The sequence below is a fragment of the Hemitrygon akajei genome, chromosome 2 (assembly GCF_048418815.1).
Source record: "Hemitrygon akajei chromosome 2, sHemAka1.3, whole genome shotgun sequence".
In the NCBI taxonomy this organism is placed as follows: domain Eukaryota; kingdom Metazoa; phylum Chordata; class Chondrichthyes; order Myliobatiformes; family Dasyatidae; genus Hemitrygon; species Hemitrygon akajei.
The window spans coordinates 144,627,881-144,772,059 of NC_133125.1; the positions used below are offsets into that span (position 1 = coordinate 144,627,881).

The window sequence follows — 144,179 nt, forward strand, 5'->3', positions numbered from 1 at the left end:
ATACTAAATCTCCTCAAACTCCCAATAAAGTAGAGCCACTAGCATACCTTCTTCACGATTGCATCAATGTGTTAGGCCCAGGATAGATCCTCCGAGACATTGACACCCAGGAACTTGAAAGATGCACCCTTTCCATTGCTGACCACTCAAGGGGGCTCAATTTACTTGTTCTCCCAATTTCCCCTTCCTGAAATTCATAGTCAGTTCTTGTTCTTGCTGACATTGGGCGTAAGGTTGTTGTGGCATCACTCAACCAGCCGATCTATCTCACTTCTCTACATACTCCTCATTGCCATCTGAGATTTCATCAACAATAGTTGCACCATCAACAAATTCATTGATGGTGTTTGAGCAGTGCCTAGCTGCACAGTCACAGGTGTAGATAAAACAGTGCAGTGGGCTCAGCATGCATTCTTGCCGTGCACCAGTGTTGATCGTCAGTGAGGAGATGTTATTATCAATCCACACTGACTGTGTGCTCCCAATGAGTAAGTCAAAGATCATGTTACAGAGGGAGGTACAAAGGCACAGGTTTTTAAGCTTATTGATTAATACTGAAGGTATGACATTGTTGAATGCCAAGCTGTAGTCTATAAACAGCAGACTGCTGTATGTTTTACTGTTAACTTGGTGCTCCGAAGCAGAGTGGAGAGCCAGAGAGTGCGTGTGCTGTAGACAAATTGCTGTGGGTCTGGGCTCTTGTTCAAGCAGGAGTTAATTCTAGCCAACCTCTCAAAGCACTATATCATAGTAGATATGACTGCTACTAGGCAATAGTTGTTGAGGCAGCTCGCCTGCTCAACTTGAACACCAATGTGATATTGCCCTTTTGACACAGGTGGGAATGTCTGACTACAACAGTGAAAGGTTGAAGATATGCTTGAACACTCCAGCCGGTTGGTCAACCTGTGAGGTTATCATCAGGGCCTAACACCTAGAGAAGGTTTACTCTTTTGTAGGATGTTCTGTCATTGGCTGGGAGATAGAAATCAGGATGCTGTGTGGATTCACACAGGTGAAGTGTTTTTCTCCTTTTCAAAGCGTGCATAAAAGATGTTGAGCTCTTTGGGGAACTAAACATCACAGCCATTTATGCTGTTAGGTTACAGCTTTTAGGGAGTAATAGAAACCCTGCCAGCTGGTTGATTGTGTTCCTGATTTCACACACCTGTTTGGTCTCCTGGTACTCTCTGCAAGTCATACCTCGACTTCTTGTAGGATTCCTTAGGCTCAGATTGAGGGTTAGAGAATACAACCACTGCTTATAAATAGGGTGGAATTATAGATCAGCTTAGCCTGACATCAGTGATCAGGAAAATACTAGAGTCTGTTGTAAAACATGGGACACCAGTTATTCGTAATATAGTATAGTAATGATATATAGAACAAAGTACATCACAGTGTAGACCCTTTGGCCCATCATGTTGTGCTGACCTTTAAACCTATCTAAGGTCAATCAAACCCTTCCCTCCTACAGAAGCCTAAATTTTTCTCTCATCCATGTGTCTAACTAAGACTTTCTTAAATGCCCCTAATATATGAGGGAATTAAATATAATATCTGTAGATCCACAGGCAACAAAAAGCTTGGTGGGAGTGCAAGATGTGAGGAGGATTGAGTGAGTGTGAAGGAAATGCATGGCTGTAGAGTATAAATATGAGTAAATATGAGGTTCTAACTTTGGAAATGATAACCTTGGTGTTGATAAGGCAGGCTTTTATCGGAACAGCAATACTGGAGAAATGGAGGTGCGCTGAGACCTGGCTGTCCTTGTATGCTCTTCAGTGAAAGTCAGCGCAAAGACACAGCAAGTGCTCGAAAAGGCAAATTTTACATTGACCTTCATGGCAAGAGTGTTTGAGTGCTGCCATATTACAGCAGTTTGGATAACAGAAATTTACCCTTACAGAATTTATTTATTTTCTGTATTTTTATTTCGAGATACTGTGCAGAACAGGCCCTTCTTGGCCAACCAAGCTGTGCTGCCCAGCAACCCACCGATTTAACCCTAGCCTAGTCACAGAATAATTTTCAATGACTAATTAACCAAATAACTATGGGAGGAAACCAGAGCACCCAGAAGAAACCCACACGCACACCCTGGAAGAACGTACAAACTTTCATACAGAGGACGCCGGAATGAAACTCTGCACTTCAATGATCTGAGCTGCAATAACATTGCGCCAACTCCTATGCTATGCTATAGACGCAACATAGTCCAACTCAAAAAAGTTGAGGTGTAGAATAAAACTCACTCTCACTGAATTTATGTGAAAAAAAAGTAAATGACTTCAGTCAAAATTTACTTGACACATACACAAATGACAGAAGATTGTGTTATGGATCATTTTCTAGGAAGTGGGCCTCTCTGTAATGCAGGGTTTGCCTGCATAGGAGCAAAGAAGTCTTATGGTAATTGCATTAGAGTATTGTGTATTGTTTTGACCTCATTGTCTGAGGAGGAAGGTACTTGTGGAGGGAATGCAATGAAAGTTCTTTGGAATAAACCTAGGAATGGCAAGATTGGTGAGCAGTTAGGCTTTTACTAAGTAGGGTTTCGAGGAATTGGAAGGGGATTTGACAGAACTGGACAGTCTGAGAGATCAAGGAGTGTGGAAGATTATTATTGAGACACAGTGTGGAATGGCCCCTTCTGGCCCTTTGAGTCACACTGCCCAGTAATCCCCCAATTTAATCCTAGCCTAATCACAGGACAATTTACAATTACCTATTAAACTGTCAACTGGTACGTCTTTGGGTTGTGGGAGGAAACCGGAGCACATGGAGGAAAGCTACGCGGTCAAGGGGAGAATGTACAAACTCTTTTCAGGCAGTGGTGGAAATTGAACCCGGGTCACCTGTACTGTAAAGCATTGTGCTAACCACTACTATGCTATGGCGCCGCCTGTTACATTTGGATCAATCAGCCACGATCCCATTGAAAGGCAGAGCAGATCCTATTTTTCAGCTGTCCATTTTCTATGTTTCTTTATAGAAAGGGGTTCGAAAGGACAATAATCATACCAGTGCCCAAGAAGAGCAGTATAAATAAGCTGCCACAACAACTTTCACCCTGTTGCACTCACTTCTAATTTGATGAGGAGTTTTGAGAGGTTAACCGTGACTAGAATTAACTCCTGCCTGTGTAAGGACCTGGATCAACTGCAATTTGTATACTACCACTACAACAATTTCATTGGCTCTCCACTCAGCTTTGGAGCGTTGGAACAATAGCAATATATACATCATGCTTCTGTTCATTGATTACAGCTCAGTGTTCAACACCACCTCCCATCAATTCTAATTAACAAACTTCAAAACCTGGGCCTCTGTACCTCCCTCTGCAACTGGATTCTTGACTTCCTCATTGGGAGACCACAGTCAGTGCAGATCGGTTATAACATCTCCTCCTTACTGTCAATCAATACAGGTGCACCTCAAGGATATGTGCCCACTGCTCTACTTTCTCTACATACATGACTATGTGGCTAGGCACAGCTCAAACACCATCTATAAATTTGCTGATGACACCACTTGTTGGTAGAATCTCAGGTGGCAACAAGTCATACAGGAGTGAGATATATTTGCTGTTTGAGTGGTATCGCAACAACAGCCTTCCATTCAAGCAAGACAAGATAGTTAGCAAGACCAAAGGATTGATTATGGAGTTCAGGATGTGGAAGTTGAAGGAACACACATGAATCCTCATTGAAGGGTCATTGGTGAAAAGGATGGGTAGGTTTAAGTTCCTGAGTGTCAACATCTCAGAGGAGCTATCCTGGGGCCAACATGTTGATCCAATCACAAAGAAGGCATGCCAGTGTCTATACTTCATGAGGGGTTTGAGGAGATTTGGTATGTCACCAAATGATCCTGGGAATGAAAGAGTTAATGTATGGGGAACCTTTGATAGCTCTGGGCCTGTACTCAATGGAGTTTAGAAAAGAGGCATCTCATTGAAACCTGTTGAACATTGAAAAGCCCAGATGGACTGGAGATGGAAGGTATGTTTCTATAGTGGGTGAATCTAGGATCAGAGGACACAACCTCAGAATGGAAGATATCCCTTTAGACCAGAGATGAGGTAGAATTTCTTTAGCCAGCCAGTAGTGAGTTTTTGGAATTCATTGCCCCAACAGGTGTGATTGGCAAATTGTTGGGTATATTTAAAGAGGAGGTTGGCAATGTTGGTTTTCTGATACTTAAGATTCTTCCTAGGGTCAAGAATGGTGAGGAGTCTTAATTCTTAATGATCATTTATTTTAACGTTTAAACAAACATAGAAATCCTAAGCAAACTAAGTGAAGAGTAAGATTCAATGAAAAGCAAAGATAGTCAAAGATAAAAAAATTCCACTTCTGAAAAATCCTTCTCCTTTAAACCTGAGATAACAGAAAATTCCTTAGATAAGAATAAACCAATCAATGATTGCACATGGGTAATGTGCTAACACTTAGCCAATGAAAAATGAAGGTGTATGTAACTGCTATACCACTTTCTGCCAGTAAGTGGGGTTGAACCACCACACGTGAAAAATACATGTGTTTGTTAAAAAAGTACAAATGATTAAACTATAACTTCAGTCTTATATTAATTCATCTTATAAAAATACTTAAAACATTGGATTCCAACAGTAGATATGTAATTAGTAAGATGTCAAATGTTATGAGGGGAAGGCTGGAGAATAGATTTGAGAGGGATAATAAATCAGCCATAATGGTGCAGACTTGATAGGCTGAATGGCCTAATTTTGCTCCTTTGTCTTATGAGCTAAGACTCCAGCAAATTTCTGCAGATGTGCCATAGAGATCATTCTGACGGATTGTATTACTGCCTGCTACGGGGGTTCCAATGCACAGAATCAAAGCAGGCTTTGGAGGATTATAGACTCAGCCAGCTCCATCAGCAGCAGAACCCTCCCCACCATCGAGGACATCTTCTAAAGTCTGTGCCTGAAGAAGGTGGTATCCGTCATTAATGACCATCACCACCTGGGATGAGCCCTTTTCTAATTAATACCATCAGAGAGGTGGTGCAGGAGCCTGAAGACCCACACTCAATCATTCAGGAATACTTCATCCTACCCCCCCCCCCCACCACCATCAGAGTTCTGAACGGTCCATGAACCCATAAAAATTACCTCACTATTTCTCTTTTGTATATTTTATTTTTTCTTGTAACTTATAGTAATTTTTATGTCTTGCACTGTGCTGCTGCCACAGAACAAGTTTTAAGACATATGCCAGTGTTAATAAACCTGATTTTAATTCTGGAGGTCAATGAAGTAACACATTCCCACCAGTGTGGAGATGTTTGTAGTTTCAATAATCCAGAGTAACAAACACAAAATGAAGGAAGTATTCAACATCTATTGAGGAACAAAGAATCGACATTTCGGGCTGAGACCCTTCAACAGAACAGCAACTCTGCAAACTGCTGAGAGGAGCTGGGGTCCGTAGGCAGTTAGCAAGGTCTGCAAGGTGAGTGGGGCTAGTGGGTAGTTGGGCTCCTTAGGGGAAAGGCAGGGTCTGGGATGAGGGAGTGGATTAAGGAGAATTGGAAAGAGTCTGAAGGGAAGAGGTGGGGTCAATGAGGTGGAATTGTGGGGAGTAGGTTAATGAATGACAGGTGAAAGTGGGTTTTGAGGGGAATAGAGAGGGATCAGGGAGTGGGGACAGGTCTGAGGATGGTAGTGGGGTATAAGAACATAAGAAACAGGAGCAGGAGTAGGCCATCTGGCCTGTCGAACCTGCCATTTAATAAGATCATGGCTGATCTGGCCATCGAATCAGCTCCACTTTCCTCCATAACCCTTAATTCCTCTACTATGCAAAAATCTATCCAACCTTGTCTTAGATATATTTACTGAGGTAGTCTCCATTGCTTCATTGGGCAGAGAATTCTACGGATTCACCACTCTCTGAGAAAAGCAGTTCCTCCTCATCTCCATCCTAAATCTATTCCCCCGAATCTTGAGGCTATGTACCAGTGGGAACCATTTTCCTGCCTCTATCTTATCTATCCCTTTCATAATTTTATATGTTTCTATAAGATCTCCTGAGTCCTTTCATCCTTCTGAATTCCAGCGAGTACAGTCCCAGGTGACTTAATCTCTCCTCATAGTCTAGACCCCTCATCTCTCGAATCAACCTGGTTAATCTCCTCTGTACCACCTCCAAAGCCAGTATATCCTTCCTCAAGTAAGGAGACCAGAACTGCACGCAGTAGTCCAGTAGCCTCACCAGTATCCTGTACAGCTGCAGCATAACCTCCCTGCTCTTAAATTCAATCCCTCCAGCAATGAAGGCCAACATCCCATTTGCCTTCTTGATAGCCTTCTGCGCCTGCAAACCAACCTTTGTGATTCATACACAAGCACTCCCAAGTCTCTGCACAGCAGCATACTGCAATTTTTATCATTTAAATAATAATCTGCACTTCTATTGTCCTTTCAAAGTGGATGACCTTACATTTACCACCATTGTATTCTATCTGCCAGATCCTTGTGTGAGTCATGGGTATGTATGGGTGGCACAAAGCAGCAGGGTCTGAGTTGGAAAAGTGTAGTCTGGGGAGAGTTGTGATCCATTAGTAGTTGGTGAGGGTCTGCAAGTGATAGATGGGTCAAAGTTCAAAGTAAATTTATTATCAAATTATGTATACATTATACAACCTTGAGATTCATCCTTACAGGCAGCCACAAAACAAAGAAACCCTAAAGGACACACAAAAAAAACTGTTAAACTCCCAATGCACAGAGATAAAAATTGTGCGAACAATAAATTAGGTAAACAGGATTCAGATAAAAAAATATGAAGCTTGGAGCTGGCCACAGCGTCAATTCAGTGCAGAGCCAAGTTAACATCACTGAACCTGAAGCAGACTACAGCCTCAGTTCAGTGCAGAGCCAAGTTAACATCACTGAACCTGAAGCAGACTACAGCCTCAGTTCAGTGCAGAGCCAAGTTAACGTCACTGAACCTGAAGCAGACTACAGCCTCAGTTCAGTGCAGAGCCAAGTTAACGTCACTGAACCTGAAGCAGACTACAGCCTCAGTTCAGTGCAGAGCCAAGTTAACGTCACTGAACCTGAAGCAGACTACAGCCTCAGTTCAGTGCAGAGCCAAGTTAACGTCACTGAACCTGAAGCAGACTACAGCCTCAGTTCAGTGCAGAGCCAAGTTAAGGTCACTGAACCTGAAGCAGACTACAGCCTCAGGCTCAGTTTGGTGCAGAGTGGAGTAACGGTCGGGGAGCAGCGAGCAGAACTGGCCTGACCTATGCCTCTCGTCCCAAAACTCTGCCTTTTTCAATCTATCTGCCCTAGCATTTAAATGGTACAAGCATTAGGTCATTCCTCATACTAAGACCCAGGCAGACATCCCACCTCTCCTGGAAGTTCCGGGAGTCTCCCACATATTGATAATGGCTCCCTGATGCCTGCAAATTATATACAATATCCTGGAAATCAATTTTTTTGAGAGGGAGAGAAAGAGCTGGAGCGAGTGGGAGCATCCTGATTGGTCTCTCATCATGCTAAGTAGACCTATCAGTTTTCCCTGTGGGAGGGCTTTACAGTCGACCTCAAAAATAATGACATTGTTGCTCGCTGCACTGTTTGCAACAGTGACTTTTCTATTCCCCATGGTGGGTTAAAATGTAAAAGACATATTGAGGTGAGTTTAACAGGTGTCACTCGTTCATTATTATAGCTAACAATATTTAAACTAGCTGGCTAGCTGCTAAGGAGCTACTCTATTGTTGTCCTCTGTGATGAGGTGAAACTCCCTGTAGACTTGCTTAAAGTTGTAATAGAATAAAAAAAACGACTCCATGATAACATAAGTACATATTTTAATGTCACATTTTCTGCATATACCCAACTTGGTTTACAGATTAGACAAAATCACTAAACAAAATTACACCCTTGCAGGTTGACCTGGGGGGGGGGGATATGGGGTTGCGGTAGGTGGGTGGGGGTGCTCCCTCCCTGAAATGAGTTTTTTCAGGGTGGGGTGTCTGCCTAGGCCCTATCGCATCCATACAGTATGGGCCTGGACCGTGCTGCCATATTTCACACTGTACCCAAACTTTCCAAATTGGCCTGGTTCTTAGATCGATCAAACCTTGCTCTCAGTTTAGGTGGATGGGCCTTGAATCTGCCGCTCCTCTGTTCCGACTTGGCTGCACTCTGCTCGTCCTGACTTTGCCTTGAATATGCCTCGACCTCACCTCAACGTCACCTCGCACCCACACGCGTCGACCTTCGACTGGGCCTCGCTATCTTTACAGTGATTATTTACCATAAATTTTACAGGTAAAAGTGATATTAATAAAGTATTTAGTTTTATTCTTGTTTTGTTTGCCGCCAGTAAGTACTGTAGTCGCTGGGCTTCACTAGCGCCATCTTAAACCGGAAGCCATTCCAACGTCTCCTTTAGGAAGTGCTGAGGGGTGGGTGGGTTCTGGGGTTCGACGTGGTCGGTGGGCACCGATTAGGGTCAGCAATTAAGAGCAGGTAGGTGGCTGTGTCTAGAAGTGGAGGGTGAGGTGGGGAGGGGTGGAGTCTGCATTTTGGGTGCGGTTCGGGGAGAATCTCCTGTGAGGTGTTGGGGTCAGGAGTGAGGAGGTGGCCTGGTGGTGGTAGGATCTGTGGTTGACAGGGTGGGGTCTAGGTCAGTAGGTTATGGGCTGGGTGGGAGATGGATGGTGATAGATGGGGTGTTGGTTTTGGGGCTGAGGGTTAGGGTTGAGTTGGCAGGGTCAGTGGGTTGAGGGTGAAGTCAGCGAGTTATGGGTGGGGCCGAGAGTGAGCCCTGTATATTGTGGTTGGAGACTGGGGTGAGGGGCAGGCCAGGGCATGTGGGTGGGGCCAGAAAGGTTTTTTGTGTGGTCCGGGCTGTCTGGGAGTTCAATAAGCAAGGTTCGTCGTGATCGACGTGTGAGGGGCGTGGTTTGGGGTTGTGGGCGGTGTCTGTGACGAGGGGTGTGGTTTGGCATTGGGGACGCGGCCGGGCTAGTTGAATGGTTTGGGGTGATGGGCGTGGTCTCCGGTGGTGGGCGGGGACTAGGTCGCGGGCCCAACCGGCTGGCGCTAGGTGGCGGCAGCAGCGGTGCGGGCGCTGGGCCGCGCGAGTCCCGAGTCTCCGAGACGGACGGCGGCCTCGGTCTCGCCATGGTGGGCTCTCCGGGGGAGGTGGGGGACGGTTTGCCGCTGTGAGCGCGGCCTCGGACGTCGAGCCGTCAGCCAGGGCCTGGCGGCGGTGCTGCTGAGCTGCGGCCGCCATGAGCTCGGCCGAGCAGACGGTGACCTGGCTCATCAGCCTCGGGGTGCTCGAGTCCCCCAAGAAAAGTGTGTCGGACCCCGAGGCCTTCTTGCGGGCTGCGCTCCGGGACGGCGTAGCCTTGTGTCGGCTGCTGGAGAGGCTGGTGCCGGGCTCGGTGCAGCGGGTGAGTGCGGCTCGGCCCCGAACCCCCGCCCGTTAACACCACCCAAGCCTCATTTCCCCCCACCCCAATTCTTATTCTCCTCCAAGCTCCCCAAACCTCACCCCATCCCTCAATCCCACCATCCCGTGCAATCTCACCCAAGACTCACTCCCAGCCCTCGGTCACCCCATCATCCCACTCTTATACCCCCTTTCCACCCTCCACCCCTTTACCACATCCCCCCTCCCTGTCGCCCTCCACCGCTCCTAACCACCACCATAATCTGAACCCACCCCACACACTTCTAGACTCATCCCCACTATCTCACACCCTCCCTCATCTCTCCACCCGCTTCACCTGGGCATCCTGAGATATATCCCACCGATCTCGAGACCCTGCCACCCACCCTCTCCCAAACCAGGTCCGACCACACAATTCCCTCCTATTTGTCACCCAATCACACCCATTAGATCCATATCTTGCTCAGACTCCTTTCTTCTCCCTCCCTCACCACTACAGCTGCTGTCAAACTGCTTGAGCCCTTGTACCATGATGCATTTCCCACTCCTCACCAGCCTGCTCCCTGCTCTTGCATTGTTTGACTCCAGCATCCTCTGTCACTTCGATCCATCATCACTTCCCACATCTGGATATCCATTGAAGCTCCCTCATCTGGAGTTCTAAGGCTAAGATTCGGATCAGCGGAGGTACAGCCCAGCAGGACCGATGGTTCACCATTTTGGTGTAGTCTAACTGGGCACAATGCGTAACATTTCCCCTGGGTGGTAACAGCAAATCTTGTAACCTCGGGTTAAAATTAGTACACTTGGTCTGACTGTATACTTGGTTTTGTTTGAGCCAAGCACTTGTGTCCAGGGTCAACTTTTCTGTAATTTTTCGCTTTTGTGTCGGAGTTCAAAGGTTCTTGATTAACAAGGGTGTCAAAGGTTACGGTGAGAAGGCAGGAGAATGGGATTGAGAGGGATGATGGAATGGTAGAACAGACGACGGGCAAAATGGCCTAATTCTACTATTCCTTATCCCAAAATAGTTGAAAATTGGCCTTCTGAGGAAGATAGAATTTGAAGTAAAATTCCAAATTCCCAAAAAGAAAGACATTTCCAAGTCTCATCCTATTAAATGGTTTAATTCCTTTGTCATTTTTGATATGTAAGCTTTGAGTGAGGACTGATAGCATCCTCACTGCCCTGCAAGTGTGATAGAATAAACTTGAATTTTAATGAAAACAGAAACTGCTAGAACCACTTAGCATGTCAGGCAATGTTTTCTTATTTTTATTTCAGATTTCCAGCACTTGTTACAAAAGATATATTTTTAAAAACTATATCAGTCTCCTAAATGCTTCACAGCATGGACCTTTGAATGGTCCTTCTGCATGCAGAAAACGTGGCAATCAATTTGTTTACATAACAAGATAATGCTCAAACAGAATTTATGCTGCTGTTACATAAAAATTGGCTGGACAACTATGAATAATTCTTCTTTCTTTTTCCACTCTCAATGTCTGTTGTTTTATCTGAAAGATGGACGTTCTGACAGTACTGCACAAGATTTTTAGCCTGAATTTGTCCCCATAGTCTCGAGAGAGGACTTGAATTCAAGACCTTGTGGCTGGGGTGCAAGTGTGATTCCAAGGCTGCAGTTTTAACACCTTAATAAAATGTGTGAGAGGGAGCTGATCCTAGGAGGAATGAGCATCAGTAGAGTGTTGAGTCTTTCAAACCAATAACTTGATCAAGTCTAATAAAAGCAGAAGATAGCATTTAAACTATAACAGTTTTAATGACAGCAGTGGCGTCTGAGACAAGTCTTTTGTCAGTGGCAGGGCTGGAGTTAGTTCCAAGTTAGTTGTCATATGACTACATATATACAACCAAAGGAAACGATTTTCCTCTGGGCTATGGTGCACCCACAAAACATGCCACCCACAGCATATAAAACAAAATATTACCACAAATATGTTAATAAAATATAATTATTAGTAAAATATTATCAAATATAAGTAGTGTGCAGCACAGGTAAATAGTAAACAGCCCAGTATCCTAGTGGCAGGTCCTTGGTGGTGGCAGGGTATTCATTAGTCTCACAGCCTGAAGGAAGAAACTGTGACCCAGTCTGGCAGTCCTAGTCCTGATGTTCCTGTACCTTCTTCCTGATGGTAGTGGGTTGAGGACATTGTGGGATGGGTGGTTTAGATCCTGAACAATGCTTCGGGCCCTTTGTATACAGTGCTCCTGGTAAATGTCACAAACAGGGGAGTGAGGGAGAGACTGTAATTAGAGATATGTGCAGGCACCCATGCACGTATCTAATTATGATTAATTGAGAATACTGGGGTTAATGTGTAAGCCCTGTGCAATGGGAGCTGGTAACTGAGCATCAGAGAGAGGAGATCTGTGCTGTTAGTGGTGATCCCTTTCAATTGGAAGGGAAGCCATCCAGGTGTGAACAGTACTAGTTAATTTCACGAATGCGCAAAGCTCAGACTGTTAGCTCGTGGAACAAAATTTCATGATGACCTTTCCCGCTTGTACTCCAAGTTAACAAAGCAGTCATTTGCAGTCGGCCCTCCTTATCCGCGAGTTCCACATGCACGAATTCAACTAACCGTGAATCGAGAAAACCGGGAAGTGATCTTACAGCACTCGATGCTCGAGCATTCTTCGCTACTTTGTTCCAGTGAAAAAATGGCACCTAATAAACAATTAAGTGGTCAAAGCAATTACTCAAAGGCTAAGAGGGAGCATAAAGTGCTATCTCTCTCTCCGAGAAAGTAGAAATATTAGATCTTTTAAAAAGTGGCATGTCGCTTTCCAAAGTGGGCCGTGAGGTCGGTAAGAACGAATCGAGCATTCACACAATAAAGCAGAAAGAAGCTGCAATTTGTGGAAGTGTTAGTGCTGCCCCTACAACGGCAGAAATGGCCTCTCTGGTTCGTGATAAAGTGCTTGTGAAGACTGAGAAAGCATTCAGTGTGTGACTAGAGGATGTGTCACAGAAGCATATCCCTGTCGATGGCCAAGTTATACGTGAAAAAGCTCTTCGTCTTAATGAGCACTACTGTGATGGGGTTGAGAGCGAGAGAAAAGAGTTTAAGACTAGTAAGGGATAGCTGGCTATGTAAAGCACTATAGCCTCAAGAACGTAAAGATCACAGGAGAATCGGTGTCTTGTTTGTTCACTGCTTGTGTTGTGAGAGAGAGGAACATGTACCGTTTTTTTCCTTGTCAATATTCCCTAAACAAGACAGTGTAACAACTATTTACATAGCATTTCCATTGTATTAGGTGTTATAAGTTCTGTAATCTAGAGATGATTAAAAGTTTTACTCGTTTGATCATTGTTCGCCTCAAGTCTTGTTCGTTCTCTGCTTGTGTTGTGAGCGAAAGGAACATGTACAGTTTTTCTTGTCATTATTCCCTAAACATTACAGTATAACAACTATTTACATAGCATTTACATTTTATTAGGTACTATAAGTAATCTAGAGATGACTTAAAGTATATCGGAGGATGTGCGTAGGTTATATGCAAATACTACGCCATTTTATATAAGGGACTTGAGCATCCGCATTTTTTTTGGTATCCGCGGGAGGTTCCGGAATGAATCCCTCGCTGATAGGGAGGGCTGACTGTGCCTTGGTTTAGAGGCAGTCCTCTGAAAAACTACTTCAGTGGCTTCATAGAAAAAGTTATTTGAGGATGATAGGTACACAAATGTGCAGGAAATGGAAGGATATGGACATTGTGTAGGCAGAAAGCATTGCTTTAATTGGGCATTTGATTTCTGAGTTAGTTTGTCACAACATTGTAAGCTGAAGAGTTGGTTCCTGTTCAATGTTCGAATACTGTAACTTATAACGGTTAAAAGGGGCAAGCTAAACAGCACTTTGGTGAGGAATTTAAAATTTTGATGATTGCACCAGAAAGAAAAAAAGACTGAGTTGAGAGGTTCCAGTCTGAAGAGTGAACTAGACCAGGATGAATATTGGAGATGTAGGGAAGCAGAAGGGAGTTGAGAGATTTGAGGAACATAGAGCATCTGAAATGTCAGTCTAAACCCAGGAAGAAAAGTTCAGAAAAATATTGTCAATCAGAAGATGAATTTTGCAAGTATTTGAAGCAAGATTAAATTTAGGTTTATTTTAAGAATTGAGTAATCAAGTGTTGTTGTCAGTGGGACTAAATCTCAGGGAAGTTCAACAAAAAACCCTGTTCCCCAGGGTCCGTCAGCCAACTGAAAGATTAATTCTCTCCAGTCACTATTGACCAAAGTGCTAGTAAAAATCTAAATGTGGCCAGTTACATACAGTGAACTCTATTGTGTGTCATCTCGAAATCAGGTTTAGTATCACTGACCTATGTTGCGAAGTATGTTTTGCAGCAGCATTCAAGTGTGGTACTCAAAAATCTCTAAATTACTATCAGAAATATACAAAAACTTAAATAGCACAAAAAGAGAGCACAGAAATACAAGGTGGAATTCATGGGCTGGTTCACTGTCCATGCTTATGCATTTTAACATTAATTTGTGTGTTTGTGGTAAACTGAACACATGGTTTTTGAACATACAAAATTCTGCAGATGCTGGAAATCCAAAACAACGTACACAGAGTGCTGGAGGAACTCAGCTGGTCAGGCAGCACCTATGGAACTGAACAGGCGGTTAATGTTTTGTGCCGGGACCCTTCTTCAGGACTGATTTGATTTTTGATCTTTACTTCCTATGGCATTGGGAAACATTTAAGTAACTACATGCATCAGGATCATCTTAGCTATATGTGTGAGGCATTTTCTATTAAAATTGATGACTGGTTTTTAACCAGCGTCATCACCATCATACCAGAGGATGGTCAGTTTTGTACTGGACAGCGGTGAGCTTTGTTTATCACAGAGACCAACTGTAATGGCCACATAATCCAGTGATAACAGTTAGACAACAGTTTATCTCTTCAGTACATTACTGACTTTGTAATTTTGCTCTAAGTTAAAGCATAATTTAGTTATTTTGTACCTGACTGCTGTCTAACATTGAACTAGGTGTTGACACGTGTTGTATTTAATCTATGTGTTGATGTAGTCCAAAGTTTAATCTCTCTGACCACCTGCTACCACCTCTGAATGCTTCTCTAATTCTGCCTCTACCCCATCCCCAGCTGTAACTGAGGAGGTTATGAATGTGTGAGAGATTTTTATTTAATTCTTTGGATATGTCAGGATGTTGAGTGAGAGTGGTTACAATGTCTCTAGAAAATTAAGGGAGACTTGCACTGGTTTTAAATGTCAACAAGTAGGAATAGTGATCTTAACTAACATGCTCACCATCCTGTGTAGCTGACTTTTAGCTGTGTGCAGTTTTCTAATTGTTTTAAGAGATGGGGATGTTCAGTTCATGCTGGGAGCTTAGTTTGTGATTCAATTCTATCTTTATTTTTTAATTTTACAGATACACCAGGAACCCAAATCAGAGGCGGAATGTCTGAATAACATCAAAGAGTTTCTGAAAGCGTGCGGGGCACTTCGTGTTGAGGTGCGAAAGGTTCAAATTCATTTTTGTGATATGAACATCACCAGCAAACTAGCATTTGTTGATTATTCTGAAATATTTTGGACTATGATGTTTTCTTGAACCATTCAGAATGGTGAAGGTGCTTTCATGTAGCTCTTGGGTTGAATATTCAAAGATTTAGACATAACAAAGGGCCACTGATTCCAAGTTAGGGTGTTAAGGCATTCATAGGACAGGCCCTTCGGCCCACCAAATCTCTGCCAACCATGATGCCAATCCAGCATCTTCCCTGCCTTATCTATATTCTTCCGTTTGTGCCTGTTCATGTGCTTGACTCATTGGCTTTTAAGTGTCATTATATCTGGCTGCACAACCTCCCCTGGCAGTGCATTTCAGGTACCTGTGTGTGTGTGTTTGTGTGTGTCTCTCTCTCTCTCTCTCTCTTCTTTAAACTTTCTGAATCAGAATTAAGTTTATCATCATCGTCTTATGAAATTTATTGTTTTACAGCAGCAGTACAATGATCCCTCACCTTAAAGCTCTGTCTTTTAGTATTTGACATTTTGACCCTGAGAAAAAAGACTGTCTAACCTATCGACATCTCATAATTTTATAAACTTCTTTCAGGTTCTCCTTGTAGCTCCTATTCCCCAGTCTTGGTGAACCTCTTCTACACTTTCTCTGAAGCATCTGTATCCATCCTGTAATGGGCTATCAGCTCTTCAGTGGTACTTCAGACACAGCCAAATCAGTTTTGTATAGCTGTAACATGACTTTCTGGGGCTTTTATTCTCAACACCAATGCCATATGCTGCCTTTACCCACATTGCCGCTTTAAGGAGCTCTGGGCTAGACCCCAAGATCCCTCTGTACTTCAGTGCTGTTAAGTATCCTACCTTTACTATATTCTTTGCCCATACAGCACTTGTTTGGATTTCACCCCATCTGCAATATCTCTGCTCATATTTCATACTGGTCTATATCCTGCTGTATCCTTTAATAAACTTGCTCTCTGTCCACATCATCACTGGTTCCTGTGCTTGCTGCCCTACCTCCCCACGCCTTCTGTCTGCTGCCCACTCCCATTTACAACCTGCTGATATTTTGGGCTGAGACATTTCATCACGTTTGAAGTATTGACTGTTCATTCTCCTCCATGGACACTGCCTTCCCTCTGAGTTCCTCTAGCATCTTGTCTGTGTTGATCCAGATTCTCAGCACCTGCAGTCTCTTGTGTGTCCATTTACAGCCTTCTCTCTCCTCCTTATCTTCTATCTACATTCAAATCTATAACAGAGCCTGTTTTCACCCCTCCCTCACTTCATTTAACAAATCCCCCAATACAAATAACTAAGTAACTGAATCATGAAACAATACAGGTCCTTCATAAAGGTAAACGGGCAACTCATCCATGCTGATCAAGGTTCCTACCTAAGGTAGTTCCATTTGTCTGTGCATAGCATATAATGCTCTACACTTTTCCTATCCATGTACCTATCCAAATGTCAAATGTTGTTATTGTACCTGTCTCAACTGCTTCCTCTGGCAGCTGTTCCATTTACCCACTACCCTTTGCATAAGGTTGTTACTTGGGTTCTTTTAAAATCATTCCCCTGTCATCTTAAACCTATGCTCTCAAATTTTTTTTTCCCTTTGCCTGTGTGCATTCACCCTATCTATGCCCTTCATAATTTTATGCATCTATAAGGTCACCCCCTAAGTCTCCTATACTGCAAGGAATAAAGTTACTGCCTGTGGAAGTAGATTCCACAGTAAAGTGCACAAGGAACTGGGTAATACTCTTTCAATGGGAAAAGATCAGGGACTGTGGGAATAACTTTTTTCATAGAGCTCACGTAATTTGGACTCCATGATTATAACATTAGGCTGACATTCAAAGTGAAATGAGTGCTGAGTGTTTACTTATGGGTTCGGATGAAGGAGCAGTGTGAGCTTCGTGTGAAGTGGGGTTAGGACATGGAGTACACATGATGGATGATCTCACCTGGTCCCTCAACGCCTCCTCTTTAGTCAAGAAAGCACATCAGAATCAGGTTTATTATCACTGGCATGTGTCTCCACTTCCTGAGGGAGGTCAAGACGAGTGATATTTCCTCTCCCTCACCCCACCCCCCCACCTCCATTCTAACCAGTTTTTACAGGAGCACGATTGAGAGTGTGCTGACGGGAATTGCAAGGCACCTGAGTACAAGACCCTCCAAAGGATTGCGAGGACTGCTGAAAGGACCATCAGGATCTCTTTTCCACCCATCTGAGATATTTATCAGGAGCACTGTGTACGCTGGGCCCTTAGCATTGCCCATGAAACCTCCCATTCATCTAACAATCTCTTTTACCCCTTGCCATGAGGTAGGAGGTACTTTAGTATTATGAACAAGGACTGATAGGATGGGAAACAGCTTTTCCCCCCGGCTGTGAGACTACTGAACTCCCTGTCACCACCTATGTCTCACCATGTATGAAGCGTCAGTAATGTTATATTATTTACTTTTTAACTTGTCATAAATGCACCTTATTATTAATTTATTTGTGGTAATAGTATTTTGTGTTGTGTGTGAGTTGTATGTACTGTGTTGTGTACCTTGGTCCCAAGGAACGTTGTTTCATTTGGTGGTATACATGTATATAGTTGAATGACAATAAACTTGATAATTCCTCAAGAGAAAAAGGATGTGATTTTAATTTCATTTAAAAATTATTGCATTTTATTTCAAACAAACTTTCAGGCAATTTAAGAAGCAGAAGCTTAGGGTTGAATAGAGTAGGAGTGTTTTTTCAAATGAAATAGATAATTGCAGCACAAGCTACTGATAGGTTGGTGTGTTTAAGTGGGAAGTTAATAGTGGAAGATGCTGGGGTTGAAATATCACATGAACATAGTAGCAGGAAATGTGGGCAAATAGGATCAGAGACTTACCATTTGGAAGGAGATTGGCTTGGGAGTGCTAAGCATATTAACCGGATTCTAAGGATAAAGCAATGTGGGCTGCGTCAGTAGATGTGTAGAAACCTAAAGATACACTGCAGAAAAGGGCCCTTTGGCCTACTGATTCTGCACGGACCATCTGACACCCATTTACATTAATCCTACCCTAACCCATTTTATTTTACAGGGATAAAGGGTGGATTGATCAATGTTTTCAGGATATTAAAGATAGGTTCGATTAACTTGCAGAAATACTTTTTCTCAGAATATTTTTCTCTCAAGAATGAGGTTGGGAAAACCACTTTGCATAATAGTTAATAGCTGTTTTGCAATGACATTGGAGACTACATGGTTGATTTTATAGTCCAAAGACTTTGAATAATGGAGCCAAAGGGAGGTTAATGGTTAGGTTGCACGTTAGACACAATCTTTATTGAATGGCACAGAATTTGAGAATTGGCAATTTTCTGTTATTCATCTGTATCATTGTTGATCTGGAGGAATATCACTTTTTGTTCTAATAGTTGGATAAGCATCTTATTTTCACTATAAATATGGCCAAAGTGTTTTAGTGTGTTTATAATGTGATTACCAATTTAGTGAACTATTGAGAATTTTTGCTCAGTAATTAAACAATACATTAAAATTAATGTTATGTCAAGAGGTAGTCAAGTTTTAAAAATATGAATTTATAATGTGGGTTACAACAAATCTTAATTGAGAACATTAACAACTTAATCAGCAGTGGGGTTCAACATTTCCATTTCCACACATGTATGTGTGTTAGGTAAAAAGCAATCATCCTAAATTGCTACATCCTCAAAACTGGTTTCAGGCTCTATATTTCAGCTACCTGGAAGATTTTAATTCTTTTTAACGTTTCCAGATTTTAACAGGATGTGTTAATTCATGTATCGCAAATTATGTGCCTTGGCAGTTTACGTAGGTGACTAAGCCATGACTTCTCTCTTGTATTTAATTTTTCTGGATTAGTCAGTGCTACTGAGTTTGCAGAAATGAGGGGCTTCACTTGTGTGTAGAAGCTCGGAGAGCAGAGGAGGTAAAGGGATTTGATGGAGGTGTTCAAGATCATGAAGGATTTTGACTGAATAAATGAGGAGGAACAGTTTCTGAATGCTAGATAGGAATCAGAAAACACAGTTAAGAGAATTGGAAATGAAGGGGAAGATTAGGAAAAATATTATGTAACCGGTGATTTGCAATGTGCTGCTGAAAGGGGGATGGAGACAGATTCATCAACTTTTAAAAGGGAATTGGGTAAATTCTGGAAATAGTAAAATTTATTACAGTGGGATTAACCAAATGATTGGCAGCCTGAGAGATACAGCTCATGCCTGACGGAGTGCAGCATCCTGTGGAACATCAGTCTTTGATTTTTATGCTGCAACCTTTTTTTTACCCAACTCATTGAAACTCATTTTAGTTTCTTTATCACCAGGAAGCCAATGCTTGTGTGGTTTAAAATATGGCTTTAGTAGCAAGGTTCTACTTTAATCCATAGCCCTTTGTGAAAGGTGGAAGATTCCATGCTAACAGCTCAGTTTATACAGGCAGTCACAGCTCCCCTGGAGATCATCAACTGGCTATAGAAGTGCTTCTGTTTGTGGGGCAGGAGAGAGAGCAGAAGGTGTAAGGAAGAGCATGTGTGCCTGTTGTGCATGTGTATGTAACCTGCCTCCTGAGTGCATGTACTTACCCCCTTCTCCCCTCCTCACCAATCCTCTGGTGCAGCAGAAGAGCTCCCACTGTTAGAAAGAAATTGCACTTCCACCAACACCTTTCATGATATCTGGATGTCCGTGAGAGCTGACTTTCGATGATATACAGTTAACATTGTAACTTCGGGGTTGCAGCAGCCAATTTGTTTATGGTGCAGTCCTATGGGGTAATGATCAGATGAACCAGATTAATGGACGTCAGATGAGGAATGAACATTGACTGTGACAATCTTCCCCCACTGCTCTTTGAAATAGTGCCCTGGGTTTGCTCAGAGAAGCTGTACTAAGGTTTCTACCTCGCATCAAGCTGCTGTAAGTTAGTGAGATCTTGTCGTGTGGGCAGGTGATAGACATGATGTAAAGTCAGCAAGTACTCATAATTCCAAATTCAGTACACGCACCCTGTGTGCATAGTTTGCACTGACATCATGGAGGGATTAGAACCAATATAAGACCACTTTGCATTCTATGTTGAACACTGCAGAGTTTGATAAGGGGGGTATTGTTTTTTACTGGAATGCTCTTGTTGCAATATAAAGTCGGTCTAACAGCATTGGATGATTCATAAATTTACTTCCATTTCTAAATTCTGCATGTTTTCTCTCCCCCCAGGGGTGTTACAGAATAGAACATTTTGATCTAGTTTGTGCTTTCAAAATATTTTAAAATTGCACTGATATCCAGGATTAACTTCCAAACAGCTGAAATAGTGGAGCATGCTCTGTTGAGTGAGAGACTCATGTCGTCATCCAGGTTTTTTTTGCAGCGAAAGCTTTTTACATTTACAGTTCTGGTTTGCTGTTGTAGATTCGGTGTAGATCGGTACTAAGTCCTGTGATTCTGCATTAAGGTTAGTTCTGTTGCCTAGTCTGTAAATCAAAGGCATAAGCAGCAGTTTCCACACTTTGACAGGAATTCCATTTATATTGATAAGCCAGAGGTAGGTGTGTACATGCTCTTTTTATTGGTTGCACTTAGGAATGAAGACAAGTCTTCACAGATTTAGCTGCATTCAAGTATACATTGGTGCCTTTCTTTAAGTTCTGGGATGTTCATTGTGGCAAACATCTCTCGACTTGTTGGTTTTCGATGAGCAAGAGCTCTTTCTCCAGAAGCTTTACATCAGAAGGACTGGCTTAAGTGTGTTAATAAGAAATTACAGATTTGCTTTTTGTTCCTTGCAGACTTTTGATGCCAATGATCTTTATCAAGGACTGAACTTCAACAAGGTTCTAAGTTCCCTGGTCACCTTGAATAAAGTAACAGCAGGTAAGAGGACATAGTGGGGAAGGACATACTTTCCCTGTGTATTAGGCTCAGAGTGTGAGTAAGCAAAATGAACTGTAGCAATACTTCTATAGTTGTGGAATTAGTAAGCTTTGAATTTGCATTATTTAACTTGTAATGGACAATGATTGAGTTATTCATCAGCATGCACTCCTGATGGAACCTTGTAGACTGGAAGTTTTCAGGTAATTGAGAATTGTACTCCTTGTGGGTGAACTTTGGTCTGATACTATAGTTCAGTAGAATTATGCTTAGGAAGTAATCATCAGTTCTCTTTTGCTCCACGTAATGTTTCTGCATCTGCTTCATGCCCTTATAGAATACAGGTGTTTACATCTTTCTGAATGGCCCAAAATGTGTGGTAGCTAATGAAGTCAATTAGCAGGTGCCCTATCCCTGTAAAGTGAGGACATTCACCCAAGCAGCTCCTGCCCATTGTCAGTCATGTTTACCACCCATTCTCAAATTTCCTCCCCGTACCGTTCCAGCTCTGTTACTCTCTTCTGGGGGTGTGAGGTGCAAGGGGAACAGGATAAGTGGTACATTTTGGTGAAATGGGGTTCAAACATTGTGAAATGATGGCTGAGGGTAGAGGGAGTGAACTGTTTCAAAACGGAATTATGTAGGGAAGGTCCTCATCTCTGACCATGGAAGTGGTCAGTTTCTGTATATTTTGGCTTTTAAAGACCTCCATCAATACATTCCCAAAACTAGGCTTGCTATCACTGATACTGGCTTGGCTTCAGTAAGTACCATGGGTTGATAATTAAGAATTTAAACTGATGATTCATCAGCTTAATAAAGTATAGATTTCACAGCATTTCCCTAAATCTGCTAAATAGCTTGGGTGCAAAGAATGACTTGATCATGTGCAATAATCTGTATGCAAGTACAGCAGATAGAGTTCATTACCGAGAAATATTTCAACAACATATTCCACGACATACGCCAGTGATATTAAACCTGATTCTGACTTATAGAGAAGAGCTGCACATATGAGGATTAATATGGAATGGCAGTTCTAATTATTTACCTTAGTACTGAAAAGCATTAGTGAACAGAGCAGCCTTCATGTCAGTAGGCATCCTTGAAGATGACAGAGAAAGTTGATAGTGGTTATTAAAAAATGCTTGTCGTGTGTTTATAAATACGGGTATGTGAAATATAAAAGCAAATAGATCTTGTTAGTATTGACAATTTTGGCATTGGTTTAGGCAAATAGAAATGTACAGAAGAGATTTATTAAGATTGAAATAGTGTTGGAGCACTACAGCACAGAAACAGACCCCGTGGACAGGACTGAACTATTATTCTGCCATCCCACTGACCCACACCTGCACCGTACTCCTCCATACCCCTTCCATCTACCTACCCATCCAAATCTCTCCTAAATGTTGCAATTGTACCTGCGTCCACCATTTCCATTGGCAACTTGTTCTTCACTCACACCACTCTCTGGGTGAAGAAGTACTCCTTAAATATTTCACCTTTCACCCTTCATCTATGACCTCTAGTTCTAGTCTCACCCAACCTCAGTGGAGGGGAAACCTTGCATTTACCCTATCTGTTCCCCTCATTGTTTTGTATACCTCTATCAAATCTCCTCTCATTATGCTACAATTCAGGCTTAACCCATTCAATCATTTTCTTATCAGGTCATCAAATCCTGGCCATGCCCTTGTAAATTTTCTCTGTACACTTTTTTATTCTTACTGATAATTTTTTTGTAGGTAGATGATCAGAAATGCAGACAATACTCCAAATTTGGCTTCACGGACGTCTTGTACAACTCCAATATAACATCCAAACTCCTTTACTCGATTTTCTGATTTATGAAGGCCAATGTGCCAAAAACTAGCTGTCTACCTATTTCAAGGAAATAAGTATCTGTATTCCCAGATCCCTCTGTTCTACTATACTCCTCAGTACCAGACTATTCACAGTGTAGGTCCTAACCTGTTTTGTCTTCCCAAAGTGCAACACCTCTGTATTAAATTCCATCCATCGTTCCTCAGCCTATTTTTCCAGCTATCCAAATCTCTCTGTAAGCTTTGATAGCCTTCCTCACTGTCTAATATGCCCCAGTCTTGGTGTTGTTTGTAAATTTGCTGACCTAGTTTACCACATTATCAAGATAGTTGATATCGATGACAAATAACAATGGACCCTGCACCGATCCCTGTGGCACACCACTAGTCATAGGCCTTCAGGCAGAGAGACAACCATCTAGTACCACTCTCTGGCTTCTTGTGCAAAGCCAATATTGAATCTAGTTTACTACCTCATCCTGAATGCCAAGCGACTGAACCTTCTTACCCAGCCTTCCATGCGGCACTTTGTTAAAGTCCATGTATAGACAACGTCCCCTGCCTTTCCTTCATCACCTTTCCTGGTAACCTTCTTGAAAAATTTCACAAGATTAGTTAGACATGACCGACTGTAGAGCATGTTGACTACACATAATCAATCCTATCTATCCAAGTTCATATCTATCAGGTCCCTTAAAATATGTTCCAATAATGTACCCACCACGGTACCAAACTTACCAGGCTATAATTTCCTGGCTTATTTTTAGACCCTTTCTGGAACTACACAACATTAGCTATATTCCAATCTGCTCTCATCTTGTGTGGTTAAGGACATTTTAAATACCTCTGTTAGTGCCCCTACAATTTCTGCACTTGTCTCCCACAAGGTTCGAGGGGCACCTTACAAGGCCCTGAGGACCATACACATTTGTCATCTGCCCAGACTCATTCCCTAATTCCCAGTAGATCCAGTATTGTACTCTTCTCTACTAAGGATCTTTATGTTTTGATTAAGGAAACTTAATCAAACCTTATGGACCTTTAACAAACTCCATCCCCATCCAGCTGTTTTAGAGTATGGGAGTTCCAGTCAATACTGGAATGTCCAAATCACCTATCATCACAACCATATTTTTCTTGCAACTTATGCCATCTTTGTACAATTTTTCTCCTACATCCTGTTGTCTATTGAGAGGTCTATACTTTAATTTATAATATCCATTCACTTGGTCATTCGTATTCCTCAGTTCCATCCATATAGCAAAAGTAGATGAACTCTCCAGTCTGAACACTGCCGTGACATTTTCCTTGACAAATAATGTCACCCCTCTCCCTTTAATACCTCCCTCTCTATCGTACCTAGAACAAATAGGCATCCGTTAGTCTCAAGAGACCATGGATTTGCGGCTTGGAAAGTTCTCAGGGCGTAGGCCTGGGCAGGGTTGTATGGGAGACCGGCAGTTGCCCATGCTGCAACTCTCCCCTCTCCACATGTTGTCCAAGGGAAGGGCAAGGACTGATACAGCTTGGCACCGGTGTCATCGCAGAGCAATGTGTGGTTAAGTGCCTTGCTCAAGGACACAACAAGCTGCCTTAGCTGAGGCTCGAACTAGCGACCTTCAGATCACTAGACCAACGCCTTAACCACTTGGCCATGTGAACCCTGGAACATTAAGGTGTCAGTCCCACTCCTGCAACCGTCTCACCAATGGCTACAATATCATAAATCGCATGCTGATCCCTGCTCTTAAGCTCATCTGCCTTACCTACAATATGCCTTGCATTGAAATAGGGACAATGTAGAGCATTAGTTCCACTGCGCTCGACCTTTTCCTGTCTTAACATCTACTTTCTCCACTATCTCCCCGGCACTCTGATTTTCTTCCCCTTGCAACTCTAGTTAAAACCCCTGGAGCAGCACTAGCAAATCCTGCAAGGATATTGGTCCCCCTTCAGTTCAGGTGCAGACCGTCCAGTTTGTACAGATGATACCTTTTCTGGAAGAAATGTCAATAATCCCCAAATCTGAAATATTCCCTCCTTCACCATCTCCTTAGCCACGTGTTAAACTGCATGATGTTCCTATTTCTGGCTTCACTAGCACATTGGCACTGGTAGCAATCCTGAGATCACCACCCTGGAGATCCTGTACTTAGCACCTAACTCCTTGTCCTCACTTTGCAGGACATTTCCTGCCTATTTCATTGGTACCAATGTGGACCATGACATCTGGATGCCTATCTTCTCCCTTAAGAATGCTACGGACTCGATTTGCGATGTCCCTGACCCTGGCACCTGGGAGGCAACGTGGAATCTGGGAATCTCGATCTCATCTACAGAACCTCCTGTCTGTTCCCTTAAGCAATGGATGCCCTAACACTACCGCTCACCACTTCTCTGCCCTCCCCCTTCCCTTCCCTTCCCTTCTGAGTCATCGAGCCAGAGTACAGAAACCTGACTGCTGGGCTTTCCTCTGCTTGGTTGTTCACCCCACCCCCCCCATTGTATTTAAAACAATGTACAGTGTCTTCAAGATATTCAATCTCCAACCCTTTGTTGGCATAAATATTACAACCAGGTATCTTGATCAATTTAACTGAGAATTTTTATTTGTGTATCACATGCTCCTTTTTTCCTCACAGTAGAGCCCAAAAAACCGGAAGAAATTATAAAGCATGAAAAACTAATAGAACAAAAACTGAAACGACAGTAGTTCAAAAGTATTCATTCCCCTGTGCTTAGTTCTTAGTTAAACCACCTCTTGCGGCTACTACAGCCAGTAGTCCTTTTGGATAAGTCTCTATTAGCTGTGAACAAAGGGATGGAGGCTGAATATTGTTATTGAAGGGAACAACCATAGGGGTACTCTGCTCTGGCTACCTATCTCCTTTCCCTCTCTTGATGGTCACCCATTTATCTGTGTCCTGCACCTTTGGTGCAACTACCTCCCTATATCTTCTGTCTTTTAACCCCTCTGTCTCCTGAATGATCTGGAGTTCATTCAGCTAGAGTTCCCAAGGTCTGTAAGAAGTTGTAACTCTTGCAGGTGTAGTTGTCAGTGATACTCAAGATCCCCCGTCTTCCCAAATCCTGCAAGAGATGTGGAAATGCATTAAAGAATCAGCAAGGTCAAGATGCCAGGCTTTGATGAAGTAGGTAAACTATTTCCTCTGGTGAACGGGTCAATAACAAGATGTTTCAGATTCAAAACTTCAGTGAAGGGATCTTCAAATACAATGAGAGGAATAGATTGCACAAACTTGTGGATCTGGAAATTTCAGAAACTGATTCGCAAGACCAAGGACCTTGTGGTGGGAGGGGGGGTGGGAGGAGAATGTGACTAAACTATTTTCAAAGAGCCAACAAATGTACAATGGACTAGATAATTAAAAAAATATATATTTAGAGATACAGCACAGTAACAGGCCCTTCTAGCCTACCGATCTGCACCACCCAATTGCATGCATCTGATCAATTAACCTACTAACCTGTATGTCTTTGGGATGTAGGGAGGAAAGTAGAGCACCTGGAGGAAACCCATGCAGTCAGAAGGAAAATGTACAATCTCCATACAGGCGAGGGCAGGAATTGAATCCAGGAGGCTGGCGCTGTAAAGTGTTATGCTAAATGCTACACCACCGTGTTGTCTGTTTTGATAACGTCCAGCGCATCAATCAAAAATCTCAGTGCTCTTGTTTTGTTTTGGGTGCAAGTGGATAAAGCTCTGATTGGTCATGACATAAATAAGTGATAAAACAGGCTAGAGAGTTTTAATTACCACTGTTTGTCGTAATTCTCATTAAAATGAAACATGTAGCCCAAAAGGCAGAATCATTGGTAACTTTAATGGTGTGGCAAGAAGACAAATGTAGAGAACAGCACTATCCATTGTACGTGGCTATCTTTAACCTCATTAAAGACTTTGGGTCCATTAATTGGGGGGACTGTAGAACACCCTTTCCAAATTTGGCTGCCTACAGAAATTTATTTCCATTTTACATTTGCTTCCTGATCCATGTAAGCTGCAGTACTAACCAATGGGCAGTAAGCAATCCGCTGAGGAACTTGGGCTGGTGGAGCAGTGTCTGTGTGTGGGGGGGGGGGGGGAAATTCCACTGTCAACATCTTAAATCAAAACCCTGCATCAGGACTGCGATTCCTAAACAGAGGCGATCTCACCAAAGGTGAGTGTCAAGCAAAACTGTCATTGCCCCAAAGCTTTCTTTGGTCATCTTTTTTGCCTTGCATGTTGCAACTTGTGTTCAAAAAGCTTCATGTAAGAAGGGAACTAATTCCCAAAATTAAGGGGAAGCTGTTGAACCTCTGGGGACAGAGCTTCAAAAAGTTCAATGAAGCTTCAGTCAACCAGTCAATTTGCATTTGCGTGTGTTTGGAGGCTAAGCTTTAAGCTGTTGTTAATGCATTCACACAGTAACACCAATGATCAAGGGTAACTTTATTTACCCTTTACATTTACAAGTATTAGGAATTTGCTATGGTGTTGACACAACATGGAACAACAAACAACAACATTCAACAATTATGAAGAATTGTATAAAATATAAAGGTAGTGGTTGAAGTATGGATATGGAATAAAATGTGCAGAAGTACCAGCATCTTTTACAATGTAAGTAGCATTATAAAAACTGGTTAAAGTGCTTATAGTGCAGTGTCAGGAGTAATAGATAGAGGGGGGTGGGGGGCTAACTGGAATGGTTGATCAGGTTAACTGCCTGAGGGAAGAAATTTTTTAAGGTGACATGAAGTTCGTAGCATTTTCCAGACACCCTGTAGCACTTTTCGGAAGGGAGATTTTGGAAAAGGCGGTTTGCAGAGTGGGTAGTGTCTGCAGTGTTTTTTCCTGCCTGCTTCTTTGTCCTGGACACACACATCCTGCAGGGATGGTAGACTGAGTCTAATCAGATTGATCAGATCAAACCTGGTCTTTGCAGGAGAAGTACAGTTGGGGAGAGTTGAGAGCAGACACAATCTAACCTTGTACTAGAACACCATCCACTTGCATTTACTCGTTTACCTTTGCCAAATGCAGTAACTTGGATTTCAGGTTTATGAAAGCTGAACCACTTTGGCAAACAGTTCAATTCCTGGAATAGTTCCCAGAGTAATCCAAAAATGATTTAACACATTGCAGTCTGGAACTGCTTACAGGACGCCCTAGTGTAGAAATGAGGATCTGTTTTTCTGAAAGTGTTGGACCAGTGTGTGTTGACAGTGTCCATTGAATGATTTTTAAATGGATCTGTACAATGTATAAATTTACTTTTTCACATTAAATTAGGTTTAAGAAGGTGAACTCTGACAGTGGAGTTGCTTTAAGTTGATTCTCACGCACCTGAAATTCTACCTTATTTTAACGCACAGCTCGGTGGATCAGATTTCTCATCAAAGGCACTAAATAATATCACAGTTCTCCTACATTGGAAGGCTTGCTCACCCAGTTGCACATAATAGAGGTTGGAAAAGCTTCTGCAGCTGTGTTCTTTCAAGCTGGCCATTCACCTTAGTGTCACTCTGTCCTGCTGGTGGATCTGGTACCATTCCCATTTCCTCTTCTTTTGTCATAGTTATATAACACAGAAGTAGGCCATTTTAAGCTGACCATTTGACCTTTGGCACTTTAAGAAAATTATGGACTTCAACCTTAAAGTTCTGTCAATATCTCTTAGTGCCTGACCATTTATTGTATACGTCCTACCCCTATCTGACTTTCCAAAATGCATCTTGCACTTGTCAGGATTAAATTCCCTCTGCCACTGCTCTGCCCACCTTTCCATCCAATCTTCATCGTGATGTAAGCTTGGACTTCTTTCTTGTTATCCATGCCAGTAACTTTCACGTCATCCACACATTTGCTAATCTTACCTCCTGCATCTGTTTGTGATATAAATGATTTGGAAGAAGGTGTAAGTAGGTTGATTAGCAAGTTTGCAGGCAGCATAAAATTTGACAAGCTTGTGGCTAGTGGGGAAGGTTTTCAAAGAATTCTGCAGGATGTAGGTGGGCCAGAATGCGAATATGGGCAGAGAAATGGCAGATAGAGTTTAATCTGGACAAGTGTGGGTGTTACACTTTGGGTATTCAAATGCAAGAGGAAGATGTACAGTAAAAGGCATGACCCTTGGGTACATAGATGTACTGAAGGATCTTGGGATACAAATTCATAGTTTCCTGGAAGTGGTAACACAAGTGGATAGGTGATTTTGAAAAAAGGCATATGATATACTTACTTTTATTGGTTGGGATGTGATGTATAGAGTTGGGAAGGATGTGGAGGCTTTGGAGATGGTACAAACGAGGTTCAGCAGGATATTACCTGGATTAGAGAGTATTAGGTACAAGGAGAGGCTGGACAAATTCAGATTGTTTTCTCTGAAATGTTGGATGCTGAAGGGTGACCTGATAGAAGTTTATAAAATTGGGAGAGTAAATGGTGTCTGGAGTTTGTCTGAATCCCAATCTCCAAGGCAACTGTAGTTGAAAGCAGCCAAATGTTTACAGGAAATCCATCATCATAGGTTTTGTTTTGCTGTTGAAGTGAAGATATTGAAATGAGTATGGGCAGAGCAGCTGCTCCATCCTGGCTAGTACAGAAATGATGAGTTGAGAACTGTCCTCTGCATTAGATATAATCTCACTGTCACTGAAATACTGACCAGCAACAACTTTGTTTATATTACATCTAAATCAAGTGAACTGTCTTAGTTTCCTCACTGAAATGTAACCACATGAATGTGGCACTGAGCCACACAATGAATTACTGCAGCAGGAATAATGTGGATTTAACTCAATGTTTTAAAGAGGGAAAGTTTGATGGTTCTGGGGCTGTACTTGCTGAAGATTAGGAGGAGGAGGAGGAGGGATCTCACTATGACCCACTGAATATTGAAAAACCTAGACAGAGTGAAATACTGAGGATTTTTCCAGTACTGGAAGAAACTAAGATGAGAGGGCAGAGCCTCAGTAGAAAGTTATCGTTTTAGAACAGATAAGGAGAAATTTATTCAGCCAAGATAGTGTATCTGTGGAATTCATTGCTACAGGCAGCTGTGGAGGCCAAGCATTTGGTATATTTAAAGTTATTGATTTAGAAACATGTCAAAAGTTAAGAGGAGAAGGTAGGGGAATGGGATCGAGAAGAAAAATAAATCAGCCATGATTGAATAGCAGAGCAGACTCGATAGGCTCTGAATGGCCTAATTCTGCTCCTATGTCTTATGGTCTTGTTATACCGATTGACATTCTTTTAAATAGTAGCTTCATTATTAGGAATCATTCTCCTTGAGTCTTAAGCCTTCTGCGAAGCGTTAGGTCTGGGAGCCAATCCAGACGTCTTTTAAAATGTGCTCAGGAAGTTGCAAATGTTCATTGATTGAAGTCAATTCTAAAATAATGTTATCTGTAAAACAGATAAATCTTATTTTTAAAAAAATGTTTAAATAATTATTCAAATTTTGTGCAACTATTGGATTTGTCTTCCACAGATATTGGTGTTGGAAGTGACTCGGTATGTGCACGTCACCAATCCCATCAAATAAAGTCAGCTGATTCTTTCACTGGAGCCCACTTGTCACTTGGAAGAACTTCCAAAAATTTTCCCGGAAAGTATCGAAGTTTAGTGAGTGAAATTTGAATGTTTGATGTGTTGGGGTGTGGGGATGGGGAAAGGCTACGGGCAGGAGGAGCGAAGTTACATAAGTGTGATTTAGAGTAAATGATTGAAGAAAAATTCAGAAATCCAACTGTTTTGATCACTTTCTTGTGTTTGTGAAATTTGGTGTTTTGCATCAGTGGTACAGTGCAAAGACACAAAATTACAAAATGGTGTAAAGAAAGCTATAATGAGATAGTGTTCATGGACCATTAAGGAATTTGATAGTGGAGGGGAAGAGCTGTTTATGAATCATTTACTGTGGGTCTTCAGGCTCCTGTATATCCACCTGATGGTCATGATGAGAAGAGGGCTTGTTTTGGATGGTGAGTGTCCTTAATGATGACACTTGAGGCACTGCCTCTTGAAGATGTCTTTGATGTTGGGGAGGCTTGGAGCTGGCTAATTCTGCAACCTTCTGCAGCCTCTTGTGATCCAGCTCATTGGAGCCTCCATATCAGGCAATGATATGTCTCCAATGTACATCTATAGAAATCTGTCAGAGTCTCTAGTAACATAAGAAGTCTCAAACTCCTAATGCAGTAGAACTGCTGGTGTGCTTGTTAGGATCTCCAGTGGCAGGTAGCTTCCCTGATGTCACTGAGTGCAGGCTGTGGTTCCAGAGGTTGGCCTCTTGTGATGGGATTCCTGCTTTGTACAGTACCACTGTTGCTTCTTGGGCTGATCCCCATGTGCCAGCAAGGAATTCTATTTAACAGATAGCAATTGTATCCACACGTGCTTGGGCAGAGCTCTACTGAGGTAAAGAACTTTGTTTTAGAGAGTCATAGCAGCATTACAGTGCAAAAACAGGCCTTTTGGGTCATCTAGTCTGCTGCCCTGGTTTTCAGTCTAGTTCCATCTGGACCACAGCCCTCCATAACTTTCTCATCCATATACCTATCCAGTTTCTCTTAAATGTTACAGTGTACTACTGGCAGCTCATTCCACATTTGCACCACTCTGAGGAAAGTAGCTCCCACTTAGATTTCAAATAAATTTCACCTTTCATCCTCAACCTATGACCTCTAGATCTAATCTCAGCTAATCTAAGGTGGAAAAGCCTGCATACATTCACCCTATCTATAGTTCTCAATTTTGTATGCCTCTGTAAGATCTCCCCTTATTCTCCTGTACTCCAGTCCCAACCTATTCAACCTTTCCCTCTCACTCAGGTCCTCAAGTCCTTGCAACTTTTTTTAAGCTTATTGATACCTTTCCTGAAGGTGGTGATCAGATAGGAACTGAACACAATACTCTAAATGTGGTCTTACCATTGTCTTATGCAACTTCAATATAACATCACAACTTCTGTACTCAATGCTCTGAATTATGAAATCAATATGGCAAAATCTCTCTTTACTACCCTATTTGCTGGCAATTCCACTTTCAAGGAATTATGGATCTGGATTTCCAGGTCCTTTTGTTATATCGCACACATTCAGGGCAGGCCTTACCCTGGATTGTTTTGCCAACATGCCTCTATTAATTCCATATGTCATTTTTCAGCCCACGAGTCCTGCTGGTCCAGATCACTTTGCAAGCTTTGATCGCCTTCCTCACTGCCTATTATGCCCCTAATCATGGTGTCTTCTGCAAAGGCACTGATCCAGTTTACCAGATTATCAACTAAATAATTAAAACAGTATAGAATAATATAGAATAAACAACAATGGGCCCAGCATCGATCCCTGGCTCACCACTAGTCAGAGAGGCACCTGTCTATTTGGTTTCTCCCACTAAGCCAACGTTGAATCCAGTTAACCATTTCATACTGAATGCCGAGTGCCATCACCTTCTGAACCAGCCTCCCACGTCACAAACAAGAGAAAATCTGCAGATGCTGGAAGTCCAAGCAACATGCACAAAATGCTGGAGGAACTCAGCAGGCCAGGCAGCATCTCTGGAAAAGTCTTATAAACGGGTTGACATTTTTTTAAAATAGTAAATCTTTCAAGGACTAGGTACAGGGGACTGAAGACACACTCTTAATGTTTCAGCAACAGCTTCTTCCCTTCTACCATCAGATTTCTGAACGAGTAATGAATCCACGTAGATGACCACTTTTTTTTGTTTGCTCTCTTTTTGCTGTACTTAATTTTATATAAATTTATAATAATTTATAGTTTATGATGTATTCCAATGTACTGTTACCACAAAACAACAAATTAGTCATGATATTAATATCAGGATATTAACCTAGTCATGATTTTAAATGATTCTGTGACCTCCTTGAAAAGCACTATAAGATTGGTTGGACATGACTTGCAATGCAAAAGCTACATTGACTATCCCTAATTGGGTCCTACTTCTACATATATTGATGTATCTTGTCCCTTGGTGTAATCTTCCAGTAGTTTACCTGTGACTAATGTTATTGGCCTATAAATTGTTCTTAGAGCCACCCTAAACAATGAAGCAAATTAGCTATCCTTCAGCACCTCATCCATGGCTAAGGACATTTTTAAGTTTCTCTGCAATTTCTGCACTAACTACCTTCAGGGTCTGAGGGGATACCTCTTCAGCCTCTGGAGAATTTTCCAACCTAATTTGCCTAAAGACAGCAAGCACATCCTCTTCTATAATCTGCATACGGTCCATGATCTCACTACCCTTTTTTCTTATGTCTGGATGGCTTATTTCCTTGAAGTTGGGAGGAATTTTTGAAGACCTTAGTGTCCGCAAAGGATTTGGCTCAGAGCCTTCATCTCTGGAGGCTGCAGAGCAGCAGAAAGGGCACCAAGACCTACAAAACAAGGAACAAAAGGACGGTATGGTGAAAGCAAGTGCAATGTCGATGAAATAGTGGTTGTTTCAGGTGCAAGGCCAAGATTCAAGGAGTTAGCTGGTTAGAAGAACAGATCCTTCAGCCCAACTTGTTCATCCTTACCAAGTTGCCTGCCTATGTTTGGCCCATATCCCTCTAAAACCTTCCTATAGAGGTACCTCTCTAACTGTCATCTCGACCCCTTCCTGTGATGGAGATTCTCACTTGTAAGGTTCTGAAAACCATAAATTACAGAAAATAAGATTTGGTATTTTAATTCTTTTGCCAAATTTCTCCAGAAAATGCCAATCTGGAACTTGTTTGCACTTCTCTTTCAATCAATATTGGCCAGATTTTCAAAACCCATTAATACAGAACATTTATCAATTGTGCATTTTTGGCCATTGACAGTTCTGTGAATGAAAATGCCTACTCTATCAAGTCCTTCATTCTCTGAGCCATTATTAAATCTGCTTTAAGAACAATCATGCTTCTCTTTCTCCATATCACTGAGAACAGTAAACCACTGCACCTTCTCCTATACCTTGTCAGCAGAATTGGCCACAGTGCATATCATTTGTTTATAAAGATTTGTATTTTAACTTTTATTGCAAATATCCCAGTGAAAGAGTGAATGTTGATTTAAATTATTTTTTTTTGGAAGGACATGACAGATAACAGCAAACATCATATGGTGGTGAAAGCAAAATTCAATTTCTATCAGACCAATGAGGATGAACTCTGCTTTAACAAGGGCGATATCATCCATGTGACCAGAATTGAGGAAGGGGGCTGGTGGGAAGGAACACTCAATGGCAAAAATGGATGGTTTCCTAGCAACTATGTGAGAGAAATCAAATTGAATGGTAAGTTAAAAAAAGTATTTGTATTACTTAGATAGCTCAAAAGATAATGGAAGACGTATCACTTGTGGAATAAATTTGTGACAGAGTTGGGACAGAGACTACAGAATTCTATAGTTTCAGGCCTGATCTTGGAATTAGCTTGTTCAAAGCAAACTTCTGCATAGCCAAGCATTTCATTGTGTATGTCGATATAGTCATAAAGTGATGATTAATAGGGCTTGTTGAAACTTTTTTAATGCCATTATTACATAAAAGAGCACACAGAATTATGTTAGTGCAAGTTACCTTTGTCAGCTTTGATATGCTGGTTCACCTGCTGGCAGTAGTTTGATACAACTTCCTAGCCATGTTTGAGCACTGCTGCGAGTCACACGTGTAAGTTGCTCCATCAGTAGCTTACACAATTCCAGAAGTTGGCTCACCTCCAAGACAGTTAAGGAGGCATATGCAATATTGGCTTTTCCACTGAAGCCCACATGTGAAGGATATTATTTTTTAATCTCTAAAGTATTGTAGTGTTGCTTCTTGGAGCAATTGTGTTCCAAAGGCACCGAAGAGGTCTTCCTACCATGGTGGAATGAATTATCCAGCAGTGATTTCATCCACATTACAATCTGTTACATTGGAACTGGTTCCCCTGGGTCTCAGCAGCAAGGGGGTACCAAATCTAAATCCCAACAGTTCTAAAGCACTGCAGGTGCTGGAAGCATGAACAGAGATAGAATAGTTGAACATACAGGTCATCCATGGAGAGGGAAATGGTTATCTCAAGCTGATGACCATTTGTGAGGACTGGAATAATCATTTTAAGATGAGGTGAGGGTGGAGATGGATGGATAGGATAAAGGAATTTATCTTTGATAGGGTGAGGTCAGAATTGACAATGGTGTTGATGCCGACTTCTGGTTAGCAAGGGACATTGGAGAGAGAGAAGAAACAACGTACATCTAAACACCATGAAATGCAGAGCTGCAGGAAACAGTGGGCTGGACGTGGTAACAGAGGGAAAAACTGAGTCAGTATTACAAGTGAATAAGCTACAGCAGAACTCACAGCACAAGTATGTTCCTGGAGTGATTAAATTCAATATTGAGTGGAAGACTGCAGTCTGCGCAGGTGGCAGGTGAGATTATGTTCTCCAATCTTGCATCATATCTCACAGTAGTATGCTAGTATAGTAGTATATTAGAACACACAGGTGACTGTAGTAGGGTGGAGAATTAAAGTGGGAGACAGTGAAAGCTCGGGTGTCCTGTGACTGGACATTGGTGTGCCACATGGTGGTTAACCAGGCTGTGTTTGGATTCCCTCCTGAAGGTGACCAAGCAGTTCTTGCCATATTCTGTAACTTCTCCATCACCTCCACTCACTCCCTTCACATGAATTGTGAGGTGAAGTCAAACAAGGGTAGGACGTGTACAGTAATTATTAGGGGACTTTGGAATGTTGATAAGCAGAGGGGTCTTGGAGATTTAAATCAATAATTCTATGAAAGTGGTAACACAGGTGGATAGGGTGATTTAAGAAGACACACATTTACTTTACCCTTCTCACTTTAAAGCTATGCCCTCTAGTCCTCTAGTATTCAACTTTTCTATCTGGGGAAAAGATATTCTGTAACCTATCTATACCAGTAAATAATTTTATAAATATCTATCACGTTTCCATTCTGCCTCCGTTCCAGAGGAAGCAACTCAAATTTATCCAATCTCTCTTTATAGCACATGCCCTCTAATCCAGGCTGTAACCTGGTAAGCCTCATCCGAAGTCTCTCCAAAGCCTTGACATCTTTTCTGCATTGAGCAACCAGATCTTCACACAGGTGCAGCGTAACCAAAGTTCAGTACAACTGCAATATTACTTCCTGATTCTTGTAGACTGTGGCTGACAATGAGGGCAGCATGACACATGCTTTTACTGATCTGTCTGCTTGTGTTGCCGCTTTCAGGACTTGGATCCCACTCCAAGATCCCTCTGTGCTGGTCCTTACCTTCTACCCCTTCTGCCGGACAGAGTAAGGATGAACTGCTTCTATATCGATCGGTCTCTATATCCAACAGATCTCCTTTGCAATTTCTGTCGCACTCAACCCAATTTCTGCCAGGCAGCTGATCATTCACAGGTTTTGCATCCATTTGTTGTCTTCCCGTTCCCCCAATTTCCACCCTACACATTTTGAACCAGATGTCATCTTCAACAGCTTGTCACCACGGCAAACCTAACCTCAGCCACTCAGATGTTCCCCATTGTCCTCTCCCATCCTTCCCCACCCTCTCTCTCACCTGAAGCTAATCTCACTTTCTCAGATCTGTCCAAGTTTTGTTTCTTTTGTCAATGAGTAAGTGCCTACTCTGTCCTTGACTCTTGATTCTGCGGACAGCAGTAAACAGAGCCATTAGGATGCTGGATTTTATTGACAAATTAGTGGAGTTTAGATTTCAGTCAGGAGGTCACAGCCAGTATGCTAAGTGTGGATCCACTCAGCATCCATTGGTTTGGACAGTGTAGGGGTCTGCAGCAAAGCTGGTTGGCTGTTTTGTACGATTAGCTGTCCTAACAGAGGCTCTTCAGTCCAGTCTGTAACAGCAACACCTGCTATGGGAAGAGTTGCAGAGGTCATACCATTATCACAAGTGTTTGCAGGTATTACTGGGAGATGTTGGCTCGTGTTTGTCGATGTTTGAAGACAATCTGAACTCTGTTCCCTGTTCTCACAAATGTGAATGCAAAGATCAGATTAAAGGACATTTATCATCTTTGCTTTCTGTGGGAATATATTGTGAGACAGTTTTATGGTGCGTTTACGCACACAGTAGTAATTCATTGGATATAAAACATTCTGTGATGTCCTGAAGCAATGGTTTCTTTAGCTTCAAGCTCATCTTCCCTACAAAAAATTAAAGGCATCCTTGCAATGAGGCCTGTTTAGCTATGAAACTGGTGAAGAGAGAGTGTTTCTGTCACCCTACAATGTCTGTCCCACTCCTACCTTGCTCCTCTTCACCCTCATCCCAGTACTGATTTCTGCAATGGTCTTCACAACAATGACCTTTGGAGACTGATTCATCTCCAACTTGCCATTTGTACTAATATAAAAATTAATGAATTGTTATTGTTTTTAAATAATAATGCCCTATTTAGGGAGTTTATTTTCCAGACACCTATTGATGTTGTGTGATGATCACGATGAAGAATTTCGTGATTTAAACACTTGACAATTGGTTCATTCCGCAGAAAAACCAGCCTCTCCAAAGTCAGCAACTTTGAAAAGTTCACCTAAAGGATTTGAAACACCTCCTGTTAGTAAAAGCTACTACAATGTGGTGAGTGAGACTTGGTGTTTATGTTGAGTTGGATTTGACTGAAGCTTCCTGCAAAATAGTTTTGCCATTTTAACATATTCCTAAAGTGAGATGTTTTAAAAGCTCGTTATTTTTCAGCTTGGTGGAAAAAATTGAATTGCATATAGGTATCTTTGGCTTAGTAGTGTACAGTGGCTGAATTTACAAAACACTGAATAAACAGGATCCTAGAACTCCTGTCAAGTCTTTGTGGTAATTTTTAATTGGAAAGGAGCCAAGCAAAATGAGTTGGTTAAGCAGTAGGCAAGGAATTTGCCTGATTAATTTTGGCAAATATTTGGGAATATGATTTAAAATTAATTTGTGCTTTTGAAGGCAATTTTATTTGTTTGACTTTCATAAGCTGTTAATATGAACAATTACATAACTAGTGTAGTGCCCAGCCCCGTGATTCATGTCAGGCTGCAAAGTGTTTAACTCTGACTTACCCAAGAGCCTGACAAGTATTACAAGATCAGTTAGTCGCAATACTGGTCTCCCAGAACTTCTGATATGGGTTGGAGATCCATTTGGACAGGTAATATCACTACCTTATTAGCGAGAAGTCAGCTGCTCCTTTAAGATTATTCTGATGGTTTAAGTTAAAAACCCTGTGTGTGTTTGGTGGTCACCTTCTGTGAACCTACCTGCAAACTCGCTGCGCTCAGTTCAGAAAACCTACCAGTAAGCTAACAGGAACAAGGTGAGATGATGTATTCAAAGAATCAAAGAGAAATTATGAAATTTCAGTTTTTAATTGGCTTGATTTGAAAACTTGATGATGGAGAAATCTTTTTTGACTGGCTAAAGTGCCCTTCTAAAATTTTCGAGTGCAAAGGGATGGAGGGAGATTGGAAGACAAAATACTCTTGTACAAGGTGTGTTGAAAGGCAATGAATTATTAAAGATGCCCCACTTTCTGAAATATTAAGTGAAAATTTTTTCATTTAATTTAACAAAAAGGCAAAAATTATCCTCTGCATACATAATCTGATGGCAAGAAATGCAGAAAAGTAAATGTTTCATTGATGGTTTAAAATTTTGACAGCTATTAGAGAATGTCAGAACTTCAAAAAAAAATTGTAATACTCTGTGGAATAGATTCCCATGAAAAGAAATTTCAGTAACTGGATGGTTATCAATCTAGAATAAGCCTAGCTAAAGTGGCAAAATAAAAGTTTGGTGAAAAGTATGTGCGGTTGGGAGACTGTAGGTCTGACACGGTGGTCAGCAGCACAGGGGCGCCGCAGGGAACCGTACTCTCTCCGGTCCTGTTCACCCTGTACACATAAGACTTCCAATATAACTCAGAGTCCTGCCATGTGCAGAAGTTCGCTGATGACACGGCCATAGTGGGGTGTGTCAGGAATGGACAGGAGGAGGAGTATAGGAAACTGATACAGGACTTTGTGATATGGTGCAACTCAAACTACCTGCGTCTCAATATCACCAAGACCAAGGAGATGGTGGTGGACTTTAGGAGATCTAGGCCCCATATGGAGCCAGTGATCATTAATGGAGAACGTGTGGAGCAGGTTAAGACCTACAAGTATCTGGGAGTACAGTTAGACGAGAAGCTTGACTGGACTGCCAACACAGATGCCTTGTGCAGGAAGGCACAGAGTCGAATGTACTTCCTAAGAAGGTTGGCGTCATTCAATGTCTGTAGTGAGATGCTGAAGATGTTCTATAGGTCAGTTGTGGAGAGCGCCCTTTTCTTTGTGGTGGCGTGTTGGGGAGGAAGCATTAAGAAGAGGGACGCCTCACGTCTTAATAAGCTGGTAAGGAAGGCGGGTTCTGTCGTGGGCAAAGTACTGGAGAGTTTAACATCGGTAGCTGAGCGAAGGGCGCTGAGTAGGCTACGGTCAATTATGGATAACTCTGAACATCCTCTACATAGCACCATCCAGAGACAGAGAAGCAGTTTCAGTGACAGGTTACTATCGATGCAATGCTCCTCAGACAGGATGAAGAGGTCAATACTCCCCAATGCCATTAGGCTTTACAATTCTACCGCCAGGACTTAAGAACTTTTTAAAAGCTATTATTAATGCTTTTTGAGACGGTGATTTAGATGCATATCATATTTTTTTACTGAGTTAAGTATTGTATGTAATTAGTTTTGCTACAACAAGTGTATGGGACATTGGAAAAAAAAGTTGAATTTCCCCATGGGGATGAATAAAGTATCTATCTATCTATAAGGAACTGGAGGAGATTAAAACTGAACATAAACAGTTTTAATTTAAAGATTAGCTTTATTTATCACGTGTACATTGGAACATGCAGTAAAATGTGTCATTTGTATCAAATCAAATCAAATCAGTAAGGATAGTGATGATCAACCTGCAAGTGTCACCACGCTTCTGGTGCCAACAGAGCACACCCACAACTCACCAATCCTAGCTGTATGCCTTTGGAATGTGGGAGGAAACCGGAACACCCGGAGGAAACCCACACGGTGACAGGGAGAAGGTACAAACCCCTTACAGACAGCAGCGGGAAGCTAACCCCAATCGTACAGCTGATGCTGTAAAACATTGTGCTAGGAATATTCAATGTATAAAACAGTGAATATTTTAATGTTAATTATGAGATGCTGCTTGAATGAAAAGACTGTTTTTTAAGAATCTACAGTAATATAAGCTATTATTTCTGCCCTGATTATGCAGCTGAGAAACACAAAAACACTGCCCTTACTCCCTGAACTTTAAATAAAGAAGCCGTAATTGATTTGTTTGCTGGAAGACAGGAAGTGTATTGTTAGCAAACTGCATATGCATTAACGTTTTCTTGATAAAAGCTATCAGTATCTTGTTAATTACATCTGGGTCGAATTAAAGCACACTTCACATGTCTGGCTCTGAAATAATTAGGGTTGTCAATCTGCCTTTCCTGCAGAAAACACTTACGTCCATCAAATGTTGTGAGCTTCAAAAACATATTCTAAAAAAAATCCTTTAGCAACATAATGAAATAATAGCCAAAAACTTGCATTTTCAGTTAGCATGATAAATCATCCTCAGGCTTTTCAGTGTGGTGTCTTCAGATGAACCCAGCTGCAGGAGGAGGCATTGGGACAACTGATGAAAAGTTAGCTTATTTAGACAGGTTTTAAGCACTGCTTTAAAGGAGAAGACAAGAATTTTTGAAAGTCAACTCTGGAGCTTGGGCAGTTTAAAGGCAAGGTCCCTCGTGGTGGAATAATAGAAATCAGTGATAATTAGGTGCTAGGATTATAGGGTTGTGGAGGTACCTGTAGATTAAAGGGATGGTGAGGATTGTTTTGATAGAACCACTAATTTCATATAGCTGTATATTTTGTCATTGTAACTCTACAGAAAATAAGGAGGAACAATTGTAGATATTGGGAATGCCTGATGATTCAAAGTGCTGGAAATAATCTACAGAAACTAAACTGACAAAGTTTATTTTTGTGTATTTCCAATTTTATTGAAAATTTTTGGTGTAGAAGGTGATGGAGCTGTACACAGTGTACAGCTTGAAGAGCAATGGCACAGGAAAGAGCAGATGGGCTGTAGATTGCCACACCAAGTGGCTGGGCACTCTGGTTGCCTGTGCCTGCAGCAGCCAGCAAAAATGCTGCGCCCCGGGACATTGTGAGCCCGTGGTGCCCTGATGCTGATCTGCATGACCCCCTCTCAGTGTGGCAAAAAGCCAAGGGAATCAGTTTACATAAGCTGCCGGAAATCGTTGCACAAGAAGCACGTTGTGGATGTGGCGCAGGTTGCATTCAGAGACAGGAACTCTGGGCTCAAGCCCTATTCTGAAAACTCGAACACAGCTCCAGACTGGCACAGTGGGGCAATACTGTGGGAGAGGCAGTGCCGAGGGAGCGCCACACAGTGTGAGTGGCGATGCTGAAGGAGCCCCGCACAGAATGTCATCAGAGATAAATCTCAGCATACAGAGGCTGATCAGTTCATGTCTGTGCAGACCAGCACTGTCTTGCTCATGGCAATAATGCACGGCTACAGTAGCACAGGTTTATTGTGGTAGTGGGGGAGGTAGGGTATATTTGTTTATATCAATCCAAGTGATCAGGACTTTGTCCCTAGTTCAAACTGAGTTTCAAGCTGTATTTATGGGTGAGCACCTTGAGAAATAAGTAAGTTTAGACCTGGAGTTTCTAGAATGTTTCTCTGTGGATATCTCTTCAGCCTGTTGGTAACTTGCTTGTTAATAGAGATTGATTATTTGGATTAGTTACAATTCAATTACTGTCATATCCTACAACTATCAGAATGATAGATGATGTGCTCAATGGACCTCCCCATGCGCTAGTGTCATCAGCACACACTTCCAGATACAAGATCCCACTTCATTTCCCAAAAGGTCAATGTTGACACTGCTAGACAATGGACACTGGTGCATGGGAAGATTTGCAGTAGTTGTACTGACCTGTACCCGTCAGTGCAGTCAGTTGCTATCACTGATCAGTGACTGGGTTACAACTCCACGGGGAAGACTGCTGCACCATTGGTTTATATCCAGTTGGATTTTATAAGCATAAAAAGGGACTCATTCTTCTGCTGGAACTCAAACTACAGACACTCTCCAGAATTAATCCCAAGCATCCTTCCAAAGGCAGGTAAACTGTTCCATGTGCAGCGTGCCCAGTCTTTTGTGGCGATGATTGCATTTGTGTGGTACTCAGTGACTTCATTCATAAAGCTCTGGATGTGAAGTGCTACAGGTGTGAATGGTTATTTATTAGTCTTTCCTCTAAAGACTTAAGTATTTCTTCCTTTTCACTCTGTAATGTTTTACCATTTGTTTTTTTCCCTAAAATTTATCACCTTGGGTTTAATTTGCTAGTCTGTGAAGTTGCCTATGAAGGAACCTTAAGTTCCATCGTGCCCTCTTCACAATTAATAATGCTGTATACTTCTGTACTAGTCAGATTTGACACATAGCCATCAAAACATACAATGACGTGTTAACAACCAACACAATCTAAGGTGCCACCATAGCATGCCCACAATGTTGGGCCAAACAACAATAGCAAAATAATCCCCTTTCCTCCCTCCCACCCACGCACCTGGGCAGGCCTCCAGTCTCCATGCCTCAGGCATTGCGCTTCAACCTCCGGACTTCCAATTGACCTTGAACTCGAGGCTTGCCGACTCACTGAACCTCGTTCCTCCCACAGGACCCACTGACTCGGGATGGATGTCCTTTGTCACCCATCCATTTCATTGGCCTTCAGGTGCAGTGCGGAGGCTTGGACAACGGATGTCTTTCATCACCTGTCTACTGCCCCTTTGAGTGCAGAGTGGAGGCCTATACTCTGGCCTGACCTCTAGCTCCTCTGTGTCCCTGTCCCTGTAGCCCTAATCTGACCCCTAGCTCACCTCACTCTCACCAAAAGCCTTGCAATGAACTTAAATAACCAACTAAGTCTGAGCTATGACCTCGACAGAAATTGTAGCTCTGTGCTATCTTAGAACAATTACAGCACGGAAACAGGCCAGCTCGGCCCTTCTAGTCTGTGTCGAAAAACTTCTTGACTTCTTGCTGATATGCTTCCTCTGAGACCCAGGTCCATATTGTTTGTTGTTTCACCAACATCTCCTTGTTTGATTACAATTAGATTGAATGGAGATGTAATGATTTTAGCCAAACAAGAAGTTTATGAAAAAGAGACTGGTGTTTCTTTTTTCTCTCCAGGAAATAGAAGGTTGAGGAGTGACCGGGGAGAGCTGTTCAAAATTACCGAAGGGATTCCTCGATTCAGTGTTTCCATTTGTTGGGGAGACACAAATGGAGTCTAAATGTAACATGATAGGGATTAAATCCAGTCAGGAGCACAGGAGAAGCAACTATACGTATATAGAAAGTGTGTAGTTCTTTCCCACAGGGAATGGTTGAGGTGAATAACATTGAAACTAGAGGGGAAATAAGGTAGGTGGATGATGGCCTGTTTCATTGCCCACTCAGTCTTTATGATGTAGATAATAAATGATTAAAAATGTATGTTTTCACTTTCAGTCGCAGTAAAATGTACAGTTGCCAATGGTCACAGGTGTTGGATATCCACAGTGCCAGTGGATTCTGAGTTGGGAGAGTGGGTGAGGGTTGGAGAATGTCCTTGTGTTATTTTTCTCTCCTGAGGAAGCGAGTCAGTGTCCTGGCTGTGTGACCCAAGTTTGGTGATTGATGCTGCAGTTTCCATGGTGTCAAAACTGTGAAACAGTCTGTAGCCTCCACTCCTCACGCCCCTTCCTTCCCTCCCCAGGAAGGGAAATGGCGAGGTCATTCCAGCAAAGATTGTTCTGGGTCTGGAAGAGAAAACAAAATTGCTGGAGAAATCCAGCAGGTCATATCCTGATGTAGGGTCTCGACCCAAAACATTGCCTAACCCTTCTTAACAAAACCTGCCTGGCTCCCTGAGTTCCTCCAGCAGTTAGGCTTTATTTTCTTCAGGTCCCAGCATATATGTTCTTTACTATCTGTGTTCTGTGATTGGTTTTGTGAATTGTCCTGTCTTTTGTCGTTTACTGGGCAGGTGCTGCAGAATATTCTTGACACAGAGTGCGATTATGCAGAGGAACTGATGATGCTTCTGTCAACTTTCCTGCGACCTTTACAAGCCAGCGACAAGTGAGATTAGTTTCTTTGTCTGTCTGTTATATCTTTTAGCCAGCTCTGATGGGCTTTCTTTCCCACCCTGAGCGCTTCGTACAAATAGTGAAGTAAACAACTTTAGGAGAATAAGATGGGAGGGCATTGAACAATGTGTTAGTGAGTATTTCACACATAACTTTTATTTATAATAGGCTTAAGCGTGGGGAACATTGCTTCCTTCTCAGAATAGCCTGCATAAAATTTGAGCTTGAGCCTGGGCCAAACTGGGTAGGGTCGCGAGAGCAGAGGAGGGTGTAAAGGTCACACTGACAAGCTGAGTGAGTGGGCAAGAACATTATGTGGGGGAGAATGTGAAGCAATCCACAAAGCAAAAAAGCAGAGTATTTATTAAACAGTGAAAAAAGGCAAACGTTGATGTTCAAGGGGACTTGGTGTCCTTACATAAGCACTGAAGTCCAACATGCAGGTACATAGGTGATGACGAGGGCAAATGGCACATTGTTCTTTATTATGAGAGAGTTTGATACAGGAATAAAATTGTTGCAGCAATTATGTAGGGCCTTGGTGAGATCACACCAAGAGTATTATATACAATTTGGTCTCTTTAGCTAATAAAGGATAACATTGCCATGGAGGGAGTATTCACTGACTGGTTCCAAAGAGGAGGGATTGAGTCCGTGGACTTTATTCTCTATAGAACAGAAGAAAAAGAAATGATATCATCAAATGTCGTAAAGGGGTTTGACAGACTGATTACAGAGACAATGTTTGCCCAGACTGAAGAGTCTAGGGCAAGGGACCATGCTCAGAATAAGCGATACAACCTTTTAGGATGGAGATAGGGTAATATTTATTCATCCTGAGGGTGTGAGTATTTGAAATATGTGTTTACCTATGTGGAGACTTGGTCATTAAATTGATTTAAAACCAAACTTGATAAGTTCATGGATGTTATGGGAATTAAAGGATACGGGGATAGTGCAGGAAAATACCTTTGAGGTAGGTGATCAGCCATGAAAGGCACAAGAAGTTGAATTGTTTCCTGTTGCTCCCAATTCTCATGAGCCACATAAAAGATTGATGCAGAGGAAGCTCCAGAACATAAAGGCAAGCAGCCAGGAAGAGTGATCAGTGGATTTGGGGAGGGGGATGGTGTTGGTACAGGTAGACAGGGTGTGATCCACTGAAAATTTAGTGTATAATGATAAGAAATTTGAAAATTGTTTTGTAAATCAATATGTAAGGGATGAAGGTGAATGGGACTTGATGCTGGTTTGCATATGTTTATGGTGGGAAGCTGAGAGCAAACAGCAGCAGTGTGTCTGCAGATAATAGTGGAGTGGATGAGAGCTCTTCACCAGTCTGAAGCTGTTGGAATCTAATAAAATTAACTTTAGGGATGGAAACTAGTGGTCTTGAGCTGATCTGTCAGAAATCTGGTGCTGAAAGGTAATTACTGGTGGGCAGCACCATCCCCGTATCCTGAAAATCTATTTAGCATGTAACTAGTTGAGTGTGCGATCATCAAAAATGCTGACCTATTCCCATGTGTTACATCTACAGGCTAAGTGTTGCTGAAGTTACATCCTTGATGGGAAATCTGGAGGACATCTGCTCCTTCCAGCAGAGTCTTGTTCAGTCTTTAGAAGATTGTACCAAGTGAGTAACTGGGAAGGGATGATTTTTAGTTCCAGCTGAAGGTAGCTAATGTCATGCAGGTTGAGCAATCTGGTTTATCTGCCCCTGTCGGCAGGTCGCTGTGACTTTCCTCTTGCTGTTGGTTCTCATTTCCCATCTTCTTTTGGGAATCAGAGATTCACAGAAGGCTTGGCTACTTAAGCACAGTGTTCCAACTGGGACTGAGCGGCCAGATTTGCATTTCACAACCTTCTGACATTCCAAAGCGTTTCTCAACCAATTAATTGCTTTAGAAGCAACATTGTTGTGGCTAATTGATGTTACTATATTGTCAAAAATGTGGTAGCCGCCTGCACAAAGGAGTTTCATAAACGGCCACCTGGTGATACTTTCAATGAGGAGTAAATTGCAGCCAGCATACTGAGCGGAAGACCTTGTTCTTCCAGTAGGCCTCTGGAATTGTTTAACCCATCTGGAAGGACTGTTGGGATCTCTTTAAACAACAAAGAGCACAATACTGCTTTTAGTTCAGCTTCCTCTAATGTTGCCCCCTTTGCTGCAATGTTGCCTCAAGTTGCGCATTTGGCATGCCTTCTCAGTGATGCCTCTCTCCATGCTACTGCCTCAGTGTTTCCTTCCTAGTATCGCATTACTTGATCTTTATGCAGAATCACATGGGATGCACTGTATATTTTGAGTCCTGAACTGAATTTGACACTGAGGAGAATGTAGGGATTGGTGTCAAGGCATGCGTGAGCTGAATTCTTATTTTGTTGCGATGTCTACATTGATGATAGTTCAGAGAATCTCATGGACTGGGAATGCAATACATAAAGTCAGCTGTTCCTTTCTAATTGTGTATTATTCTGACCTGGAAATGTTGCTGTTGTCTCATTGTTGTTGGGTCAAAATACCAAAACTCCTTCACTACTGGGCTGCCGTGGAGCTAAAGAAAGTTTATCACACTTCCCCAGGTGCATTTATGGGTGCTACATTTGATGTGATGCCCACCACCAGGGACTGAATGAAAATCAAACTAAACATGGATTGGCTATCCCTTAAATTTCTGTTAATTGCTTAGTCATATTTACATTATTTATGTGAATAAACATAAGCTCTCACCCACCATTGAGGTGATGTCCTCTATAGGTGATGCCTTCAGAAGGTGCCATCCATCACTAAGTACCCTTACCATCTTCTTGTTAATATCATCGTGGAGCCTGAAGGTCCACAGTCTATGATGCATAAACAGCTCTTCCCCTCTGCAATCAGATAGCATAGAAATAGGAGCAGGAGTAGGCCATCTGGCCCGTTGAGCCTGTTTTGCCATTCAATAAGATCATGACTGATCTGGCCATGGACTCATCTCCACCTACCTGCCATTTCCCCAAGACCTTTAGTTCCCCTATTATGAGCAGTCCATGAACACAACCTTGGTACTCATCTTTTACGCTATTTATATATTTTTGTTACTTGTACTTTTTGTTTTGCACATTTCAGCTGCCCCAAAAGGACAAATTTCATTTCTTCTGAACTTACTTTGTTCCCTAATTTAAGAAACTTGCTGCAACAACCCAGCAGGTCAGGCAGCAGCTGTGGAAAGAGAAGGTGCTAATGTTTCAGGTTAGAACGGCTAAGATGAAAAATGTTCAGCCTGAAGTATTAACTCTGTCAGACTCCATCTTTATTTTTGCTGGAATCAGCAATTTTTGATTTTAATTTCCCTTGTTGTTTTGTGTCTGCAGGTTACCCGAATCCCAGCAAAAAGTTGGTGGCTGCTTTGCAAACTTGATGTCTCAGATGAAAAGTCTGTACCTTGCGTATTGTGCCAACCATCCCTGGGCTGTGAATGTCCTCACAGAGCACAGGTATGTGATTTGGCCTATTGCAGTGAAAGGAATAAAGTCTTCAAAGGAGCAGAAATTCCAGGCACCTGCTGTCAGCACTGAACCTTGCTCAATGGTGTGCCAATGAGTGGGGAACGTTGATGGGTATGTGGGAAGCTGTCTGTGCAGTGGGACTGACTGTTGTGTATGAGAGGATGTGTATATAAACATCTGAGTGAAGGCAATATAAGATAACCAGGTGTGAAGGGCATACATGTCTGTTGGGTGTACTGATGGCGGATGCGTGAAAGGGGGCTGCGTGCCGATGGCGGGAGCGTGAAAGGGGGCTGCGTGCCGATGGCGGGAGCGTGAAAGGGGGCTGCGTGCCGATGGCGGGAGCGTAAAAGGGGGCTGCGTGCCGATGGCGGGAGCGTGAAAGGGGGCTGCGTGCCGATGGCGGGAGCGTAAAAGGGGGCTGCGTGCCGATGGCGGGTGCGTGAAAGGGGGGTGCGTGCCGATGGCGGGTGCGTGAAAGGGGGCTGCGTGCTGATGGCGGGAGCGTGAAAGGGGGCTGCGTGCCGATGGCGGGAGCGTAAAAGGGGGCTGCGTGCCGATGGCGGGTGCGTGAAAGGGGGCTGCGTGCCGATGGCGGGAGCGTGAAAGGGGGCTGCGTGCCGATGGCGGGTGCGTGAAAGGGGGCTGCGTGCCGATGGCGGGAGCGTGAAAGGGGGCTGCGTGTCGATGGCGCGTGCGTGAAAGGGGGCTGCGTGCCGATGGCGGGAGCGTGAAAGGGGGCTGCGTGCCGATGGCGGGTGTGTGAAAGGGCGGATGCGTGAAAGGGGGCTGCGTGCCGATGGCGGGTGCGTGAAAGGGTGGTGCGTGAAAGGGGGCTGCGTGCCGATGGCGGGTGCGTGAAAGGGGGCTGCGTGCCGATGGCGGGTGCGTGAAAGGGGGCTGCGTGCCGATGGCGGGAGCGTGAAAGGGGGCTGCGTGCCGATGGTGGGTGCGTGAAAGGGGGGTGCGTGAAAGGGGGCTGCGTGCTGATGGCGGGTGCGTGAAAGGGGGCTGCGTGCCGATGGCGGGAGCGTGAAAGGGGGCTGCGTGCCGATGGCGGGTGCGTGAAAGGGGGCTGCGTGCCGATGACGGGTGTGTGAAGGGGGGTTGTGTGCTGATGGCGGGTGCGTGCTGGCAGCAAGTATGAGGTAAAAAAAAATCTTTTTGGCTTGAGCTCTGTCTGAGAACATTTAGTGTTGGTGGGGGTCATTTTCTGAGCTGTTTTGTTATCTTCAGTGAGGAACTGGGGGAGTTTATGGAAATGAAAGGAGCAACCAGTCCTGGGATCCTCATGCTTACCACCAGCCTGAGCAAACCTTTCATGAGACTGGACAAATACCCGACTCTGCTGAAGGAACTGGAGCGTCACATGGAGGTAAGTGATTCCTAATTGCTAATGGTGCTTAGTTCTGTAAACATGTTAACTAGATTGGGTGATTTTGAAATTTGTCATCTCCCTGGTTCGTTGATGTGGATGTGCAGGTTGGTCTCTGGCCTTTGATCGGTTTGGCACTTCGAAGGTTGGCTGTTTCACAGTAGACAAGCTCAATTTGCTAAACAAGGACACAGAGTTACGGAATGGGTGAAGTAATTTCTTAAAGGCGTCCTGAGCATGAAATCTAGATGTGTGATGTGTACATTTACCCTTTGCCACAGGAATCCCACCCTGACTGGCCTGACATCCAGCGAGCTATGACTGCATTCAAAAGTCTTTCGGTAAGGTGCAAGTTGCTGCAGCATGTTCGTTGTGAGTGTTTGTGCAGTGAATTGCTATTATTCCGGGTCAGAATCGGATTTAATATTACTAGCATATGTTGTGAAATTGTTGTTTTGCAGCAGCAGTGCAGGGCCATATATTAAAAATATTATAAATTTCAATAAGAAAAATTATATAAAGGAGCAAAAATTGTAAGGCAGTGTACATGGGTTCATTGTCCTTTCAGAAGTCAGATGATGGAGGGAGCAAGCTGTTTCTAAAATGTGTGTGTGTGTCTTTGGGCTCCTATAATCCTTTCTCATAGGAATGAGAAGAAGACTTGGCCTGGGTGGCAGGGGTCCTTAATGATGGATGCAGCCTTTTTGAGGGAACTCCTTTTGAAGATGTTCTCAATGCTGGGGAGGCTAGTGCCCATGATGGAGCTGACTGAATTTACAACCCTCTGCAGCTTTTCCTGATCCTGTGCAGTGGCCCCTCTGTACCAGATGGTGATGCAATCAGTTAGAAACTTTGCTGGAGTCTTTGTTGACATACCAACTCTCCTCAAACTCATAATGAGATATAGCTGCTGTCGTAATTGCTATTCTTTATGTGACTGGATATTTTAGAGTTAGACTTCCACTGATTATATTGGTTTAACTGTTTCTCTTGTTTTATTAAATAATTTCATATAAACCTGGTACTCAGCATCCTGGATCTCTCAATATTTTTTCACTGTGTACACTCTTTATAGCGCAGTGCTCCCTAGGAAACTGGTTGAGCACCTAAATGGCTGATACCCAAGCCCAAAATAGGGGGATTGGGACTCCTCAAGTGTGTGGAGTGAGCTGCTTCTCATCAAGTAGACATTTATTGAACCCAAGCTTAGGGAAGGTCTGCTAGCGAGGAGAAGGAGAGAGCAGATGGGGTGATTCACTGACGGGTGGTTGAGTGTGATTGCTGTGTTCAGGCTGCATATTCTCTGCTTGAGTATGGACCAGATCACTGCCAGTGTGTTCTGAGTGACAGTGACGAAGAGGGAGGTTTCAGAGAGGGGAGTTCTCACTTCAGTTGGATGGAAAATTTCTGTTCTCGGATACTATCAGTCTGTGCATCCAGTGGCTAAAGTTTAATTCTTTTTCTCCAATAGTCTCAGTGTCAAGAAGTCCGGAAGAGAAAGGAATTGGAACTACAGATCCTGACGGAAACAGTCCATGGTTGGGAGGGAGAAGATATCCGATCCCTGGGCAACGTCATTTACATGTCCCAGGTCATGGTACAGAGCGGCAATGAGGTAACTGACCTCCTGGCCACCACAGGGATTGTTGGGCCCGGTCTCTCAGTGTGAGGTTCTCCGCCCCTCTTCCCATCCCTTTCGGGATTGACCCACTTTATCCGGTGAGGAGGAAGCGAATGACATCGTTGATGTCTTTGCTGCTGCATCTCAGCCTACCTGCGGTGGAGTGTTTTGTTCTAATTGAATAGTTCTTGAACTATTGATCCCACATCTTGTCATTGCTGAATAAAATCAGGGAATTTCCTGTTTCCTGAAACAAAGTGAAAAGAGCGATTATCTGAATGTTAATTTATAAACTTCGTTTGCTGCTGGCTGTCGTTGCCTCTGATTGGTGCTTTCATCAGATTCCTGCCAACTATAAAATGAAATTCCTCACACTTCCCTTCCACTTTCCCGCTTGGATTCTGTTTGGGAGCTTGAGACTGTGGGATTGGGAGGTGATATTTTACTTGCTGTAGTCTGAGGATGTGCAGGTTTGGGGAAGTATGATGCTGGGCTGGTTTGAGGAGTTGGGGAAATGAGCTTTCACCAAGCTCACTTCCCTAACTCTAGTGGAAACACTAGAACAAATGTGTTTCCATTGTTCCTACTGGGATCCACCAATTGTAGTCGATATGTCAGAAGTTGTGTTAAAATGCTTGCCCAATAATTTGTCACTCTTATCGGCCACTGTTCTGTGTGGCTGCAGAATAAAGTAGTTGTCAACTAACTACTCCTAACTGATGTTCCTTTTTAGGAGAAATGTGAGAGATATTTTCTCCTGTTTCCACATGTCCTTCTCATGCTCTCTGCCAGTCCCAGGATGAGTGGTTTCATTTATCAGGTGAGGGAATCTCACTTGCTTTATAGTCGGCTATTTGCAAATTCAGCAAAGTCTCTGGTCTGTAAAACTTGTGTAACAAAAAAAAGTCCTCTTCTCCTGCAGGATTAGAATTGATGTCCAAGATCACCATCACCACCTTGCTCTGTTACTGCCTGCTGTATTAGATGCTCCTGGATCAGTAAAAGTCAACTCTGTTGGGAAGCTGGTGTGTGTGATGAAATGCTTGCTGTCTGGCAATAGAAGTTATGCTGATGCTTAGAATAATTGTGCCTGACAATAGACAATAGGTGTAGGAGTAGACCATTCGGCCTTTCTAGCCAGCACCGCCATTCACTGTGATCATGGCTGATCATACACAGTCAGTACCCCCGTTCCTGCCCTCTCCCCATATCCCTTGACCCCGCTATCTATGAGAGCTCTAACTCTCTCTTGAATGCATCCAGAGACTTGGCCTCCACTGCCTTCTGGGGCAGAGCATTCCACATATCCCCCACTCTCTGGGTGAAAAAGTTTTTCCGCATCTCAGTTCTAAATGGCCTACCCCTTATTCTTAAACTGTGGCCTCTAGTTCTGTACTCACCCATCAGCGGGAACATGCTTCCTGCCTCCAGCGTGTCCAATCCCTTAATAATCTTATATGTCTCAATCAGATCCTTTCTCATCCTTCTAAATTCCAGTGTATACAAGCCCAAGCCCAGTCGCTCCAATCTTTCAACATATGACAGTCCCGCCATTCCGGGAATTAACCTTTTGAACCTACGCTGCACTCCCTCAATAGCAAGAATGTCCTTCCTCAAATTTGGAGACCAAAACTGCACACAATACTCCAGGGCCCTGTACAGCTGCAGAAGGACCTCTTTACTCCTATACTCAATTCCTCTTGTTATAAAGGTCAACATGCCATTAGCTTTCTTCACTGCCTGCTGTACCTGCATGCTTGCTTTCATTGACTGATGTACAAGAATACCTAGATCTCGTTGTACTTCCCCTTTTCCTAACTTGACTCCATTTAGATAGTAATCTGCCTTCCTGTTCTTGCCACCAAAGTGGATAACCTCACATTTATCCACATTAAACTGCATCTGCCATACATTTGCCCACTCACCCAACCTGTCCAAGTCACCCTGCATTCTCATAACATCTTCCTGACATTTCACACTGCCACCCAGCTTTGTGTCATCAGCAAATTTGCTAATGTTACTTTTAATCCTTTCATCTAAATCATTAATGTATATTGTAAACAGCTGCCGTCCCAGCACCGAACCTGTGGTCACAGCCTGCCATTCCGAAAGGGACCCGTTAATCGCTACTCTTTGTTTCCTGTCAGCCAGCCAATTTTCAATCCATGTCAGTACTCTGCCCCCAATACCATGTGCCCTAATTTTGCCCACTAATCTCCTATGTGGGACTTTATCAAAAACTTTCTGGAAGTCCAGGTACACTACATCCACTGGCTCTCCCTTGTCCATTTTCATAGTTACATCCTCAAAAAACTCCAGAAGATTAGTCAAGCATGATTTTCCCTTCATAAATCCATGCTGACTCGGACTGATCCTTCTACTGCTATCCAAATGTGTCATAATTTCATCTTTTATAATTGACTCCAGCATCTTTCCCACCACTGACGTCAGGCTAACCGGTCTATAATTCCCTGTTTTCTCTCTCCCTCCTTTCTTGAAAAGTGGGACAACATTAGCCACCTTCCAGTCAGCAGGAACTGTTCCTGAATCTATAGAACATTGGAAAATGATTACCAATGCATCCATGATTTCTAGAGCCACCTCTTTAAGTACCCTGGGATGCAGACCATTACTGAATCCAGTAATATCCAATATTTTTTCTTAATGAAGTGTAACTAACTCACCCAGAGGGTGATAAATGTGAAATCCTCATTATGGTTGGTGAGGCAGCTCCTATGTTTCAAAGACATACAAGTGAGGGTTAGTAAGTTGTGGTCATGCGGTTACTGCCTGAAGTTGGTGATAACTGAAGGTTGCCCCCAGTGCATTCTCAATGTAAGTGATGCATTGAAATGAAGCTAATCTTTACAACTCTCTCCCATGGAGATTTGAGCTGAACATAGCCAAAAAGAATAAGGGATAGGTTGTTAGTACGAGATGCAATCAGATCAGGGAAGTTTGTGTGAAGCAAAATGCCATGGACACTGTAAATGAGGTGTTTCCAAGTTGTAAATGTGAACATTTTGATATAAAATCCAGAAGTTTCATGGTCATTGTCATCTGTATTTCAACCTCATTGTTCTTATTCCCCTGGCTGCAGTCAGTTCCTTTATTCAACCAAGTGTACAGTTTGATTATTCAGTTCTGGCATGTCTGACTTGGCTTGTAATTCTTCTCACTGCATCATAGGCAATCTTTGATAGATGAGGTTATAGGTGAAAAACCAGGCCCAGACCTCTGTAGTAATTAGTATGAACATTTCACCAGTAAGATAACATGCATGTATGAAACTCTGCTTTTTGTTGTAAACAACCATTTAACTGTGCAACTTGTGGCTTAAATGTCCTTAAGTATTTGTACCAAGTCAACAAGGTGACACACCTCATTTGAATATATGAATGCCTTTCTGACAATATCCACGGAGAATGATGGGATACCTTGCTGTAAGGATGATATGTCTGTATGTTGATATTAACTCCACTTATTGCAGGTTATTACTATTAGTTTGTAGTTGTGATTAAATACTTCAGAATAACAAGCTAATTAATCATATGTGAGATGCTGTTTAATGTTTGTGAGGTATAATATCAATTTATCTGCTTTACTTGGTTATTAGGGGAAATTACCATTAACAGGATTAACTGTCACAAAGTTAGAGGACGGTGATGAGCACAAGAACAGCTTTGAAATTACTGGTGAGTTAATTTTGCTCAGAATGTTTTGTTCTACTCTTGCCTTCCTTTGCAGACACAGCTAGGATTTGGTGTGCAAGTTTTGGAATCGGTGTTGTGATGAGCAATGGCCTGGGAGCAGTGGTCCATGGGACCAACTTTGCTGTGTCCCAGTGAGACCAGTCCCTGAGAAACCAGCTGGATGAACAAGTTCTTACTTTAACACACTCTTGCTTTAAGTGCATTCTTGTCATTTTAAATTGCAAATAAAAGTTGCATTTGTATTTCAGTAGTTGTTTGGCAAAAATATTGTGACTCGCAGGAATAGTTTTGAGCTAGTTCAGTAATTGTTACCTGATCACTGGGAAAGGACAATGGATTTGAGCTTGCCTTGGATTGGCCACTTGAGACCACATGATCTTGGGCTAATTGAATTGATTGGTAGAAGAAATTTGCAGATATTTTATGACAAACGGAGAGAAGCGTTAAGCATGTCATCAAAAATACAAGTTGGCGTGGATGCAAAGAAGAATAAGGTTTTTAATGAATACTTAGCAGCCATCTTCCCAAAAGAGACATATTGATGTTATGGTTAAGGAAGAAGTGTGTGAAATACTGGATGGTTAAAAAACACAATAGAGATGAAGTATGAAAGTATTTATCAACATTTGAAAATGGATAAATTGCCAGGGCAGGACAGAATAACATGGTGGAAAACGTGACTCATTTCTTTAGTATATCATTCCTGGGATGCAGCAAACCCAAGGGTTATTGCCCACTTCTAATTACTGATGAAGGTGGCGGTGAGAAGCTGCAGTCTGTTTATTATGGAAGGTTCTCCCACAGTGAAGGACTTCCAGGAGCTTCACTCAGTGCATTTCCAAGACAGAAGTGTGAGGGGGGTCTTTGAGGTGCGGGTGTCTATGTGTCTGCTAGAGTGGAATGCATGTTGAGCACTTTATTTGAGTCTTACCAGGCTTGTCATTAGCAAACCAGCTGACATTGAACCAAGCTGTATGTGTAATCTTAACTTCTGGAATGTCAGGTTTTTAATTGCTTTGCAAGAGATTGTGACAACCTTTTTGACCTGTGTACCTCTTTGTTTCTCTGTGGTTAGGAAGTATGATTGAACGGATTTTGGTGTCGTGCTCGAACCACCAGGATATGCAGGAGTGGGCAGACCATCTGCAGAAGCAAACAAAGGTCCCAAGTGTGGGAGTTGTGAGACAGCAGTCTATGCCATGTCACACAGTAAGTGAAAGGAGTGGTGGGGTTAGTACCTTTATAATACTGTGCTCCGAACCGCTTTGAGCAGCAGCACCAATGGCTGGAAGAATCTCGGCCGGGTGTGCTTTCAACAAGATTTGTAAGGGGAATTCCCTCATCACCAGCCGTAACTTGGGAATTTCTTCTTGTGGGCTACCATGGGTGTGAGGGTTCTAAAACTTGTAACAAGGTTTGGACAATTACCAACAAAAACTGGGTAGATTCTACAAGAGACCAATTTCCAATGCCATGCTTGTGCCTAGACCCTGAGATGCCAGTGATTTCTGATGTACCCTATTATATGGTTGTTCTCTTAGAAGCTCTCACGAGGAAGGTGGGAAAGCCTACTCCTAACAGTTGTTCAAATCTGAGGTGGATAGATTTGTGGATATTAGATGAATTAAGTGAAATGGGGACAGAGCAAGAAATATTCTGGGTCCAGAAAAGCCCAGACCTGATTTTGTTGAATAGCCAAACAGACTTGATGGGCAGGATGGCATACTCCCGATCCTGCTGCCTATGTATTGTGTGTTTCCTTGTCTCATGGCCACTTCCCAAATTCAGTATTTTATGCTTCTCTCAGTTGAATTTGCTCAGTTTGCTGCAATATCTTCCTGTGGTCAGAATCAAAGGATATACTTTGTATCGAAATACAGGCAGGAAGGCATAGGTGGTGGTCTGGCTGTGTTGGTAAGAGATAGAATTACACCTTTAGAAAGAGGTGACATGGGGTCAGAATGTTGAATCTGTGAGTTGAGATAAGAAACTGTCAGTGTAAAAAAAAATTATGGGAATCATACACCTCCAAATAGTAGCCAGGTTGTGGGGTTGCAAAGGGAACTGGAAAGGCCATGTAGTAAGGGTAATGACACAATTGTAATGGGGGACTTCAATATGCAAGGCGATTGGGAAAATCAGGTTGGTATCAGATCACAAGATAGGGAATTGTTGAATGCCTATGAGATGGCTTTTTAGAGCAGCTTGTCCTTGAGCCTACTCAGGGAAAGGCTATCTTAGATTGAGTGTTGTGTAATAACCTAGATCTTATTAGGTAAGGAGGAATTTTTTTAGCCAGAGAGTAGTGAATCTGTGGAATGCTCTGCCACAGACTGCAGTGGAGGCCAGTTCCACGGGTACATTTAAGCCAGAAGTTGATAGTTCCCTGATTGGTCAGGGCATCGAAGGATGTGGTGAGAAGGCAGGTGCATGGGGTTGAGTGGGACCCTGGATGAGCCATGATGAAATGGTGGAGCAGACTCGATGACCTGAGTGGCCTCGGATCCCGTGAGCTTTCTGTGTTTGTGTGTGTGTGTTTTATGAACAGTATGCCTTTTAAGGACCTGGTGAACAACCTGGTTAGGGTCTGTTTGGACTCCATCGATCTACTGCCCTCTTGACTCTCCTTGTTATCTCTCAAACATAACTGACTTAGTTGCCAGTATTATACAGTGTAGTTATCTCTGCAATGCCGTGCCTTTCTCAACAAACATTTATTCAGCCCCTCACAGCTGACTGCCTGTCAACTGATTTATTTACAATTACATGGTTTATACCTTTTGTCTTTTGAAGCCGTGCTGTAACGTTAGCAGTACTCTGCTCCTCTGGAACCACTCTGAAAAGTGATGGGAGGAGTATCTACATTTGTCCAGTCCTGGTGATTTATCTACTTCCAAATGCTGCTAAATCCCTTGATATTTGTCTGTTACGTTTATCAATCCAATATTTCACTTCCTCCTTTAACCACAATGTCAATACCATCCATCTCTTTTGTGAAGGCAGTTGCAAGGTATTCATTAAAAATCTTACCCATTTCTGTTGCCTGTGCACCAGGTTGCCTTTTGAGTCTCTGATATACTCAACACTTGGTTATCTTCTTGCTCCGTATGTAATTTTAAAATGTCTATTTTTATCTGCCAGTATTTTTCATGCCTTCTCTGAACTTTATAAATTTTCTTTTACCCCTCCACTTGCTTCATTTTCTGTATAGAGTCAAAGAGCACTACACTACAGAAACAGGCTGTTTGACCCATCTAGTCAGTGCTGAACTCTTATTCTTCCTAGTCCCATTGACCTGCATCAGGAGCATAGCCCTTTATACCTCTCCTATCTATGTACCAATCCAAATGTCTCACATGTTGAAATTGAACCTGTATCCCCCACTTCTGTTGGCAGCTCATTCCACACTCTTACCACCCTGAGTGAAGAAGTTCGCCCTCATCTTCTCCGAAACATTTCACTTTTCACCCTTAGTCCATGACATCTAGTTGTCGTCTTGCCCAACCTCAGTGAGAAAAAGTCTGCTTGCATTTGCCCTATCTATACCCCTTATAATTTTGTATACTTCTGTCAAATCTCCCCTCATTCTCCTTCACTCAGAGAATAAAGTCCTAACCTGTTCATCGTTTCCTTTTCTCGGGTCTTTGGCAATGTCCTGCTAACATCATTGTAATTTTTTTCTGTACTCTTTCAACTTTATTGATATCTTTCCTGTAGGTAATTGACCAGAACTGCACATCCAGTCAGAGAGGCACTCTCTGCTTTCTCCCACAAAGTAAATGTCTAATCCAATTTACTACTACCTCATCCTGAATGCTGAGCGACTGAACCTTCTTGACCAACCTCCAGTATGGACCTTGTCAAAAGCTTTGCAAAAGTCCATGTAGACTACACCTACTGCCTTTTCTTCAACAATTTCCTGGTATCTTTCTTGAAAAACTCGAGATTGGTTGGACCCAACCTACCACACACAAAGCCCTGTTGACTATCCTTAATCAGTCTCTGTCTATCCAATACTTATGTCGTCTTCACTTATTTTTTGCCTTTCCTTTTTCTCTATGCACCCAGTTATTCAGGCATCTGAACTTGGCAAACCCATATATCCCCCTCTGTCTTCCTCAAACTGTTTGGATATTGTGGAACAGTATTTTGTAGGCAGAAAGCCATTCCTGCTAGTGTCACAGTCCTACCTTTCACTGCTCCATTGCCTCAGTCTCAGAGCTCAGTCCCTCAGGGCATTTGTTTGTTGGTTGTGTGAGACATTGGATATTCATGAAGATCCTGTACTATCAGGGGGATGAGTGGTTTTAGAATCATGTTAGTAAAAGCTAACTTCTTCCAATTGAATAACTAACGTACTTATTGTGTTCCATACTCAGCTTCCATTGCACCCTGTGACGCCACTCAACAAGCATTCTGATGGGTATCCGATCTCCGTGACTCCACCCTACCATACCCTTCCTCATCCATCCTTGCATGGGACATCCCACAGCACGCTGAGCTGGGGACCTCTGGAACCCCCCAAGATGCCAAAGCCGTGGACTTTGAGCTGCCTCCGGCCAGCAGCCCCATTGAAACCTTCTGCCGCTCTTTGTTACAAGGAGGTTGGTCTTTACTTTGGCAGCATTCTGATATGATTCTTGAATTTGGTGCATGTGTTCAGTTGTCTGATGTGGTTTGTGTTAGGCTCTGGAGAATACAGAGTTGTTGTATCTAACTGAGGCTGTTGCATTTTCCTTTGGCCCTACACCCAGCCCCCAGCCTGAGGTACACAATATCCTGACTTACCCAAGTACTATGATACTTGTCCCATTGTGTAAAAGCCTCTGACACTTTCTTTGATGTGGAGCATACTTGCAGATGTTTCTACTGTCTTTGCCTCCTCAGTGCCCCTGGACTTTGCACTAATTATATCAATCTGGCTTACTAGGGCAGCTCATTCACCTCAGGTGTAGAGGCAGTGCAATGGCTGATGGCATATCTTGTGTTGTTTTTGTGCAGGACCTCAGCAGGAGCCCTAAAACCATGAAGAAGCTGCTTCCCAAACGGAAACCAGAGAGAAAACCCTCTGATGAGGAGTTTGCACTGAGGAAAAGTACGTTGACTGTCTCTGCCATATTCTTTACTTTTCTCACTTGATTGTATCACCTTCATTCTCCTGGTTTGGATTATATTTACGTTGCCCCTGGCCAGCTCGAGGTGAGCAGTTGGTCAAAGCCTGGAAGGTTTTAGTTCTCTAAAGCAAAAAGAGCTGGATCACATGATGTCTACTTTAACTTTGCAAGCAACATAGTTTAACACGACATTACTCAATGCCTAGTGTGTTCAGTTACTAAAACTAATGACTTGAGAAACAGAGTTTGTTTTCTAATCAGAAAAGAGCATTGGGTGTGACCTTTTGTCCATAGCAACCCCTCCATGCCTTAGAACTCTGTTCAACAAGAAATTGTGTAGAGAAGGAGGTGTTCAACATTTACTGAGTCAGTATGCTGAGGAGGGAGTCTCCATGGCTTCAGCTGCTCGCCTGTGGGGTCAGTGTCAATGATTTCTGAATATGATCTGTAGGGAGGAAACCTCCTGGTGTGTTTTGACCTGATTGAACTATTGTCAGATGATGGGGACAACAGAGGCAAGGGAAGTTGAGGTAGGATATGGGTAAAGGGACAGAAATGCTAGCTCACTAGAAGGAGGAATAACAACCTGTTTCTTTGTCACATTCCTCCAACAGTGGGTTGATGGTTCAGAACTGGATGTGGTTAGGGTTCTACAGGTCTTTGCAATATTGGTTGGGAATTAGATCTTGTTTAATTTGGGGGTAGAGAGAGCATTCCAAAAGTCTGTGCTTCACATAAGGGAGGCAGGCTTCGCTGAATCAGTATTGTTCTTGGTCAACGCTGGCACACAGATTTTCGTTAAGCTGTAACCAATATGTTTCAGTAGATACATAGCTCCATCGGGTAGATGGAGCTCGTCAGCCTGGGAAGGAAGGTAGTCCATCTAAGAGAGGGAAAACTCTGATTTCAAATCTCCGCCGCCTTGCGGCCATACCCACTTATGGGAAAGGCTTCGGGAGTAAACCCTGAGGACAACTCCAGAGCTGGAGTCCCTGAGGCAGTCCAACGTTACTTTCAACCTCGCTGTGGCAACTCTTGCGACGTCACTGGTGCCAAGCTGTATCGCCCCTTGCCCTTCCCTTGGACAACATCGGTGGCGTGGAGAGGGGAGACTTGCTGCATGGGCAACTGCCGGTCTTCCATACAACCTTGCCCAGGCCTGCGCCCTGGAGAGGCTGAAGCAAGACTTTCCAGGTGCAGATCCATGGTCTCGCGAGACTAATGGATACCATCCAATTTAATGTCAGAAATGTATACAGTTCTTTTTCTTTGTAAACATCCATGAAACAGAGGAGTGCCTCAAAGAATGAATGACAGCTAAATGTTATAAACCCAAAGACCACCCCCCCAGCTCCCCCTCCCATGCACAAGCAGCAGCAAATCAGTGGCCCCCTCCCCTACCAGCAAAAAAAGCATCGGTGCCCCCCTGAGCACTCAAGCATGCAGCTGAGCATCAATAAAGACACAGACTTGCAGTGCCCCGAAGACGACTCATTCACCTGGTAATTCGAAGTACCACAGGCTCTCTCTCTCTCCTTAATGGGAAAAAGTGGTGTCCCCATTTCACCATCTCCATTAAGCTTGGTAGCTAGTTTAGCTGCGGGTGACACTGTGAAACTTCTGATAAGACAATTTGTGCCATCGGCAGCTTCAGTGTCAACAAAATGGATTGAGTAGAAAGAAGTAATCAGCCTCTAGCATGATATTGTAGCCCAATGTGCCTTGTACTAGGATCACAGTCAGCAAGCTGCTCAAAGCTCAGTCTAGCCAGCAAATCTATTATTTGGGATTTTGAATCTGTAGTTATTTGGAAGCCCAGAAAACATTAGTATCATCAATCCAATGTTTGTGTTTTGTGACTTGTCTTCTACCAGGGTTTTATCTTTATTACCCAGGCACAGCAGCTCTTGAAGAAGATGCACAAATATTGAAAGTTATTGAAGCTTACTGCACTAGTGCCAAAACCCGTCAGACTCTGAACTCAAGTAAGTGATGACCTTTTATTTCAATACATACCTTAATTTCAAGCCAGTTAAGATTTGGAATCAATTGAGCTGCATTTTTAGGCATTCAGCATCTTTATAATTTTTATCAGTGTCTAAAATCTGTTCCAAAGCAAAACAGGGAAAGAATCTATAAATGGTAATGTACTGAGCAGGGCAGGCAGCATCTGGAGTGCTTAACATTTCATCTCATCATTGCTGCCTGCCTATTGGATGTTTGCAGCTTTATATTTGTGAGGTGTTGTAGAATTTTCAAAGTACTGTGTTAGTAATTTTTTTTGTATATAGAAGCAAAAGCAAATGTGGATTAAGTACTTCTTTAACATAATTTCTATGGAGGAAATGGTATCTTTCATTGTTACTATACAGTTTGTATAGTTACTGTCAGATACAAAGTCAGAATGGATATTAGAGGAATTATTATGCATTATATTTTGAAGCCAAATGGTCATGTTTCCATCTTACTGTGAATGCTGGTACTATTGTCCAGAAGGAGCGGCCCATGTTTCACAGCATTAAGTTTAAAGAATTAATTTTGAAATTCAGTAAGAGACTAGTGTGATGTTTCAGCAAAGATTGCACAGAGGTCCTTGCCTTATGAATCTTGGTGTTAACTTACTAAATCATTATAATGCCTCTCCCAAGTATCTGAAGTCTGTTTCAGTCTAAGATTGAAGTTGGACTCCAGTTAATGAATAATGTCCATTGCTGTGGTCGGTCATTTATAAATCAAAGTCACAGGTCCTTTAATAACTGAATAGTTAAAGGATGGCCTTTAACTTGTAATTGTAGTACTGTAATATTGTGATAGGTGGTAAAATAATCCGGCAATATGAGGAGCCTTTAAGACCTTTGAGCACATCCATTCATTTGGCTGGATTCTGACTTTTTGCTTTGACTTAATCCAATCCAGCCCCTCACCCAATGAATGTCCACAGAACTTCTGTAAACTATACTGCCTCGCAGAATCTACTGCTTCTTTGGGCAGAGTTCCACATTTTACTGTACTTGTGAAGGACTGCCATGTGACACCACGATCAACTGGGCTGGGCATTAAATATTAGTGATGAAAGGTCAATCGAAGAGAAACTTTTTTTTTTGATTCTGTTTATTATCTTACATTGAGGCCAAGATCCATGGTGTGTTGTCTGTGAGTACTTTTGTTTAAATACATGGGCTGTTTAATTGCATTCCAGGCAGGTAGAGTAATATGGAGTTGGCAAGATGAACATATTTGCACACATAGCAGTGATTCAAGAAGGCAGCTCATTACCACCTTTAAGGATAGTTAAGTATAGGCAATAACATTTCCTGGCTGGTGATAACACAAAAGACTATATGACAGAGGAGCAGAATTAGGCTATTCAGTCCATTAAGTCTGTTCAGCCGTTCTATCATGGCTGATTTATTACTCCTCTCAACTCCATTCTCCTGCTTTGATGCCCTTCTTGAAATATCTTTTAAAAAGTTCCCCATGCCCCTTTACTGAAGGAATACTGGAAAACACTCAGTGCATCAGGACCATCTGTCAAGGGAGGAAGAGAGTTGATGCGGCAGACAGATGACCTTTTGTTTTCTCAGTAGGTATTGCAAATATCTGCTTGATACCATTTTCAGTCATTCCAACCCATAGAGTACAATGTCCAATTACCAGCAGTGTACAGATTTGCTAGTGCAGTGTTTGCCACCATGCTTCCTGTGTTAAGTGCACACACTAATTTAAGTCTTCGGCCTAATTTATCCTATTTAACTTACCAATTTCTCATCTACATGATTTCTTTGGAAATTTCTGATGTATTTGTGAAGTGTTGCTTGTGGTCAGAAAGCAAATAAAAATCTTCATGTGTTGGTTATGTGAGCAAAAAGAAGAAAACATTGAGAATATTCGTTAGGCACACAAGAGTCTGTGACAAGCGAAATAAGAGTCAACAGTTCAGGTCTGTGTTCTTCCATCAGAGAAAAGTTTAAAAATAAAACTTCCTTGGGGAGGTTGATGAAAAGAAAGGAAACATCTTAAATAGGGTGGAGCTGCAGAGAGATTGAATGATCAAGAGGTGGTTGTATTGGCTGAGGTCAGTAAACCTTAATATTCTCAACTGATCTTTCTGGGCGGAGATGTAAAAGGAGATGAAGATAAAATACTGCAGATGCTTACAATCTGAAATAAGAATGGTACCGGAAATACTGAGTCAAGCAGTGTCTATGTAGAGGAAGCAGAATTAATGTGTGAAGTTGGACACTGCTGGAATCTAGAGCAACAAACAACCTGCGGAGAGACAGTGGGGAGAGATGAATTGTCAATGTTTGGGCTGGAACACAGGCCCTTGTCCTCAGCTCAGTGTGGAGGCTGGTAGCAGAGATAAAATTGTTGAGTTCCACATTGGTGTAGTCATTGGAGAATGAGTTGGGGAGTAGTACCAGAAAAGATTTTGAACAGGAATTGATAGACATAACTGGGGCCCATACAGGTTCTGGATGCTACACCTTTAATTCATAGGATGTGAAAGGAATCGAGAAACTGTTCAGAGTCAGAACAAGTTCTGCTAAGCTGATGAGAGTGTTGGTGAGGGGAATTGGTTGGATCTTTGTTGCAGAAAGATATGGGGACCTTAGTGATGAGATGTGTATAGACACTGGACATCTGTAATAAAGATGGGGCAAGGCTCCCTCTGTATCTTCCACCCCACCAGATGCTGTTCAACCTGTTGAGTTCCTCCAGCAGTTTGTAACATGTCAAGTCAATGACTTTGATCAGAACTGATCAAAATTGGAAGGGCTGGTTATCTGAACTTGTTTGAATGCATTACTGAGTTGTGAGGACTGAAATGTGCCGTCAGAGAAAGGGTGTTGGTCCTCAAGCTTATGTTGGGTTTCATTGTAACAACGTAAAATCCAGAAAACAGATCAGAGTAACAGTGGGTAGAGGATTAACGTAATGGACAGCCAGAGTTTAGGATTACACCTGTGGATTGATGTTACTTTTGCAAACTTAAACCCAAATACAGATTGAGTGATTGCTTTACCAAACATCTTTAATTAGTCCACAAGGGCAGAACATCATTTCCAATTCTGAATTCCCTGTTTGAGCTTGCACATTCTTCCAATGAAGGTCAATGTAGGTGTATCGTCTATCCACTGTGACTTTGAATTCAACCAATTTTAGTTAATCAGTCTTTGTAGCAGACTTGGTTGATTCTAGTGTTTGGTCAGCAACTCTGTTTCCCTCTCCAGACCTGCTGCCTGACCTGTTGAGATTTACCAGCATTCTCTGAAGTTGTTTCAGATTTCCAGAAACTCTCTCAGTTCCATTGTCATTTGCAACACTGTTTTCATTTGTCTCCCTCTACACCAGCTACAGACCACTATGGTTAACAAGCCTCTTCCCTTTCAGCTGACCACACACCCCTCATGCTATTCAGTTTCTTGGTCTCTGCCCTCATACTCGGCCTTCTCTGTATCTCTCCATCGGTACAGCATAGTGTTCCTACTTCACAGTTCTCCTGTAAAGTCATCGGTGTGGAGCATCAATTCTGCTTTCTCCTGCTGGAGATGCTGAAGGATCTGCTGAGTATTTCTATACTGGTTAAAGAGTGATCAACCCCGGAGTGTTTTCATGAAGAGATTGAGGTGTTTTTATAGAGATTTTCAATTTGGTGACTAAAGGAAAAGAGTAGGTAGATTGTGGTTAGAGTTCAGGATATTTTTATGTATAGTTGTGAAAATGTGAGCAGAGTTGGTAAATGACATGAGACAACAATAGATTTGAAGAAGTTTAGGCAAAGGGGAACATGGGAAGAAGTAGTTCAAGTAGAGTTAGTAAACACAAAGTACACTGCAGATGCTGTGGTCAAATCAACACGTACAAAAGCTGGATGAACTCAGCAGGTTGGACAGCATCCTTTGAAAAGGATGCTTTTCAACAGATGCTGCCCAACCTGTTGAGTTCATCCAGTTTTTGTACGTATCAAATAGTTAGCTTGTTCCTCATAGGATAAAAACCAGTGTGAAGTGGTTGGGGCACTATGGGAAGTTTCTGTGGTGCATTTTCTAATTAAGGTTGACTGGTTGTGGAGGTCACGGGAAACCTGTAGGAAGACTTTAACAGCATTCAGGCTTGGGTTGACAGTGGCAATGAACTTTTTAACTGCACAAATTTTGTACAGTGACTCCTATCAAGAGCCATTAACTGTTTTTAACACGAGATTCTATGGATGCTGGAAATCTTAAGGAACATGCATAATGCTGGAGGAACTCGTGGCCAGGCAGCATCAATAGAGGGGAATATGCAGTCGACTGGAAAAGCTATGGCCCTTTGTTAGGACTCGAAAGGAAGGGGGCAGAAGCCAAGACAAGAAGGTGGGCGGAAGGGAAGGAATACAAGGTTGCAGGTGATAGACTAGGTGATGGGGAAAGTGAGTGGGCAGGGGAGATGGAGTGAAGAAGTGAGGAGATAGGTGCAAGTGGTAAAAGGCTGAAGAAGGAGTGATCTAATAGGAGACGAGAATGGACCATAGGAGGAAGGGAACCAGATGATGGGCAAGTGAGGAGAAGAGCTGGGAGGGTAACTGAATGGGGAATGTAATAAAGAGTGGGTTGGGGGAGGAGAAATTAATATTTATGCCATCAGGTTTGAGGTTACCTTGTTAACTATCTTCCTTCGTCCCTGGATATTACCAGTGGTGAGTTCCCCTGCACCAACCTCACTATTCTGGGCAGGTCACCATGACCAGAAACTTGAGCAACTACATATGTAGCATGGCCACAAAATGAAGGATACAAGTTAGGAATCCTGTGGAGAGGGACTAACCACCTAACTCCCTATATTCTTGCTCCTCCCAGCGGGGGCAAGACAGGAGTGTGGTGAAATGCTCTCTACTTCCCTCAGTGAGTATGACCAGTATCACCCAAGAAGCTTGATGTCCAGAATACAGCTTACTCGATAGGCACTCTGCACACTTACTTAACAGCATCTCGCAATCCTGTATGCTGTTCCAACCGCAAGAAAGAGGGCAGTGGGACACACAAGGACCCAACTACCTGAGCTTCCCTTATAATTCACATACCACTCTGACTGAGAAATATAGGTACATGCCACTCTTTTGTCGGATTTGATCTAAATCATGATGTCCCTTCCCAATAATGCTGTGGGAGTGCAATCAATGGTTCAAGTGTCAGCTCCCTGTTACCTTCTCAATGTCCACTCTGCCGATGTTACTCACATCCTACCAATGAGTCATTCAAATTCTGGTCTTCAATTGGTCCATGCTGTGGGCCCCCAGATGCTCTTGCCCCTTTAACTGCACTTGCTCAGTAAACCTGAGGCTACCTGCTATATCTCATGCTGGTTCCCGTCACTCCTATCATGTCACTTTGAGTGAAATTAACTTTTCAAAGTCAATGGGAAAGTGAAATCCTTAATTATGCAGGTTATCAATGTGATGCCTGTTGAGGAACATAAGTTAATGTTTAATGTCAGCTTTGCTTTTTGTAAACTCTGCTTACTATTAACAGTGTTGTATTTATTGATGTCCCCTTTAATACTCATTTCCCATCAGCTTCACAAACCACTGACCTACGAACCTAGAGTGGTTGTTTCAGTCCATGGACCTGATGCACAGCATCAACTTTCTTCTATTTCCTTGACATTTCTTAGACTTGTGCTGGACCTCTGTGTTTGTGTACTGTGTGAGCTAACGTGGGAATCGTATGGAGAATGTTTGGTCTGTAAGGAAAACATTAGCTGGCTCCAAGTTCCCACCATGAATCAGGGCTGTGGGGGACTGCGCTGAGCTGCTGGTTCTGTTACTCACTGCTGGGGGTGAGGGCTGGCTACATCACAGTCTGCTATGGAAACACCAATGCCCTTCAGTAGAAAACCCTGCATGAAGTAGTGGATATGGTTCAGTCCATCACTAAGCATATCTACACGGAGTATAATTGTGGGAAAGCAACATCTATCATCAGGGACACCCACCATCAGGTTGTGCTCTCTTCTTGCTGCTGCCATCAGGAAGAAGGTACAGGAACCCTCAGGATTTCCACCACCAGGTTCAGGAAGCGTTATTATCCCCCAGCCATCAGTCTCTTGAACCAAAGATGATAACTTCACTTCTTCTCTTGCCCCATCACTAAAATGTTCCCACAGCCTCTAGACTCATTTTCAAGGACTCTTCACTTCATGTTCTCAATATTTATTGCTCGTTTATTTATTGTTTTTATTTCCTCCTTTTTGTATTGTTTGTTGTCTTTTGCATACTGGTTGTTTGCCCAGTTGGTGCTGCCTTTCATTGATTCTGTTATGGTTATTGGATTTATTGAGTATGCCTGCAAGTAAATGAATCTCAGGGTTTTATATGGTGACATATATGTACTTTGCTAATAAATTTACTTTGAACTTTAGAGGCCTCTAATCTGTAGTTATTTAATGCTCTCCAATTTATCAAAGGCCTTTAATAATCATCGCATAATCTCAATTTCTGAATCTAACCTTGGTGAAGCTGAACCTTAGTCACTGCCTAACACTGTGTTTTCTCTCCTTGTCTTCACTCCACTTTTGCTTTAATTTCACCTTTGGATTGGTTCCTTTGTTTCTCCATTGCCCTGACCCCTCCCCTGCCCTCATATGTACCCGTCATTTCCTACAAACCACCCTAGCATGGCAGGGGACTGACTTGATGCACAATCATGTCCTGAGTGACGATGACCTATCAAGCCTGGACTCGGCTCGCCGCAGCAGCCTCTCCCGCCTCGAACCCGCTGACCTGTCTGAGGATTCTGATTATGACAGTATATGGCTGGCCCACAGTTACCGAACGGCCTCAACCTCTCGTAAAAGCTGCTGTTCGTATATTTCTCACCAGAACTAAGAGCTCCAGTTTGTAAGAGTTGCTTGTATAAATCTGGCTGTTTTATGTTTCCCTACTGTACTGTATCAAAATGTTAATGTGTCAAAGCCAGGTACTTTGGCTGTTCTATCCAAGGCTCCTGTTTCTCATCTCCTTGTCCTTGGTGCGGATGAGTCAGGCAGTATAGGAGCACTCACTCTGTGGTTAGCAGACCTCAACACAGGGTGCTGACAGAGCTGGGGCTACAATTGATTTCATTACCTTCACCCAGGAGCAGTTCACTGACCAGAGTCCTGCAGGTTCTGGGTAGTCACCAACCTTCCTGCGGATGGGTCTCTGGTTAGGAGTTGGAGGCGAGTTCATGTATAGAATGCTGCTTTGTGTGACTCAGTCATCCATACAGCAGGTGCTGCAGGGTCAGTGGTGGTCCTTGGTGACTGAATGCCAGTGAGGAACACAAGTTCTGTTGCTGGACGGGGTATAGAGCTCAAAGAAACAAGTATTTTAATTTAGAGGCTCAGTAGAACCAGAATTATTGAGTTCAATTGCGGTCTTGGCATGTGCCAAACTTGGCAGATACCCAGCAGGTCCAAGATGTTATTGCATTCTTTTGCATCTGTTCCGTTGGCTGTTTTCATTTGACGTTGTGCTGCTCTTGTTGATAGTCATGTCTCATCTAAAATTAAAAGTAGTTGTGTTTTGATTAAGTGGTTGCTTTATACTGTTTAATGTTTGAAAATCAGATGTGCAGGGTCATTGAGCAGCAGGTGGTAGTGTGGAGTCCTGGGGTAAAGTAAAACTTAGCTTGTCTGCAGTGCGAGAAGCCCTCGATAAAATGTTTGACCATGAAGCACTTGAAGTACCGGTTAAGTTCTGTGACCTTGCACTTCAGTGTGGGGCTTCATTGCACTTAGAAGCAGAGACTGACCTGGAATTGTTTCCCTGTCAGAATTATGCAAGGGTGATGAAGCCCAGTGCTTGGCGCAGAGATGAATGTCAAGGGTCTGAGACTCTTTTGGGAGCTGAGATTTGTACAGGGGGAAAGCCATGTGCATCAAAGAGACAGCACTTGCAATACTGGTGTCTTAAACATTGCCACACCGCCTTGTGTGCTTAATAGTGAAAGGACTCTGGCTGCAGCTTGGAGAGGGTAAACAGAAGCCTTGGGAGTGATGGTATAACACTTCAGACTGAAGGTGTTCGGATAATGATTGTGGGAAGAAGGGTTAAGCACTAGTGTGCTGAGGCTGCTTTTTGATGGTGTCCTTGAATGGAATTGACCTCTCAAGGAAGCACTAGGTTCTTCTTACAGTTCCAGCAGATCTATGGTGAAAGCTGATCTACTTCAGCCTGATATCTGCCAACGTCGATCTAAATTTGTTACCGAAAAGGTCAGCATCAACCTTCTGTGAGGCGGCGGTGGTGAGGATTCTCCTTGACCAGCTGTGGCTGTGGTGCCAGAAAGGTGGTTTCACAATTTGGACCCATTACTAACATTTCCAAATCAGGATGTTGTGCATTGTGAAGAGGGTGGCACTCCTATGTACCTGAAGCCCTTTGTCTGGACAGGAGGTATTGCAGGTTTGGAAGGTGTTGGGAGTAGCCTAGGCAAGTACATAAGCTCAGAAATGTGTATGGTCTTCTATTCCCCTAGGCTGCTTACTTGTGGTACTTCTAAGACCAGGAAATGCAACTGCTCTATGGAAAATTCAGCTGCGCTTTTCATGCTCAGATATTGTCCTCTTCTGTCTATAAATCTGAGGCCTGGTGGTGACAATGGTGGGAGTGATTTTTTGTTTCAACCTGTGTGCTGCGGTGGTTTGTTTAGGCTGAACAAGTATTTTCTTCCTTGGTTGGAAATGGGAAATGGGGGACTATCTACCATTCCTGCTAGGAGGGGCTTTCACTTGGTGTTATGCAGAAAAGTTTCTCGTGGCTCAGCACCTTTTAATGTTTTCAAATGGCCCAATGCTCTTCATGTCAATAATTTTGTCTGGTCAAGTCGTAAAGCAAGACATTAGTGTAGAAAAAAGTCAGACAGAAACATTCGTAGATAGAACCCCAGAATTTATTGCAGGCCATTGAATGATTGGCTGCCAGTGGTGGATGGTGCAGTACAGGGATGATAAACGGGCTGGAGTTGGAGGAGTGTAGCACTCAGGTGTGTTAGTGAATAGGAGATATTAACATCCAGACTGGTCACCAGGGTCTGAAACAGGAACTGCAGTGCAGGAAATAGTTGACAGGCCAAGGCACATCAGTGGAAGGGGACCCTTTCCTGCTTCCAATAGAGGGCCTTTGACCCTAACGCTGTCTCTGTTTCTCTTCCCACAGACGCTGCAGGACCTGCTAAGTGTTTCCAGCATTTGCTTGTTTTAGATTTCCAGCATCAGCAGATTTTTTTTTTGATTGTCACCAAACTGATGGGGAGAGTTGGGACAGTGTTGGGGCAGCAGTGCTTCCAGAGGCTGTGTGGTCTTTAGAATCCTGCCCTTTCCCTCAGTTGAAGTAATCAAAGACTTGTTTTGCCATAATTGTATCTGCAGTTTGTAACTTACTGTGGGTTTCTATGTGAAGTACCTCTAAGTTTTCAGTGAGTTTGTAACATGCCCCATCATTGAAAATTGATTTTCCTATTATTTTGTATATTACATAAACCAATTGAGTCTTTCAGATTTTCAAAACAAAAGCTGCATTTCAATTATGCAAGATAGTTTTAACTATTACATTTTATACCATGTTGAGAATTAACAGTGTTTGTGAAAGCAAAACGCAAATTAACTTCATCAATTTGTCAGCCACATCTATTTATTATAAAATTAGATTTCAAACTCAAAGTCTAGCTTTGAATTTAAGCTGTGATTTCTGATTTATTTAATAGATATAATATATCACTCTATATCAGAGTAGCCAAACATTGTAATTTATTATTTGACAGCAGAATTAAATAATTTGAAATACTTCACTGTTTTCATTTATGACAGATACTTGATGAAAGGTTGTGTTTGATTGGCATTGATATTGTGTGGTGTTTTTGTAAATTGGTGCATAGTAATTATTCAGGTCACTGTTTCACAATGTGTAATCTGTTTTTAGAAGGTTAAACTTTGCAGTGATCACTGAATATTATTCACTGTTTATCACACCTAGTCAGGATTTCAGCAATTACTATGTGGGCACCTCCAGTTTAATGTGATTGTTTTAGTTCTGGGTCAAACATGCCGCTGGTTTTGATTCTGTGATTGATATCAATGTTCTGCATCTGTGGCACATGCAACAAGTTTCATAGCCTCACCCAGGAGCTGAGGGTCAGGCTTTCATTGGAGCTTGGGTAATGTTAGCAATCCTGGAAGGTCTTCAGTGAACCAGCTGAAAAATTTATAACACTCTCTCAGCCTGCAGTGATTGTTTCCTGAATTCAATCCACAGCCTGCCCTGATGGAGCTTGGATTTATAGCTGCTACCTGGAGTAGAGCATGGCATGATGGTGGCAGCTGTCATAGCGATTTCTGCCTGATTTCTCAGCATGCCCTTCAATTACACACTCAGTGTGGTCTTGGCTGATGACTTCCAGCAGGGTCTAGCGTCTTTGAGTTTGGGGTTAAGGTGATGTTTGAATCCACAATCACGGTGATTTCCTCAGATCACAGATCCATGGAGTTCTGATTCGCTCTCTATTTGATCACTCAGCTGCAGTTGTCAGCAGGTGTATCTTCTGTGAAACTGGCCCCTGGGCAAGTTCCGGTGACTCCAGATCCTGGTTTTCTGATTTGGCATCTATCCTCTCCTGAGATAGGCTGCCACTTAGAGAAAGGTGGAATGGTAAGGGAAGAGGGTAACAGGTTGCCTTGGATTGGAGGCTACAGACTGGGGCTAACAGGTTGCATGTGTCCACAGAACTCCAATTTGGGCACTCCTGGTTATTAGGTGTGTGTAAGAATACTGTTTGTGCTGTATTCATCATTATCTGGTGTAATGAACAGTGCTGCTGGAATGTCCAATTTCTCCAAATTGAACCTTCCTACATAGTATAAAATAAGATGGTTTGAGGCCATTGATTGGATTCTAGTTATACCAGCAACCTGTAATTGGTACATTTCTGGTTAACTGGAGCATGATAGTATTTAATAAACGTGAGCGAGTGATTTATCATAACACATAGGAAGGCTCCTTGTATGATGAGGTGGGGTGGAGACAACTCATGTGTATAGGGTAGCACTTAACCAAACACAACTCAGTGTGTCCTGTTGTACACTCAGTAGCTTCTGTGCTGTGCTGTTCTGTTTCAGTAATAGCTAATTATTTGCAAAAAAAAGCAGTTTCAAGAATTAAGGCCTTTAAATAAACAATCTTTTGTATATTTGAGTGTTGCATTTGTACAGTGTACGACTGTCTCCTGTGATCTGCATTTATCCAACTCAAGTGTTTGTTTTTTAAAGTAATTCATTTCCATTGTAAAATACAGTTGAAAATAAAATGTCTTTATTATAGTGTTGTTTTGTATTATATGTTGAACTTTGCAAAGATGAGATTATGGCCTGATGAAAGGGCATTGCTGGTGATGGTGTAGGAACAGAAATGGACTGTATGGTGCATTGTCTATGCTGTGTTCAGCGAAGTGAGCCAAGAAATCCTTTCACCTTGCATTCTGAGCCCTAGTCATTCTCACAGGTAGATCACTGGTCATTAGCTCCTAGATTATTCTAATAAAACTGACAGCAGGGGTAATAGATATTGATGTTTGATACTTTACTGAATTTATAATCCTATAGTGCCATCTGTTTTCAGAGTCAAACTTTTATTCAAGTGACATGAAGCAATGACCATTTGTGATTAATGTAATTCAGCCCCATGTCTTCATCTTTCCAGACAAATCAACTAATTTATAAAGTCTTACAATGATAGTATTCAGGAGCAAAATTGCCATCTGTTTCTCCTCGACTTTCCTGGGAGAGAGCGAACAATGCTTTATCTGAAAAAAACTCAGCAATGTTTCATTCCAGGCTGTTCTCTTCTCCAACCCGAGGGAAGGATCTTGCACAGATTTTGAACAGCGTCCTGCTTAAGACTGAAGTGGGATATAAAGTAGGTTCCTGACTGGGTAGCTGCCAGCACCAACTTCACTGTTGTTGACCATAAACCCTGCTTAAAGCAGTTTGTGTTGAGATTGGATTTAAATTGTTCTATACATGTTGAGCCCAGTGCTGTCCTTGTGCTGTGGGGTAGACTGGGAGCAGATGATTGTTATATCATACCAATATATTCTTCAAAAAGATTTTGGTAGTTTCCTCACTGAGGATTCCCATGGATCTTTATTTGGAAGTGGTGATAAGGGGCTGCCCAGAATTCCTGATTTCCATGCATGTAAAGTCCAGGTGTCATTTTGGACTGGTTTGAACTGGTCTTTATCGTTTGGTGTGAACAATTGTGCCTCTGGGCAGAGGTACACTGCTCTCCCTGAATACACCATTGACTCTTTTTGTAATATCAGTGAAGTCAGCTTACACACTTGAGCTTAGTGTCGGTTTTGCCTGTTGTTTAATTCTACAAGAAGACAGTGACAGAAGCTTTGAAGGCAGCCGGCAGTAGGACCGACGCTTTATTAGGTGAGGCTTTCTGGTACTAGGTAGGACTATACTGCTGTAGCCCATCCACTTCACGGTTTGACGTGTTGTGCATTTTGAGATGCTCTCCTGCACACCACTGTTGTAACATATTTGAGTTACTGTTGGTAATTTGAGTTACTGTTACCTTCCTGTCAGCTTGAACCAGTCTGGCCATTCTCCTCCGACCTGCCACTGACTGGATGCTTTTTGTTTTTGTACCATTCTCTGTAACCTCCAGAGACTGTTGTGCATGAAAATCCCAGGTCAACGCTTTCTGAGATACTCAAACCACCCCGTCTGGCACCAACAATCATTCCATGGTCAAAGTCGCGCGGATCTAATTTCTTCCCCATTCTGATGTTTGATCTGAACAACAACTGAACCTCTTGACCATGTCTGTGATGCTTTTATGCATTGAGTTGCTGCCACATGATCGGCTGATTAGATATTTACATTAACAATCAGGTGTATCTAATGAAGTAGCCACTGAGTGTATGTTCGGAACAGTGGGCTTGTCTGCCGGGGAAGTGCACATCTACTGTCACCACAGCAAAAGACATCCTTCTGTAATGAGCAGCAGAAGCCCCTCTGCTCTAGGGCTGCTGGTTGCTGGGCAGTTGGTGTAACCCTTTACTGTGCTAGTGATGGGGTTCGATTTCTCCACTGACTGTAAGGTATTTGTACATTCTCCCCGTGACCATGTAGGATTCCTCACACATTCCAAAGATGTATAAGTTAGGGTTAGTAAGTTGTGGGCATGTACGTTAGCATCAGCAGCATGGCAGCACTTGCAGACTGCCCCCAGCACACCCTCAGATTGTGATGGTCATTGATGCAATCGATGTATTTCACTATAGGTTTTGATGTACATATGATAAGTAAAGCTCAACTTTAATCTGCTTGGATCTGGCACATGGCACCACAGTATCTAACCCAGTGTCGTACTGAAGCGGTATGATCTCAGCATGTGGCGCTTAGCGTTCTGAATGACTGTAGCATTCAAGAGCATAACTGTGTTTAGGTGAGTTCCCATAGTCACTCTGTCCCCTCTAAATGAGCAACTTGGAGAGGTTACACCTGTTACAAATGGGACACTATCAACACCAGTTAGAGCTGTCTGTCCCATTCCATCTGAACACAGTATTAAATGATTTCAAAGAACATCAGCCTGCAATGTTTATGTCCAATGCACTCTCCACAGATGCCGCCTGGTTTGCTGGGCACTTCCTGTTTTATTTCAAGTTTACTGCATCGTGTTTAAATGATAACTTCCTCTTCATTATGCTATTTATGTATACAATTTATTTTCTTCAACCACACACACCCACTCAGAAGGTTGAGGGGTGTCTGCCATTAGGAGTAGAAACAACTACATGGAAAATGTGCCCACTCGAATATTCGGCAGATTTTTTTTTTGAGGAACTGATTCCACTGCATAGGTGAAATAATTTTACAGGCTGTGTTGGTTTCAATTTAAAACTGCTGTACCCTTCCAAATGGAGCTTTGGTAAGTTTTGTTATGTGTGAAATCATAATCATAGCGTGTACAGCAAAGAAACAGGCCCTGTGCCAAACCATAATACTGCCTAGTCCCAGCAACCAGGACCATAGTCCTCCCATCCATGTACCTGTCCAAACTTCTCTTAAATGTTGAAATTGAACCCACATCCAGCACTACCTCCGGCAGTTCGTTCCACACACTTACCACATTCTGAATGAAGCAGTTCCCCCTCATGTTCCCCTTCAGCATTTCACCTTTCACCATTAAACCATGACCTCTAGTTCTAGTCTCACCCAACCTCAGTGGAAAAAGCATGGCTACATTTCCCTGTCAATACCTTCATAACTTTGCATACCTCTTTCAAATCTCCCTCATTCTCTTGCGCAGCGAGGAATGAAGTACTAACCTGTTCAATCTTTCCCTGTAACTCGGGTCCACAAGTGTTGGCAACATTTTATAAATTTCTTGGTACTCTAATAACAACAGGTTATTAAGAAGGCAAATGGAATGTTGGCCTTCTTTGCTAGAGAGATTGAATTCAAGAGCAGGGAGGTCATGCTGCAACTATACAGGGTACTGGTGAGGCCGCATCTGGAGTACTCTGCAGTTCTGGTCTCCATACTTGAGGAAGGATATACCGGCTTTAGAGGCAGTGCAGAGGAGGTTCACCAGGTTGATTCCAGAGATGAAGGGGTTAACCTATGAAGAGAGATTTTATACTCTCTGGAATTCAGAGAGGGGATCTTACAGAATCATACAAAATTTTGAAAGGGATAGATAAGATAGAAGTAGGAAAGTTGTTTCCATTGGTAGGTGAGACTAGAACTAGGGGACATTGCCTTAAGGTTCTGGGGAGAAAATTTAGGACGGAGATGAGGAGAAACTGTTTTTCCCAGAGGGTGGTGAATCTGTGGAATTCTCTGCCCAGGGAAGCAGCTGAGGCTTCTTCACTAAATATATTTAAGATACAGTTAGATTTTTACATAGTAAGGGAACTAAGGGTTATGGGGAAAAGGCAGGTAGATGGAACTGAGTTTACAGACAGATCAGCCATGATCTTATTGAATGGTGGGGCAAGCTCGATGGCTGGATGCTCCTATTTCTTATGTTCTTATGTACCTGTGATGCCACTTTCTGGGAATTATGGATCTGTATTCCCTGGTCCCTCTGTTCTGCTGCACTTTTCAGTGCCTGTGTAAGTCCTAAAGTGTTTTAGGACTTACTTTTGTCTTTTGTCCTTTTGTCCTCCTAAAGTGCAACACCTCACACTTTTCTGCATCTAATTCCAGCTGCCATTTTTTGGCACATTTTTCCTGCTGGTCCAGATCCCACTACAAGCTTTGGTAGCTTTCTTCACTGTCCACTGCACCCTGAATCTTGGTATCATTTGCAAATTTGTTGATCCAGTTTACCCCATTATCATCCAGATTGTTGATATAGATGACAAAACAACAGCGAACCCCAGCACTGATCCCTGCAGTGCACTCAGTCACAAGTCTCCAGCCAGAGAGGCAACCATCTACTACCACTCTCTGGCTTCTCCCGTGAAGCCAATGTCCAATCCAATTTACTACCTCATCCTGAATGCCAAGTAAAATTGACTTTGCAAACTACAGTTCATCCCCACCCATACTTGCAAAGGAGCTAGACTATGTTTTGTGATGCAGAAGTGTCAGCACTCGTGGAATTGAGTTCAGCTTGGAGTACTGGGCAAGGAAGCTGCTGATTGGCACAGGGGTCATCAGTATTGTACGGGACAGCAGGGCTGGCAAGGACACTTTCTCAGTAGAGGGTTTGCAGCTTGGTAATTGTAGAGCCACACACCTCCATAATGAAGGGTCAGGTAGTACCCTTTGCATGCATGGATTGGACAATCTAGGCCATTATATCCACTTAATTTCTGTCCAGTTACGGTATTGACTGTGGCTCAGTGACTAAGATTCTCTCTTGGGGCAAATGGTTTAGGTTAAAGTGGATTTAGACTTGAGCACTTAACACTCCCGTTGAGAGAGTTGTCAAATCTTACATCACTGAAACAAGCCTATCAGCTCACTCTGCCCCTACAAGCATTGAGTGCCCACCTACACCAATCCCATGCAGGTACGTGAACCTGCAGATGCTGGAGTCTGGGACTCAGCGGGTTGAGCAGCATCTGTGGTAGGGAGAGGATTGGCCAACATTGTCAGGTTTCTGATGCAGGGTTTTGACCCAAAATGTCGACAACTCCTTTCTTCCCACAGATGCTGCTCAACTCAGTTTTCCAGCTGATTGTGTGCTTCTACAAGCCCCATGTAGCACCACTCAGTCCACAGACTTTTGTGCCTTGACATTTCAGAGCTTTGTCTAGATGTGAGGGCACCTACCCATTCGGACAGTGAGCCCCCGATTCCAACCATCCTCATCCCTCTAAACCTGCCCTTTTAGCCCAAACCTCTGTCCAATGTTGGACACGTCTGCCACAGTGTAGTGCCTCCTCCTGTCTGTGTGGCTACATAATTTTGATTACCTTACTCAGGTTTCTCATCTTCCTCGGCTCCAACAAAAACAGCACAAGCATCCAGTCTCTCCTCAGTACTGAAGTGCTCTGTACTGGTGAAAAGTCTATAAACGCTCTACGTCCTTTCTGTAATGTGGCAACCAGAACTGCACCCAGTGCTCCATATGCTCTATGCAATATTGAGTTGCAGCATACCCTCCGTACCCTTGTATTCTGTGCCGCAGCTACAGAAGTCTAGTATTGTGTGAGCCACCTGCACCATTTTCAAACATGGACCATTATGGTACAGGCCACAATACTGTACTGACCTTTTAAGTGTGGAAAGGTGCTATAGAATCCATTAGCTGTTGTGGTGGCTCATGGATACCCGGACCTAGGAAGGAATCCTGATAACTGCCCCGAATTTAAAATAGCAGAGGGTTATCTGTCATGGAACGGGGGGGGTGCCTTTGGGGTTCTGTTACTCATGGGCAACTGTCGGGCCCAGTGCAGGGAAAGGGAGCAGGTCTAGTTGCTTGGTGACTAGCAATGCTGTGGAACTTTTTACTGAAGCTGGGGCTTGGTCTTGGTGAGGAACCGCGAGCTGAGCTTGTACCTGCCCTCTTTACACAGTCACAGGTCTGGCAGATAGGAGATGTAGCAATGGGAGGCAGGCTTTTTTGTTTTTGTTGATGAGCTCAACCCTCCTAATTTGTTACTTTCTTTTAAAAAAAAAAGGTAAATTTATCTAACAATTTTCCTGTCTCATTTGGAGGGAATTGGCATTTAGTGTAGTATAACTTCGGTAGAAACCAAAGGGTCAAAGTTCAAAATGGGTGTTACAGCCAGTGAGATACTGACAATGACTGTCTGTGCACAGGTGGACTGGAACATGGCCACACCCGACCGCACACAAATGGGCACGCGTGCACACGGATACATGCACATTTTGTACGTGCGCAACATTCTGTAGATGCGTTCAGCACCAGCTGAAGTCTGAAAGCTCAGTCACTGGCCTGTACACTGCACTCGACTGACGCACATTCATGCATTCACTGAAGCACAGATTGGAAGACTATGCTTTTGCTTGTGCCTGAGTTATGGTAGATGTGCATACATTTATACATGCAAAAATGAACACCTTCATACATGCTCAGTCTGAATCTGTCTGCACATGTACATGTAAGCCCGACTGTTATTGTAACATCAGAGTTGTCTGTTTGTGTGTGCTTGTCAGTGCCCTGGGATGGGGATTTCAACTTCTAAAACTGTGTTGCAGCGAGTCGTAAAGAATCTGCACCTCAGGTTTTGCTGCCGGAAGAGGAGAAGATGATTGTGGAAGAAACCAACAGCAACGGGCAAACGATCATCGAAGAAAAGTAAGGGTGGTCCACGAGGGATTTGGTTTGGAATGTGTGAATTATCTAACCCAAGGCTTAATTGGTTATTGCAAGTTGGGCATTGCTGGGCAGTGTGGATCGAAGTTGATCAGGCTAGGATTAAATTGGACATTGCTGGGCAGTGTGGATCGAAGGGCCTGTTCCGCACTGTGTCTCAATAAACTAACAAAAAAATATAAATAAATAGTGCAAAAGGAGCAAGTTAGTGATGTAGTGTTCATGGACCATTCAGAAATCTGGTGGAGGGGAAGAAGCTGTAGAAATTTGCTAGTCTTTGGTGACATACCAAATTTCAAACTCCTAATGAAGTAGAGCTGCTGGCTGCTTTCTTTGTAGTTGTCCCAATCTGTTGGGCTGGGCCCGGGATAGATCTTTAGAGATGTTCAGAAAGCATGGATTGTGCTCCTTAGCAATGTTTAACAGGCGCGGACCAGCAGGGGATGGAGGGATACAGAAGGTGCAGAAAGAGGGGTTTGGTTGGGTTGGTAAAGACATTGTGTGCTGTACTGATCCACTTCCTGATCGGGTGGGCTAGTGGAGTTGGGATGGAGAATCACTGAATTACGGAGCTGGCTCTGGTAATGGAATGGCTAACCCACTCCATGCACCATCATTACACAGGCAAGCAATATACTGCTTTGATCTAAATCTGTGCCTCCATTTTCTCCTTTCCAAACAGGACACTTGTGGACACAGTTTATGCACTAAAGGACGAGGTGCTTGAACTGAAACAGGTACGTAAGTCTACAGTACTGAGCACAAGAGACCACTGGCTGAGACCGAGGAGCATTTAATTAGAGATAAGTGAGGGAGCAGTGGGACAGGGACAGAAGTCGTAGTACTGCTTATTGTTCTCGTTGTGGGGCAACTAGGATCCTGGGAGATGGACAGAGCACTGAGGCAGAACAGATTCACAGAGCAGAGCTCGTGTACACCAAGTGAAATGAAATTCCTTGCTTCTTGTGTGAGGTTCACATGGGAAACAGTAATAATATCACAACAATAAATACAGTGAGTGTAAATAAAGCAAAAGGAAGGTGCAAAGTCATATAAACTGAGGTAGTGCAAAGAAATGCTGGCGTGTTAATAATGGAAGAGGTATGTAGTTTTGAAGGTTTGAGAATGTGGCAGCTTGGGAAGAGGATGTGAAAGAGGTAACTGGTTCAGGAGTCTGACAGTAATGTGGAAGGAGGTGTTCTTGAGTCTGGTCATCCAGGCTGTTAAGCACCTGTATCTTCCAGAAGGTAGAAAAGAGGGAAGGGTGGCAGGTATCCTATGTTATCCGGGTATGCTATGTTAGCCTTACTGAACGAGCACGCTGTGGGAGGGATGTTGCCGAGGGAGCATCTTAGTTCCAATAAGAGGATAAATTATGCGCAGGACTACATTTGTTTGTCTGTAAGGTACGTCTCAGGCATTCTGATTGGCAGAATTTACAGGCGGCACTGATGTTGGAGAGGTAGCTGCAGATTAAAGTGCACCCAGTTTCAGTCTGCTGATACTTCCCCCCACCCACAATGTATGTTCAGTGGCATGCAACGCTGGGGAACTAACCTTGTGGAAGAGTATGACACTGGTGAGGCCACATCTGGAGTTGTGTGCACTGTTCAGCTCACTATACACCATAGGAAGGCTGCGATCGAGCTGGAGGGAGTGCGGAGCATCCCAGGACATTGTCAGATGTGGAATATTCCCAGGATCTGAGATTAAAGACGCTGTTTGTTTTTTCCTGGAACAAAGTGATGACCTGGAAGTATGCAAGAAGGTGGGGGACATGCGGCTTTCCCTGACAGGTATCTAAGATGTGGGGATAGGTTTAAAGTTTAATTAGTATGAGGAAGGTTTTCAACCTTGGGTAGTTGGAGTCTGGAATGTGCTGCCTGAGGTGGTAGTGGAGACAGAGAGCCACAGCATTCAAGAAGCTTAAGTAACTGGATGTTAATGGGATCAGTGTAGATGATGCATGGATGTGATTGGTCAAAGAACCTGTCTTTGTGCTATACAATTCTGACTGTGTTTCCTTCAGAGCTTCTGTTCCATCCCTGATGACTAATTTTTTTTATCTGTATCTGTGATCTAGGAAAGCAAGAAGATGTGGTGTTCTTTGGAAGAGGAGCAGAGAGCCCGCAAGGAACTGGAGAAGCTCATTAGAAAAGTTCTAAAGAATAGGAACGAATTTTCTTGGGATGAAACTAACTTATAATAACCTATAGCACCAGAAATGGTCATATCTACCTGGGAATTGGTTCTTGTAATTAGCAATCAAGCACTGTTCCCCTGTCATTGGCCTATCCGGTGTTACAGTACAAACATTGACTGGAGTATTTTAATAATTTAAATATCATTAGTAGACTGGAGATTGCCTTGTGGAGGTGTCAAGCTTTGAGGCTGAACCCTGCACTTCTGTTCTTGCATCGGGTGATTCATGCTCCCAGGATAGAAGCCGGCGGACCGTGGCTTTCTGGCTGATTTGCCCATTGGGGCTGCTGCCTGCAGTTAAGGAGAGCCTAGGACAAGAACCTTCAGTGGAGACCAGTCTGCAGGAGTGTGCTCTGACTGTTTGGAGGTCAGATCCTGACTGCAAGCGGTGCATTGTTTTAACAACTGACATTCCAATGGAACTTCAAACCTGGGCTCATGGGATCTGGGTGATGGTGTTATGCTTTGAAGTTTCCTTTCCTATTCTCAGCTTAGTAATGGTGCAGAGCCCGATTGTGAACCACTTCTGGTATCCGGTAAAAGTAGACTCTGTGCTGGTCAGTGTTGGGAGTGAACTGTTAGGTCGCACGCTGATTGCGTTGATGGAGGAATGGACCCAAGCTTTTTATTTTGTGTTTAATTTTGGAGCTGTCTAACTTTGTAATTCCTGCTTTCCCATGGAATGTGCTGGGAGTAGTGCTCTTACAAAGAGCTCCCCTGGGAGGAACGAGATCAGGAAACACTCACTCTCCCGACAAATGCGGTTTTGCCTTAGATATTTTCTGAAATCCGCTCCCTATTGGTATTGAACCGCACTGGCCGGATTCACACTACAATAGCCTCTAAAATATCCCATTTACCAGCTCCTGGTGTCATGGGTGATAATCTACACTAAGACCTAACTGGAAAAATAAAGGTGGTTTTAAGTTTTCTTATGTTGTTTATCCATTTTGGCTGTTTGAACTCCAAGTTACATGTTAAAGCCATTGGTTCTGTGGTTCCACAAATGTGGATGGTGCTGCACGCCCACTTGGAGACCAGAGCAAGAGAACACGGGAGAATTCACAGGATTTATAACCTTTCCCCACCCTGGATTCTGGCAATTTTCACTTCAGTTCCTTAAGGCATTTCTGGACATTGTCTGCCGTACCTAGTCATAGTGCTCCCAGTATTTTCCCCATCACAACAAATGCACCATTCAGCAACGTGCCTTCACAAGGGAGCAGTGCCAGATGCTTCATTCTGTCCTTGAGCACAACCACTTGGCCTCAGAAGGTTCTGGGATCAGTGTGGATCACTCCTCTTTCTCAGTCTGTTGTCCTACCCACTTTGTTGCCTAAGTTTGCAAGAGCACCTGCTAACTCTGTCAAACTCTCCACAATTGACCCCTGTTCAGTGTTCAGACCTGACTAGGTGAAGTGGATGTACAGGTGTTCATGGCCCTTTATTCCAGCAGTACGTTGGGCGTTAAAGTAATCCTCTAATACAGATTGTATACCCCAGCTTGTTTCACTGCTCAGTTTAAATGCCCCATAACGAGACTTGCTCATGAAGGTGCTCCTCCGGGTTGAACCTCTACCAACTCACTTGTTGAAAGGTTCCCAATTCCACCCAGTGAATAATTCTGAAAGATTAAGTTTTAATATTTCTGCTTGAAATCCTGATCCTGTGTCTTTGTTTCAGCCTGCAGTATAATTTATCTTCCTGTCCGAACCTGCCATAGCCAAGTGTTCATTGTTCCCCTGCAGAGACAACATCTATCTGCATTTATGCTGGAGTATTTTAGTGCCGCTAACAGACAACTTCATTCATGTTAAAGCAAGCCACTCCAGCGATTTGGGAATCGCAGTACCTCTGGCTTCCATCAGTAATGAACACACACCTTTGTAAATCAGTAAAATGTATTGTGACTGTGATCAAAGTCACCGAAGAGATACAGAAGTTTTTATTCATCACTACAAGCAGGTGTTCTAGAGACCCTGTAGAGTCTCTCAAACTCAAAAGTACATCACATCACATTTTTATACCTTTTGAGATCAAAGGTAACAGTAGGTGATTCAATACAGTTTCAATAGTTAATGACATTATTTACTTCAATACTAAGTGATTCCTTTGAATTCCATATCTACAGTGGAAACAACTGTGCCTGTTCAAATACCTCTGCTGGGACAAACTAATTGCAAGCCTTCCCGAATTTGTTTACAATGGTGCAACTTACTTAAACCTGTAGTTACCTGGTTTGATGCAGGCCAATTAACACAACCCCATTGTCTTTTTGTTTGTCTAATGCATATGCAAATGTATCTTGGTCACCATTTTGCAAACCATATCTCTTAGTCTGTGGGCTAACCTGTGCTTTTTAACTTAAATTTACTGCTTGCAATTTACAATAAGAACTGACACCCAGTTCTTGCTTGAATTAATAGCTTCTGTATTCACATAACTCCAGAATACTCCCATACAAAACAGAAGCAGAGCAACCTCAAATTACATCCTGCTTTCTCCCACTGCTGAACACTACCTGACCATAGACTGGTATCTGCTCCTTTTCTGTCAGCATTTAACTGAATATTCCAGCATTGGGACCCACAGGAGGTAACAGGAAAAGTGTCATAAATAGTCCACATGAAATCCACTCAGATAGTTCCCTCATCCCCAACTACGGAAGTGTCATCTTACAGTAGCAAAACTCAGAAATGACTTCCCCTGTACTGAGTTGTATAATACTCTGCAATAATATAAATATACAAAGTTCAGTGGAGCCTTATCAAACACCGCTAATACTGACCAGAAAAAGGACTAATTGAAGATAAGTGGTCATAAACTTGGTCAAGGTGAGTTACTGGGAGTTTCTTAAAGGACGTGGAACTTAAGACGTGTTTAGTATAAAAAGTAGGAAAAATGGAGGGCTTTGTGGAGGGAAGGGTTGCATTGATCTCGGAGTAGGTTAAGAGGTGGGCACAATGTCATGGGCCAAAGGGTCTGTACTGTGTATTATAATGCTCTTGTATTCTATGTTAACCCAGCCACAGATTAAACTCCATCAGAAAGTTAACTCATAAATAAAAGCCCAACCCAGTGACAAGTTGTGGGTTGTCTGCTGCTGCCTGTTTAACCCAATGATGACTATGCAGTCAGGCAGTAAATCACAGCTGTAACTTTGCATGCGTAGGTCCCTCAGACAGAAATGAGATGCCAGCCAGGTTTGTTTTGGTAATTGGACCATGATAGTGTTGCAGTTAGCGCATCATTTTGCAGCACTGGTGATCACCTATCGTGGTTCAATTCCTGCTGCTACCTGTAAGGAGTTTGTACGTTCTCCTCGAGACTGCATGGGTTTCCTCTCACATTACAAAGGTTAGGGTCAGTGAGCTGTGGGCATTCTGTGCTGCTGCTGGAAGTGTAGCAACACTTGTGGACTGCCAGCACAATCCTCGCTGATTTGATTTGACACAAAAGACTCATTTCACCTTAAGTATAGATGTACATGTGACAAAGCTAATCATGGATGTGGGGTAAACTTTGAATGCCATGGGACTGGGGAAAAAAGTTTCCAGATGTGTCATTCACGAACAATAAATTGTAGTCACGAGTTGCCTACCAGACTCCCAGTTAATTAGATACCAGCTAAAACTGGTTAATCAATTTTACTCTGAAGTGATTCAAATCCGATTGTATCTGGAACTTAAATCTGGATTCCACCAAAGTGCAGTGTATTCAAGCACATCAGAGTGTCGATAAAGTAACGGGTGAGACGAGGGCAAAAGTAAAACTTTATATTTAAAGAAAATAATACTTCACGATTTATTTTTAGTTCAGGGAGTTAGCTCAGTGGTGACTCTAATTCTGGTTGGTGAATTCTTTTTGTTATTTTGGAGGTTTTTTTTACATTATGGGCTAATGGATACCTCTCTAGAACATCTTAAAATGAGGTTAGAGATGGGAGCAAAATCGTAATTAACAGTTTAACCTATTACTATTGGTAAGACAGAACAGATAACGTAATGTAGCTGCCATATGTGGGGACTGATGGAAATCAGTGAGGATAGTCTTTTACCCCAGAGTGAAAATGTCAAATACTTCAGAATATAAGTTTAAGAAGAGAAGGAAAAGAATTTTTACATAGTGTGGTGCATGCCTGGAACAGTAGGGACAGACAGGATCGTGGCATTTAAGAGGCATACAGAACAGTGAGCATAGAACTTACCGATTCTTCAGCCCACAATGTTGTGCCGACCTTCCCTCCCACATCACCATCCACTTTTCTTTCATCCCAGTACCTGTCTAAGATGCTCTTAAATGTCCCTAATATATCTGAACCCATCACTGCCCCCGCCAGTATTTTTCATGCATTTACCACTCTTCGTGTAAAAACCTACTTCTGACATACTCTCCCATGCTTTCCTTCAATCATCTTAAAAGTATGCCGTCTCACTTTAGCCACTGCCACCCTGGAGCAAGATGCTGGCTGTCCACTCTATTAATATCTCTTGTCATCTTATACACCCCTATCAAGTCTCCTGATCCTCATTTGCTCCAAAGAGGAAAACCTGAGCTCACGCAACCTTTCCTCATAAGACTCGTTTCCTAATCCAGGCAGCATCCTGGAAAATCTGAACTGCTCTCTTTCTATAAGGAAGTCTTCACCAAATGCTTGGAAGTCCTGTCTAAGAACCCCCTCCAATAGTTTGATCTGTTGGTCCATAATTCCCAGGCTTCTGCCTATTGTCTTACTTGAATAAGGAGATAACTTAAACCACCTTCCAATCTTATAGTACTTAACTTCCCTGTGACAATGACAATCCAAGCATCGCTGCAGAAGGCACAGCAGTCCCTTCCCTCACTTCCTGTAGTAATGTGCATATCCTGTCTGGCTCTGGAGCTTACTCTAAAATGTTTTTTTTAAAGTTCCAGTGCATTTTCTTTATTGGCACATTAGCTTGTTCTACACTGACCTCACATCCATCAAAGCTCTTCTCAGGGGTTCCCAACTTTTTTTGATGTCGTTGACCCCGACCATTAATCAAGAGGTTTGTGGACCCCAGATTGTGAACCCCTGCCTCTGGTGAACTCTGAAGTAAAGAATTCATTAAGGCCTTCCAGGCATGTTTCCTCTTGTAACCCAGATGGGTTCTATCCTCTTTCTAGTCATCCTCCTGTTCTTTATGTAGAATGCCTTGGGACTTGCTGTAATCCTACTCACCAAGGACTTCTCATGTGCCCTTTGAGCTCTTTTGTTCTCCTCCTTAAGCTCCTGGCTATCTTATAACTCTGAAGGCCCTTGTCTGATCCTTGCTTCCTAAACATTACGTATGCCTCCTTCTGGACAGGCTGGGTTTATGCTGAGCCATAGGAAGCTGAGCTTTATACATTTCAGAAGATTGGACAGGGGCAGGAGTCGAGGACTAGAGGTGTGTGTACATGAGCGCACATGGGACAGTGCGGGTGGGAGATGCAAGGCGTATGTTTTCCCACACAGTGGGTATTTGGAATGATCTGCCAGACGGAGTAGTAGAATTTTAGACAGGTACATGGAGGTAGAGCGAGACAGGCCTAATGAAAGCAACTAGGATTTATGGAGAGAGTGATAATACAGAGTTCAACATGAAGCAGTGATAAGAATAAACGTCACTTGTGTGGGAGATGACATTTATTGATGCAGTAAGGAGTTTGCTGCACTTTGGGGATATACCAAATCTCCCCAAACTCGAAAGATCTTTACAGATTTCTACAGATGTTTGGTAGTGAGTATTCTGACTGGTTGCATCATTGCCTCGTATGGAGCTCTGCTGGCAGGATCGCAAGAGGGCTGTGGACTTGGCCAACTCCATCATGGGTACAACCCTCCTCACCATCAATGACATCTTGAAGTGATGATTCTTCAAAGGCAGCATTCATCTCACCATCTGGGACATGCTCTCTTTCCGCCCACACTCAACAATTCAGTCACAGCCTCTTCCCTTCTGCCATCAGATTTCTGAATGGACATGAAAGCTATTTTTAAAAAATTCTTTATTTGAACTGCTTGTTTATATTTTTAAAATAATTTTACGTCTTTGCACCAGACCTCTGTTGAAAAGCAGCAAGTTTCACGTCATTGGGTGAGTGGGAGACCACTTCGCCAAGCATCTATGCTCCATCCGCCAGAACAAGTGAGATCTCCCAGTGGCCCCCAACTTTAATTCCACTTCCTATTACCATTCCGATATGTCCATCCATGGCCTCTTCCACTGTCAGGACAAGGCCACACTTAGGCTGAAGGAACAACGCCTTATATTCCGTTTGGGTAGCTTTAACCTGATGGCATGAACATGGATTTCTTGTACTTCTGGTATTGTCCCCCCACCCCCTTCACCATTTCCCATCCCCTTGTCCCCCTCTCATGCTATCTCCTTGCCGGCCCATTGCCTCCCCATGGTGGTGCTCCTCCCTTTCTTCCATGACCTTCTGTCTCTTTCACCAATCAATTTCCTAGCTCTTTGCTTCATCCTTTCCCCTCCAAGTTTCATTCATCACCTGGCGTTTCTCTCTCCCCTCCCCCCATCTTCAGGGTTTTTTCCTCCAGTCCAGCCGAAGGGTCTCGGCCTGGAACGTCGACTGTACTCTTTTCCACAGATGCTGCCTGGCCTGCTGAGTTCCTTCAGCATTTCGTGTGTGTTTCTCGGACTTCCACCATCTGCGGATTTTCTCTTGTTTGCATTTTCGCGTCATATCAGTCAGTGATATGTGATTTTTGATTTGTGATTTTGTGATTTGCCCGAAAAAAACTTCGGTGACCCTGATCTACAGGGGATCAGTGACATCAATTGTCAGTCAATCCTGGTCACCACAACGTGCCAAAGAGGAAATCTGCACTGACCTGACTCCCAGTGGGGCATATGACTTCCTCTCGGACGACTTCAGTGTTTAGACAGGCTACAAACCTTTAGAACAGAGAGAAGGCAAGGAACTAACTCCAGTGGAATTTTGCTCTGATATTTCGGAATTCTGCATCCATTCCAAACTATTCCTATTGTCCCACTTTTTGCAACAGTCATCCACAATAATACTCCCTCCCGTCTCTTCTTAAAGTCTATTATCAATCCTACACTGATCCCCGCCCCCACAGATCAGGATCGACCCCACACGAGGAAGTGGGGCGGAGGTGAACCACCGGGTATTTCTGAGGAAGTCTCCGTTTTGTTGCAATGTGTTATTACTGCCACACGGCGGCACTGCTTCGTCAAGAATGAAGCTCAATGCTCGGACAATGTTACTGGAATTGGTTTATTATTGTCACGTGTCAATGAAAAAGCTTGTCTTGCGTACTGTTCATGCAGATCAAATCATTACACAGTGCATTGAGGTAGAACAAGATAAAACAATAATAGAATGTAGAATAAAGTGTAACAGCTACAGACATCGGTGCCAGGATCTCCGTTGTCCTTACATGGTTTAGGACCTGGAATGTGTTGGATGCTGCTTTGACATGGAGATAACTTGTGTTCAGTGTGTCACTGCTGTTTCAACCTTCCAGTCGACAGAGAATAATATTAAACCCTGACCCTTCGATAGGGGTCCTGGTCACATTGAACTTCCTTCTCCTGCCTCTCCCGCAGCCTAATATAACAGTTCAAAGTAAATTTATTACCAAAGTATGAAACTAACCCGAGATTCATTTTGGCGGTAGAACAAAGAAATATAATAGAATTGATGCAAAACTACACAAAGACAGACAAACCGTGCAAAGACAAAGAAATAATAATGCATAAATAAGTGAATAAATAATGTTGATGAGTTGTAGGGTCCTTGAGTTGTGGAATCGGTTAAGAGTTGAGGTGAGTGAAGTTATCAATGCCAGTTCAGGAGCCTGATAGTTGAAGGGTAGTAACTCTTCCTGAACTTGGTAGTGTGGAACCTAAGTCTCCTGTTCCTCCTCCTCGATGGTAGCAGCGAGAAGAGAGCATAGCCTGGGTGGTGGGAGTCCGTGATAATGGAAATGGTAAACACAAGAGATTCTGCAGATGATGGAACTCCAGAGAAACACACACAAAATCCTGGAGGAACTCAGCAAGGTCAGGCAGCACCTATGAAGCAGTCAACGGCAGACAACAGAAAATCTGCAGGTGCTGGAAATCCAAAGCAACACACACAAAATCCTGGAGGAACTCAGCAGAACAGGCAGCACCTATGGGGAAGATTACTCTTTTCATAGATGTTGCCTGCCCTGCTGAGTTCCTCCGGCATTTTGTGCGTGAAACAGGCAACGGTATGGGCTGAGACCATTCATCAAGTTTTGGCCCGAAATGTCGACTCTATTCTTTTTCATAGAAGCAGCCCGCCCTGCTAGGTTCCGCCAGCATGTTGTTCTGGTATAAACCGGCGCCTGTTGCCACAACATGAGCATGTGGCTGGGCTGTAATCTGCTGCACTGTAACAAATGCCAGGTTTCTGACTGTCAAGCCAGTTGCTTTGCAGCAGCGTGTGTTTGGAATTTAATGGGATGTTCAAACGTCCTGTGAGCTGCCGCTGTCCCGTTGTGGGTCATTTTCACCGCCGTTGTCTTTCTCTGCGGCTGAATTAGAATTAGTTCTCCTTGGGCGGTGATTCTATTCGGAGTGTGGACATTATTTGGGAAGGGACACACAGCATGCTTTCAAGAAGGCTGTCATTCCCGTCACCTGCACGGACACCTCTGTTCCTCCGCCTGTCAGAAATCAGAACCCGATCAATGCCGTCTCTTGCAAGACTTGGGGCTGGATCGCAGACCACACATAATGCCACCAGCAGTTCGAGGCTAGCCTAAAAAGTGTTTTCTCGTAAACTAATGGTGAAGATAAAGGGCAGATTTCTGTCTTTTTGGCCTGTAGGTCACCTATTCTGACTTCTTGTTATCAAGGCTGCAGGACCCCCTGCTCAATGGTCACTTTGATGCATACTCTGGAATCAGTAACGAAGGATATAGAGCGTTAGAACACTTAGAAAGAAAGAATAGAGTTGAACAGGAAGAGCATGGATTTATGTGAGGAGACTGGTGTTGGAGAAAGCTTTGAGGATGTGACTGGTGTAATGGAGGAGGAATCAAATCACAAACAAGAGAGAATCCGCAGATGCTGGAAATCCAAGCAGCGCACACAAAAGTCCTGCTGCAGGGCTTCGGCCCGAGACGTCGATTGTACTTTCCCCCAAAGATGCTGCCTGGCCTGCGGGGTTCCTCCAGCATTTTGTGCGTGTTGCAGTCATAGGGGAGGAACGCTGTCACTGATTAACTGGAATCTGACAACTCACACGCATTTTTCAAATACACTTTATTTACTTGCGCACAGGGAAAACAACATTACACCTTTCGGGAGTCTGAACAGAGAAATGCCTTTTTTTTAAAATATAGAATTGACTAGTAGTTATGGATATTGACCATTCGGTAAACTGTGTATGTTCAAATTCCTGATTTGCATGATCGATCACCATTCACGTTAGAGTTGTGAAAAGTCAATAGACATTATCTCTACCCTTGCCTTGCTGCAACTTTTACAGGGAGCCGGTGAACATGGTATATTTAGGTTTTTGGCTCACCCTTTCTACTGCTTATGACCTTTCTCTCTAAGGTGCACAGTAACTGAAACGCTCCTGCACACGTAGCCTTTGTTGCTGCACAGATGGAAGTTTCTTCTATATTATGTTAACATAATTTTGAAATTATGCTAATAATCTCTTAATATAAGTGTGAAATACCTTGCAATTAATTGTGTTAATGAATATAATCCATAAATTTTCTATATAATAAATGTACCACTACTTTTATTTTAAAACATTTTAGAGTTTCAATGTCTTTACATTGTCAGTGTTACAAATTGTAACAATGCACACAGAATGGAAGTTGGTAGCTCATTGTTAATAAACTGCCACCCGGTTTCACTCAACATGAGTGCAATCTCTTGGATATAGGTTACCTGATGGTGAGTTCAGAGAAAAACTTTTGGCCCTGTTGCTATGCAACCATGATCAATTTTGAATTTGGAAAAGAGAATGCTATACAACAGACAAAAATATACACAGCTGCTATTATGAACAATGATGAAAGCATTGCCTCAAAAATTTCCAGCAATATTGTGATTTGAAATTTGTTGTTTCTGAGGAAGTTAAGACTGGTTCAATTAAGACATTCACTGATATGTTGAACTTATGCTCAGAAATGAAGAATTTGAAGAACTGTCAAAAGATAATTCTTTGACATAATTGGAACATTTCAAGCTTTTAGGGCTGACTGCGACCATTGGATTCAGTCAAATGTAAATCTGGAAACAGAATGGAAGTTGAACATTTGGATGCTGAAAAGAGGATTAAGATGTATCTTACATCTGGATGCAGAATTTATCTGGCAGTGTTTATAGACAATGGATTTGTAATAAAGACTGATAATAAAAATATTACAAAACATGGACAGTTTTCTTTGTTCTGCTCTATTTCTTTATACCCTTCAATTAATAAATAAATTCAATGTGATTTTTCAGTTATTTCCTAAATATTCATATTATGCATATTACAAAAATACTGCAGTTCTGTACAGTTTTCGGGGTGTGTAAGAATCTTCTGCTCAGAGCAATGGCTGGTCCATGCAGCTGTAAAATAAATAGAGGGCATGTTGCTACTGATCCCTGCATGAAGACTGATGAATGTTCTCCTGACTCCATCTTCCTGAGATCCATAATCAGCTCCTTGGTCTTACTGCTGTTGAGTGCAAGGTTGTTGTGACACCATTCAATCAGATATCTCACTCCTACTGTATGCTTCCTAACTCCTGTGTACACTAATCCCAATATATCTTCCCCACATTCCCAACAACTCTCCCAGATTCCCCCACTTATGAGGAAGGATTTATACAGCTGCCTACTAACTTAACAAACCACATGTCTGGGATGTGGGGGGGGGGGGAAACAGGAGCACTCAGATGAGATGGGAGAGGCTAATATGGTCACAGGGAGAACAGAGACAGCAGCCAGGGTCACTGGAGCGTAGGTCAATGTCTCTGTATTACCAAGAAAGCTGGATTTCTCCAGAAGCTCAGCATTTTTGAGTCTGCGAGAATGTGGCAGATGGAATTGTAAGTGTTTCACACCTATTGGGATTCCATGGCAGTCCTATGGGCAGTCAATGGAGGAGATGTTGGCTAGAAGAAACACCAGTCTACAATTAGTGGATTTGATAAATGAAGGATAGGGAAGGCAGGCCAACCTGTTGTCTTTGTTTCCCTCCCCTCCACCCCCGCCATTTTGTGAACTCTGAACTGGGACAATCTAACCAGAGCAATTCAATGTGGACACGAGGAACTTCAGGTAATGACCTGTTAACTCTGAGACCATTCTCAGACGAGTAGCTACGTATTATGTAAAATGGCAGACCTGCCAAAGAAACAATCTGTAATCTTGTTAGACTCTGACTGGGTTGCCTCATTTAACTGGTTTGGACCAGTCAGAGTTGAAAGACACAAATACACAAGGCTGGGGTGGGCAGAACCATGAAACGATGTTGGCTGTGGCCCTATACAATGACCACTAAGAAGGTGACCCAGGTAGGTCAGGTGACCTTGAGCCAATGGGATGGAGACACGTGGAGATCAGGACCACCGTAGACTCCTTTCCCGGGTAATAGCTTTTATCTTCATTGACTGTTCATAGATGGTCAGGGATTCCAGTAGGGTGCACGCAGGTAGTTAGTTCAGGTGAACCCACTTGCTTTTCAGTTGAGACAGTAAAAGTTACAACATACAAGTCCTGCAGACAACTAGGAGAGGAAATGATAGGTTAGCTTTCATTATGAGAAGGTTTGAGTACAGGACTAAAAATATCTCAAGGGGCCCTGGCCAGATCACCCCTGCATTTGTCTCTTCATGTCAAAACATATACAAAGGAGACTGCTGCGTCCATGTCATCCATAAATCACTCCCAGAAAGTTGAGATACGGAATTCTCGTGCATTCCCTGTCACATTGTGATATGTAATTCACTCTCATGCATTAGGTAAGCAAAAGTTGTAAATAAATCAACCAAAAAAGTCTTTTTTAATGGGTTTTTTGACGTGTCCACAGACGGTCTGGCTTTGCGTTATAGAAAATCATGAAAAGGCATTTCCCTGGGAACTCAGCTCAGCACCAGTTCACCAGAGCACTTCTAGGGTGTTGGGTTTGCAGACTGAGGAGCCAAGGATTATATTCTCTAGAGTTCAGAAGCAGGTAGGATGCAGGATGGGTGTTGCCCTGGTCAAGAAGTGTAGAACCATGGGACACTCAGAACAAAGGCTCGGCCACTGGGGACTGAGCTGAAAAGAAATCCCTTCTTTCAGACGGTGGGGTATCTTTGGAATTCCACCTGGGTGTGCTGTGGAGGCTCAGTCGTGGAGTTTATTTAAAACAGAGATGGGGAGATGTCGGAATATTTAGGGAATCATTGGATATGGGGACAGGTTGTTGCAGGTCATCTATTTCAATGATCTGGATGGTAATGTGGTAAACTGGATCAGCAAATTTGTGGATGACATCAAGACTAGAGCCTAGTGGGCAGCAAGAAAGGCTATCACAACTTGCAGCAGGATCTGGACCAGCTGGGAAAATTGGCTAAAAAAATGGCAGATGGAATTTTATGTGTCAAGTGTGAGGTGTTGCACTTTGGGAAGACAAACCAGTGTCGGACTTTCACAGTGAATGGTAGGGCACTGAGGCATGCAATAGAACAGAGGGATCTGGGAAGTAGATCCATAATTCCTTGAAAGTGGTGTCACAGGGTCATAAGGATAGCTTTTGAAACATTGGTGTTCATAAGTCAGAGTATTGAGAGTATTAAGTTCAAGTTTACTTGACATTTAACCAGACACATGAATACAGACAAATGAAACAGTGTTCTTCCAGGGCCAAGGTGCAAAACACTGCACCACAGTCACACACAGCACAAGACACACACAGCCACACATAATTACAATAACAGAAAAACATACAGTTACAATACAAAAAATATATAAAAATCCTATCAATATGGCTCAAGTCTCTGAGTGTCATGGCCTGTAGATTAATGCCGTATGGATGTGGTCCTGGAGCCAGGTTTCTGCAAGAACAAGTACGCAGCAGTCCCTCATCTCCCGCAAGCGCAGCTGCAGATGAATGCAATTGCCTTCCTCCCAGCGAATACTGGAGGGCAACTAGTGAGGCCAAGTTTGGAGTATTGTGTGTATTTCTGGTCTCTTACCTATGGGAAAGGTATCCATAAGATTAAATGAGTACAGAGACAAGTCCCAGTTCAAGGATGTCACTGGGAATTGAGGAACTGAGTTCTAGGGAAAAGTCAACTGGGTTAAGACTTCTTTCCCCCGGAGCATAGAAGAACAAGTGGAGATTTGATGGAGGTAAGCAAAACTATGAGGGGTTTTGATGGGTTTTCCACTGAGGTTGGGTGAGACTAGAACTAGAGATCACAGGTTAAGGGTGAAAGGTGAAATGTTTAAAGGGAACGTGAGGGGGAAAGTCTTCAATCAGAGGGTGGTATGGTGTGGAACAAACTACCAGTGGAAGCAGTAGATTCCGGTTCAACTGAAAAATTTAAGAGAAGTTTTGAGGAATACATGGACGGGAAGAGTATGGAGAAATATGCAGATCTTCGGCAGTGACTAGATGGGCCGAAAGGTTGTGCTGTAGTGCTCTCTGACCCTGCTAGGAAAATCAAGGTAAAGGTCAGCATGACCTGCTGTGGTAGAGCAGACTAAAGGGGCTGAATGGACTCCTCCTGGTTCTATTTCTTGTGTTTCACTGTCCGGACAGTATGGTAGGTGTAAGGCTCAGGTAGTGGGATGCTTGGAGAAAATGGCCTGTTGCAGCAAACCATGAATGAGGCCATTGAGAGGGGACGGTGACTGGGAAACTTTGGTCTCTTCCTGCTTGCTTTTGACCAGAACCTGGGGTGGGATGGCTTGTCACCTGGATTGTATGTCTCGCGTGGACAAGCAGAAAACTCCGAGCTCCATTCATTTAATTTAAGAGCCTTGACTGGGAATAACGTCTGTTCTGGTGAAAACTGCAGGAGTACATTCAATGGTGCATGCACTGAATGTCAATGTGATAGTGCATGGATTTGGAGATGCTGTGGATTTGGGAGGGATTATGGATTTGGGATAGGATTGTGGATTTGGGAGAGATTGTGGATTTGGAAGGGATTATTAATTTTTAAAGATGTGGATTTGGGAGATATTGTGAATTTGAAGATATTGGCTATTTGGGAGACATTGTGGATTTGGGAGGGATTGTGGATTTGGGAGAGTGGTGAAGAGTTGGGATGACAGTTGGTTTGGGGTCGGCACTGAAGGTATTTGGGAGTGGTTGTGTTTTTAAAACCGGCCAGATTGACAACACATTGGGAAGCTGCATCCAAGCTAATGGCTGTTATGCTTAACCCGACTACACTGATGGATCGCCCTCCAAGTCTGAGCAGGCTGTGGTTCTGTGAGATCTCAACAGACTTTGTGTTGACCAAGTTCTGATCAAGTAGGGCCCAAAAGGAGGCCATCATAAACACCTTTCCTGAATGTGAGTAAATTCCCAAAACTGTTCTTCCAAACACTGTTGCCAATATCCAAACTTCACTTCAGCTAAAACAGAGGTGCATCACAGTGTTGGCACTCTCTCCTGCAGTGGGACCATCCCGCAGTGATTCCCTACTCTATATTTCTGGGGCATGAGCAATTTACATCAGCCATCCAGTGATACTGCAGAGACACCTCTCCCCTACGTCTCCACAAAACCCCCCACACTTTCTGGCCATTGTCAGCCACCCTGGCCCAGCCCTGAGCCCCTCAATCAGCACATCATTCACTAAGTCCAACAGCGTAGTAGAGCAGCCCTTAGCCTGGGCCTATTTTTGTCCACTTTCACCATTAAATTTTAAGTGACTGGGTGCACATTGAGCAGCAGAGGATGCTGCTGACCGGGTCCTGGCTGAGGTCTTGCAGTCCAGTCCGGGGGAGGGCGAGGGTGGGCTTCGGTCTTATCTCTCGCGTTCAGGCTCAGAGAGGGTGGGAGGTGGGCAAGAGGGGTTGCCAACTGACACCTGTACTCCTGCAGCCTGGGAGTCACCGTCACCCCCACCCACCACTGGCTCTCGGCGATAGGGGAAATCAGAGAGCCCAGAGACGGCACATTTATCACAGCCGACCAGGGGAGTGCCCACACCACCCCTGGCAGCTGCTGATAGGAGCATCCCACCTCTACTCACTTCGCACCACCAGAACCCACAATCAAGACGACGTTAATGTTTCCGCTGATGAATTGATTCATTACACGGAGTGTGGCGTGTTCAGTCCTTTATGGAGAGTGGCTTGATGTGTGTAGTCTGTGCTGAATTATTACCTCCAGAACAGTGCAGCATTGGCAGTACCAGCTGGGGAGAGTTGCTGGGAGAGAGGCTCTGTCTAATCCGTTCAGAGTGAGACGTTGCGGTACGATTTACTAGCACCTTACCCACTGACCCTGAAACAAAGCAGTGCGGGGTTTGGGGGGGGGGGGCGCGTGGTGGCAACAGGACGCTGCAGCCAGTGTGCCCAGCGCTACAGGTATAAAGTCACACTTGTGAAAACCATTCACATTCTCTGGGTAAACCCAGCCAGTAATTGCAAAGGCTGAACTCGCCACACTTATAATTGGAGATTGTAAATCTGGTGCTGGGTGCTGACAGATGCACAAAAGCCAGCCTGCGTGCGGCGGCCAGGCATTCTGAGACGGCACTACATCTTTACTGAAACCTGAATAGGCAGTCAAAGGACTCATTTATACAATACGCCAGGAGATGTATTGCAATGGCTGCCCGGATTGACTTGCCTCCTCTGCCCAGTCTTGATCAGGAGGTGGGAATAAAGAACAGTAATGGACTGACACCTTATCAGATTTTGCATAGGGACAGATTCTGACCTGCCCATTAACCTCACGCTTTATCTGACTTTAGTGATTAGTGTAAGATACATGCAGCTCTACAATGGCCCGGTATCAGGCCTGAATGCTGGCCTCAATTATTCGGGCTTGGGTTTTTGCTGAGTTGGTCATACAATTGATAGTATAACAATGCCGTGTTTGGGAATTGTTAATTAGCCAATGATGTGTTAGCGATGGAAGGGCTTTGTGGCGCAGTCACAATGGAACACAGGGCCTTTCACTGTACCTGCTGAGACTCACAGAAGAGATCAGTTGTGGGTGGCAGAGCGCACGCTGCGTGCAGCTCGCTGAGTGATGGTGGAGGAAAGGACCCTGACTGGAGCATTCACCACCCCGTTGTCACATTTTCCACACTCCCTATTTACACGACCTGCCCCTGTTCATTAATTCTGCTTCAATTCTCTCTATTCAGCTTTGGTGCAGGAAACTTGCATTGGCAGGGAGGAAAACAGCTCCCCCCCCCCCCCCCCCACAAAACGTTAGACTTTGCATTCAAGGAATCGAGCTGCAGACTGTCATTCAAACTCCACAGTGGAACAGAGGAACCCTGGATCCCACACGTTGAACACAGTCATTGTAGGTCACAGGCAGTCTTGTCCGACGTCTATCAGGGGAGCGTTACATATTGCAGTCTGTATGATCTAACTCTTCCTTGGTTTATGATATGAACCCTGCAAGTAAGTAATTGGTTCATTGTTGTCACGTGTAGCACAGTTCAGTGAAAAGCTCCTGTTCGCATGGCATCCACCAAGGTAGCACAGAGGGGAAATACAAAGTAAACTACCAGAGTGCAGAGTAAAGAGTTACAGTGCAGGCAGACGAAAAGGAGCAAAGACCAGGTTGAGGGAGATGAAAGATCAGGAGGTCTTTAGAGCACAAGGTCCATTCAAGAGGCAACATACGCTAGGGTCTTTAAAGAGACTTTTGGATAGGTACATGGAGCCTAGAAAAATAGAGGGCTATAGGTAAGCCCTCTAAGGTAGGGACATGGTCAGCACAACTTTGTGGGCCGAAGGGCCTGTATTGTGCTGTAGGTTTTCTTTGTTTCTATACAAGCAATCCTTGCACGGGGGAGTGTGTTCTCAAGCCTTTGTATCAACTATGTTCTACATCTCTAATGTGTTTCGGAGATTAATGTACGAAGTTCAAGGTTGGAAGTAATTTTTTAAATCATGAGGTGTAGAGTTCTTGAAAGTGAGTCCATACGTTGTGGAATCAGTTCAGCGTTGAGGTTATCGACACCGGTTCAGAAGCCTGAAGGGTAATAACTGTTCCTGAAGCTGGTGGCGTGGGACCTGAGGCTCCTGTACCTCCTTCCCGATGGCACTAGCGAGAAGAGAGCGTGGCCTGAACGGTCGAGCCCTTGATGATGGATGCTGCTTTCCGGAGGCAGTGCTCCAGTAAATGGGCTCAGTGCTGGGGAGGGTGTCATCCAGCTTCTGTAGGCTTTCTGCTCTTGGTCATTACTGACATACTCTGAGTGGACATACCCCAGGTTACTGAGAGAGGCAGGAAGTGATTGATTGCAGGGGGCTTGTGATGAGCTAATATTCCATCATTCAAGAAGGGAAATGGGGATAGATAGCCCAGGAAACTATGGAGCAGTGAGTCTCACTTCAGTGGCAGGGACGTTACGGGAGAGAATTCTTAGGGATTCTTAGAAGATTGAGGGGGGGATCTCATTCAAGCCTACCGAATGTTGAAAGGACTAGATAGGGTGGATATGAAAGGGATGTCTCCTATGGTGGCTGTTTCCTGAACTGGAGGGCAGAGCCTCAAAACCGAGGGGTGACCCTATAGAATAGAGGTAAGGAGGATTGTTTTTAGCCAGAGAGTGGTGAATCTGTGGAATGCTCTGCCACAGACTGCGATGGAGGCCAAGTCTGTGGGTATATTTAAGGTGGAAGTTGATCGTTCCCTGATCAGTCAGGTCATCAAAGGATCTGGCAAGAAGGCAGGTGTATGGGGTTGAGCGGGATCTGGGATCAGCCGTGATGGAACGGCGGGGCTGAAGGGCCTAATTCTGCTGCTATGTCTTATGGGATAGGATTTATGGGCATTTGGAAAACCACGGCCTAACTTGTGGCTTTGTGCAGGCCAAGGCGTGTCTTACTAATTTGATTGAATGTTTTGAGATGATGAAGATGATTGATAAAGGTATAGGGTTGATGTTGTATTTTAGTAAGGTGTTTGACAAGGTCCCTCATGGGGTGCTCATCCAGTGACTAAGGTGCATGGGATTCGAAGTGACTCAGCCTTTGGGATTCAGGATTAACTTGTTCATAGGAGACAGAGGATAGAATTCGATAGGACTTAATCTGGTAGGAGCTCAGTGACCAGTGGTGTTCTGCCGGCAACTGTATTGGACCGTCTGCTGTTTATAACGTATATAAACGACTTGGATGAAAACGTTGATGGGTGGGCGGGCTAGTAAATCTGCAGTGGATGCAGGGATTGGTGGTGTTGTGGATGGTGTAAGGATACAGTGGGAGATTGATCAGTTGCAAAGGTGGACGGAGAATTGGCAGATGGAGCTTACATGGTCAAATGTGAAGTGTTGCAGTTTGCAAGATCGAAATGTCAAGACACAGTATTCTGTCAATGGGAAAATCTTTAACTGTTTTGATATGCAGAGGGCTCATGGGGTCCTGAAAGTCACTACACAGGCTATAGGGAGGTAAAGGAGGCTTTTGGCATATTTGCCCTTATTAGTTGAGGAACTGAGTTGAAGATTTAGGAAGTTACGTTGCAGCTTTATGAATCTCTGATTAGGCAGCGACTGGAGTATTGCATCCATTTCTGGTCACCTGTTACAGGAAGGATGTGCAGGTTTTTGTGAGAGAGCAGAAAACGTTCAGAAGAAACTGCCTGGATATTATTTTACCTGCCAAAGATAGGTTATTCTCTTCGGAGCGGTGGAGGCTGAGGGGAGATCTGATATGATGAATGTAGAGTATCTTTTCCCAGGGCTGAAAAACCTGATACCAGAGGGCACGCACCTAAGGTGAGAGGGGTAAGTTCAAAGGAAAAGTGTGAGGGGCAAGGTTTTTTCACAGAGACAGGCGGGTGCCTGGAACGCCGTGCCTGGTTTGGTGGCGGGAGCAAACATGATCGGCCTGTGCATGAATTCTCAGGCACAATAGTACGGCCAGGAACTAGAAGCACATGAACATTATGAGGCCAGAAGGAACTAGAAGCATAAAATTATAAAATCTTTACAGGCAGCAGTGGGAACTGAACCTAGGTCACTCGTGCTGAAAAGCGTTACACCAACTGATACACTGTGCCAGCCCGGTATTTGATTACTAATTAATCAGTAATTGATTACTAGTAATCAGTTCAGCACAGTGTTGTGGGCTGAAGGGCCTGTTCCTGTGTTGTAATGCTCCACGTTCTCTGTTCTGTGACATTTTATGCAGCAACAGAAACAGCTCACGTTATTTACCGCTGGAACACTTTGCAGAGAACATAGATAGACAGCAAAGAACAACGTTAAAATTGGGTAGAGGAAGATGGTACTGGCAAGTGTATTTCCAGAATTGTTCGGGGATCTCAGACTGAATGGGACACAGAAAATGTGAAGCCTGTGCCACAGCCAGAATAACTTTCAAGAGTAGATCATAAAGGTCAAGGATGGAAAGGGGAATTAAGGCAAGGCGGGAAGAGATTGAAGAATTTGTTAGGGCGATTCCCGTGGTGAGGGTTAAACGCTGGGGCCAAGCGGACTCTGGCTGGGGTGTAACAGGCTGCCTGTCTGTGACTTCTCCCTGCATTTCGGGAAGGACGGAGTTCCCCACTACTGTTGTGCACGGGAGACAGGCTGGGGATATCACACTGGGGTCACAGTGCTGAAGTGAGCCTTGTGTTGTCTTCAGCACCTCCCAGAGATGGGACCCAACTACATGGTGGGACAAGAGGTCACGTGACCAAGTATCCCACTATCACGGCGATTGTCACTTAGCGAGTTTGGGTGGGGGAGCTAAAACAATAAAGTTTCAATGCATGGGCTAACCTGTGGACAATGGATTTTATACAGATGAGTTCAAAGTGCGTAGAAATGGCTAAGACAAGGGACATAACTTTAAGCCGATTGGAAGAAAGTATTTAGGAGGGATTTCAGAGGAAGTTCTTTATACAGAACAAGGCATGTGTGTGTGGAATATCCTGCCAGGGGTGATGGCAGGGGCAGATACATTAGGGGTATTTAAGAAATTCTTATATAGGCAATGGATGATAGAAAAAAAGGAGGACTGTGAAGTTGGATTGATCTTAAAGTAGGTTAAAAGGTCAGCACAACATCCTGGGCCAAAGGGCCATATGTTCTATGTTTTATGTAAAATGATCAAAATCATACTTCTTAAGTGCTGAATATTTAGTGACTCTAAAATTGCAAAGATTTTCTGGACTTGGATCATTCAAAATATAGAAGTCAAAGAACACTACCACACAGAAACAGGCCCCTCGGCCCATCTAGTCCATGCTGGACTGTTAATCTGCCTACTCCCATTGATCTGCACCTGGACCACGGCCCTCCATACCCCATCCACGTGCCTATCCCAACCTCTCTTAAATGTTGAAATCTAACCTGCATCCACACCTCTGCTGGCAGCTTGCTCCACACACAAGTTCACCTTGAACTTTTTAACTTTCACTCTTAACCCACGACCTCTCATGCTAGTTGCACCCAGCCTCAGTGGAAAAAGCCTGCTTCCATCTACCCTATCTATATCCCTCATAATTTTATATACTACCAAATCTCCCCTCATTCTCCTAAACACTAGGGAATAAAGTCCTAACCTATTCAACCTTTCTCCATCACTCAGGTCCTCAAGTCTTGGTAACATCCTCATAAATTTTCTCTGCACTCTTTCAATCTTATTGGTATCTTTTTATTTTAGGTAGGCGACCAGAACAATTTCGGGGAAATTACATAAAGTTATCAGGACAATACCCCTATGATGTGGGCCTTTATACCCAGGCAGATGGGCTACAAGAAGGTAGATGTTACCACAGTGAAGACCACACCTCGGAGAGGATGCTGTGGCCTTGCAGGAGTGCACTGAAGACTACCCAGATTGGCTCCTGGATTCTGGCTTAGGGTTACAAAGACAGAATCCTCAAACCAGTGCTGAATTTTAAAAAAATCATTCAGTGGTTATTTGCTCAAAGTTTTCAAGATATTAAGAACAACTTGGGTCAGTCGAAAACTGTAAAAATATAGAGAGGTTGACGGAAGGGGGTCGGGATGATGAGTCAAGACTCTTGTTAACGAGAGGTGCTGTGGAAGTTGTCCTTATCCATAGCCCACACCTGCTTCACGCATGCAGCCCCCACCCCCAGGCCCCCTTCCAGCTTCCCGAGGAAGGAGGAGTGACCAGCAGCCCGAGGTGTGGTGCAGGAGGTTTGAATAAATGACTGAGAGCCGAGCACATTAGTTACTTCCACACGGGTGTTAAAACGAAACCTTCATTGCTTTGTTAAAGACACACTGGAGCTGATCTCATGAAGCAGGTGGAATTTTGTGATAGCGGAAAAACTATAAAATCGGCCCCATTCTTTTCTCTGCCCGGTGACAGTTGTTTGGTTCTCTGGAGGTGAATAGATGAGTCTGAACAAATCCGTCCCTTACTGTCACCAGATTGTCAATACGGGAAGGTGCATTAGCCCAGGGCAGCGCAGAGGGAGGTAAGCAGATTCGGAATCGATAACACTTCTCGCATACCTCTGATAATTGGGACTACTCTAGACCAATGTTTGTACTTCCTCGAATGACTTATCAATATATTGACTATCAGTTACTCACTCCTAATTACGCTAACCCTGGATTTAAACAAACTCATTTAGACACACAACTCACTTCCAATTTCCATTGTTATTTTTCACGCCAAACATTTTCAATGGTTTTCTCCCCCCCCCGCCCCGAATGCATTTCAATTAAATAGTTTCTTGATTAAGTTAATTAGTGAAATAAATAGAGACGCTGGTGTTTCTTGGCTTTCCCTAGAGGGGCCAAGAAGAGCGAAGGCGGTGGAGACTCATATTTTGCTTTGTGTGTGTGTGTGTGGACTGGGACACTTACGGATTCAGACCCATTGAAAGCTGATTTCTTCTCTGATTGAGCTGGCTGGGGTTTAACAGAACTCCGAGCCTTTCCACAAGCAGCACACAAAGAAGGAATTCACTGTTACTACTGCTCCTTCACACCTTTGCTCTGACCGCAACAAGCAAGGTTTCCGGGTTACCAAACAAATTAATTCCACTCCCCAATACGCCAGTCCATGGCCTCCTCTAATGCCACCATGAGGCCACTCTTGGTTTGGAGGATCAACACATCATATTCCATCTGGGCCGTGAGGAATGAATATTGATTTCTCAAACTTCTGATAGTTTCTCTCCCTCTCTCTTTCCTCTCTTTTTCTGTTTGCCACTCTGGCTCCTCTCTTACCCCTTCTCTTCTCCTCTCCTGCCTATCACCTCCCTCTGGCACCCCATCTCCTTCTCTTTCTCCCATGGTCTACACACCTATCCTATCAGGTTCCTTCTTCTTCAGCCTTTTGCCTTTTCTACCTATCACCTCCCAGCTTCTCACCTTTCCCACTTTTAGCATTTACTGCTTCCTCTTCCTCCTACTTCCAATTCTGGCTTCTTCCCCACTTCCTCTCCAGTCCTGATGAAGGCTCTCAGCCTGAGACATCAACTCTTTATTCCTTTCTTTCCTCCAAAAATACTTTATTCAGAAATATTACAAAATAAAGTTATTTACATAGAAAAAAACCATTCGTTAAATCTGAGTCCTTATAAATAAAGTTATTTACAATTAATTATGCATTGACTCTCTGTTCCTATTCAAATTAAAGATGTTTACAATAAAACATTCATTGACTCTCAAACGTTAGTCAAGGATTAAAAACTTATTTACAATAAAATAAAATTATTAACGATAAACATCCAGGCATTGACTCTCATTCCTTTACCAAACTTCCTTTACGGTCTATACATTGCCAGTCACTCCTGGGGCACCATGTTGACTCATCTATCCACATCGCTGATGAGGGGTATTCTCCTCCCCACCCGACCCCTCCCACTCCGGTGGGTGATGAACCTTAAACTGTGGTCCTTCCCCAACGGGCCTTCACGGTGGCTGCACCGAGTTTGAGTGCGTCCCTCAGCACGTACTCCTGCAGCCGAGAATGTGCCAGTCGGCAGCATTCCCCCACGGACATCTCCATGTGCTGGTAGACCATCAAGTTTCAGGCCGACCAAAGAGCGTCTTTGACCGAGTTGATGATCTGCCAGCAGCACCGGATGTTGGTCTCGGTGTGCGTCCCCGGGAACAGCCTGTAGATCAGAGAGTCCTCTGTTACGCAGCTGCCGGGGATGAATCTTGACGACATCTCTTCCATTCTCTTCCACACCTTTTTCTCAACTCTTTATTCCTTGCCATAGATGCTAGCTGATCTGCTGAGTTCCTTCAGCATTTTGTTTGTGTTCTGTAACCACTGTACATGTGAAATGACTTTGTAAGTAAACATAGCAGCTGACCTGGTCTACATCAAGATGAACAGCCAATCGTTGTGATGAACAGCCAATCGTTGTGATGAACAGCCAATCATTGTAATGAACAGCCAATCATTGTGATGAACAGCCAATCGTTGTGATGAACAGCCAATCATTGTAATGACCAGCCAATCATTGTAATGAACAGCCAATCATTGTGATGAACAGCCAATCGTTGTGATGAACAGCCAATCATTGTAATGACCAGCCAATCATTGTGATGAACAGCCAATCGTTGTGATGAACAGCCAATCATTGTAATGACCAGCCAATCATTGTGATGAACAGCCAATCGTTGTGATGAACAGCCAATCATTCTGGTGAACAGCCAATCATTGTGATCAACAGCCAGTCATTGTGATGAACAGCCAGTCATTGTGGTCAACAGCCAATCGTTGTGATGAACAGTCAGTCATTGTGATGAACAGCCAATCGTTGTGATGAACAGCCAGTCATTGTGATGAACAGCCAGTCATTGTGATCAACAGCCAGTCATTGTGGTCAACAGCCAATCATTGTGATGAACAGTCAGTCATTGTGATGAACAGCCAATCATTGTGATGAACAGCCAATCATTGTGATGAACAGCCAATCATTGTAATGACCAGCCAATCATTGTGATGAACAGCCAATCGTTGTGATGAACAGTCAGTCATTGTGATGAACAGCCAATCATTGTGATGAACAGTCAGTCATTGTGATGAACAGCCAATCATTGTGATGAACAGCCAGTCATTGTGATCAACAGCCAGTCAACTGGCCCCTGTGACACTGGTGCTCGAAGCAATGTTTTCAGGACATTTGTAGGAGCCATCTGACCTGGACACCCACTCAGTTCCAAATCCGTGATGGAGATTAGGGCTGAAAATCGAGTTCTGTTCCAGATCTTCGTGCTTCTCAGAAGTTTGTTGTCAATGAAATCTGCTAAAGCATTTCCCAAAGGAGCTCTCCTCGTGAGGGACGAGGGACTCTACATGTGTGGTCTGGTCAAAGTCAGTGCTACAGGCACTGAGGCAGCAACTGTCCCAGCAAAGCCATGGTGACGACACACAGCGGCACTGAGGGAGCTCCTCACCATGGGAAGGGTGGTACTGAGGGAGCTCCTCACCATGGGAAGGGTGGTACCGAGGGAGCTCCTCACGATGGGAAGGGTGGTACTGAGGGAAATCCTCACCATGGGAAGGGTGGTACCGAGGGCGCTCCTCATAATGGGAAGGGTGGTACCGAGGGAGCTCCTCACCATGGGAAGGGTGGTACTGAGGGAGCTCCTCACCATGGGAAGGGTGGTACCGAGGGAGCTCCTCACCATGGGAAGGGTGGTACTGAGGGAGCTCGTCACCATGGGAAGGGTGGTACCGAGGGAGCTCCTCACCATGGGAAGGGTGGTACTGAGGGAGCTCCTCACCATGGGAAGGGTGGTACTGAGGGAGCTCGTCACCATGGGAAGGGTGGTACCGAGGGAGCTCCTCACCATGGGAAGGGTGGTACTGAGGGAGCTCCTCACCATGGGAAGGGTGGTACCGAGGGAACTCCTCACCATGGGAAGGATGGTACTGAGAGAGTTCCTCACGATGGGAAGGGTGGTACTGAGGGAAATCCTCACCATGGGAAGGGTGGTACCGAGGGAGCTCCTCACCATGGGAAGGGTGGTACCGAGGGAGCTCCTCACCATGGGAAGGGTGGTACTGAGGGAGCTCGTCACCATGGGAGGGGTGGTACTGAGGGAGCTCCTCATAATGGGAAAGGTGGTACCGAGGGAGCTCCTCACCATGGGAAGGGTGGTCCTGAGGGAGCTCCTCACCATGGGAAGGGTGGTACTGAGGGAGCTCCTCATAATGGGAAGGGTGGTACCGAGGGAGCTCCTCACCATTGGAAGGGTGGTACCGAGGGAGCTCCTCACCATGGGAAGGGTGGTACCGAGGGAGCTCCTCACCATGGGAAGGGTGGTACCGAGGGAGATCCTCACCATGGGAAGGGTGGTACCGAAGGAGCTCCTCACCATGGGAAGGGTGGTACCGAGGGAGCTCCTCACCATGGGAAGGGTGGTACCGAGGGAGATCCTCACCATGGGAAGGGTGGTACCGAGGGAGCTCGTCACCATGGGAAGGGTGGTACCGAGGGAGCTCGTCACCATGGGAAGGGTGGTACTGAGGGAGCTCCTCATAATGGGAAAGGTGGTACCGAGGGAGCTCCTCACCATGGGAAGGGTGGTCCTGAGGGAGCTCCTCACCATGGGAAGGGTGGTACTGAGGGAGCTCCTCATAATGGGAAGGGTGGTACCGAGGGAGCTCCTCACCATTGGAAGGGTGGTACCGAGGGAGCTCCTCACCATGGGAAGGGTGGTACCGAGGGAGATCCTCACCATGGGAAGGGTGGTACCGAAGGAGCTCCTCACCATGGGAAGGGTGGTACTGAGGGAGATCCTCACCATGGGAAGGGTGGTACCGAGGGAGATCCTCACCATGGGAAGGGTGGTACCGAGGGAGATCCTCACCATGGGAAGGGTGGTACCGAAGGAGCTCCTCACCATGGGAAGGGTGGTACTGAGGGAGATCCTCACCATGGGAGGGGTGGGACTGAGGGAGCTCCTCACCATGGGAAGGGTGGACTGAGGGAGCTCCTCACCATGGGAAGGGTGGTACCGAAGGAGCTCCTCACCATGGGAAGGGTGGTACCGAGGGAGCTCCTCACCATGGGAAGGGTGGTACTGAGGGAGATCCTCACCATGGGAAGGGTGGTACTGAGGGAGATCCTCACCATGGGAAGGGTGGTACCGAGGGAGATCCTCACCATGGGAAGGGTGGTACCGAAGGAGCTCCTCACCATGGGAAGGGTGGTACTGAGGGAGATCCTCACCATGGGAGGGGTGGGACTGAGGGAGCTCCTCACCATGGGAAGGGTGGACTGAGGGAGCTCCTCACCATGGGAAGGGTGGTACCGAAGGAGCTCCTCACCATGGGAAGGGTGGTACCGAGGGAGCTCCTCACCATGGGAAGGGTGGTACTGAGGGAGATCCTCACCATGGGAAGGGTGGTACTGAGGGAGATCCTCACCATGGGAAGGGTGGTACCGAGGGAGATCCTCACCATGGGAAGGGTGGTACCGAAGGAGCTCCTCACCATGGGAAGGGTGGTACTGAGGGAGATCCTCACCATGGGAAGGGTGGACTGAGGGAGCTCCTCACCATGGGAAGGGTGGTACTGAGGGAGCTCCTCACCATGGGAAGGGTGGTACTGAGGGAGATCCTCACCATGGGAAGGGTGGTACTGAGGGAGCTCGTCACCATGGGAAGGGTGGTACTGAGGGAGATCCTCACCATGGGAGGGGTGGGACTGAGGGAGCTCCTCACCTTGGGAAGGGTGGACTGAGGGAGCTCCTCACCATGGGAAGGGTGGTACCGAAGGAGCTCCTCACCATGGGAAGGGTGGTACCGAGGGAGCTCCTCACCATGGGAAGGGTGGTACTGAGGGAGATCCTCACCATGGGAGGGGTGGGACTGAGGGAGCTCCTCACCATGGGAAGGGTGGACTGAGGGAGCTCCTCACCATGGGAAGGGTGGTACTGAGGGAGATCCTCACCATGGGAAGGGTGGTACTGAGGGAGATCCTCACCATGGGAAGGGTGGTACCGAGGGAGCTCCTCACCATGGGAAGGGTGGTACCGAGGGAGATCCTCACCATGGGAAGGGTGGTACTGAGGGAGATCCTCACCATGGGAAGGGTGGTACCGAGGGAGCTCCTCACCATGGGAAGGGTGGTACCGAGGGAGATCCTCACCATGGGAAGGGTGGTACTGAGGGAGATCCTCACCATGGGAAGGGTGGTACCGAGGGAGCTCCTCACCATGGGAAGGGTGGTACTGAGGGAGATCCTCACCATGGGAAGGGTGGTACCGAGGGAGCTCCTCACCATGGGAAGGGTGGTACTGAGGGAGATCCTCACCATGGGAAGGGTGGTACTGAGGGAGATCCTTACCATGGGAGGGGTGGGACTGAGGGAGCTCCTCACCATGGGAAGGGTGGTACTGAGGGAGCTCCTCACATGGGAGGGGTGGTACTGAGGGAGCTCCTCACCATGGGAGGGGTGGTACTGAGGGAGCTCCTCACCATGGGAGGGGTGGTATTTCACCTCTGTCTGCAGTCAGCGCCATTTTCAGACGGGATGTTGATCTCATGGCTTCTGTCCAGTGGTTGTGGAAGGTGGGTTGAAAGTAATGACCAGAGGGAATTCTTCCTGAACTATCCCCAAGCACCATCAATAAAACAAAACGTGCGGGGTACCTAACTGCTGTTCACGGGATTGCACGTCAGAATACTGCCTTGGAAGGACATGTTGGTCTAGAAATGAATATTCCTCCTTTCCATGTGTCTATTATTCTTTTTCTCTCTCTCTACTGGCTCTGCAACCATTATTCTCAGCATAGGGAGTAGTACACTCTCCCCATTACATCATGGGCCCATCCCTCACTCCAATCGATGGGATCTACAGGAGGTTCTGTCTCAAGAACATCTATCATCAAATGTCCTCATCATCCAGGACATGCCCTCTTCTCACAGCTACCATTGAGCAGGAGGTACAGAAGCCTGAAATCACACACCACCAGGTTCAGAAAGTTGGCAAGTTATAGGCTGTGTAGGAAGGAGGGGCGAGGTTGATCACGGAATGGGTTTATATTTGTTGGTATAACATCGTGGACTGAAGGACCTGTACTGTGTTGAAGTGAAAGTACCCAAATCATACAGGCCGCATTGCTGTCTGGTACAGGTTTGGTGGGGGGGGAAGGTCGAGCACTGCACAGGATCGAAGAGGCTACAGATGTTAAATTACCCAGCTTCCGTCAAGGGTACTAGCCTCCATAGTATATCCAAGACAACTTCAAGGAGCGGTGCCTCAGAAAGGACCCCTACCACCTGGGGCGTGCCTTTTCATTGTTACCATCAGGTAGGAGGTACAGAAGCCTGAAGGCACACACTCAGCGATTCAGGAACAGCTTCTTCCCCTCCGCCATCCGATTCCTAAATGGACATTGAACCCTTGAACACCACCTCACTTTTTAAAAATATTATTCCTGTTTTTGCACTATTTTTAATTTAACTGTTTAATATACATATATATACTTGCTGTAATTTACTTACATTTTTTTCTGTATCATCATTAATTGAATCGGACTGTGGCTGCAGAGCTAATAAGTTTCACGACACTTGCCAGTGATATTAAACCTGATTACCTTTCCATTGACCATTTTGACTACCTTGCTCTAAAATGGACTTCTTAAGTTTTCTTGTAAAAATATGCATCGCTTATGATTAGTTTATGTGTTTTGTGTACCTATAGGATGGTGCAGATAGGTTTTTCATTGCATCTGTGTACACACTTACTTGTGTTTATGACAATAAACTCAGCTTTGACTTTGACTTTGACAGGTTGTAACCTGAAACTCTTCTGCTTTTGAACTCTGTGGTAGTGGCCTGTTGAACGGTAGTGACTCGTTTGGTTGCCATAGTGCCCTGCATTCAAGTCAGTTCCTGTTTGTATCTGTCTCTTCCTGTTTGGGTCTGCCACTGAGTAAACCCGGAATCATGGGGTAGGCTGATGGAGCCTGTCTGTTGGTGCTCTTCATTTACAATTCCTGGGTATCATTTATGCCTTTCAATTATAAATTCACATCGCAGTTGTCTATATGTGATGCTGATTTATCTGTTTGAGGTTAATTAGCATTAACTTTCTCATGTATAAAGTTTATCCGATGCCAGTAACACATTATGTTTGATATTTTCATCTATATGCAACATATAAAATATCCTTTAAGCTTTAAAACCTTAGTTTTATGTTAGCATATTTGAATATAAACTCGGTGGCCACTTTTTTAGCTACTGAGTGTATGTTCATGGTCTTCTATTGCTGTAGCCCATCCACTTCACGTTCTGTGTTCAGTGATGCTATTCTCAACACTGCTGTTGTAGGCAGGGTTATATGAGGTACTGTCACCTTCTGGTCATCTTGAACCAGTCTGACTGTTCTCCTCTGACTTTCCTCATTCACAAGACACTTTTTCCCACAGAAACACCACTCACTGGATTTTTTTTGTTGCTTTTTGCACCATTCTCTCTGATCTCTAGAGCCTGTTGTCTGTGAAAACCCAAGGAAATCAGCATATCCTGAGATTCTCAAACCACTCCGTCTGGTGCCAACAATCATTCCACGGCCAAAGTCACTTAGATCACATCTCTTCCCCGTTCTGATGTTTGGTCTGAACAACAACTGAACCTCTTGACCATGTCTGCATGCTTTTATGCATTGAGTTGCTGCCACGTGATTGGCTGATTAGATATTTATACCAACAAGCAGGTGTACAGGTAATAAATTGGCCTCTGAGCGCATGTATTGAAGTTTCGATGTACATGTGACATATAAGGCTAATCTTTAATCTTTAAAATCTTAACCTTTAAATTAGTGCATTTGAATATAAAAGTTAGTTTTGATCTGGGAAAATGTTGGCTGCTTGGATCTCACTTTGTTGTTTCTATTATTCAAGTTCATAGAATTTTACAAATCGGTACAGGACTTCAGCCTATGAAGTGCCGACATGTTGACCTACTCCAAGATCAATCTAACCCTTCCCTCCCACATAGCTCTTTTTTCTATCATCCACCTGCCTATCAAAGAGTTTCTAAATGTCTCTAATGTGGCAGTGGCAAATCTTTCAGGCAAAGAGAGGGCTCTACTATTTGAACTAATACCTCAGCATTCCTCAGTTCCCCAAGAGGAGAGGAGGAGTTTGGTGAATCAGAATACATTACCACAGTCGGCTGTGCAGGCCAAGTCATTGGGCATATTTAACGTGGGGGTAGATTGGTTCTTGATTAGAAAGGGCATCAAACATTACAGGGGCAAAAGCAGGAGTATGGTGCTGAGAGGGATAATACATCGGCCATGATGGAATGGTGGAGCAATTCCGACGGGCGGAATGGCTTAATTCTGCTGCCATGTCTTAATGGTTTTAGGGTCTGAATTAAGCTCCAGTCCTGTGGAGCAGGCTGCGGCCAGTAGAGGGCAGTGATACACCACATTACCGCAGGGTTTGGCCACAAGGCGGTTGTAACGTCAGGTCAAAGGAACACACAGGTCTGCAGAGTTATTCACTTCAGAACCTTTACAAGCTGGACACAACCGATCTATTAAACCTTTCTGAAATTCCACTTTCTGGATAAAGTCGGGCAGAGATGAGATGCATGGTCTTATTAAACTTTATAGGGCAGAACGAGGGTGCACGACTCATGAGGCCTGGACTGACTCATTGAAAGAGTCTGTGATGTTTCCTACAAATTTATCTCCATAAATATTAATCATTTTGAAAACAATGGTTTTTAATATCAGAAACACTAAACTATATTGTTGCTATTCCTAATGATTAAAAGTTGTGTCCGTGGTGTGTGAGGCAGTGCTGGGGGAAGGAAGGGATGGAGCATTGCATTGGTGTGACCCTCACTGTGGAGATTCAGTCAGGCTCTCTCTCTCTGAGGTGACTGCTGTTTCAGCTTGAGATGCCAAATGAAAGATTTTGTGTAAAAGCTGTGTTTAATAATATTTATTCAGAAGGTGGAGAGGCTTGAAATAGTTTGTCTCCGCAGCGCTCTGGGATCATGACCGAGGGCCGAGGTGATTTCTGGTATAATTCGCTGCAGGGTTTGCAGGAGCGTGTGGACAAAGTGTGAATTTTAAACTTTCCGCTGTGATTTTTTTTCCAATCACAGAGAAAGTGTTGCTTCTAATGTTTTGATCATTTTACTGAAATGGGGTGGAAGAAGTCAGTGATTGGTTTGACAGTGTGTGACAGGTGATTATGTAGATTGAGGATGGAAATAGACAGTAGGCTCTGGGCTCCGAGTGCTGAGAGCGTCTGTGAACCAAGGCTGATGCGAGAGGGCACAGGGCAATGGGATGTCACCTCAGCACGAGTCAGAAGTAGAGAGTAAACGAATCACATTGTCATTTCTGCAAACCTACTGTTGGGTTAAATTAATTTCAGGATGTTTGGAGCGTGTGAGATACCCACAACAAATACCAGCCCAGGAAATTATCCAACTGTTTCTGCTGATGGGATGAGAATGTCTGGGAAGAGGGTTAGCTGCTGCCTGCACTGAGGAATGGTATCTGAGGCTGTGCTTTCAAATAATATTGAACCTTTTTACTTTAAATGAGAAAGGTTCAGGATCGCGAAGGCTTCTGTTAGGTAATTAAATAGAAACATTTCCAAGGAGTAAGAGGTTGAGGTCCCAGAGGATACGGATGAAGGGCACAGAGGGGAGAGGAGGAGGTTTCCGATAAGTGGGTGTGAACTTGGACCCGTTGCCCAGAGAGGCAGTGGGAGCATTTTAACAGGAACTCGCCACAGAATGTTGGAGAAATACTTGAGAAAGGCCACATTTGCTGGGCCACGGGGTGGGGAGGAGTGACCCAGGGTAGGTATGGTAGACTGAGGGACTGCCTGAGTCCATGAAATGACGTGTCCCAGTCCCTGCATCATTTTACATCCACCTGTAGTCCAGTGTACAGCTGCATCACGTCAGAACCAGCTTCACAGGGCAGTACCCACCACCCCCAGAGTCAGGGAGGGTCACACTGCGGGAAGGACAGTACTGAGGGAGGGTCACACTGTTGGGGGGCTGTACTGAGGGAGGGTCACTGTGCGAGGGACATACTGCGGGAAGGACAGTACTGAGGGAGGGTCACACTGCGGGAAGGACAGTACTGAGGGAGGGTCACACTGTTGGGGGGCTGTACTGAGGGAGGGTCACTGTGCGAGGGACATACTGCGGGAAGGACAGTACTGAGGGAGGGTCACACTGCGGGACGGGCAGTTCTGAGGTTACACTGTGAGAGGGCATACTGTTGAATGGGTGGTACGTACTGAGAGTGCCACACTGTTGGGTGCGGCAGTATTGAGGGATTGTCACACTGTGGGAGGGGTGGAGGGTGTTAGTGAGGGAATGCTGTACTGTGCAGGGGAGATAATGTGACACCATTTTACAGAAGAGTTGGTAGATTGACCCCATTATTTGGGGGCTGTTATTCATTGATCATTTCTCATGCTGATGTATGGGATCTTGCTGTGTACACACACTGGCGGGCTCGTTTCTTGCTGTATAACAGTAACCCGACATCAACAACGCTGTCCAGGCTGAGTCACCCCGAGAGGAATTGATAGGTCCGACCGAAGTGCCAATTCTTTGATTTTTTCTCCCCCCGGGATTCAGGTGGAGGTTTCTGAGTTCTGTAAGAAAGGCACGTGGCGTCTCACGAGAGGACGGCTTCACGGTGAAGTAGCTGGAAAAACAAAGGCCTTCACCCAAGTGCGGTGAGCCAACTCTCCGGCCGAGTTGGCCGTCAGTAGCTAACCTCACTGTGACCTTTCCGATGGGCTCGCGTTACAGCTCTCTGTGACAGGGGCTGGTGGCTGGCTCACTGACTGCATTCATTAGCTTGGATGTATTATTTACAAGAGTCTCTGAGCTTGGCAGATACTGTTTCCATTGTGAGAGGCTGCACAAGGTAGGAGCGTGGAAGTCTGCGCGGTGACAGGCAGCGACAGCTCCCCTTACTCCGTGCCAGATGATACCTAGATCAATTGACAGAATGACACTCGGCCGGAAAGGGTTAAATTGTGGGGCTCGGTCTTTTCCTCCACCGAGTTGGAGCATCTATGATTAACGCATTTGATCGGTTTGAGAGGCCTGGGAGAGAGCCGGGGTTTACGGGGGGTGGGGGGGCAGGATCTCAAAAGGGAGCCTAAAAAACCCCCACAAAGCAAGGAAGTCAGGGGGAATCTCAAAGGAGAGACTGAGGGGTTTTTACAGGAATTGCAGCCAAGGTGGAGATATAGCTGAAAGGTGGGTAAGTGTCGGGCATCTGTGAACAAATGCCATGAGTTCAAAGTTCAAAAGAATGTGAGGTGCTCATGTGATTGGAGAGGAGGGTTGACAAGATGGGCACTGTCTGTAAAGGGGCCGTCTACATATGGAGGGTGTTTCACAACAAGGCAGGCAGGCTCCACTTCCTCTCTCAGAAGGTGTGAATCTATGACATTCTCTACCAGAGAGAGTTGTGGAGCCAATGCCATTGAATGCCGAACATCTCAGCTACAGGAACCGAAGGGTAGGTGGGTAATGGCCATGCCTCGGTCAGCAGTTGTATTGCTGGATGAACGGGACTGAAGGACTAAGTGGCCTCTGTTTGCTCCTGGCTCTCAGACTCTACCCTTAACCTGTGACACCCTAACCTGTGTCACCTTAACCTGTGTCACCTTAACCTGTGACACCTTAACTGTGACACCCTAACATGTGTCACCCTAACCTGTGACACGCTAACCTGTGACACCCTAACCTGTGTCACCCTAACCTGTGTCACCTTAACCTGTGACACCCTAGCCTGTGACACCCTAACCTGTGACACCCTAACCTGTGTCACCCTAACCTGTGTCACCTTAACCTGTGACACCCTAACCTGTGTCACCTTAACCTGTGTCACCTTAACATGTGTCACCCTAACCTGTGACACCCTAACCTGTGTCACCCTAACCTGTGTCACCTTAACCTGTGACACCTCAACTGTGACACCCTAACTTGTGTCACCGTAACCTGTGTCACCTCAACTGTGACACCCTAACCTGTGTCACCCTAACCTGTGTCACCTTAACCTGTGACACCCTAACCTGTGTCACCTTAACCTGTGACACACTAACCTGTGTTACCTTAACCTGTGTCACCTTAAATGTGACACCCTAACCTGTGACACCTTAACCTGTGACACCCTAACCTGTGTCACCCTAACCTGTGTCACCTTAACCTGTGACACCCTAACCTGTGTCACCTTAACCTGTGTCACCTTAACATGTGTCACCCTAACCTGTGACACCCTAACCTGTGTCACCTTAACCTGTGACACCCTAACCTGTGACACCCTAACCTGTGTCACCATAACCTGTGTCACCTCAACTGTGACACCCTAACCTGTGTCACCCTAACCTGTGTCACCTTAACCTGTGACACCCTAACCTGTGACACCCTAACCTGTGTCACCTCAACTGTGACACCCTAACCTGTGTCACCCTAACCTGTGTCACCTTAACCTGTGACACCCTAACCTGTGTCACCTCAATTGTGACACCCTAACCTGTGTCACCGTAACCTGTGTCACCTCAACTGTGACACCCTAACCTGTGTCACCCTAACCTGTGTCACCTTAACCTGTGACTCCCTAACCTGTGACACCCTAACCTGTGACTCCCTAACCTGTGTCATCTCAACTGTGACACCCTAACCTGTGTCACCTTAACCCGTGACACCCTAACCTGTGTCACCCTAACCTGTGTCACCTTAACCTGTGACACACTAACCTGTGTCACCTTAACCTGTGTCACCTTAACCTGTGACACCCTAACCTGTGTCACCTTAACCTGTGTCACCTTAACATGTGTCACCCTAACCTGTGACACCCTAACCTGTGACTCCCTAACCTGTGTCATCTCAACTGTGACACCCTAACCTGTGTCACCTTAACCCATGACACCCTAACCTGTGTCACCCTAACCTGTGTCACCTTAACCTGTGTCACCTTAACATGTGTCACCCTAACCTGTGACACCCTAACCTGTGACACCCTAACCTGTGACTCCCTAACCTGTGTCATCTCAACTGTGACACCCTAACCTGTGTCACCTTAACCCGTGACACCCTAACCTGTGTCACCCTAACCTGTGTCACCTTAACCTGTGACACACTAACCTGTGTCACCTTAACCTGTGTCACCTTAACCTGTGACACCCTAACCTGTGTCACCTTAACCTGTGTCACCTTAACATGTGTCACCCTAACCTGTGACACCCTAACCTGTGACACCCTAACCTGTGACTCCCTAACCTGTGTCATCTCAACTGTGACACCCTAACCTGTGTCACCTTAACCCATGACACCCTAACCTGTGTCACCCTAACCTGTGTCACCTTAACCTGTGTCACCTTAACATGTGTCACCCTAACCTGTGACACCCTAACCTGTGACACCCTAACCTGTGACTCCCTAACCTGTGTCATCTCAACTGTGACACCCTAACCTGTGTCACCTTAACCCGTGACACCCTAACCTGTGTCACCCTAACCTGTGTCACCTTAACCTGTGACTCCCTAACCTGTGACACCCTAACCTGTGACTCCCTAACCTGTGTCATCTCAACTGTGACACCCTAACCTGTGTCACCTTAACCCGTGACACCCTAACCTGTGTCACCTTAACCTGTGACACCTCAACTGTGACACCCTAACCTGTGTCACCGTAACCTGTGTCACCTCAACTGTGACACCCTAACCTGTGTCACCCTAACCTGTGTCACCTTAACCTGTGACACACTAACCTGTGTCACCTTAACCTGTGTCACCTTAAATGTGACACCCTAACCTGTGACACCTTAACCTGTGTCACCTTAACCTGTGACACCCTAACCTGTGTCACCTTAACCTGTGTCACCTTAACATGTGTCACCCTAACCTGTGACACCCTAACCTGTGTCACCCTAACCTGTGTCACCTTAACCTGTGACAACCTAACCTGTGACACCCTAACCTGTGTCACCGTAACCTGTGTCACCTCAACTGTGACACCCTAACCTGTGACACCCTAACCTGTGTCACCGTAACCTGTGTCACCTCAACTGTGACACCCTAACCTGTGTCACCCTAACCTGTGTCACCTTAACCTGTGACACCCTAACCTGTGACACCCTAACCTGTGTCACCTCAACTGTGACACCCTAACCTGTGTCACCTTAACCTGTGACACCCTAACCTGTGTCACCTCAATTGTGACACCCTAACCTGTGTCACCTTAACCTGTGTCACCTTAACATGTGTCACCCTAACCTGTGACACCCTAACCTGTGTCACCTTAACCTGTGACACCCTAACCTGTGACACCCTAACCTGTGTCACCATAACCTGTGTCACCTCAACTGTGACACCCTAACCTGTGTCACCCTAACCTGTGTCACCTTAACCTGTGACACCCTAACCTGTGACACCCTAACCTGTGTCACCTCAACTGTGACACCCTAACCTGTGTCACCCTAACCTGTGTCACCTTAACCTGTGACACCCTAACCTGTGTCACCTCAATTGTGACACCCTAACCTGTGTCACCGTAACCTGTGTCACCTCAACTGTGACACCCTAACCTGTGTCACCCTAACCTGTGTCACCTTAACCTGTGACTCCCTAACCTGTGACACCCTAACCTGTGACTCCCTAACCTGTGTCATCTCAACTGTGACACCCTAACCTGTGTCACCTTAACCCGTGACACCCTAACCTGTGTCACCCTAACCTGTGTCACCTTAACCTGTGACACACTAACCTGTGTCACCTTAACCTGTGTCACCTTAACCTGTGACACCCTAACCTGTGTCACCTTAACCTGTGTCACCTTAACATGTGTCACCCTAACCTGTGACACCCTAACCTGTGACACCCTAACCTGTGACTCCCTAACCTGTGTCATCTCAACTGTGACACCCTAACCTGTGTCACCTTAGCCCATGACACCCTAACCTGTGTCACCCTAACCTGTGTCACCTTAACCTGTGTCACCTTAACATGTGTCACCCTAACCTGTGACACCCTAACCTGTGACACCCTAACCTGTGACTCCCTAACCTGTGTCATCTCAACTGTGACACCCTAACCTGTGTCACCTTAACCCGTGACACCCTAACCTGTGTCACCCTAACCTGTGTCACCTTAACCTGTGACACACTAACCTGTGTCACCTTAACCTGTGTCACCTTAACCTGTGACACCCTAACCTGTGTCACCTTAACCTGTGTCACCTTAACATGTGTCACCCTAACCTGTGACACCCTAACCTGTGACACCCTAACCTGTGACTCCCTAACCTGTGTCATCTCAACTGTGACACCCTAACCTGTGTCACCTTAACCCATGACACCCTAACCTGTGTCACCCTAACCTGTGTCACCTTAACCTGTGTCACCTTAACATGTGTCACCCTAACCTGTGACACCCTAACCTGTGACACCCTAACCTGTGACTCCCTAACCTGTGTCATCTCAACTGTGACACCCTAACCTGTGTCACCTTAACCCGTGACACCCTAACCTGTGTCACCCTAACCTGTGTCACCTTAACCTGTGACTCCCTAACCTGTGACACCCTAACCTGTGACTCCCTAACCTGTGTCATCTCAACTGTGACACCCTAACCTGTGTCACCTTAACCCGTGACACCCTAACCTGTGTCACCTTAACCTGTGACACCTCAACTGTGACACCCTAACCTGTGTCACCGTAACCTGTGTCACCTCAACTGTGACACCCTAACCTGTGTCACCCTAACCTGTGTCACCTTAACCTGTGACACACTAACCTGTGTCACCTTAACCTGTGTCACCTTAAATGTGACACCCTAACCTGTGACACCTTAACCTGTGTCACCTTAACCTGTGACACCCTAACCTGTGTCACCTTAACCTGTGTCACCTTAACATGTGTCACCCTAACCTGTGACACCCTAACCTGTGTCACCCTAACCTGTGTCACCTTAACCTGTGACACCCTAACCTGTGACACCCTAACCTGTGTCACCGTAACCTGTGTCACCTCAACTGTGACACCCTAACCTGTGACACCCTAACCTGTGTCACCGTAACCTGTGTCACCTCAACTGTGACACCCTAACCTGTGTCACCCTAACCTGTGTCACCTTAACCTGTGACACCCTAACCTGTGACACCCTAACCTGTGTCACCTCAACTGTGACACCCTAACCTGTGTCACCTTAACCTGTGACACCCTAACCTGTGTCACCTCAATTGTGACACCCTAACCTGTGTCACCTTAACCTGTGACACCCTAACCTGTGACACCCTAACCTGTGTCACCGTAACCTGTGTCACCTCAACTGTGACACCCTAACCTGTGACACCCTAACCTGTGTCACCGTAACCTGTGTCACCTCAACTGTGACACCCTAACCTGTGTCACCTTAACCTGTGACACCCTAACCTGTGACACCCTAACCTGTGTCACCTCAACTGTGACACCCTAACCTGTGTCACCCTAACCTGTGTCACCTTAACCTGTGACACCCTAACCTGTGTCACCTCAATTGTGACACCCTAACCTGTGTCACCGTAACCTGTGTCACCTCAACTGTGACACCCTAACCTGTGTCACCCTAACCTGTGACACCCTAACCTGTGACTCCCTAACCTGTGTCACCTCAACTGTGACACCCTAACCTGTGTCACCTTAACCCGTGACACCCTAACCTGTGTCACCTCAACTGTGACACCCTAACCTGTGACACCCTAACCTATGTCACCTTAACCTGTGTCACCTCAACTGTGACACCCTGACCTGTGACTCCCTAACCTGTGTCACCTTAACCTGTGACTCCCTAACCTGTGACACTCTAACCTGTGTCACCTTAACCTGTGACACTCTAACCTGTACAGTCTGATCTGAATAGGCTGATGGGATGGCTAATGTAACTGTAGCTAACACCCCCACCAAAACTGTATCCCCAATCTAAAGCACTCCCATCAACCCTAGGCAACGTCTCCATTAACCCTGAGCATCCCCACCGAGATAACCTCTGACCCTGATCCTGCCCATAAGCAACACTCCCTGACTCTCAGCCCCCTCTACTTGCAGCCCACACATTCCTACGCATACATAATCCTAAATGTGGTCCCTCCCACACTCTCATTGCACACACAAACATGTGAGAATACCTGGTACACCTCTTCCACTCTGAATAAGATAAATGATTAATGAACATAGAACTAAGAAAGGCCAATGGAGGTGGGCCAGGTTAATGAAGGCATGGACCTTTTCAAGGTGGCAGGGTCCAGTGGAGCGAGCTGCCAGTGGAAGTGATCGATATGGGTTTCATTAGAACATTTAAGAGATGTTTGGATAAGTAGATGGATAGCAAGGGTATGGAGGGCTATGGACTAAATGTGGGTCAAAGGGACTAGGCAGAATTACTGTTTGGCACAGATTAGATGGGCTGAAGGGTCTGTTTCTGTGCTGTAGTGTTTATGACTATGGTATTAAACCATTGCAGATGGCACGTTGAATGCTATTGGGGGAAACAGTATGAAGAGAGGGGGAAGAGGTGGGAGCTGGTGACGGGACAGTGCAGGCTATTGGGGTTGATTGGTATAGACTACCCTGCTGAAGGCTGCAGGATGAGAAGGTGTCCCCTGCACTGGCTCCTTTGGCACTGACACTGGTGGGTTCAGTGCTGACGTGCTGATCTGACTGGGAAGGTCCAGTCATGGAACAGCAGGAAACAAGAGAGAGGATGTATGTGGAGAAGGGGTAAGGTTGGGTTCAGTATTCCCAGGGAAGACAAGTTTTCTAAGGAAGGGGAACTAGCCCGATGAGAAGCTGGAGCAAGGTAGCAGCTCTGGTGATAGTCAGTGACACTGGTTGGTGAGAATCTCTGATTTAAAATCAACCATCAGAGTTTGCAAAGTCTCCATCCCTTGTGTGTAGAAGCGTTTTGAGCTTACTTGAACAACCCAGGACTCATTTCAAACTCCACTTCTAGTACTAGATTCTCCAAACACTGGAAATAACTTATTTATAATTTCAAAAAAAAACATTTCAGCTATGGGGAGGGATGTGGTGCTGGGATACACACCCGAAGGGCTGAGGAGTCAGAGAACCTCACAACGTTTAAGAAGAATATTTGATTTGCCAAGGTGTGGAAGAGTACGAAGCAAGCACTAGTAACTGAGGTTGGTGGGCTGGAAGAAAGGAAAACATGGCCTTATTTGTTACTTGTACATTGAGGTGTACAGTTAAATACATTGTTCATGCATCAACAACCAACACAATCCAATGACTGTGCAGGGGGCAGCCCACAACTGTCGCCACGCTTCTGATGCCAACATAGTGGCCCACAGCTCACTAACCCTAACCCGTATGTCTTTGGAATGCGGGAGGAAACCAGAGCACCCGGAGGAAACCGGAGCACCCGGAGGAAACCGGAGCACCCGGAGGAAACCAGAGCACCCGGAGGAAACCCAGGCGGTCGTGGGGAGGATGAATCAGAATCAGAATCGGGTTTATTATCTCCGGCGTGTGACGTGAAATTTGTTAACTTAGCAGCAGCAGTTCAATGCAATATATAATCCAGCAGCAAGAGAGAAAAAAATAATAACAAATAAAATAAAACATAATAATAAATAAACAAGTAAATCAATTATGTATATTGAATAGGTTATTAAAAATGTGCAAAAACAGAAATACTGTATATTAAAAGAAGTGAGGTAGTGTCCAAGATTCAATGTCCATTTAGGAATCGGATAGCAGAGGGGAAGAAGCTGTTCCTGAATCACTGAGTGTGTGCCTTCAGGCTTCTGTACCTCCTACCTGATGGTAACAGTGAGAAAAGGGCATGCCCTGGGTGCTGGGGGTCCTTAATAATGAACACTGCCTTTCTGAGACACCGCTCCCTAAAGATGTCCTGGGTACTTTGTAAGCCCAAGATGGAGCTGACTAGATTTACAACCTTCTGCAGCTTCTTTCAGTCCTGTGCAGTAGCCTCCACCCCTCCATACCAGACAGTGATGCAGCCAGTCCGAATGCTCTCCACGGTACAAATATAGAAGTTTTTGAGTAATAAAGTATAGCCGCTGTCTTGCCTTCTTTATAACTTCATCGATATGTTGGAATCAGGTCAGATCCCCAGAGATCTTGACACCCAGGAACTTGAAGCCGCTCACTCTTTCCACTTCTGATCCCTCTGAGGATTGGTATGTGTTCCTTCGTCTTATCCTTCCTGAAGTCCACAATCAGCTCTTTCCTCTTACTGACGTTGTGCCAGGTTGTTGCTGTGGCACCACTCCACGAGTTGGCATATCTCGCTCCTGTACGCCCTCTCATCACCACCTGAGATTCTACCAACAATGGTTGTATCGTCAACAGATTTGTAGATGGTATTTGAGCAATACCTAGCCACACAGTCATGTGTATAGGGAGAGTAGAGCAGTGGGTTAAGCACTCACCCCTGAGGTGCGCCATTGTTGATCGTCAGCGAGGAGGATATGTTATCATCAATCCGCACAGACTGTGGTCTTCTGGTTAGGAAGTCCAGGATCCAATTACAGAGGGTGGTACAGAGGCCCAGGTTTAGCAACTTCTCAATCAGGATTGTGGGAATAATGGTATTAAATGCTGAGCTATAGTTGATGAACAGCATCCTGACGTAGATGTTTGTGTTGTCTAGGTGGTCTAAATCCATGTGGAGAGCCATGGAGATTGTGTCTGCCATTGACCTAGTGTGACAATAGGTAAATTGCAATGAGTCCAGGTCCTTGCTGAGGCAGGAGTTCAGTCTAGTCAGGACCAACCTCTCAAAGCATTTCATCACTGTCGATGTGAGTGCTACTGGGTGATAGTCGTTAAGGCAGCCCACATTGCTCTTCTTGGGCACTGGTATAATTGCTGCCTTTTTGAAGCAAGTGGGAACTTCCACCCGTAGCAGTGAGAGGCTGAAAATGTCCTTGAATACTCCTGCTAGTTGGTTGGTACAGGTTTTCAGAGCCTTACCAAGTACTCCATCGGGACCTTGCGCTTTGCAGTGGTACACTATCTTTAAAGACAGCCCAACATCAGCCTCTGAGACAGAGATCACAGGATCATCAGGTGCAGCAGGGATCTTCACAGCTGTAGTTGTGTTCTCCCTTTCAAAGCGGGCATAGATGTGTTGAGTTCATCTGGTAGTGAAGCATCGCTGCCATTCATGCTATTGGGTTTTGCTTTGTAGGAAGTAACATCTTGCAGTCTCTGTGGAGTTGCCGTGCATCTGATATCGCCTCCAACCCTGTTCGAAATTGTCCCTTTGCCCTTGAAGTGGCCCTCCGCAAATCGTACCTGGTTTTCTGGTACAGGCCTGGGTTGCCAAACTTTAATGTTACAAATCTAGCCTTCAGCAGACAATGTACCTCCTGGTTCATCCACGGCCTTACAAACTCTTTACACTCAGCCGTGGGATTTGAAACCAAATCACTGATGGCTGACGTTGTAAAGCACGCTACTTACCACCACATTACCACGTTTGTTAAAGGACCTGATTCTGGCTGTGTGACTCTATAACTGACAGTAGGTGCTGTTGCAAGGTGGAAGTGAGACTGCCTGAGATGGGGCTGTAGAGGTGGATCGGATGAAGTAGGATTGGGAAGGTGAGGCTGTTGGTGACGGCATTGGAGAGGCGAGGGTGGGAGGTGTAATACCAACAGAAAACAAACATCTTCATTAGACCTTGTTAACATGAATTTGCGAATTCAATCCCAGCATCTCAAGAGTGTAGATCCTGAGTCTACAGCAGTATTTCTTTCTGGGAAGCTGGCCTGAATCGGTTCCTCCACAGCCTCCCACAGGAACCACGTTAGTCTCAGGCCATCAGGAGAGCGTCAACAGAACATTACAAACCATCTGCTGCTTAAATACCATTTACATCCTCGATCCCAATATTTACAGAGCATGGATTAGCTCTCTGCCAGGCGATGAAGGGGTGTCGTAGTGGGGGGTATTTTATCAGGCTAATTAGTAGTAGGCACCTGTTTTATTGCCATATAGTTGGCAAAGAGAATGGGCACAGACTCTCGACAACTGCTCTGAAGACAGTCGATCATTTGGAATTTGTTGACGTGACGACTGATATCCCAACGAGGCTGAGCTTGTGATCGGAACTGGGTTGGGCAGTTAAAAGTACGGAGTATGGGAATGGAGCCAAAGGTGATTTGGAGGAGTTAGGAGCCTGCGATTTGTGAGTAAAGGCAGTGCAGGGATATTGAGAGGATGTACACAAAGGCATTGGTGGTAATTCACCTTCCTTCACAGTACGACGCTGCTGCAGTCTTTGCAAGACGCTATCAAGGATCAACTTTATCCATTTACATGTGTCAGGAATTTGCTGCGGTGTGTTGGCGCACCACACCATAAAAGTGATAACATTCAACAATTACACAGAATGAAGAATTACACAAGAATCAACTTAGCAGTACAGATATGGAATAAAATGTGCATAAATACATATACCAGCATGTATTTACAATGTAAACAGCAAAGTGTTTACAGTGCAGGGCAGTGGCTGAGGTAATAGATGGGGGGTGGGGAACTGCATAACTCAGTGGACATACCTTCAAACTACTTACACTGTGTAAAAAAATAAGTTCTGAGATTGCTGCACTTCATAGGCTTGTAGATTGCATCCTAGCCTTAATTACGAACGCGAGAGATTCTGCAGATGCTGGAAATCCACTGCAACGCACACAAAATGCTGGAATAACTCAGCAGGTCAGGCAGCACCTGTGGAAAAGAGTAAACAGCCAAGATCCTCCTTCAGGACTCTTGACCTGAATTTGTGCTTAAAAGCCTCCGTCCCTTAAAGACTGCTCATTTTTAAATGCATCACGATTCAATCAGAAACATTTTTTTTTCCCGAATTCTGCAATGTTTACAATAATAGGTTAATTTATGTTGTTTGATTACAATGGTTATGCATTGTAATAATTATTATTTTGTGGGAAGTTTAGAAAGTTTGCGAAATGTAATGGTTTTTAGGTTGCCCGCTTTGACGAGATTGACCACTGATGTCATCACAACTACAGGACATCAGGCAACACACCTGAGAGCAGGTGTTGGGAAAGGGAGACCCTGCCAGAGAGATTTGGAGACACCACAGGTTGCACATGCTGGAATCCAGAACAGTAAACAAGTCTCCTGGAGGAACTCAGTGGATCGAGCAGCATCTGTGGGGGAAAGGGAATTATCAATGATGCTAGATCGAAACCCGACATTAAATTGCTAAATAGGGCAGCTATTGACAAGATTATTGGTGAGTGCTTCATAATTTAACCATGATAAATGCTCTTGAAAGTAGTAACTCTGTGTTTTGGTGTGGTTATGTATTTCTTTGTTCTACTCTCAATGCCCACAAGAAAATGAATCTCAGGGTGGATGTATATGGTGACGTTTACGTGTAAAGAAGGCACGACAATGGCGGAATTTCATCAGGAGTTTCAGAAGACTTGGTATGTCACCAAAGATTTCGCAAATCCCTGCAGATGTATCGTGGAGAGCATTCTAACTGGTGGCATCACTGTTTAGTATGGAGGGGCCACTGAACAAGACTGGAAAAAGCTGATGAAAGTTGTCAACTCAGCCGGCTCCTCCATGGGCACCAGCCTTCCCCAGCATCGAGAACATCTTCAAAAGTCGATGTCTCAAAAAGGCCGCATCCATCATTAAGGACCCCCAACGCTTCTCATTGCTACCAACAAGGAGGAGGTACAGGAGCCTGAAGACACACACTCAATGTTTCAGGGACAGCTTCTTCCCCACAGACATCTGATTCCTGAATGGACATTGAGCCTATGAACACTACCTCACTATTTTTTTGCTATCTTTTTGCGCTGGTTGTTTTATTTAAATATATATTTCTTATTGTACAAAGTAATTTATATAGTTTTAAAATTAAGTATTGCAATGTACTGCTGCCAGAAAACAACAAATTTCATGACATGTGCCAGTGATAGTAAGCCTGATTCTGACTGATAAATTTACTTTGAACTTGGAACTTTGGTTTTACCGCACTCTGAAGTCAGTTGTATTAAAAGTAATTTATAATTATCGAAGTACCTATGTGTCAACACGTACCACTTTGCGATTCATTTTCTTGCAGGCATTTACAGGAAAATAAAATGCTACGGAATTTATGAAAAACTATTGGTAACATAGATTGTCAAACAACATGTGCAGAAGAAGACAGGTCATGCAAACGATAAAAGAAAAGTAAATAAACAATGCTGAGTACATGAGATTAGAGCCCTTGGACAGTGAACTGCTTCGCATGCGTCAGTTCAAGTCAGCCAGCCTTGTGCCGGGGGCAGCCCGTAATTGCCGCAACGGTCTGGCGCCAATGTACTATGCGTACAACTTACTGACTCTAGCCCTAACCGTACGCCTTTGGAGTGTGGGAGGAAACCCGAGCACCCAGAGGAAACCTATGCAGCCATGTGCAGACTCCTTACAGACGGTGAGGGGAATTGGATCCTGACCGGTGGTCACTGATGCTGGAAAACAAATTGCGCTAACCACTACCCTAACGTGCGGCCCCCATTAGAGTCTGTTACAAGCAAACTGCATGAAAGAGGCTTTACATTAGGAACAGAGTTGATTTCAGGATAAACCACATAAGTGAGACCAACCTTGTGCTGAAATCATAAATCAGATCTTGGTGTTAGCCGGGTTGTGGTCTGCTGTTCACGGCGCAGTTTGGGCAGGCTCATCTCTCATTAAATAGTGTCGACTTGATACAAAGGATTCATTCCTTTTGGGAATCCAGGCTGGGAAAGGGTCACTTGGCATTCAGCCTAGTGTATGCAAGAGCAACGAACGTCGCCTGTAAAATGTACTCGGTCAACCTCCCCGCTCCTGCAAAGAGGAAAATCAATGTGATTTGAATGGGTGACAGGGCATGGATTAGGTACAGGCCTCCTGTGTGGGGAGACAGAGTCAGGAATATGAGGGTTTCTTTGTGAGGAATGATTAAAAATCAAAGAATTTTCTGGCTGTAGGAGATTGATTCTGAGCCAGTGAGCAGTAAAAATAAAGATGCCATTAAAGTCCATTGAGTTGTGGTTAAACGTTTAGTTAGAGTGAAAAAGAGCAGGAGTCACTCTGCTGACCACGGAGACTGCGGTCTTAACCCTTTGGGATCACAGCGGTGGTGAATCAGGGAGAGTGCGGGCATGCCTGACCACTGTTCTGTCCCTGCCTCTCACCTACATGTGGGCACGTCTGCGGTGCGCACCAGGGAGCACTCGCAGCCAAGTCCAGTCCCAGGTGAGGAGGGGGGGTTCCACCCGGCTGCTGGGGTGGGTGAGATGAGGCGAATTTACACTGAGTGGTCACTCAGAGCTCATTTGCTCAGTGAATATCTAATCAGCCAATCACGAGGCAGCACCTCAGTGCATTAATCTTGCAGACATGACCAAGAGACTCAGTTGGTGTTCAGATCAGACACCAGAATGGGGAAGAAACGTGACCTAAGTGACTTTGACTGTACAATGATTATTGGTGCCAGATGGGGTGGTGTGAGTAACTGCTGATCTCCTGGGATCTTCACAAACACCAATCTCTAGAGTTTACAGAGAATAATGCAAAAAAGACCCCCGGAGTGAAACCCAGTGAGCAGCAGTACTGTGGGTGAAAATGCCTTATTAATGAGAGAGATCAGAAGAAAATGGTTAGACTGACAGGAAGGCAATGGTGAATCAAATATCCCCACATTACAACAGAGGTGTGCGGAAGAGCGTCTCTGAACGCACAACAGGGGGAACCTTGAACTGGATGGGCTACAGCAGCAGAAGACCACGAGCGTACACTCAGAGGCCACTTTATTAGGTACAGGTGATACCCAGTAAAGTGGCCAGTGAGTGTAGGTGTGCTGCTGATGAAGCAGCAGTGAACTTCCAAATGAGGGTGGTGTTGAAGGCCAACTTCCTCTTTCGAGAGGAAACAGAGGAAATTTACCAGGGTGCTGCCTTCAGAGCACGTCTTATGAAGATTGATTTAGTGAGGTAGGTCTTTTCTCTTTGGAGCAAAGGAGGATGAGGAGTGACTTGATAAAAGTGTACAAGATGATAAGAGGCATAGATAGCATGGATGGCTGGAGACTTATTCCCAAGGTAGAAATGGCTAATACAAGGGAGTATAATTATGAGATAGGAGAAAAGTACGGGGGATGTAGGAGGTAGTTTTTTTTTGACACAGAGGGTGGTGGGTGCATGAATGTGCTTCCAGGGGTGATGGCAGGGGCAGATGCATTAGGGGTATTTAAGAAACTCTTAGATAGGCAGATGGATGATAGGAAAATGGAGGGAAGGTAGGAGGGAAGTGTTAGGTTGATCCTAGAGTAGGGTAAAAGGTTGGCAAATCATTGCGGGCTAAAGGGCCAGTACTGTGCTGAAATGTTCTATGCTCTTTGTTCTGTTAGTTGAGGGTGATAGGTTTGGGAAGTGGTGTTGGTGGAACTGCAGTAAGTTTTGTATATGATACACGCTTTGGCCACATTACACAGGTGGTGGAGGAAGTGAATGAGATGCTGCCTGGCCTGCTACGTTCCACCAGCATTTTGTGTGTGTCGTTTAACATGCTTAAGTGAGTTGCTTTGTTGTGAATGATGTTAAGGTCCTTGAAGGTCTTTGGACCTGCATTCAGGCAGGCTGGAGGAGAGTGTTCCCTCACACTCCTGGGTTTTGCTGGAAAGGCTCGGAGAGGGCCCCCAGCCTCTGACCTGCTCTTTTCGTCACCACATTTTTGTAGCTGGTTTTGAGCCTCTGGTCAATTGTGGCCTCTAAGATGTTGATAATGGAACATTGCAACGATAAGGCCACTGGACATTTGTACCAAATTATGAAGGGTATGGATAGAGTAAATACAAGCAGGCCTTTTTCACTGAGGTTGGTGAGCCTAGAACTAGAGGTCATGGGTTAAGGTTGAAAGGTGAAATGTTTAAGGGGAACATGTGGTGGAAACTCTTCACTCTGGTGAAAGTGTGGAAGTGGTGGCTGAGGGTTCAATTTCGACATTTTAAGAAAACTTTGGATAGGTACATGGATGGGAGGGATATGGATGGTTATGGTCCAGGTGCAGGTCAATAGGACTTGGCAGAATAATAGTTCGGCACGGACTAGATGGGCCGAATAGTCTGTAGTGCTCTATGACTATATGATTATGATATTAGAATCAATGGTCGGCATTTGTCTGGCACGAACGTTATCCCAGGGTTTGCATGTTCACATTCTGAGGGGAGTGTAACATAGTGAACATCCCTACTTCTGACGGAAGGGTAGTCACTGATGGAGCAGCTGTAGTGATGCCCTGGGGCTGGAGTGACTGACCTCAAGCTTGTACATCCATTGTCTTGTTACTGATTGCTTTCCATCTCCTCCCCCCCAACTTCTGTTGTGTACGGGCTTAAACATTAGGCTGTTTAACGTGTTTATCAAAGTTTCGAGTGCAGAGCGAGTAGGTCAGTGGGCTACACGTGCATCCATGAAGTGCCCCTCTGCTGATTGTCAGAGAGGAGATGTTATCACTGGCTCGTACTAACTGTGCTCTCCTGATTAGAGTATAATTTTGTTTCTAACCCTCTAACACAATAATTAAATAATGTATCTCACATTTTTGGAAGGAACAGGAGAAGCTGCAAGTTGTAAGATTGAGCCAGTCCCTCCTACAGAACGTACCTTTCAGGCCGTGCATCAGATGCTGGCTTGGCATCACTTGCCAAGCATTGGCCCGTATTCCAGCTGTTTGCCTGGACACAGGAAATTCCTGGATTAAGCATGTTTAAATGTGTTGTTTTGTGACACGACAAATATTGTACAGCTGTCTCCTGAAGAGATGACAGATTCTGTCACTGTCCAAACACTACTTTTGATAAAAATCGTAAAATCAACAGGGCAAATGAGGGAGAAAATGCAACAAAGGCTGCACGATATCCTCACTACAACGGTGGGATCAGAGGAGCAGAATTTGTAAAAAAAAATCATTGAATACTGACAAAGGAGGTAGCAGGTTGTAAGGACAGCAAATGTCCAGACAGGAAACACCCTGTGCACAGAGAAAACCCTGCCTTAAATATGCATAGAACCACAAAATCTTAAATCTAAAAATAAAGACCATAAGACATAGGAATGGAATTAGGCCATTTGGAAACACTGAGTCTGCCCCAGTATTTGATCATGACGGATATATTATCCCTCTCAACCCCATTCTCCTGCCTTTTCCCCATAACATTTGATGCTCTTAAATATAATAAAGCCCTAACTATAGGGAAAAAAGCTCCTTTAAATCATAAATATAGATAAAACTATCTGCTCCTATATCTCACGATCTTATGGATTGGGGCTGAAAATGGATCAGCCATGATGACATAGACTTGATGGGCCAAATGGCCTAATTCGCTCTGTTACTATCACCAGGGAGGGGTTATAGGAGCCTGGAATCCCTCACTCAACAACTCTAAGGACCCTCACCATCTGGGAAATGTCCTCTTCTTGTTACTGTCTCTGGGGAGGATGTACAGGAACCTGAAGACCCACATAGGTTCTTCCCCTCTGCCATCAAATTTCTGAACAGTCCATGAACTTGTGAATAGTACTTTGCTATTCTTTTTTACGTACTATTCACTTATTTTGCAATTTATTGTAATTTTATTTCTTCACTCCGTGCTGTTGCTGCAAAGCAGCGCACTTCATGCCATCAGGCAGTGAGAATAAATCCGATCCTGAAGCAAGGCTCAGCGACCGCGGAGGGAGAAACACAGAACATGTTCCAGGCTGTTGACTCCTCCACAAAACACTCTTGAATATCTGCTAGACAATAGCCAGGAACATGCAGGAAAGAATATTTGCATACCTGATAATTGCTGAGCATAAGCACAAGAGATTCTGCAGATGCTGCAAATCCAGAGCATCACACAAAATGCTGGAGAAACTCAGCAGCTCAGCATCTATGGAGGGGAATAAACTGTCAACATTTCAGGCTGAGGCCCTTCATCAGGACTATCTGAAGAGTCTCATCCCAAAACGTTGATTGTCTATTCCTCTCCATAGAAGCTGCCTGACCTGCTGAGCTCCTCCAGCATTTTGTTTGGTGGGTTACTCTGGATTTCCAGCATCTGCAGAATCTCTTGTGTTTACGAGGTCCTTGGTTACTGTGTGTGCCACTGTTAAAATGGCAGTTACGTACTGAGACTGTACCTCGCAACCCCATGACCTCTATCATCTGGAAGGCCAAGAGCAGCCAGTGCTTGAGAACATCCTCGGTTGCTTCACACCGCTGCCGTTCTGTCATCAGCACTGACCTAACGTCTGGAACTGTCCGTACAACATCACCATGGGAGCTCCTTCACCCAGGGATATCAGCAGCTCCGGGTGCCTCGAGTGCAGTTAAAGATGGTTCTGTTAGTGATGACCTTGGCATGTAAATGAATAAGAAATATTCCACAGCCAACGTCCTGCAGCATTGGTAAATCACAGTCATCAACATCTGCTGATAGATCTCTGAAAGACCCAGAGATGAGGCAAGTGAGGTCTCTGGGAAAGGAGCTTTGGGAACCAAAGGTTGAATGTCCTCTGATTGTCTCACTCACAACATTTCACCCCTCAAACACGCCAGAGCCCAAAACATTACTTTCTGCCAGAAATCAATCTGATTTGCATTTGATTGGATCAATACTAACCTCCCTTGTCTTGCCTCATTGTATCAGAATGATTAGGCTCAAGTCTATGTACATATCATTCACAAAACACAATGCTCACACAGAGAGAAAAAAATAATTCTTCTTGAAGCAGCCTATCTTAATATGAAATGCAGAACATGCTTAGAAATTATGCTTATCCCAATTTACCAGTAGTAAATGGAAATGTGGAACCTTGCAGCAGAACTGATTGAGTATCTGGGCCATCTTCATATGGAGATGAAATTAAATCACAGCTTTGAAGAACGAAGCTCTTCAAAAAAGAGAAGTGGAGAAAACAGAGAAATGTTCTGCTGAGTAATCATGAACTGTGCTAGAGGTCTCGTGTGTAAAATGGACCGAAATTACAAAATACTTGGAGACTTGATGTAATCTGAGTCAGGAGCGCATATACTGTATGTCACCTTGTACCACCCTGAGATTAATTTTCTTGTGGGCATTTCATGGTAAATGCAAAGAAACACAATAGAATCAATGAAAAACTGCACCCAACAAGACAGACGAATAACCAATGTGCAAAAGACATCAAACTACAAAAACAAAAAAAAACCATATTAAATAATAATACTACTACTACTACTACTACTACTACTACTACTAATAATAATAATAATAATAATAATAATAATAAATAAGCAATAAATATTGAGAACATGAGAAGGGAACATGGGAAGGCCTTGGCGAGCAGGATTAAGGAAAAACCCAATGCAATCTACAAGTATATGAAGAGCAAGAGGATAAGGCGTGAGAAAATAGGACCAATTGAGTGTGACAGTGGAAAAGTGTGTATGGAACTGGAGGAGGTAGCAGAGGTACTTCATGAATACTTCACTTCGGTATTCACTACAGACGAGGACTTTGGTGATTGTAGGGATGACTTACAGCGGACTGAAAAGCTTGACCAAGTAGATAATAAGAAAGAGGATGTGCTGCAGCTTTTGGAAAGCATCAAGTTGGATAAGTCACCAGGACTGGATGAGATGTACCCCAGGCTACTGTGGGAGGTGAGGGAGGAGATTGCTGAGCCTCTAGCAATGATTTTTACATCATCAATGGGGACAGGAGAGGTTCTGGAGGATTGGAGGGTTGCAGATGATGTTCCCTTGTTCGAGAAAGGGAGTAGAGATAGCCCAGGAAATTACAGACCAGTGAGTCTTACTTCAGTGGTTGATAAATTGATGGAGAAGATCCTGAGAGGCAGGATTTATGAACATTTGGAGAGGTATAATATGATTAGGAATAGTCAGCATGGCTTTGTCAAGGGCAGGTCATGCCTTATGAACCTGATTGAATTTTTTGAGGATGTGACTAAACACATTGATGAAGGTAGAGCAGTAGATGTAGTGTATATGGAGTTCAGCAAGCATTTGTTAAGATACCCCATGCAAGGCTTATTCAGAAAGTAAGGAAGCATGGGATCCAAGGGGACATTGGTTTGTGATCCAGAATTGGCTTGCCCACTGAAGGCAGAGTGGTTGTAGATGAGTCATATTCTACATGGAGGTCGATGTCCAATGGAGTGCCTCAAAGATCTGTTCTGGGACCCTTTCTCTGTGATTTTTATACATGACCTGGATGAGGAAGTGGAGGGATGGTTTAGTAAATTTGCTGATGATACAAAGATTGGGGATGTTGTGGATAGTGTGGAGGGCTGTCAGAGGTTACAGCGGGACATTGATAGGATGCAAAACTGGGCTAAGTGGCAGATGGAGTTCAACCCAGATAAGTGTGAGATGGTTCATTTTGGTAGGTGAAATATGATGGCAGAATATAGTATTAATGGTAAGACTCTTGGCAGTGTGGAGGATCACAGGGATTTTGGGGTCCAAGTCCATAGGACTCTCAAAGCTGCTGCGCAATTGACTGTGTGGTTAAGAAGGCATACAGTGTATTGGCCTTCATCAACTGTGGAATTGAGTTCAAGAGCTGAGAGGTAATGTTAAAGCTATATAGGACCCTAGTCAGACCCCACTTGGAGTACTGTGCTCAGTTCTGGTCACCTCACTTCAGGAAGGATGTGGAAACTATAGAAAGGGTGCAGAGATTTACAAGGATGTTGCCTGGATTGGGGAGCATGCCTTATGAGAATAGGTTGAGTGAACTTGGCGTTTTCTCCTTGGAGCAACGGAGGGTGAGAGGTGACCTGAAAGAAGTGTATAAGATGATGAGAGACATTGATCGTGTGGATAGTCAGAGGCTTTTTCCCAGGGCTGAAATGACTAATATGAGATGGCAGAGTTTTAAGATGCTTGGGAGTAGGTACAGAGGAGATGTCAGGAGTAAGTTTTTTACTCAGAGAGTGGTGAGTGTGTGGAATGGGCTGCCAGCGATGGTGGTGGAGGCGGATATGATAGGGTCTTTTAAGAGATTCCTGGATAGGTACATGGAGCTTAGAAAAATAGAGGGCTATGGGTAACCCTACGTAATTTCTAAAGTAAGTATGTGTTCGGCACAGCTTTGTGGGTTGAAGGGTCTGTATTGTGCTGTAGGTTTTCTATGTTTCTTAACATGAGTCCTTGAAAGTGAATCCATAGATTGTGGGAATAGTAGTGTTGGGGTGCGTGAAGATGAGCAAAGTTATCTTTATCAGTTCAAGAACCTGATGGTTCAAGGGTAAAAACTGTTCCTAAACCTGGTTGTGCTGCTTTTGATGCTCCTGACCTCCTTCCTAATGGCAGAAATGAGAAGAGAGCATGGCCTGGATGGTGGGGATCCTTTATGATAGATGCTGATTTCCTGCGACAGTGCTTCTTATAGATATGTTCAATGTTTGGGAGGGCTGTATCCACTACTTTTTTTTAGGATTTTCCGTTCAAGGGAATTGGTATTTCCATACCAGACCATGATGCAAATAGTCAGTACACTCTCCACCACACACCTATCGAAGTTCGTCAAAGTTTTGGATGACATGCCTAATCTTCACAAGCTTCTCAGAAAGTAGAGGTGGTACCGTGCTCTCTTTGTAATGACACCTATGTGTTGGACTCAAGACAGATCATCTGAAATGATAGTGTTGAGGAATTTAAAGTTGCTGATTCTCTCCATCTCTGATCCTCTGATGAGGACTGGCTTATGGACTGCTGGTGTCCTTCTCCTATAGTCAATAGTCAACTCTTTGGTTGTGCTAACATTGAGTGGGAGGTTGTTGTGGCATTGCTCAGCCAGACTTTCAAACTCCCTCCTACTTTCTGATTTATTACCACCTTTATTTCAGCCAATGACACAGTTCTTTGGCAAACTTAAATTTAGCACTGGAGCTAAATTTATAGTCATTAGCAGGGGGCTAAGCCCATAGCACCTGTGTTGATGGTGATTGTGCAGGATGTTATTGCCATTCTGAGGGATTCTCTCATGTTGCCCTTAGAGACTGAAATCAGAAGGTTTTCGGGGGCTGTGAGAGTTCGTGAAGGTGCCTGCGTGTTCTGTCAGTCAAAGCAAGCACAAAAGCGTTGAGCTCATCTGGGAGCGAAACCTTCTTGCACGTATCATTAGTATTTCTATGTTCGATATTTCCCTTGGTTTTACTTTGTAAGGGGTGATAGCATTCAAGCCCTGGCACATCTGTCGAGCATCCTTCAGTGATTCCAGCTTGGTCTGGAATTGCCACTTTGCCTGTGAGATGTCTTTCTGGAAGTCGTGCCTGGATCTCTTCTACTTTACTTGGTCTCCAGATCTGAATGCCATTAACCTGGCCCTCAGTAGATTGCCAATCTCTTGGTTCATCCAGGGTTTCTAGTTGGGGAAGACTCTACATGAGCTGTGGAGACACACACATCCACGAATGACTATAAAGTCTGTGACAACCATGGCGTTTTCGTTCAGATCCTCTGAACATGTTCCAATCCACTGACTAGAAGCAGACCCATGGCCGGTGCTCTGCCTCCCATGACCACTTCTTCATTGTCTTTACTTCTGGGGACTTGCACTTTAGCCTCTGCCCGTATGCAGGTAGGAGGAGGTGGGTCAGATGTCAGATTTCCCGAAATGTGATCTAGGAATGGAACGTAGTGTCGAGTGTGTTGGGACCCCTAGTGCTTTAGTGTGTTGGGACCCCTAAGGCAGAAACAAGCCTCTGCCTTAAATATCATCAAGACTTGACCTCCATAGCTACCTGTAGCAACAAATTCCACAGATTTACCACTCTTAGCTAAAGAAATTCCTCCTCAACTCTGTTCTAAAATGACGTCCCTCTATTCTGAGGCTGTGTCCTCTGGTCTCAGTTTCTCTCACCATAGGGAACATCCTTTCCACATCCACTCTATCAAACCCTTTCACCATTTGATAACTTTCAATTAGGTCACCACTCATTCTCCTGAATACCAGTGAATACAGGCACAGAGCTCTTCATATGACAAGCCATTCAATCCTGGAGTCATTTTCGTGAACCTCCTCAGATCCCTCTCCAGTTTCAACACATTTTTTCTAAGGTAAGGGGCGCAAACCTGTTTACAATCCTCCAGTTGAAGCCTCATCAATGCTTTATAAAGTCTCAACATTACATCCTTGCTTTTATATTCAGTCCTCTTGAAATGAATGCTAACATTGCATTTGCCTTCCTCACCACAGACTCAACCCACAAATTAACCTTTAGGGAATTTTTCACAAGGACTCCCAAGTTCCTTTGTACCTCAGTTTTTTTTCGTAGTTTTTCTCCATTTAGAAAACAGTCAACCCTTTCATTTCTTCTACCAAAGTGCATGACCACACACTTACCAACACTATATTGCATCTGCCACTTCTTTGCTCATTCTTGTAATCTAGTCTAAGCTCTTCTGTAGCCTCTCTACTTCCCCAAAACAGCCTGCCCCTCCACCTATCTTTGTATCTTCTGTAAACTTTATAACAAAGCCATCATCCAAATCATTGACATATACTGTTGAAAAAATCAGTCCCAACACAGACCACTGTGAAACACCGGTAGTCACGGACAGCCAACCAGAAAAGGTTCTCTTTATTCCCACACTTTTCCTCCTGCAATCAGCCACTGCCTTATCCATGCTAGAATCTTTCCTGTAATATAAGGGACTTGTAGCTTGTTAAGCAGCCTCATGTGTGGCACCTTGTCAAAGGCCATTTGAAAATCCAAGCAGACAACATCCACCGATTCTCCTTGTCTATACTGCTTGCTATTTCTTCAAAGAATTCCAACAGATTTGTCAGGCAAGAATTTCCCTTAAGGAAACCATGCTGACTACGGACTATTTTATCATGTGCCTCCAAGTACCCCAAAACCACATCTTTAACAATCGACTCCAACATCTTCCCAACCACTGAGGTCAGAGTAACTAGCCTATAATTTCCTTTGTTCTGCCTCTCTCCCTTCTTAAAGAGTGGAGTGGCATTAGCAATTTGCCAGTCATCTGGAACCATTTCAGAAGTTAATGATTCTGAAAAGATCATTACTAATGCCTCCATGATCTCTTCAGCCACCTCCCTCAGAACCCTGGAGTGTACACCATCTGGTCCAGGTGACTTATCTACCTTCGGATGCTTTAGTTTCCAAAGAACCTTCTCTTATAGTGTCTTCCACAGTGAAGACTGATACAAAATACATATTTAGTTTGTTTGCCATTTCCTAGTCCCGCATTCCTACCTCTTCAGCATCGTTTTCCAGCGGACCAATATCCACTTTCACCTCTCTTTTACACTTCATGTTTCTGAAGTAACTTCCGGTATCTTCGTTAATATTATTTGCTAGCTTATTTTGTATTCCATGTTTACCATTTTAATGACTTTTTAGTTGCCTTCTGTTGGTTTTTGAAAGCTTCCCAATCTTCTAACTTCCCACTGTTTTTTGCCCTCTCTTTGGCTTTCATATTGACATTGACTTCTCTTGTTAGCCACAGTTATGTCATCTTGCCTCTAGAGCATTTCTTCCTCTTCGGGATGTATATATCCTGTGCCTTCTGAATTGCTTCCAGGAATTCCAGCCATGGCTGCTGTGCTGTCATCCCTCTCAGTGTCTGGCCAAATCCTCTCTCATGTCACTGTAGCTCCCTTTATTCCGCTGTAAACCTGATACATATCACCTTAGCTTCTTCTCAGATTTCAAGATGAATTTGATCTTATTATAACCATATAACAATTACAGCACGGAAACAGGCCATCTCGGCCCTTCTAGTCCGTGCCGACGCTTACTCTCACCTAGTCCCACCGACCTGCACTCAGCCCATAACCCTCCATTCCTTTCCTGTCCATATACCTATCCAATTTTACTTTAAATGTCAATACCGAACCTGCCTCTACCACTTCTACTGGAAGCTTGTTCCACACAGCTACCACTCTCTGAGTAAAGAAATTCCCCCTCGTGTTACCCTTAAACTTTTGCCCCCTAACTCTCAACTCATGTCCTCTTGTTTGAATCTCCCCTACTCTCAATGGAAGAAGCCTATCCACGTCAACTCTTTCTATCCCCCTCATAATTTTAAATACCTCTATCAAGTCCCCCCTCAACCTTCTACGCTCCAAAGAATAAAGACCTAACTTGTTCAGCCTTTCCCTGTAACTTAGGTGCTGAAACCCAGGTAACATTCTAGTAAGTCTTCTCTGTACTCTCTCTATTTTGTTGACATCTTTCCTATAATTCGGTGACCAGAACTGTACACAATACTCCAAATTCGGCCTTACCAATGCCTTGTACAATTTTAACATTACATCCCAGCTCCTATACTCAATGCTCTGATTTATAAAGGCCAACATACTAAAAGCTTTCTTCACCACCCTATCCACATGAGATTCCACCTTCAGGGAACTATGCACCATTATTCCGAGATCACTCTTGCTCTACTGCATTCTTCAATGCCCTACCATTTACCATGTATGTCCTATTTGGATTACTCCTACCAAAATGTAGCACCTCACACTTATCAGCATTAAACTCCATCTGCCATTGTTCAGCCCACTCTTCTAACTGGCCTAAATCTCTCTGCAAGCTTTGAAAACCTACTTCATTATCCACAACGCCACCTACCTTAGTATCATCTGCATACTTACTAATCCAATTTACCACCACATCATCCAGATCGTTAATGTATATGACAAACAACATTGGACCCGGTACAGATCCCTGAGGCACACCACTAGTCATCGGCCTCCAACCTGACAAACAGTTATCCACCACTACTCTCTGGCAACTCCCATCCAGCCTCTGTCGAATCCATTTTACTACTTCAATATTAATATCTAACGATTGAACCTTCCTAACTAACCTTCTGTGCGAAACCTTGTCAAAGGCCTTACTGAAGTCCATATAGACTTCATCCACTGCTTTACCCTTGTCAACTTTCCTTGTAACCTCTTCACAAAATTCAATAAGATTTGTCAAACATGGCCTTCCATGCACAAATCCATGTTGACTGTTCCTAATCAGACCCTGTCTATCCAGATAATTATATATACCATCTCTAAGAATACTTTCCATTAATTTACCCACCACTGACGTCAAACTGACAGGCCTATAATTGCTAGGTTTAGTCTTAGAACCCTTTTTAAACAATGGAACCACATGAGCAATACGCCAATCCTCCGGCACCATCCCCGTTTCTAATGACATTTGAAATATTTCTGTCAGAGCCCCTGCTATTTCGACACTAACTTCCCTCAAGGTCCTAGGGAATATCCTGTCAGGACCCAGAGATTTATCCACTTTTATATTCCTTACTTCCAGTACTTTCTCCTCTTTAATTGTCATTGTTTCCATAACTTCCCTACTTGTTTCCCTTACCTTACATCAGGGGTGTCAAACTCATTTTAGGTCACGGGCCGGATTGAGCAAAATGCAGTTTCATGCGGGCCGGATCAGTCGGACGCGTGCGAACGCAGCTTTCGTTGCCTCCGTTTTTTCAGCCTGCTCTCATGTGTCTCAGTCTCTGCTATAACTACAAAGTGTTTCACTTTACAAATTCCGTTTCTTATGAAGAAGACTGCCGAGCAAGACTGCCGAATAAACACTATAAACCCTGAAAACCTGGTACCTGAATAAACTCAGCATTAGCCATATCATACACCATAGGCGCTTCGATTACTGGGGCTAGCTTTAATAGTAATTAGATATTATCTCGCGGGCCAAAGATAATTCCTGGCCCGCGGGCCTTGAGTTTGACATATATGTGTTACATAATTCAATATTCTTCTCCTTAGTGAATACTGAAAAAAAGAAATTGTTCAAAATCTCCCCCATCTCTTTTGGCTCCACACATAGCTGTCCACTCTGATTCTCTAAGGGACCAATTTTATCCCTCACTATCCTTTTGCTATTAATATAACTGTAGAAACCCTTTGGATTTATTTTCACCTTACTTGCCAAAGCAACCTCGTATCTTCTTTTACCTTTTCTAATTTCTTTCTTAAGATTCTTCTTACATTCTTTATATTCCTCGAGCACCTCATTTACTCCATGCTGCCTATATTTATTGTAGATATCTCTCTTTTTCCTAACCAAGTTTCCAATATCCCTTGAAAACCATGGCTCTCTCAAACTTTTAACATTTCCTTTCAACCTAACTGGAACATAACGATTCTGTACCCTCAAAATTTCACCTTTAAATGACCTCCATTTCTCTATTACATCCTTCCCATAAAACAAATTGTCCCAATCCACTCCTTCTAAATCCTTTTGCATCTCCTCAAAGTTAGCCTTTCTCCAATCAAAAATCTCAACCCTGGGTCCAGTCCTATCTTTCTCCATAATTATATTGAAACTAATGGCATTGTGATCACTGGACCCGAAGTGCTCCCCAACACATACCTCCATCACCTGACCTATTTCATTCCCTAACAGAAGATCCAACACTGCCCCTTCTCTAGTTGGTACCTCTATGTATTGCTGCAAAAAACTATCCTACACACATTTTACAAACTCCAAACCATCCATCCCTTTTACAGAATGGGCTTCCCAGTCTATGTGTGGAAAATTAAAATCTCCCACAATCACAACCTTGTGCTTACTACAAATATCTGCTATCTCCTTGCAAATTTGCTCCTCCAATTCTCACTCCCATTAGGTGGTCTATAATAGACCCCTATAAGTGTTACCACACCTTTCCCATTCCTCAATTCCACCCAACTAGTCTCCCGAGATGAGCCCTCTAATCTATCCTGCCAGAGCACCGCTGTAATATTTTCTCTGACAAGCAACGCAACGTCTCCCCCTCTTGTCCCTCCGATTCCAACACATCTGAAGCAACAAAATCCAGGAATATTTAGTTGCTAATCACACCCTTCCTGCAACCATGTTTCACTAATAGCTACAACATCATATTTCTATGTATCAATCCATGCTCTAAGCTCATCCACCTTTCTTACAATGCTCCTAGCATTAAAATAAATGCATTTAAGAAATTCTCCACCTCTTCCTCTCTGTTTATCTCTAACAGTACAAAGAACTTTACTGTCTTCTTTTTCTTCCTTCTCCCATACATCTGTTCCTACACAGGTTCCCCTCCCCCCTCGTATCTAGTTTAAATCCACTGGAGCCTCTCCGGCAAACCTACCTGCAAGAATATTTCTTTGCTAGAGAGGCTCCAGTGGATTTAATCACATTATGATCACATCCCCTAAGGGTTCTTTTACCTTAAGCTCTCTAATCGACTCTGGTTCATTGCACAACACCCAGTCCAGGATAGCTGATCCCCTAGTGGGCTTAACTTCAAACTGCTCTAGAAAGCCATCTCATTGGCATTTTAGGGAACTCCCCCTCTTGCAATCCAGCACCAACCTGATTTTCCCAATCTACCTGCGTATCGAAACCCCCCCATGATTATTGTAACATTGCCCTTTTGGCATTAATGTTTATCTCTCATTGTAATTTGTAGACCACATTCTTACTACTCTTCGGGAGTCCGTATACAATTCCCATCAGGGTCTTCTTTACCCTTGCAATTCCTTAGCTCTATCCACAATGATTCAACACCTTCCGACCCTGTCACCTCTTTCTAATGATTTTATTTTTTACCAACAGAGCAATGCCAACCCCTCCGCCTGCCTGCCTGTCCTTTTGATACAGTGTACATCCTTGGACTAAGCCCCCAGCTATAATCTTCTTTCAAGGGAATAGCATTTTTACAGGAGTCACGGTGGGAAGAGCTATAGTCAAGGTAACCGTAGGAATCAGCAGGTTTATAAGAGATGCCGATTGATATCTTGTCTCCAGAGATGGAGACAGAGAAAGGGAAGGATGGGTCAGAAATGGAGCAAGTGAATTTAAGGGCTGGGTGGAAGTTAGCATGAAGCAGCACCAATGCAGTTATCAATGTAGCGGAAGAAGAGTTGGGGAGCATTACCGGGGAAAACTTGGAACCAAATGCGGTCTAACTAGGGTTTTAAAATCAGGCGATGTTTATCCTGAAGTTGGGGCTGTCACCACAGAGATGAGGGTGTTCAACCCCGGTAGACCCAAGACTGCCTGTGCCAGCACCGGTGGGAAGAGAAGCCGTAGCCAGCAGACAAAGCACCAGTCTCAAACCCTTTCAGTAAAAGGAGAATCGTACCGCCATAAATGTGAAACTCTCCTGAAGTGCTTTCAGCTTAAATCATAAAGACTGACTGTTTGAATAGATGGGCTGTGTCGAGCTAAAAGGGTCAGGGATGTTTTATTGTGATAGTTACTGCACATTACAATCCCTTTCATTCTACAGGCAGAGTGAGACAGGCGCACAATGCTGGCTCTAACAGGGTGTGCGAGGTGAAAGTCTGACCTCCCCTGAACGCCAGTGGCAACAATGGAGCTCCCAGTGTGGGGAACAAGGGGCGGGATCGGCCGCTGAACATCCACTTTCAACCACGGAACAAGCTGATTATCAGCAAGAGTCACAGCAGATTAAAGAAGGAAGTGTCTGAGAGGTCAATAAATCCGCAGTTGTTGCCGTATCTGTTTACGGTGTGAAGGACAACATGGGAGGGTAAAACTCCTGAGTCTGACTATTGAACCTGCTGACTGAAGTTTAGGTGGACACACATTAAAATTGGATTATCTGCTGAGGGAGGGTCACACTGTGGGAGGGGCAGGGCTGAGGGAGCACCACAATGTAGGAGAGGCAGTACTGAGGGAGAGTCACACTGTGGGAGGGGCAGGGCTGAGGGAGCACCACAATGTAGGAGAGGCAGTACTGAGGGAGTGTCACACTGTGGGAGGGGCAGAACTGAAAGAGTGTCACACTGTGGGAGGGGTGGTACTGAGGGAGTGTCACACTGTGGGACAGGTAGAACTGTGGGAGTGTCACACTATGGGAGGGGCAGAACTGAGGGAGCGTCATATTGGGAGGGGCAGTACTGTGGGAGTGTCACACTATGGGAGGGGCAGTACTGAGGGAGTGTCACACTGTGGGGTCAGTAGTGGGGGAGTGTCACACTGTGAGAGGGGCAGAACTGAGGGAGGGTCACACTGTGGGAGGGGCAGCAGTGGGGGAGGGTCACACTGTGAGAGGGGCAGAACTGAGGAAGGGTCACACTGTGGGAGGGACATACTGAGGGAGGGTCACACTGTGGGAGGGGCTGTACTGAGGGAGGGTCACACTGTGGGAGGGTGATACTGAAGGAGGGTCACACTGTGGGAGGGGCAGTACTGAGGGAGGGTCACACTGTAGGAGAGGCTGTACTGAGGGAGGGTCACACTGTGGGAGAGGCTGTACTGAGGGAGTGTCACACTGAGGGAGGGGCAGTACTGAGGGAGGGTCACACTGTGGGAGGGTGGTACTGAGGGAGGGTCACATTGTGGGAGGGGCTGTACTGAGGGGGTCACACTGTGGGGGGGTGGTACTGAGGGAGGGTCACACTGTGGGGGGGTGGTACTGAGGGAGGGTCACACTGTGGGAGGGGCTGTACTGAGGGAGGGTCACACTGTGGGGGGGGCTGTACTGAGGGGCTTACACTGTGGGAGGGGTGGTACTGAGGGAGGGTCACACTGTGGGAGGGTGGTACTGAGGGCGGGTCACACTGTGGGAGGGGCTGTACTGAACGAGTGCTGAA

At 44.3% G+C, this 144,179-nt stretch overlaps 1 protein-coding gene across 10 annotated transcripts; it reads left to right on the plus strand.

Annotated features, from left to right (window-relative positions):
* The first annotated feature begins 9,063 nt into the window (after positions 1–9,063).
* Positions 9,064–82,293, plus strand: LOC140716400 (rho guanine nucleotide exchange factor 7-like). Of its 10 annotated transcripts, XM_073029168.1 has the most exons (23): positions 9,066–9,450; positions 14,896–14,979; positions 20,829–20,913; positions 30,242–30,375; positions 33,840–34,041; positions 37,276–37,364; positions 43,912–44,006; positions 45,555–45,650; positions 47,375–47,497; positions 48,746–48,884; positions 49,166–49,225; positions 50,356–50,499; positions 51,239–51,325; positions 54,122–54,200; positions 55,294–55,427; positions 58,598–58,822; positions 59,220–59,313; positions 61,228–61,317; positions 67,990–68,163; positions 76,186–76,189; positions 79,047–79,142; positions 79,843–79,897; positions 81,244–82,293. In XM_073029168.1, the coding sequence occupies exons 1-23, from the start codon at positions 9,286–9,288 to the stop codon at positions 81,364–81,366; spliced, it is 2,577 nt and encodes an 858-aa protein (XP_072885269.1). In that variant the 5' UTR covers positions 9,066–9,285; the 3' UTR covers positions 81,367–82,293. The 10 variants fall into 10 exon arrangements, with proteins under 10 accessions (XP_072885253.1, XP_072885218.1, XP_072885234.1 ...); XM_073029094.1 differs by lacking the exons at positions 67,990–68,163; positions 76,186–76,189 and adding an exon at positions 35,990–36,055 and having other exon boundaries at positions 61,207–61,317; positions 79,043–79,142; XM_073029101.1 differs by lacking the exons at positions 67,990–68,163; positions 76,186–76,189 and adding an exon at positions 35,990–36,055 and having other exon boundaries at positions 79,043–79,142.
* The last annotated feature ends 61,886 nt before the right edge of the window (positions 82,294–144,179 follow it).

What these genes read in the sequence shown, in the direction of transcription:
- LOC140716400 (XM_073029168.1), top strand. Translation starts at nt 9,286, where the DNA reads ATGAGCTCGGCCGAGCAGACGGTGACCTGGCTCATCAGCCTCGGGGTG. An exon ending in CCTTTACAAGCCAGCGACAA is followed by an intron (nt 44,007 to 45,554) that starts GTGAGATTAGTT and finishes TTACATCTACAG; the next exon opens with GCTAAGTGTTGCTGAAGTTA. An exon ending in AACTGGAGCGTCACATGGAG is followed by an intron (nt 48,885 to 49,165) that starts GTAAGTGATTCC and finishes CCTTTGCCACAG; the next exon opens with GAATCCCACCCTGACTGGCC.